The sequence below is a fragment of the Ornithodoros turicata genome, chromosome 6 (assembly GCF_037126465.1).
Source record: "Ornithodoros turicata isolate Travis chromosome 6, ASM3712646v1, whole genome shotgun sequence".
Classification (NCBI taxonomy): domain Eukaryota; kingdom Metazoa; phylum Arthropoda; class Arachnida; order Ixodida; family Argasidae; genus Ornithodoros; species Ornithodoros turicata.
The window spans coordinates 68,856,669-68,957,981 of record NC_088206.1 but is presented as its reverse complement, the minus strand read 5'-3'; the positions used below and the strand labels follow the sequence as shown (position 1 = coordinate 68,957,981).

The 101,313-nt window shown below is 45.0% G+C and overlaps 6 protein-coding genes across 11 annotated transcripts; 3 read left to right on the top strand and 3 right to left on the bottom strand.

Annotated features, from left to right (window-relative positions):
- The first annotated feature begins 502 nt into the window (after positions 1-502).
- LOC135397205 (acyl-CoA:lysophosphatidylglycerol acyltransferase 1-like) lies at positions 503-22,607 on the top strand. 3 transcript variants are annotated; one of them, XM_064628618.1, is made up of 6 exons: positions 503-718; positions 13,816-14,041; positions 14,670-14,884; positions 16,345-16,481; positions 18,187-18,302; positions 19,366-22,607. In XM_064628618.1, exons 1-6 carry the CDS (start codon positions 602-604, stop codon positions 19,782-19,784), a joined length of 1,230 nt encoding a protein of 409 aa, XP_064484688.1. In that variant the 5' UTR covers positions 503-601; the 3' UTR covers positions 19,785-22,607. The 3 variants fall into 3 exon arrangements, with proteins under 3 accessions (XP_064484688.1, XP_064484690.1, XP_064484689.1); XM_064628620.1 differs by lacking the exon at positions 503-718 and adding an exon at positions 3,092-3,390; XM_064628619.1 differs by lacking the exon at positions 503-718 and adding an exon at positions 8,360-8,528.
- A 559-nt stretch (positions 22,608-23,166) lies between these two features.
- Positions 23,167-33,954, top strand: LOC135397209 (uncharacterized). Its single transcript, XM_064628623.1, has 6 exons — positions 23,167-23,453; positions 31,149-31,305; positions 32,139-32,427; positions 32,506-32,540; positions 33,200-33,349; positions 33,423-33,954. The coding sequence occupies exons 2-6, from the start codon at positions 31,204-31,206 to the stop codon at positions 33,492-33,494; spliced, it is 648 nt and encodes a 215-aa protein (XP_064484693.1). The 5' UTR covers positions 23,167-23,453; positions 31,149-31,203; the 3' UTR covers positions 33,495-33,954.
- A 46-nt stretch (positions 33,955-34,000) lies between these two features.
- On the bottom strand, positions 34,001-38,315 carry LOC135397208 (V-type proton ATPase subunit D-like). The gene is made up of 7 exons (XM_064628622.1): positions 38,153-38,315; positions 37,816-37,933; positions 37,588-37,735; positions 37,439-37,483; positions 36,693-36,863; positions 36,543-36,621; positions 34,001-34,686 (listed from the first exon to the last, which is right to left on the bottom strand). The coding sequence occupies exons 1-7, from the start codon at positions 38,191-38,193 to the stop codon at positions 34,542-34,544; spliced, it is 747 nt and encodes a 248-aa protein (XP_064484692.1). The 5' UTR covers positions 38,194-38,315; the 3' UTR covers positions 34,001-34,541.
- Positions 38,316-38,606: 291 nt separating this feature from the next.
- Positions 38,607-44,527, top strand: LOC135398279 (protein TIS11-like). Its single transcript, XM_064629699.1, has 4 exons — positions 38,607-38,735; positions 40,281-40,348; positions 41,285-41,551; positions 43,285-44,527. Exons 2-4 carry the CDS (start codon positions 40,301-40,303, stop codon positions 43,702-43,704), a joined length of 735 nt encoding a protein of 244 aa, XP_064485769.1. The 5' UTR covers positions 38,607-38,735; positions 40,281-40,300; the 3' UTR covers positions 43,705-44,527.
- Positions 44,528-48,209: 3,682 nt separating this feature from the next.
- Positions 48,210-73,012, bottom strand: LOC135397204 (sulfotransferase 1B1-like). Of its 4 annotated transcripts, none has more exons than XM_064628615.1 (5): positions 72,908-73,012; positions 57,307-57,662; positions 52,000-52,347; positions 50,723-51,007; positions 48,210-48,981 (listed from the first exon to the last, which is right to left on the bottom strand). In XM_064628615.1, the coding sequence occupies exons 2-5, from the start codon at positions 57,641-57,643 to the stop codon at positions 48,659-48,661; spliced, it is 1,293 nt and encodes a 430-aa protein (XP_064484685.1). In that variant the 5' UTR covers positions 57,644-57,662; positions 72,908-73,012; the 3' UTR covers positions 48,210-48,658. The 4 variants fall into 4 exon arrangements, with proteins under 4 accessions (XP_064484685.1, XP_064484684.1, XP_064484686.1 ...); XM_064628614.1 differs by lacking the exon at positions 72,908-73,012 and adding an exon at positions 72,427-72,627; XM_064628616.1 differs by lacking the exon at positions 72,908-73,012 and adding an exon at positions 72,041-72,146.
- Positions 73,013-77,100: 4,088 nt separating this feature from the next.
- On the bottom strand, positions 77,101-83,160 carry LOC135397203 (uncharacterized protein C19orf47 homolog). The gene is made up of 9 exons (XM_064628613.1): positions 82,973-83,160; positions 82,458-82,660; positions 81,603-81,651; positions 81,418-81,516; positions 80,472-80,750; positions 80,218-80,309; positions 79,614-79,767; positions 79,329-79,529; positions 77,101-77,474 (listed from the first exon to the last, which is right to left on the bottom strand). Exons 1-9 carry the CDS (start codon positions 82,992-82,994, stop codon positions 77,269-77,271), a joined length of 1,305 nt encoding a protein of 434 aa, XP_064484683.1. The 5' UTR covers positions 82,995-83,160; the 3' UTR covers positions 77,101-77,268.
- Positions 83,161-101,313: the final 18,153 nt, after the last annotated feature.

The window sequence follows — 101,313 nt, the reverse complement described above, 5'->3', positions numbered from 1 at the left end:
TCGCGTACTGCTTTATCAAGATAATGTAATCGATTACAATGACGACATTATTTCACATACTACGTACTAGCAAGTAAGCAAGCGTACTAGCGGACACGGACTACGAAATACGGATCAAGGCTGACATCGTGCATTCCTGAGGCACCGTTAGGCAATAAAAACAAATTACTTTTCACGTTACGTCACTGCGAGTTCCGTGACAAGGAATCAAGGTTCGATCGTGGTAAATGAGATCAACGCCGTTCTCCGCCGTTGACATGGCGAAAGCAGACAGCCGGCGGTGTAACAGACGGTATGTTCTTACCGCAAAGAGCGAGCGAACCAATTTTTACAATGAGGTCATGCGAGGCAATGTAAAGAATCTCTAGAGTCACCAATAAACTTCGTACAGTAAGGCAGTAAAGGTCTTTTCGGCGAATGCTTCGCCTGCGTACAACCCGGCAGCGCTATCACTAGCGTCATCGGGAGCAGACGACAGCGCTGCCCTCTCGTTGACGGAAACGAAACCGCAGTTCATTGTGCGCTCCTAGCACATCGGTTCGCAGTGTTTTGATGCAAACCCGTGCTTTCTTCCCGTCTTCACGCGTTACCGTGTGTACAAATGCAGGATGGAATCGCAATCTCCAAAGGAGGGTCACCGCAGCCTCCTAAATCCGATCTCAAATACGGTGGAAGCCCGACAAATCGCGGACTTCACCACAGAACCGGAACACTGCATGTAAGTTCGTTACTCATTGAACTACTGCGACTCTTCCAGAGTCTGCTTCGAGTTTCAACGTGTTCCTCGATAAAAACACGTTTACAGTTACGTACCAGACGACAACTCGACGCGTGTGTACACACTGTTCTGCGGGCACAAGCTCGCCAGCAGTTAGATGATGGTTGACAAGGGGTTCCATTTTTTCCCAGCATTGTTTCAGCCGCCGTCTGCTTGGGAGTTGGTACCGAACAGCGAATCGAGCTCTCCAACGAACGCTATGGCCTTGAAGATCGGCTTACAATATTTAAAGAACGGAGGTTACATTTTTGTTGAGAACGTAATCGGGCCACGGAGACATACTGTGATGGTTAGAGGACGGCGATGTCTCCGTTTGAATGGAGAACGCATGGAAGAAGCAGCAAAAAGGATGTCTGTCACGCTGAAGGGTGTGTCGTTGATTTTATTATACCGGACGGCGCAGTAAGCGATCCGTTGACTAATTTCCTGTCAGACATAAATAAACCTGTACCTACGGGAGAACTTTGCGTCCGTTAGTTGACAGCTCGGGCGCGTGCAATCCTGAAGAGAGAGAGAGAGAGATAACGGCGTGATAAGGAGAAGCGTGAGAACCGTATTACGTTTTATTCGTGCAATCTCCGATCAGTGAATCAGTTCAGCGCTCGGTCACATTGCCTGTATTAGGCAGATGGCCAAGCAGCGCAATGTACTGAAAGTCGAGTGCAATAAGGGTGGACGGCCTTGAACAGACTCGTGAAACTAAAGAACATTGATATGACACATACCGTCCACCCTTATTGCACTCGACTTTCAGTACATTGTGCTGCTTGGGTGGTTGCGCCGGGTCGCGGACTATGAATAGTGAAGTTATCGCAACACGATTTTAATCTGGGCATTGTACGATGAATTCTAAAGTCAGTTTTTTTTTTGTTGTTGTTGTTATTGTTGTTGGGTACTTAGTAGTTAGCAGTTATTACGTATGTCACTCCATTTATATAATTTGACATTTTAATTTGATTATTTTATATTTAATATATTTCATTTATATTCATACTCGGAATCTAAGTTCTAAACAATTATTTATGATGCTCCTGTATGGTGTATAGGTTCACGGGTTTACGGGTGTACACACTATGGGGGAACCTTTATTGTGGAGTTGTTTCCCCTGGGTCCTCTAACTGTATATAAATGACCATGTAATAATTTGTAAAATGTAATAAATTCACATTCACATTGATAGGAGTAAGGATACTATCCAAAACAAGTATTTGCTAGGAATAGCTCGGTGCACACAAAGGTAATGTTTTGTAATGTTTTGAAATGTGTCTGTTCGATGAAAAAAACATTTTTCTCCGAGCAATTGATAGGCTTAGCTTGAACAGGTGTCTGGAGGTGACAGCTGTCTGACTTTTCAACCTTCACGTGTGTAGAGCTTATGATGCAGAGAACAGCTGTTTGCATCATTGTCTGTTTGTTACAGAAACTAATATGACTTCATCCACGCGAATGTTGGACGTGCATAGCAGCTTCTGTTCGTGCCGTTGTTTGGTTATTGCGGAACGTAATGTGGCTTCATCCAGCAAAACGTCAAATGAAAGTTCACTCCCGGGTTTAGAGACGTTTAAAAAAAATGCTGGGACACAATTTCTGCAGTAGTGAAACCAGAAGGTACTGGGCAAGAACCCACTTCCTGGAATGCTTGCACCATGTTGACTACCACACAACAAGCACACCTCATATGTGTAGGTACACCACCAGGTACATCGCCAATAGATTAATCACTTCCATATCCGTACCATACGCGTGCTTGGTGTACCAAAAGTGCACCTCAATAATACTGAGAAATGAGTATACAGTCAAACTCCTTTACAACGAAACTCAGGGGACAGCAAAAAAAAATTGCAGTAAAGGTATTTTCGTTAAAAAGGATGTTCATTATTGGACCTATAGGGCTCCAGCGGGACCGCAAAAAAAATTGCTGTAGTGGTATTTTCGTTAAAAAGGTGTTCGCTATAAGGGAGTTTGACTGTACCTATAGCATACCAAGTGCTTCCCTCAGAGCTAAAAGCGTCGTAAACGACTATAAAACACTATCACAACGCAAAAAAATTTTGTCACGTCCCCTTTCGACAAATTCTAAAAGGCGTATCCAAAATGCAGACTCCATCCCGGGTACTCCCATACCAGCTACTCCCCCCCCCAAACTTACTCTCCCCAACCTCTCACCGGTGGATCACTCCTCATGACTCACGACCGCGTATACCTCCTCTCCCTCGTACGCGCAGACTCGCTTCGGCAGACTCAGAAGACCACTTTTCCTTTTCAAACTCTCGACTTGTCACCCGGCAGGGAAACCAGCACCGTCGGGCCACGACGGACAGCCTCTTCCAAGGCCGGCCCCTCTTAAGAGTAGCCCGACCACTTTTACCCCCTCTCTCGTAAGGCCCACCTCCTCTCCACACGTTTCTCATTCCCTTCCTACCAAACCGTCCTGAAACCGATTTCTCTCGGGCAATGTGAATGTGTCCGTCGAGCGGTACATAGCTGGTGGGTTTCTGTGCTAGCGGCTCGTTCGGCTGCTCGGCTTGTTATGTGCGTGTGAAGTGTTACCGATGGATACGTCGTTGACCAAGATGATACCGCACGTGGTGAACAGGATGTACCTCAAGCGGGTAGGTGTGCGTTTTGCCCCTCAGAGGGTTATGTAAGGTACGCTTGTTGTATAATTGGCTTTATAGGATGTGGTGTGGGGCTTCATCGCAGTGGGTTTCGACTGGGATTTTTTTTTTTTTTTCACGTCTGCTTTCTTCGCTTTTTTTTTTTTGTCAACAATGGTATAATGAGGAATGGATGTTGGGATACTTTTATTCAACATGTGAACTCCAAGCCCCCAAAGTTAATCCCAGGCTCCCTTATAGATGCTTTAGCTCAAAGCGCCACAGTTCTCTAATGGTGACGGCAAATTACACACCTTAGTTCGAAAAATATAAGCGAGTTCGTATCTGTATGTACTGCAGTGACTCCTTTTTTTTCACCCGACGGTTTTTATATATATATTCCAGTTGTAGTATTCAGTACCAAATGCAGTTCACAGAGTACTATACTAAGTATATCTACCACAGTCAGTATGTACATGGCACCACATACCCTCAGCGCGGAAGAAAACGTTGAACGGAGCTGACACGTTGATCCAAGTCAGCTTCACCTGTAAGCCACAATAATACACTTAAGATAGGAGCACATCACACATAAAACGTGTTCACGCATGCGTACCAACAACGCATCACTGAACCAGTTTTCTGAAGTTTGTACATGTGCGCTCCAAAACGACGTGAATCATGTGCTCGAGGGCGTGGCAGACGCAAGAGAGGAGCATGTGGTACTGAGTAGCAGGCATGAGTCACAAAGCAGATGTAAGCTGCGTACCTATTGCTCCTAAATATTGCAAATAAATTGTTAGGCATGCTTTACGGTTACTTGTTTAAATTTAAGAAAAAGAAAGATTATGACAATGACGTCATTCTTTTACATTATGCAATCACGCTTTCTTTAATGTTCTAACTCAGCATTATATTCCATTATGTGAATCCTGCGACGTTTACACCTTGGAGCTTCTGTGACAGAAACCTTGTTCTTGTCACAAGCATTCCAATCGCAAGAATTCTCGCTAAAAAAACAACTTCCCCGAGCGGTTGTCCCTGCCAGCGATGTTTACATCCTGTCACCCCCCCCGGTACCGGTTGAAGCGGGTGAAAGAAATATGGCACTCGACATGTTCTGCATTGCAAAGCCACAAATGCTTCCTCTGCTTCACGCAGCGCTGCCCCTCGAGGAAAATTCCGCGACGATGTGTCGCTTGGCTTCTTATGGGAAGTGTGAAATATGTTGGAAGTGGGAACTACCTTGTCTGGTTGTCACGCATGACTTTTGGCTTTTCGTTGTCATCAGACTCCCCTTTCATGAAGGTTACCATATGGCGATGAAACATTTTAGTGTTTCTTGTCATCTAGTACACAGTTGTTGCTTTTCATAGCTGTGTTCTACGTTGTAATGAGTAAGTCAACGCATGTGCATCCTCACAAAACTCACGAGAGTGTTAATGCATTTAGAAAGCTTTAGAGCAACGTTGTGATGTGCAAATTAAAATTTATTTAGTGTCAGAGGCACTTCTAAGCTTGTAAGCTATGTATTTTCTTGCGCACTATTGAAGAAATAGTAGCACACTAGTATGCAAGCGCGTGGCTTTCCTGCCATTCATTGGCAAGGTATCGTCAGGTAGTAATAGTCGGTATAATATAGACAGGAACCTTCAGTGTTGTACATACGTATCACTAATGGTTCAGATTTGAGTTAATCAGAAACACAAGAAATCTAATGACGTATTCTCTTACAATAATGTGTAACACTGACTCGAATGTATAATAAAAGTGCTAAAAAATGCATCATTAAGTGTCTCCTGCTGACTTAATGCTTCAGTAAGTAAATAAATAACAATTGACAATAAAATAATTACAAAATTGACAATAAAATAATAACTAAAAAGGAGGAAGAGAAAAATAACAAACATGGCTGGGCAAGTTCATTATGACTTTTATTTGTTTAACTAAATGCAGGAGTATTCCTCTCTCAGTTCTTTATTGTAGTTTACATGGCTCAGCACGTAGTGTGTCTGCATAAGCTTCACCTCATTGTATAAGGCAAGGTGTCTAGTATTTGTCTCTTTTTGCTAGAACGGGCGAATAACCTCGCAATTGCCGGCAACTCACTTTCAAGGCCACTCCCCCTCAGCCATAACGCATGCGAATATTAAGCCTGCGTTCAAACTTGTTCACCCACAGTCCCTTAGAAGTTGCTGAACCTGTAGTGGGTAGACTGCGAATATAAATAAGAGTTGCACCAGATAATTGCAATGTAGGGGGCAGCAGTGTCAGCGTTAGTGTAGTTAGTTTAATGGGAACATGACGTCAGTTCGTGAAGTCGTAGGTAGATTCTGTCAAACCGACGCTTTTCTTTTGAAAAAAAAAAAAACAGTAAAGTGCTAAGATGCTGTTGATATGGTGTCTGTATGTTTGGTACTGATACAAAACTCTTCAGTAGATAGTAATAACTGTTATTGTCTGATCTGATTGGTGCCACTGATAGGAAACATTGGCAAAAAAAAAAAATAACATCATGCAATAATACTGCAACTCACTTGCTTGCATTGCTCTAGGTTGTGTGGTAAAAAATGCGAGGTGGATATTGTGATGAAGTTAATATTACGTACAATATCAGTGCCCAGGATACTTCGATGGAGGATAAAATACTCTGCCATTTTCCCAGATCAACGTTTCAAATATGTGCTGGCACTTAATTTTACTCCAGCAAGAATGAACAAGTCGATACCCAATTGGACGACAGGACAGCTGGGTTATATTATTTCATTTTGTCGTTCCACGAAAGCAACAGGACTCTGTCGCAGCACACATCAAGGTCCCGGTAACGAGTGCCAATTTTCTTCCCCCTCTCCACCTATCTTGCTTACCCGCTCGATTGACTTGGAGGGGGTCGAGCATTAGGGCCATACAGGGAAAGAGAATCGGATGGCCCAAGGAAGGGGGGGGGGGGGAATGAGCGTCGATTGTAGTAATTTTTCGAACCAGCCACTTGTGGACACGTTCCTTCTAGGTTATCGCGTTCCTCGATCTGGACCAAATGTTGTGACCATGCTGATAGGCATCTCCTCCTCAGAGAAGTAGGCTTTGAGCGGAAGGTTATCAAGAGGGGGAAATCAGTGTCACGCAGAAATGGTTCCAAGGTGACTGAGGGATTTTCATTCTCCGTAAGGGGCACGTGCGTTTGTTGTGCCTCCTGCGCACACGCAAGAATCTTGTAACTGGGGAAATGGACGACTGGGTCTGAACTCGTACTTTTAACGATGAATGACGAAAGTCACTGAAAAGGTTAGCCAGCTGTATAGGACTCGAACCCACATCTTCTGGATTTGCCGGTCCAGGGCTCTACCAATTGAGCTAAGCTGACACGCCTTCTCAGCTACTTCCAGGGTGCGTCATCTGAAGGGGCAAACCAGTCACTCTCTCTCACTCATCCTCCTTTCACTCTTACGTTTTTGCACACTCATACGCACATTCATACGACAGGGATCTCTCTTGTTCTCTCTCGTACTTTTAAGCTGTACTTCGGACGCAGCGGAATGTGCGTGAATTTAAGTGTGACTCTATAAGTGTGACCTGAATTTGTTTCTAGTTTCCGAGTGCCTCTTGCTATTACTTTATGACATTTCGATGTGAAAACGTGGAAATGTGTGAAAAGCCGAGATGCTTCGATTGTTCATGTAGGAACTCGAAGACCGACGGGGAAAGAACCAAAGACTCGAAGAAGACTCGAGTGTCAGAGCTCTGAGCGAGGAATCACTACATACTAGACACAGCTAAACATACTCTTAGTACTTTCATAGTACTTTCATAGTACTAAGTACTACACATAGTACTTTCCGTAGTGATACGTACAAACACCCCAATGCTTCCTGGCGACCTATTTGGCGGCATCACCATCCGAGATGCAAGATGTTATCAGATTCTTACCTCCTGATTACGGAAATGGAACTACACGTGTCAGTACATAGAACCGGATCGATACTTTACGATTTAAACTCGACGATAACACAATCTTCGTATCACCTGGACTCTTGACATTAGAGGACGTTCAACTGTTTACACTGACAGATATCTGGCTCCTCAAGATGTCGTTGCGCTGCCAACACTACAATCTTGGGAGCACTCCGTGGACTTGACCCCTCCAGTGTAATCTAGTGAGAAGAGATATGCCACGAGCCAAGCAATGAACGTGGCCCTTCCGGCATGGCTATCGTTTGCGGCACAACTTCAAATGTAGCGTATAAAATATTTTTTTAATACCTAAAAAGGTACTATCCTGCATGTGTTGGGCAAATTTGTTCCGTTCCGGTCAGGGACCAGTTCAAATAAGTAATGAGCTACAGCTAGGTTCATGGACATTCGATATATTCTATTATGCGATAATATTTTCCATCTATCAATCATTCAGTCAACCCATATTTGCACAGGCAATGCATTGGGGGGAAAAGTCGGAAAAATACGGCAAGCTGTTTGAGAGCATGCAGGATCTCCCAAAATCGCGTGTTGACGAGGACATGTCATACGCAGCCATATTGCATCATGTCTGCTGAGAACTTTAAAAAGGTTAAAGAGGATGAAACCCTCAACGCAGGGAAAGACGAGGGAACACAAAAAGTGATTTTTTTTTCCTTTCTTGTCTTTCTCTGCACTTAGGGTTTTATCCTTTTTAACTATGAATTCACCAACCAGCTAAGGTTATAACCCTTTTTCATTTAAGAAGTATCCATCAAACTCGCACCCTTTACTCCTATTTCCATAACTTCTACGTATACAAAATTAAAATAAATATAAACCATAATTCCCGTCCCATCACACTCCTCCTATCATGCAATGCGGCCGTACTAAAATAGAGAGATAAGTAATCCTCTGGCACCCCTTCATTATCGGGAGAAATTTCCTGCGACAAACAACAAAGCAGGATGTCTAATCAGTCGAGTGACGTGGAGCAGTGGTTGTGATAACACGTCCGATTATCACGACCAGTGTCTCGTCGTCGTCAGCTCAGACGCGCGTGAGGAAGGAGTGTGGCTGGTTGTTACACCGTGCCGGAAAAGTGAGCAGTTGAAGACGCAGCCATGATTTCCAGGAAACTGCAGAGTCTCCGTCGAGTTCACCTCAACGAGGATGACTCTGATGACTGGAGGGCTAAAAGAGTGAGCACGAACCGTTGTCTCTGTTGTTCGCTGAGTAGGGAGCACAAGATGAAGAAGTTGGGGGAGGGGGGGATATTACGAGCTCAGTACTGTGTCCACAAAACACCACTGCTCTACTGAAGTGAAAGTACTTAATGTTAGAGCGTGTTAATTTTTACTTCGTTTCTAGCTCATTAAAAAAAAAAAAAATCAAGACTTCCAATTCTCTGTGATCATGTAAGCTAGGCCTTCAAAGTTGACTCGGTGATACGGAGAATGTGAAAATTTTGTGTCTTACATTCAGGTTCAACGAAAGACAAAACTACGAAAAAGATGAAAGACAACATAACTAATGAACGTATTTGCTCAAAAGTATGAAATTTGCACAAATACAAGTGGCCAAAAATGACTAGAACAATCTGCAAAATGTCTCTTTGCCTGTCACTTTGGCTGCTAACATTTGGGCACTGCCTACTGTCAATGTGAAAGTAACTAACGATGGTTGTTAATGAATGCCACAGCAAATTGTAAAAATGCTACAAATTTTCCTGGGTATAAGTTGTACGACTTCTGCAATAGGCTTGTAGCTCGTACAAGAGAAAATGAAGTTGGTGAGAGAAAAAAAGAAATATATGAAAGTCCCTGTCTTCAAACAGCTCAATGAATTCACCTCGGAACATAAAGGGGTAGACAAGTGCAATATGTGCGTGCACGCATATTTTTGCATATCGTTAGAAAGGGAACGTCACGATCGTAGTTTAGATCAGAATTTGCATAACGCATCGGAGAATCTTTCTGCCTCTGCGGAAACGTAAGCAACGTTTTGCCATCGCTGTCTTCATCAGATCAGGAGAAGGGTAATGGCAACAGGGTTTCGTCATTGCATGGCACACTAAAAATGCCCACAGATATGGTGATTAGAGGTCGCCATCTTACACACACAAATTCTCTGTTGGCTTCTTGTAATCTGCATTGACTATTCCAACGTTAAATCTTTCACGGGATTCTCGTCACTTCGTTCATAACGCTGAGAACCCGTGTTACCAGTCAATAAATTTCTAGCGCCTTCGCCCGGGAACAAGAGGACGCCCTTGATCGTCAACCGTCATGTCTGGGATTTTCCACTAAGCATGCGGAGGCACTCCACATTGTAGGGTTCGCCCTGTCCCCTTCATTATCTTAAGGAAACGAGATAATGTTTTGCTTGCAAACAACACAGACTATCTTGACAGAAGCTCGTAATACGAGCACTCTTTGAGCAGGGGCCAAGAAAGCAAAAGGATTCTGTTCTAATTCTCACTCTGCAGGTGATACCACACGTTTTTTTTTTTTTTTTTGTTGTTGAACCGGATGTATCTTTGTACGTGTACACGTCTACATGTATGTCGTAGAAGTTGGCTTCCGCAGGCGGACACACCCCGAAGTGTATTATGGGTAAAATAAAGAATGTCTGGAACCAGCCGGTTCAGGAGGGGTTTACTAAGGGAAAATTTTATTACGTTTAAATAGAGGGTAATGTTTCGATGGCAGCATCGTCTTCAGCAGACGGCACATGCTCCGCATCAGTGATTTATCCAGACCCTCTCCCCCCCTACACGCCCCAAATGTTCAGTGACACCCCCCTAACTTTTTCACCTGTGTGCACCTTATACGGGGTGCCCTAATGATATGTTAAACAGTAATGACATAACTATAATAATGATCCCCCCCCCCCCCAAAAAAAAAAAATCCAACACCCCTCCATGTTTGGAATTCGGGATCAGTAAAAAAAAAAAAAAAAAAAGTAGTAAATCAGTATGCAACAGAAAATAAGAGATCTGGAATAATACCGTTGTGCAAAATGTTGTCAACCAGTTTGTGTTGTTCTTTCTTATCTCATTGACGTGAAAGGTTTTGTTTTCTAGCCAAATGTGGATGACTGACTAACTGATTAACATGTGCACATGGCCAGATGCGGTGGAGTTCTTTACACTGTAAACAGCACAAGTTGTGCACGAGTTTGTAGCTGTAATGCTTCCTAGTTATATTCTAGAAAAATCACACACACAAAAAAAAGAAAGAGGTTGTTTGGCTGATAAATTGTTGGTAAGAATGTATCATGCAGGTCAATTTGAGCACAATCAATCATTGAACTAACAAATTCACAAATTCAAAACTTCTTCGAGAATTCATGTGACCCTTCCGAGCCCTCATGGAAACTTGTCTGCACATTCTCTTCTGCACAGACGACAGCAGTCGCACATTAACGTGAATTAGTAGCTCTACGTGGAGTTCTGCCCTTCTCCACATGGTACAGGAAAGAAGCAGGTGTTCCTCCGTGCCCGTAGTCATGTATTGATCCATTGATCCATATTGATTTTGTTTCTTTTCTCTGCCTTTTTATTTATTTATAATCCTTTCCTTTCTTCTTGAATGCGTTCAACAAAGAAGAAGATTTATCTAAGCCAATTTTGCAGTCAACCACAGCTGAGGTCTGGCAGGTGTAGTGGCAAGGTGGCGTAACTGGCATAATCGGAATATACCTCTATTAGGGGGGAGAAAAAAAAAGCTGATAAGTACAGACATCAACAGGACAATGCTTAACTCTCAGCTATCAAATTTATTGCTAGAAATTTCTTAGACAGGTTATGGAGCAACTTGCAAGGTAGCTTAAGCTTACAATGGGAACCTCAGATCAACTCTAGAGTAACAGGCATATCTCTGGAAGTCTAGTGGCATTGAAGGAGCCTAGTTCTACAAATTTAGAGAGTTTTAGAAAAATTAGAAAGTAAGCAAAAATAATACAACAGAGTATGCAATATGAAATGCAGTATACTGATGCTAAAGTTATCCAGTTTTAAATATTTATTTTAATATTTATACATGCCAAAATCCCATAGGCATCAAACAGTATTGCAACGGTGGCACTACTCATTAAAGGTGCACAAGCAGACACAAGTAATTTCTAACTAACTGGGCTAAGTCTCTGACACTTTCATGCCTAAATGTACGTGTATATAGGTATATATATGTAGCCTCCTAAAAAAAAACAGTTACTCATTCTTGCTCAACACTGCCTCGTCCTGTTTATCTATCCTGATTCATGAAAGATGTATTGAGCATCTTGCACCACAACTGTGCAACTCCAGTCCCGTACTTGGAATACGTCGGCGGAGTTGCTAATCTTGTGTAGCGGTTGACAAATCGTAGCGTTGTGATGTCGCTTTCACGTCTGTTTGCTTCCTCTTATCTTTCTGTTTCCCCCTTTACACTTGCTGTCTCAGTCTGACCGTTTTCTCTTGTACCAGCATTACATCTTATTGTTGCAACTTTTTCAGAACCTTTTCCTACCCTTGTATTGGATTGGATTGGATTGGATCGAGCTTTTACTAGTGCATGAGCAACTCTGATTCCCTTGTATCTTGCTTACCGTGTCCCCATTGCACACACTTTCTTCGTACGTGTGCATCTTTAATATGGATAGAGAAACATTGACACTGCACTTTTCATTCACCTCGTGCTTATTCTTGCCATATTGCACCATGAAGAGACCCCGTGAGGCCATCAATAGGCTGTGAGATCTATCTCGCTAAAAAAAAAAAAAATAACATTCGCTCAAAAGTCCGCAGTATTAATTGCGTGTCGTGCAAGCCTAGTTTTTTGTTTTCCCCAACTTCCCTCCTTTCTGCACTCCCTCCCCCTCAACCTTGCGAGAAATCTTTCATGGCACGTATCAGGATAGAGTGGAACTCTCTTCCCGAGTCCATAACATCAGCACCAGGCTCGGAAGAATTCAAATGGACACTTTTTCATTATTTACTCTCGCATCATACCCAATATTTTTTTGTATATTGTGCATAAATATTTGCCTGTGCTCACGGCTACTTACGGCTATCTGCTTTTCCTAAGTGTTATTTTTTTTGTTCTGTCGCTATGTCGTCATGAAGAGTTATTAGAGGGGTTGCGACACTTTGTCTTTAAATTTAAAAAAAAATTAAAAAACTTATTCTGGATAAATGTAAAATGAAATTATTTGCATTGATGTGAACCTGCATTCCATGAAATTATTCCATTCCATGAAATTATAGACTCGTAGAAAACCGGCACCGCGCATACCGAAACTCATGCGGATCTGACGTCATAGCAGGTGTCTCCGCCAGTGAGGAAGTGGGAGAGAGATCACATGCTCGCGACTACCAATGGGAATGGCCGGGGCTCTGATGTCAGAGCTTGACAAGTATCTGTGTTCAAGGGTTGAAATCTCGCCAAGTACGGCATGTAAAAAAAAAAAATATTTTTTCCTCGATACTCTACTGTGCAATATAATGTGTGCAGGATGTAATGAAACACATCTATCTAAGTGTCACAGCCCCTTTAATGTCCACCCTGAACGTAAATAAAGTATCTGAATAAATAACTTCCACATACACGTAGATAAAAGGCTGTTTGGTTAATCGCTGTGCGAGACATAATAAAGAATTACGTAATCAAAAATACATTAGTGTTCTCAGATATCTAAGAAGTTTCCTAGTCTTGCGAGCATTATCTAAAATTTATCTTTACACAGCACGACAGCATTCAATAACTTGAGCGACACTACCACTATGTACAACTCTGTTGGGAACTGATCTGAGAACACCAGCAATTTGGCTCCATGTCACAAATTGCTTTGGCACGTTGTACTCCACGACGGATGTGAAATGCAGTGTGCTGAAAACTCTTTGCAATTTAAACCGACAGTCAGCGTGTAAACCGGAACTAAAACAATGTTGTCACATGCTTTCTTACAGTGCTCACAGTTACTGTGCAAAACATCTCGATGAAATTTGCAGCAAAAGCTTTGAAGTTGAACGCTGTCAGCAGTTTCTGGTTTTTGATCTGTTAAGTGATCAAGCCATTCATTAAAGATTAAAGTTGCCGATTACGTTTTATGATACGTCAAACAGTCCTCAATTATTCTTATCTCTGTTGCACACCCTTGTAATCACCGACCAAGGTGCTGCACCTCATGCTTGCACCTCCGTGAAACCGACACCAGACATGGACATGATGTTCATTTTCATTATCTGTCTCAGAAAGTACACTGCTCTGTTGGATGAAGCTTATGGCATCTACACATAACTCGCACTGAAATGTAACTCTAATCTAAAAATCAATCAAGGACTCTGGACTGTCCCTTTAAAAAACACCTTCTGGTGTGCAAAATTGATGCACGAACCATTCAGTGTAGCAGGCATCAGATCTGACTGACAGGGCGCAGTGTGTGGTTTGAAGGTCCTTCATCGATGGCCTTTTTTCTGGCGCTGATGACATACGGTTTTGCGTGCAGGAGATGGAGCTGCGGCGGCTGCTCCACCAGGTGCGGTGCTGGCTGCGGGTGATGTTTGTGTTGGCCAACAACCTCTACTGCATTCCCACCTATCTGACGTGGATGTGGATCATCTTTTACCCCCTCCGTCTTCTCATTCCTCCTCTCTACTGGGCCATTGAAAGGCAGCTCTTCAAGCTCCTCCTACTCATGGTGTCTTTCTGGAGCTGGAGCGCAGAGTACTATGGTGAGCAGAAACTTGTTCGTTTGCAAGGCTTGTACTGCCTAATGCCACTTAGATAAAGAAAGCCTGATTGAATCCATTACAACTGTGCGTTTCGACGGCTGTAGCCATGGTGACTAGCTGCCATGAGCCACATGTGGAGCCAGTGTTATCCACTGGAAGCCCGTGTTTGAAATCACCTGCGAGAATCGGCTGAAGCAGACGACACTGCGTCTCCTTCTGTTGACGTGGCGAAGAAGAGAGAGGAGTATTCTTTATCTGAGTGGCATTTATTGTTTATTGGCTATTTTATTAACCTTGGAAATAGCTGCGAAAATTAGACCTGCTCTTTGTTGCTTTACGAGGCAACTAGCCACCACTGGAGTTTAATGCTCAAATTACAGCGCAGATACGAAACATCGTGTTTCACCGTTGAGAGCGTGTTGCAGTAGGAGCAGAAACAACTGTCTACCACACATTTACACACTACGCGTCACTGTTGCATACGTTTCCATAGTGAAATGCTGTTCAGACTTTATGTGGCAGCCTTCCATCTCCTGGCGTTAAGACATTTCTCCCAGCTTGTCCTCTAGCCTTATTTCGTTATGACTTCTATAGCCGTTACAGTTCTATTTCCTCTTCCTTCTCGCAGTGGAAGAAGTTGGTGAGGACGTTAGCGACTGTTTCAACGAGCGCTCGGTGGTGCTGGTGAACCACCAGAGCACGGCTGACGTGCCCTTGCTCATGGCGTCGTTTCAAGTGAAGAAGTCCGTCACGGAACACCTCATGTGGATCATGGACCGACTTTTCAAGTTCACCAACTTCGGAGCTGTTTCTTACACACATGGTGACTTCTTCATCACGCAGGTAATTCGTTGCTTCCTCTTCTTTATTCTGTCTGAGCCTATGGTTGAGGGTCTTGGTTCGTTGCAGGGGTTGGCTAATTAATTGCGGGCTTATTAGATGTTTGTCTTGCATACAAAACGTTTCATGAGCAATTTTTGCTGCTTCATTTAGCTCTTTCGCTGGGAGACGATCCTCTTCTTTCATTCAACAGGACGTGTGGCTTTTTATACAGCTTTGATATTTTTGGAAGGTAGTGATTTTACGTTGATGCGCACCACCTTTGACTACATTCATCGACATTCCTGTTAGCTTCACCGTGCTCGTGAGGTAGTTTGACACATCCATTCATGCGTACGTTTACCATAATTTTGCACGTCACGACTTGGTTACTTCTGTAGGCCTAAATCATAATCTAGCATAGGTTTTACTGATTATTATTTTGGTGCATTTGGTAGTTTAACACATTGTTAAGATGCTTTGCCTGGGTAGCAGTGTCTCCAGCCAGGATACTTTATGAAACACATACTGTGATTGCAAAGAAAAGGGATATTTAATTCTCCGAAGAGGATATTTCACATTGCTGTAAAGTAATAAAAAGGCAGCATTTCTGTTATATTGTTAAGTATGAAATGATGACTAAGTATGACAGCAGGAGAGATGCAGCAGAAGGTACTGTTTATGATCCTAGAAGGGAACGAAATGTTAAGGGCTCGGAAAGCTTGCGCCCCAAAACGGATGATGAGATCGTGTTGATGAGGGTGCCGATTCTGTCTCACAATATATTTTTTATTTATTTTTTTTACCTGGGCGATGTCATCTCAATTCAGGCAGGGCTGTACCCTTTGCATCCTCGATTTTCTTTACTCTTTTATATGTGGTAGCTCTCCCTTCATTATGAACAGGAGCGTTGTTTACAACTTCCTGAACGAAATAGTTCGGCAGAAAAAAAATCGAGAACATAAACGGGTAGAAAGCGCTTTTTTGCGATTTGCGTTTTTTCGCAACTTTGATGTCGCGTATCCCCGCCCATGTAAGAGCAGTCGTCCAAATATTTTTACTACTTATTGACTGTACAACAGGCTTTCAAGCCAGAGGACAGTTCCATCTACTGACGTCTAGAAAATTTCATACAGAGGTCACAAAAGTGCTCCGTTGTCAGTTTAGCGCGGTCTTTGACAGGTTATTTCTCCACCTTCTTTTGAAAGTATGTCACCGCGATCTATACCGTCGGAAAGCTTAAACTCTTCTCTTTCTCATGATGCCTAGAACACATCTCTAGAGCCCTTTGTTAAACTACCGCGTACATTTCAATCATGGTAGGTACGAGAAAATTGGCAAATTTTGCGTAGCTCTTGTGCAAAAAGGCCAACTTCGATTTTTAAAATAAAATGTGTGCTTGAAGAACAATGCATGTGCTTCATTCGTGCCCGGCAAGGTTTCGGTACATTGTAGCCCTTTTTTTTTTGTGTGTGTATTTGCAGGGCAAGGATGTGCGTAGCAACCAGCTTCAGAAGCTGAGGGACCACATATTCGACGTGTATATCCGCAGAGGCCTCAAGTGGATTGTGCTGTTCCCAGAAGGGGGATTCCTACGAAAGCGAATTGCTACTAGTCAAAGGTACCCGTTGTTTTAAAATCACGTCCTCCAGTCCTCAGAGAGGTTTTGTCACACTTTGACACACGTTGTTCATTCATCATGCGAGAAAAAAAAGCCCCCAGCTTTCTGCGGCGGAAAATTAACATTTCCGCGAAGTGGGATTTACGAATCTGCGGGCAAGAGAAAACGAACAAAATAAATAAAAACTCACAGGACGGTCACGGTTATGTAACGAGAATTTCAGTGACAGCGCTGTGAGTTCATTCTTGTACCACAAGCCATTGCACACCGAGCAACCGTACCCAAATGGGTTCTCCCTGAACTTTCTAGTGAAACCATAGAAATCTTATGGAGAGAGGCTAGAAGGAAAGCCGGGGAGGAGGATCGGAGGAGAGCAAAGCACTTGAATGGGGCTGTTCCCCCTCTCAATGTATGAGCTCGGAGGCAGCCATATTGAATCAGCCAAGGAAACGTCGTGTATTTCCAGCCCGTGAAAGCAGCCACAGTTCCAAAAACTGTTGCAACACTTGCTCGGCTGCTCCTCTGCTTCCGTCGGCTACATATTTTGTCATTGTCCGCCCCCTATCCAGGTCTTGTAGTCAGGGCTGGTTGAGGCAGCGGCGGAGACGGTGTCCCCATGTGGAGTCCGTGTCGTGTCTGTTTCTCCGTGTGTGTGTGTGTGTGTGTGTGTATGTGTTTTCATATATCTTACGGTTGCATGGGTTCTGGCGGTGTGTTACTTTTTTGGCGTTATGTTTGCTGTATGCTTACTGGATTCCTTTGTTTGCATGCGCCGCGGCAACAGTAGCTGATTCAATATGGTGCTCCCCTCGCCCGTACGTCCGGAGGTTTCCTTCTAGCATACTCCTTAAGGTTTCTATGAGTGAAGCCCTTCGTGGCTCCATCGGCTTTCGCTTGCCTCTGATGCCTCTTTGCCTCCGTTTCCGCAGCATGTACTGAAGGGTCTTACCGCCGAGTCCACCTTGCCTCTGCTTCGGCGGCACACACTGCAGCGTCTTCACGTCTACGTCTCAGAAACTATAAGGGTGTATTTTTTGTTTTTTTTACTCGAGCGCCATGCTAACGTCATCGTCGTCGTCACTAACACTGTGTTTTCTTCTCCTTCTGCGAACGACTCCAACGTCACGATCTCAGGGGGGGAAACGAGGCACTAACAGCTGTCTGTGCAAAATGTTGCAGCATTCTCCCAGGATCGCTTACTGACTCGTCCCGCACGCTTTTCGAGCCTTTCGTAACTTTCCAGACCGCAAAGAGAATTAGACTCGACTCTGACAATTTCTCTACGAGCGGAGTTCCTGTCGTTAAATTTTCTTTCGGCGTGGCACGTTCAGCCGTGGAAGTGCCAGCAGTGCGCTGTGGCATCAGGCATTGCAGTCGCGGATGATCGGGAAAATCTTGCAGATCGATTAAATTCCTTACACGGTTCTGTAATGTATCGAATATTCCGGGACAACACATGATTCTGAGGTCAACAGCGGGTTCCGCAGGACATGACCAATTTCGCGGAATTGCTGATTCGAGGAAAGCTAGGGGCTCTATTCATGCATGCGTTGTACTGCATACTAGAGTATCGTTGAGGAAAATATTTATATTTCTGCGTGTCATACGACTGAGACTTTGTATGTTGAGTCTGTGGACCACAACACTTTGACTTTGCATTTACTGTGTAACAGTTTGTAACATACAATAACGTCTTGCGATGCAGGTACGCCAAGGCCAATAACTACCCAATCCTCGAACATGTGACACTGCCACGCACAGGAGCTCTCAAGGTCGTGCTCGACACTCTCTCCAGGGAGAACCTTGCCAAGGTGACAAAAGGTAAACCACCCATACATAGAGCACCCATTGATAGACAATATAATTAGTGCCCGAAATGAACAAGTTCGGCGCAAAGAAAATGTTAGTATTTTTCGTATTTAAATTTTATTAGTGCGGCGTTAGTAAGCTGACCCAGATTTCGGTAAGTTGCTTCGAAAATAGTCAGTCACGGCTATAGTTAGCTTGTGTAAAATAGTAACCGAGCAACAATTGGTTTTTCTTCCCCTCTCTCAGAACGTAACTATCTAGTTACGGCTCAAGTTACTCAGTTAAAGCAACTTAGCCCTTTTAAACATAATCTTCGACGTACGAAAGCCGAGGAAATCAAACTCTCTGACAGGAGTTCAGGCACGTTGATCGAAAAGTGAGGCAAAAATTAGAAAACTGGGCGTAAAACGCAGTGATGGCCACTAACTACTTCTACAGTAGTTTAACTATAACTACTAACTACTTTGTGATTGAGTAGTTTAACTAGTAGTTCAACTACTTTTCGGGGGAGTTTTTTAACTACTGCAATATAGTTTAACTACATCTATAACTACTTAACGTTGTCCACCAACACCAATCCCTTGTAATATTCTTGGACACCTAAATATGAATCACAAGCAATAATAAACTTTGGCTCAAGCCATTGCTACGATCGTCAAATACAAAGCTTGCGGCGGGATTCTTTTTGTGCCTACGCGATAAACTAAGTTGCAGAATTATTTCACAGCAAATGAGGCTTCACTAGACAAGCATTAAAAGTGAAAATTTAGTACACATGCACGACACAATTGCTCTGCACCTCCGTTCTCATCAAACAAGTAGCTCAAGGTAAAAGTCGGAAGCACAATCGTGCCGTAAAACTCGCGGCAAAATCGGAAATAGTTGGCGCCTTCAATAACCTAACTACTGTAGTTAACTACTTCAAATAGTAGTTTAACTAGTAGTTGCCACTACATTTCTGCAAGTAGTTGATAACTACTTTTTAACTACAATCAGGTAGTTTAACTAGTAGTTTAACTACATGTAGTTAACTACTGGCCATCACTGGTAAAACGTGACGTTTTCCTCCTGGCAGGCAAGGAAGAACCGTTGAAGTGGATCGTCGACGTCACCATTGGCTACCCCGACTACGGCAAACCCCTGGACCTGCTCATAATCTCCGGCGGCTTCCGTAAACCCTGCACCGTCCACATGCACTACCGGCGCTTCCCCGTCTCCGACGTTCCCTTCGACAGCCAGGAGAGGCTGACAAAGTGGCTCTACGACCGGTGGGTCGAGAAGGAAGAGCTCCTCGACGAGCTCTACCGCACGGGACGTTTTCCCGGACGCTTGCACACGCGCGAGGGCACCCCATCTTACGCGCCCCTCCGCGTCCAGCCCTTCAGGGTCGACTTCAACATTGCGTGGATCGTGCTCATCCACGCCTTCTTCATCATGTCGACGCTGTTCCACGTCGCATTGTTCCGCTGGATCGGTTCGTTAGTGCTGTGGTGATGATGCGCCCCGTGTTTTCACACGTACTGGACCCGTGGGATGGGGTGGGGGCTTGTGTTGTCCCTGACCCCCCCCCCCCCTTTTTCCGAGCGAAGTGTGTGTTGCTGGTTCAGAAAAACGTTTGTTTGATTGCGTCACATTTGAAAGTGTGAGAGGATGTTTGCTGCAGTCTTTTTTTAGCTTGCGATTTTTTGTGTGACTCGACCCTTAAGTTTTAGTTCCGCCCTCGTAGCTCGAGAGTTTGTTCTGCACTTTGGCGAGCCTTTAAATTCATCGACTGCCGAAACATCGCTAGGAGCAAAGACTTCCGCGCCCCAAGCACAGTTCGGGGCGGAGTCTCCGCCGCCCGTTGATTCGGGAGTTGGCGGACGCGGAGGATTGCTCGCTCGTCACCTTTACGGTCTGTTTCGATCGACGGTGATCTCGGCAGCGCCATGGGACACGTTCTAAGCAGCAGCAGGCAGCAGTCGAAGTTTATTTTTTGCGGTATCGGCGAACATATTTTAGCTTTTCTGTCGCCGAATTTCTTTGGCAACACGTCGCAGCACTGGGCATATTGCGGAGCATCTTCCTTCTGTCATGGGATAGACATCATCCAGCTGAAATCTCGGTGCTTCGTGCTGACCTTTCCTCTTCCTCCTCCGCTTATTCCTCTTCACAAATGTTTTTTCAGGTGTGTAGTACATTGTTATTTTATTGCTTCGATGTCTGGAGTTTCGAAAAATTGATGGCATTTTTCCCTCTTGCATTTCTTCTTCTTTTTTTTTTTTTTTTTTTTTTTTTTGTATGCGTAACAGTATAGCGCGCATTGTTGCACTGAGCATCGAAGCTTCGAACGCATGCACATCAAAAAAGAAAATCGCTGGACTGCATTCGACATAAGGGTAAAAAACGAACCTACTTCTGCTGCCACTGCTCGGAACGTTCTCCCGCTTCTGCTTCGAGACATTTTTATTTGCCGCTTTTCGTTCTAGAATTGCCTTTGTAAATACGCACCCGCGAGAAAATATACCTTGCTTGTGAGAGGGACTCGAGGGCTCCTTCATCGCTGTACAAACTTGGAACGTTGTGTTCACTGCCTGTAGGGTTGGCAGCCCCACGATGCCAGCTAACGGCTGCGTAGATGTTAGGACTGGCTGCTTTTCATCTAAACTGACACACGCAGTGCAGCACTGACTCTAACAGACACAACAGTGCCGGTGGAACGGTAGAGAGACACGAGGCTGTCTTACAGACTTTTGGGAGAAACGTCCCGTGGTACACCGCGGGTTTGTGACGGCGAATAACAACGCTTCTCTGCCACGGTCTTCCCGTCGTGGCTGACGGATGTCCACGGGACGAAAATCGGACGTATTTTGGACGTGCTCGTCGCGAGGGGGGTTCGGATCTTGCGGGGACTGTTTCGAAGACATTTTTCGAAGACTAAGTTTCGAAGACATTCAAATTTGCGGTGGACTTTCGAAGGCTTTTAATTTTCACAATTTTATCGCGACAGCTTCGATGGCCGAGCTGTTAGGCACGGCGACTCTTATACTATGATTTCACCCACGACAGGAAATGCAGGTCTTGTGATGTTCAGCCAGCCCAAAAATCCTTTGGAATTGTGCCGCACGTACACTTCGTTCATGTGGTCAGTCTTCGTACGCAATTTTGGCGCACTCACCGTGTTTCTTTGTAGTACAGACCCATAGGTTCTAATCAACGAAACGAACTACCCACCGTCACTACGTCAACATTGTGATCATAGTTTTTGTTTTATTCTATGTAACCGCATCAAGCATGAAAAAGGTAGCTTACGATGAAACGTTGTTTCTTCGGAGTAGAAACAAGACGAGTCTGAGCTACTTGGGATTTGGGGACTGACATAGTTCAAATTATTGAAGTTCCACTGCAATTACAGAAGTTGTTAGTTTGCTAGCTCAGTTCAGTGACAAAGACAGACAATAGCCCATGCACAAATAGTATTGTATTAAATAGTATTAGCTTACTCTAGGGTTGAAGAGGGCCTATTAAAGTATGTTGGCAAGAAAAAAGAAAAGAAAAAAAAGCTACTCGAGTACTGTTTACAGCTAACAGAGGAAGACAGACTAGAGGAAAATATCGCAATCTTGTGTCACGGATGCAAGTATGATGCAAGTGGGTGACCTTAGAGGCTGGCCGTTACGTTTCTATAAAAGTAACTTTTGCAAACGTGCATATGTAGTAGTGTCTCGAAGAAACACACTGTAGATAGCAGCGCTTATAAATTCAACGGTTCATAGATTTGACAGGCTGAGTGAAACCACGCAGCGGCTTTTTTTTTCTTTTTTTTTTACGTTTAAGACACGCACATGCCCAAGAAAGATGTAGAACACCACATTAAGAATATGTAACATACAGTTTATATGTGTGGTAGTTTGTAGCAGAACAAAGGGTTCACATTACAAGAGGCAAAAGAACGTTGTAGATATGCTTTTGAACTTTCCAAAGATGATGTGATTGCTGCAGAGAGAGTTACGTCTTCGCGTAGGAATATTACAAATAAATAGTCCGTATTATAGATATTGTAGCACACACAATCATTCGTCTTCGTTGCAGGCATTTTTGTGTGCGTAGCACAACCCTTGTGTTCTTTCTCCCCTTTTTTTTTAACCTATTTATTTGCAAATTATTCTGAGCAGGCTGCATTTGTTGTAGGTAGGCACAACGTCACGTATTAAGTGGGCAACCAACTTGTAAATATTGTACACAGTTCTCAGTAGGACACATATTTGTGATTATGAATTGAAGGGCTGTAATTTGCGTAGACTCTTTTCTAATAAATACATCATACCTCACGAGAAATTGTCCTATTTTTGTTTTACGTGCTTTTGTTGAAAACTGGGATGAACATAACCCTCCACATGTCTCATTAAATTTCTATTTTTAGAAATTTATTTTCACGCAATGTTTCGTTCGCGGGTGAGAAGGGGGGGGGGGGTAACCTTAGCGACCTCCTCAAAACCCACTCAACCCTCTCTCCATTTTGCCCGCTTGATTAAAACACACATACAGCGCCCTCTCTAAAATTAAACCACCCCATTCCATCCACGAAGAAAAGAAAAAAAGAAAGCAGAAGACACGTCTGCCAACCAATCACCACAAAAACGAAAGCAGAAGACACGTCTGCCAGCCAATCACCAGAAAATCGAAAGCAGAAGACACGTCTGCCAGCCAATAACCCCAAACATCCGTGCCGTCCAACTGTTACTTGACCCCACGAACCCGTCGCGCGCGTACACTCACCAACGGATCCCGCTCCAATAAATACGCTCACACACACTTTCATACATCGCAAGCAACGCTATCTCTTCGCCGCGCGCCCGCAGCAGGTGTTACGCGTTTCAAACAGGTGGCCGAAGCAGACACACGTGGTTCTGTTCACCAAAGCAGACGACAGCACTTTGCTCTCCGACGTCCCTTCAATATCGTACTGAACAGCGCGGGGGAAATGTGGGATCCAGTTACCGCAGACACAACGGCAGAAATCGGTGAAAGCAGACGATAAGGCTGCACGGGTTTCCGCAACGGAAGGTGCCGGCCAACCCACTTCCGTTTGGTGAGGAGCGATAACTTTCGCCAAGTATTTTTTTCACTGGTGTACAAGACTTGGTGCCACGTCGACAACGAAACCGTATGCAGGGCCACGAAGTAAGTTATTGTTTCACTTTCGCTTATTTTATTTAGGATGAAGCCTCCAAAGTTGAGTCTCGTTATAGCGATGGAGTTCGATATAGCGGTGTGCCGCAGTGATAAGGATACGATTTCGAGGAGGCAGTTGGAGTTGCGCTCGGGATCAGTGTATGTCGCCGGTTCCGAGTGACATCGAAAGGAGTCCTAAGGTAATCCTGCCAGCGGTCGATTTAAAATTTTTCAGCAAGTATACTTAGCTACCTAAGGTAATTGACGTGCTATGTGATAACAGACATTTGACATTTGATAACAGACACGTGAGAGGGGGGTCAGGACATCCGAACCTGCCTAGATCCCAGCCTGAATCATGCTATCCCGGTAAAATAATAGCAGCACGAATTACTGCACTTATTAATGCATACCAGACGATCAACAAACGGCACCCTCCGCGTGGTAAAACATGTGAGAAAAACATGGTTACATGGATAATGTGGACAAAACACGGATACTTACGCTAAATGTCCTATTTCGCCACGGCATTTAATACACCAAATTTTCAAGCAAAACTTTGCGTGTGTGTACGTACTTTGCACGTGCTAGGCCTAATGCCTACTGGATAACTTAGGCCTTTTTTCTAGACAGCTTAATAAATCCCGCACAAATTTGTGTCAAAATGTCGTTCTTGCACGTGCTAGGCTTAACGTCTGTTGGTTTACCTTTTTTCTTTCGCAAATTAAGAACGGCCTGAAATACTCAAATTGTAAAACCATACCATGTAGCTCCACGTGAACACTGCAGCTATAACACCATTTGAACTTCCACATAATGCAGACGCGTATTTCCAATTGTGTTTCTGCGTCGCCCGCACCTTTTATGGAGAGCTTTGTAGTGCTTAACTGACAGGATGAGAAAGGAATGATGTATTGTAAATGCTGATATGTCACGATAGCTCCTTCTGTTGCTCCGTGTAATATTACCGTTTTCAATTATACGTACGGTCGCAAAAAAACGGTCACGCAAAATTTCACAAGACATAAGGTCCCGCATTTCTTTCGCTCTGAAAAAATAAAAAATAATAATATGCTACTGGTAATAGTTACCGTAACTAACACATGCCATGCGGCGTGCAGTCCGCTCACTTTGCATTGTACCCTCGCTTTTGGAGTTTTAGTGTCGGAACTATGGTCGAATATATTTGGTTCGGGAGAAACACGCAATTATTCACTTCGGTATTCGAAAAAATTCGACTATTCGCACGCGCATAATTGTCTGCGCTTTGCGGGATATCTTCTGCACGCTTCGGGTCAAGAGATCCAACGAGTCAAGAGATCCATCGAGTCAGGAGATCCAACCGGTCACGTGACAGGCGAGTCAAGAGATCCAAAGCGTCAAGAGTTCCAACCCGGTCAAGAGTTCCAACCCGGTCAAGAGATCCAACGAGTCAAGAGATCCATCGAGTCAGGAGATCCAACCGGTCAGGTGACAGGCGAGTCAAGAGATCCAACCCGGTCAAGAGATCAAACAAGCCAAAGCGCCATACGGGTCAGGAACGCGACAGAAAATAAAGTCTATCCATTATACCATGTTCAATGCAGAAGGATTGCGCTGTAGTATTAATTTATAAAGCAATATGAGTGGCAACGGATGGTTGTATGATTCTATGCTTTATTGCTGTTGAAATCACAAAGTTTGTGTTATCTTCGCTGTTCTTGAACTACCAGTTTATACTAAACTCCCCCCCTTATGTAAAACCCTCAGCAGTCTTTAAAGCAAATAAATGAAATGAAATGAAACAGTGAAGACTTTTCAGTGTTTTCTCTATTCTTACCACGCACGCACACACACACACGAAGTAAGCGAGAAAAACCCGAAATTGCGCTGTAGGTTACGGCGGCCAGTCCTCCTACAGGGCTTAGTGTTGCCTTTTGCACTTTTATGTTCATTGTCCCCAAGCGCCGTCAACAGGCTATGCCAGAACGGGTGCTTGTTACCAAGTATATTGAGCTAAACTTATAAAGAACCGTGAGCTGCGGGAATTTGTCGTTGTCGCGTTCCTTTCATTGGCCTCCACCCTTATCAGGTTATTCTATTCTTTTATTGACACACGTGCGGGAAAACACTGTCTGACCGTGCTTTCCAGTCAACGTTGACCTGTCGCGTTCGTTGACTTCAACCCCAAAATGCAGGGTATACTGCTGACTCAGAGTTGTCTTTGTACTTTTGTGTCCATTGGCGTCGGCTGTCCCCGCGTTATGCTAGAACTGAAGCTTGTTTCCGAGAATACTGGACCCAGGCACGAAGTATACTTTGCCTTTGTCCTTTCTTCATCGGCGGGAAACGTTAAGGGAAAAGTGGATATAAAAAGCGCAAGCCAGGGTCCTGGGATTCGTCTGGGATTCGCTTCTTTGCTGCAAGTCAACGGGAACCAGGCTCGCTGTTTTTTAATGATCATGAACTTCGGTGCGCCTACATTTGTGCCCTCCAATCATCGGTCGAAACCAGTCATCCAGTACAGAAGCACGCGCTGGCCGAACACGAAGTTCGGTTTCAAGTCCACAAACAAGAACGATTCCAGCATTCAGTACTACAGGTATGTATTCTGATTCGTTGATCTCATATGTTGCTAATTCTGCGTTACTTCTTATTCATTGGCATTGGACAACAGGAGCATGTTCCAGTGTTAGTTCGTTCTTATAATTACTGCGTTCGACAACAGCAATATTTACAGCACCACCCCAGATCGCCGATTGAGCTGTTATTGTAGTCTGATGTTTTGAGGTGTTCGTAGAGTCGAACGAGAGACAGAGTCGTGCTTGATCGCTTTGAAATCGGAGTAGGCCTGTCACTTCTGCGTTGCTACACCTCTGTGTTCTCTGAGGAGCGAAATGTTAAGGCAGTCATCTCCAAGCTGTAGTTTTATAAGTTATCTTTACCTTTTTGTTTTCCTATCGTTGTCATTGCGAGCGGTTTTTTTTTATCATTTCGTTGATGATGGAACCTTAATTCCAGATGTACGAGCTGCTATCGGTTGAGCAAGTTGGCCAAGATGACTAACGAACGCTGTTCTGTTGCCCACCTAACACTGCAAAATGGCGTGATGACAACTGATCCGGACCACCCGACAACCCCACATAGCTGCAACCCTGCGGAGGACGCTGATGCCGCTTCAGTTCTAGCAGGACGTTATATGTACGAGGTTCGAACCAACGTCAGGACGAGTAGGAAGAGGCCCCGAGAGGCATTTGACGAGGCCCTGTCTGGCGTACAGGAGAGGTTTGAAGAAGACGGCGAGGGACTGCAGAACGACATCAAATGCATCATGAGCACCAACTACGGGTTCGGATCTAAAAGGCGCGCGTTATCGCGCAATCGCCATGCTAATATTCCCAGAGGGAACAGTGTTGACGCGATACTTCCAGAGCTGCAAGTCACAAAAGACTCACAACAATTTCTTCAACTTGAAGATCAAAGTGAAGGCAGGCGGATGCTGATGTTTTATGCAGAGAAAGACCTGGATGCCCTTGTGAACGCAGAGTACGTACTAGGAGATGGGAACTTCAAATACAACCCCCCAGAATTTCATGGCCCCGGACAGCTGTATACCATACACGTGATAGCGAAAGGTGAATCACATCCTGTTGCATACACATTGATGCAGGCAACTGACGTTCGTGCATATGAAGCTATGTTTTGCACCCTGAGAGACTCCATGATCAGACGGTTCGGCATGTAGGACGTCTGTCCACAACAGCGACTTGGCTCTTCGACTACGAGTCTGCTGCGATAAGAGCCGCAATCAACGTGTTTGGAACAGCAGCCGGCCCACCCAACGTGAGTATATAGCCAACGCTAACTGCAGAAATAACCTCCAATACAAAGCGCTGTCAAAAAAAAGTGAAAAGAAAGTGACAACTCTCCTATAATGTTTGTGTTACAAAGCAGGTTGATCTTACGAAGCACCACCTGTTTCTAACACAAGCGTCATAAAATATTGTCGGCTTTTCTTTGACTGCGCCATGTGTTGGACAACATATATGTGGTTAGGATGGACACGCTGTGCACATATATCATGATTATATATATATACATTTCATTTCATGGTTATATATATATATATATATATATATATATATATATATTATTCTATGACCCGTTCACGAAAAACTACTGCTCGCCCGATTCGTACTACGCACTTAACCGTATTGAAATGTCGTCCGCTTGTTTGTTGCACAGGTTCGAGGCTGCGCTTTCCATTACGCAAAGGCCATAAACAAGAAACGTGATGAGCTCGGACTGAGGACGGTTTGCAGAGAGAACGGTGAACTCAACAGGTGGTTCATTCGTGTGAGGCACCTGCCGTTCGTTCCGGACGACTTTCGTCTGCAGTTCGCCAGCGACCTCCTGTCTGCGAAGCCCTGTCTGTCGCCGCTTCATGCAGCAAGAGTGGACCAGTTTGGACGCTACTACACAGGCTACTGGCTCTCAAACGCGCTACTGCGGGATCGTTGGGGACAATTTGGCAACCGGGGCCCCAGGACAACGAACATGGTCGAAGGCTGGCATAACGGCCTACACAGCCGCTTCACATCCCGCCACCCGAACTTCACGGAATTCCTGGAGTTCTTGCGTGTCACCCAGCACGCTACACAGAACAGGATACAAGCACTCATGCTTGATCCCATCGCTGTGCCGACGCCGACATCGACTGCCATCGAAGAGAGGAACCGAGGACTCTTGCAGGAGATGGACACCACGCTCTCATACATGAGCGCGAGCCCAGTCTCATTTGTAGATCTGGAAGTGTATTTGGACAAAATTGCTTCGGTTGGGGTACTTCCCTCGGATGTATAATTTTAGTTTCCATTTGCGTTTTGAATTGGATTTGTACAGTGCTGGACAAAGGTTTAGGAAACATGCTCCGGCGCATTCCTTTCTTCCTCACAGTGACACGCTAACAGGAAATGAGACCGTACGGACTTAGACATGTGCCTAGGTAACCGAGTCACCTGTTTGCAAGTCCGTATAGTTACATTCGCCGGTAGGGTTTCACAATCAGGAAGGAATGCGCCAGAGCGTGTTCCGTGAACTTTTGTCCAGCACTGTACAAAGCAATTAACTGAATCAATAAAAATGAGATATTGAATTTGCCATCAGAGTTTTTATTTTGATTTATACCGCACATGAAACGACTGCCTCGTATTTCGATCCGAATACTTTCTGCATAGCGCATGTTAGAGTTAACGGCGTAACACAAAGGGGACGAAAGAATCAACCCTGTGACAGGTCAAGAGATCCAACCGGGTCAAGAGATCCAACGGGTCAAGAGATCCACCGAGTCAAGAGATCCACCGGTGGATCTCTTGACCCGTTGGATCTCTTGACGTGGAATCTCTTCTGCAAACCAGTTCGCGCTCATTTGTTCCAGACCCGATAATCCGAGCGTTAAAATACGACGGCAGAAATACGACGCGCGAATGCCGTGGAGCCAACGCGCAGGTCTGTACCCGCAAATGTCCGTACAATACGGAGAACGAAAGACACATCTCTTGACATTCATGTACACGGCAGAGCACACCTGTTGTTTTGTGTCTGCTCTTATTGTTCGCGGCCACATGCGCCGATGGAAATTTATGGGATTCCGCATGCAGTCCCTCCACGTATAGGCAAAGATATTAACCTCCTCTCTACAATATAGTGCTAGTAGGAAATATAGGATACAAGATAGGACACGACAGCGTTGTGTCCTGTGACGATATTTGCATAAAGGGAAGGGAGAGGTGAAGTTACGTTCACTGCGTCATTTATGAGTGTTCTTTCTCTTTTTAAGTGTTTCTTTTTTCTTTTTAAATAGTTTTTACCATTTTTACTAACTATTACAACGTTGCTAGGAGCTGTGCTTGCAGGATGCCTTTTTTTTTTTTCTGGCAGTCGTTTATCAAAGTAACTTTTGCAATATCGTAGATGTCAGAAGGACAGCCGATTTTCTTCATTGAGTAGTGAAGGCTTCTACGGAATATTATAATCATGGTCCGGTCTCTCATTTCATTTTTCTTTTTTTTATTATTATAGTACTATGCACATTGCACTGTGCATCTGCCATTACACAGGTTATTATTATCATCTCACATATTGTACGGTAATATATTTGCTTCTGTACAGAATAGTGATAATCAGGAATTATCGCTGTTCTGTTCTGTGAGGATGTGTGCCGATTTATCTTGGTTTTCTACCACAGTCGCTTCTTTCCTTTTTTTTTTTTTCCTTCTTGCTCTTCTCTATTTCGGTAATTCTTTTACATTATACCGCTTCTTTTTCTGTTTTTTTATCCCTTAAAGATTTTTTTTTTCTTTTGAAGCTGCGAGGGCAGCACTGATTAACTTTGTTATCCAAATGAGCCGAAACCGAAAATACGCACTTCTCGAGCGCTTCGGCTTATCTTGGCTGGAAAGCCGTCTATCTAGCCAAGAGATCAGCGTTTATTCCAATCAGATCGATCGCTACAAAGCACGTGGCACGCCGACGCGAGCGCCCTTTCCCCCCTTTTTGCACTTGAGAAGTGCCTGGTTTCAGTTTTTCGGCTCAACTTTGGCGATTTATAGCTCGAAGTACATGCTACTTTCAGGATATTTAAAACGAGAGGGTAGATTTAAATAATGGCTGGTTCCAATTCTGCTATCTCGCATTTCCCATAAAACATCCATCTATGAATAAGTTAATTAATTAATTTTAGGCGAAGTTAATCGTCCAGTAGGATGTCCACCTCGCCGCATAACCCACCTGTGAAAACCGTATCGACGTAGCTCTTGTAGCTTTATTATAAAAATTCTGTAAGAGATTTAAAAAAAAAACATATCTATGTGTTTCGCTGCAATAAAGTGCAACTGTTCCAAGCTTCTCGGTTATAGCACAGTAAACAAAAACAAAGGGAGGTTCAACAAAACTACAAATAGTCTATAACTAAGATTCCGCGTTTCCGGCATTTGCCGAAAAATTCCAGAGAACACCCCGGAAGATTTTCTTATTTTCCTGTTTTTAATTAGACATGTTCCGAAAAACTCCGAGTTATACGCTTCCATAAGGTGCTATATGCCGAAAATGCCTGTACCCGATTGCACTTTTCTTCCTCCGGCGCGTCACATTTTCGTTTTTCCTTCGCCTCCTTTCCGGGCGGAATGCGGGGAATATTGTCCTGCGGAGCTGCATGCCTTTATAGTTAAGGGGAAAACTTTCCCCTGTAACACCTTGATCAAGAGGGTTCAAATACACGTTGGACCCTCAAAAAAAAAAAAAAGAAATTGTTTTCGTTCTCAATGTACCACCTACCAAGCATGCTCTCCCTCGGTAGTCCTTCTTCTCTAGTGATTATAGCTGCCGATTTTTCGGTATCTGTTTTCGGCCCAAACGTTTTAAAATGCCGAAAACATCCGAATTTGGCAAAACATATAAATGCCGAAAAACACCCGCCGAATCTCCCCAGAAATAAATGCCGAGAACGCAAAACCTATCTATAACAAAAAAAAAACAACTACTACTTCTGGAATAGTGTTATAGGCTATTTGTAGTTTTGTTGAGCGATAGAACAAAGATAGGCGAACGAAGTCGCGTTGTTTCTTTGAAGCATATGTAACTGCAGTAACGCAGTGGAATAGATGCGAATTGATCGACATGGGGCGAACATCGCGACACTAATATCGATCCTTTTCATCTCCCTAGATGTGCCCAAAGGGGTTGAAGGAGTAGAAAGGCATCCACCACAACGAACCTCGCCATGGGGCCCGTTTGGATCCGTCCGCCCCAGTGGCTGCGACTCCTTCTCATAGGGGCAATACTACTTGGAATCGTGCATGCAACCGAAACAGAAAGAAATGCGGTAAGGCAGCACATCCAACCGTTGCACATACATGGAAGCAGAACACGCAAATCACCGTGTATTCACATGAGTGACATTCCCACGGAATATCCTTGTGGAAGAGAAGGGAAAAAAACTGTTCACGGTGCGGAAGCTCCGTCGCGTCTTATGTTGAGCGTGTGCACGGCGCCGGAGTATCGGAAGTGGCGCACTGTGCATATAGCAGACGACACCTTAGGTCCTGTCGTCTGCTACGGCAGTGCCGTCGTCTGCTATGGAATATCTTGTGGCTGAACCCCATGGTGGCAACACGTGGCAGCAGAAAGATGTGACTTTTCTCCCAAATTCTGCTGCGGCATTCTGTGAGCACACAGTCACACTTATGTTCCTCCCTTCTTCTAAACAAACAGGATTTCGCTTTAGAAAATCAATGGAACACAGCCAAATTTTTAGCAACGCAAACGCAACAAGTGCCAGCCCTCTGATTGGCTGAGGACCACCACCACCACCTATTGGAATATGAAACGACGCGCCAAAACTGCACACGTCGCTCTTGAAAAAAAAAAAAAGAAAGAAAAAAGACTGTATGTGCCACAAGTGTTGTCCCCAATTTCGATGCGCTGCAGATACAGAACTGCAGCTACGCCGCAACCCTGAGGTTTCACAACATAGTAAATTCTACCACTGCCACAAGCCCAGCTTGAACCGGTACCAGTTCACTTTCCAGTTGCCACCAGTTTGGTACCAGTTGATCACCAGTGGGTGCAAACTGGGAACGAACTGGTACTAGTCGACTTCCCACTTCATTTTCTCCTGGGTAGACATCTCATTGTGCTTTCACTTTCGTTTTACAGGCGCATGGCGGTGCAACAGAGAACCATGCTCTTGCCGTCATACCTAGAAAGCCGTACCCTAGAACCAGCCCCAAGCCGTACCCTAGCACAACGATGAAGAAATTACCAAGCACCAAGGCTGGCAACACCTCTAGTCCGGCTAAACCCAACGCTGGGTACTCCAATGTGACCTCGCCACCAATAAATGGCACTAATACTACTGTGAACGCAACTACGCTATCTCCAGCTAACGTGTCTTCTGCTAACAATTCGCTGAACCAGAAGATCGAGGTGCATAAAATACATAATGGTAGGTATTTCATATCTCAGCAAACAGTTATTCAACAGTATCATATATGCTTGAAACGTATTTTGCTCTCCTTTGCAGTGCATAGCTTCTGGTCGTCGTTGTTTACATGGAGGGTAAGCAGAACATTCTTCTGTCGGTCCTTAGCATCATAATCACGTCAGAAATTTCATATCATCAGTTATATCAAAAAACTTACACGGGGTTCCTCGTGAGTGGACATCACCCTCTATCTGTGCGCGCTCTTGAACATAACGAACAGCATGCACCGAAGCACGCACCACTATGGTTAAGCAACTTTTTAAACATTATCCACAAGCACTTTCTACTATTTCCGTATCCTTACACTTTCTGTGTCATTTCCATGTTTCCATGACTGTAGTTACATGAGTTGCAAAGTTTCAACCAGGCGCCATTTTTCGTTGCAACAATGGCCACTAACGAACGCAAAGGAACCTCGCACTTTTCCTGATTTCCTTTTGCCTAGGAATGTGGAAAGTAATAATTTCACAAATCTCACTTATTTTTATTAATATCTAGAGCATATTATTCTTTTACGAAAACTTTTCGCCGTGTCTTGTATCTGAATCGGGCTGAATCACATGCGTCATCTGTCGTCTGCACCGTGGTCGTCTGCTACGAACTTTCGTAATCGTGTCACTTCCACGTCGAGACCAAATTTTCGGTGATTCGCGCGATTAAAGCAGGACACTAAGCCAGAAATTAACACGCAACAGCAAATAATTTACTAACACCACTTTGCTTCTACCTCTAGGAGGACAGTTATGCTCTTAGCGTCCTGATTCCGATTACATGTGGCGTATCTGCTGCTGTTCTCATCATCTGCACGTTATGGTGCATTGCGTGCTGTAAACGGCGGTGCAGATCCCGCTATCGACGAAAAGCTTTCAGACAGCTGGATCCTGTAAGTATTACACTATCCATCACAGCTATCCATTGAATTTTTCTTAAGAACCATTCTCGAATATTTTTCCCAGAAAACCATACGGAAGATGAAAGCTTCGGATCGAATCAAGCTTCTTGCTGCAAGCTCGGACGAAGAATTTTAATATTTGTAATGTGACTAGTCTTTTCTTTTTTTTTCCACTGAAAGCTTGCCCACGTTTTCAACGTGGGCAACGGATGAGTATATCTAGTCAGATGTTATGATCCTGGAATTGACTACAGGTTATGTTCCAAAGCACATCATCCATGCATGTTCATGTGTATTCACGTCAGAGCACATTGTTCACACCCATCAGGACAGCAATTGTAAGTATAACATATCCGTCATGCATAAGTAACTCTCTCTGCACATATATATTTTATGTAAATAAATCGCATCATCATATCACATGAGCAGTTCACCATATACGTATCTCTGTGTTTTCAATAATACGTGGTGAAGGGAGCGTAATTTAACGTGGAAGATATATGCATGTGTGGTGTGTTATGAGTTGTGTTTGTTATCACAAGATGCCTTGTAAGAAAAAAATACTGCCGATGCAAAATAAAACAACTCGCACAAAACAGTGTGCAATTTATCCACGCACTCGTAGCGCAATTTAGACACGTCCACGTTTACACAGTTTAATCAGTACTGTACATAAACTTTACATCCCTTTTCAACCTAAGCAGAACACGTCAATCCCCTCGGATCATACGAACTTCCAGTGTACATACATGTCTTCCGCTATCTTGGCATTCTTTTGCAAATACGACACACACAACCCTATCGATATATCTGTAGTGAAAAACGTAACAAAAAGAAAGAAAAAAAATTCTTTTTAAATATGCATGTCATCACTGCTCGAACCATAAAAGGTCCAGCGTCCTCTGGGCAGGAAGCAACAAACGCAGTAAACAAAACAAACAGTAAAGCGACACTTATTAAAGTTCCTTATAAGAAACAGGGTAGTGCTTTTTTTTTTTTTTCTCAATGTTCTCAATACTTCTTGCAGAAAAAAAAGACTACCCCCGACATTGACGACATTTTTCTAGAAATAATCATCAGGAACCAAAACAGGAGCAACGATGACTGGAAAAATGTGGTATTTCACGCTCTCCTGGGCCCACAAACAAAAACGCTACCAGCAGCTAGGTATCGTGGAATGATCCTAAGTGAAGAGGATGTCCTCGTCTTTGGTGTCGTCAAGGATGTTGGGAGCTTCCTCTATGTGTTCCCCTCTTGCCTTTCGTTCCGCTGTCTCTTTTTCTTTCCTCTCCCTAATCTGCTTCTTCTTTTCTTGAATTTTCTTCAACCTGAAACACACTAGTTTTTCACTTTCTTAATTACACTTAACGGTAAGGTCTCGAGGTGTCGACTAAGGTTAAGGTAAGGTTAAGGTAAGGTTAGGTCGATTAAGGCTTTAAAAATGACATAAGCATGATCTAGTACGTCACCCTTGGCAGATGTCGCAAGGGTCAGTGAGATAAACATCTTTGAATACTGCTTCGAATAATTTAAAACTTAATCCGCAGGTTTTGTCTAGAATTGATGGTTCCATTACTTGGTAGAACAGAAAGCGGGAGCGGCTGATAGCGACGCCACGACAGAAAGAGTGCCCACCATAAAATTAGTTTATAAATACCTCGTTGTAAATTTAATTTGGCTGCAAATACTTTGCACAGTGACTGCCAGCATCATAAGAAAGCACGTGACAGTGTCTGTTTAGCTTTCGTTTTGGGTTCGGACCATCGCTTTAAAGTGTTCCCTACATACGGTAGAAGCTTACGGCACAATTTACGGTACGGTACAGTTAGAATATGTCACAGTTCGCTTCATAGAAGTGCAAGATCCAGACCGTGTTGCTCTTGTTGGAATGTGATCAAGAAATGCAAAGGAGGCACGAAGACGCATCGTGAAAATGCAACGGTCAGCTGAGGGCATCCTCCGCGGCACAGGCAGGAGATTGTCAAAATAATTCTCATAGCCATCGTCCACAAGAACGTGAGACAAACACCAGGGAACGTTTCCAAGCAGAGGTCGCTTCTGTAGCTAAAGACTCGCAAGGTTTATCCACTATCTTTTCTCAATAAACCAGTCCATGTCTCCCTTGCATTTGTCCCCATCGAGTTCACTTAACGGGACAGAAATCTTAAGGAGAGAGTGTAGAAGAAAAGCTGGGAGCGAGAAAAATTTAGAAAGCAAGGCATTTAGATGGCGCCGCGTGCCCTTTCCCAACATCCAAGTTCAGAAGCTGCTCAGAAGACCACCACTGCAGCAAAGCAACAGAAGTTGGTGGGAGTTCAGTAAAATAACGGGAATATCTGGCGTTCCCAGCATAGAATCCAGTCGCAGTTGTGTCTTGTGTACTCCATGCGTGAGCTGTGTTCTGTGTCTGTTATCATCATGTCTCCCTGTACTACTTACTCAACTTCAAAGAAGGAAAAACATTTGTTGAGGAAAAACATTTTGCGTGATGGCAACTGGAACGAAGAGGGGTTTCCAGCAATGCTGAGTGTTATATCACTGCTCCTTTAAGAAACAAGTTTCGCATCGAGTGCAAATTGCTTCTATATTGCAAAAAAGTGAGGACGGTGTAGGACTAAGTATGCTAACGTTTGTAGCATGTTAGCATAATCGTATTCATCACGGAGGCTCAGAAGCCAACCACCACACCCGGTAGATTTTGCGGTGCACAGTAGACTATGGATAGGGGGATGACTTTTTTTAGTTATACTTTTTAACAAAATCGGGGGAGGTAAATATCGGGTTGTATTTTGCTTCAAGAGTTCGGACGTAATCGGGTTGAACTGAACCCCATTCAACCCAATTCTGGTTGAACCAGATTGGATCAAGCATAAATCTTTGGTTTACTCGGCATATTACTCATGACACACCAGTATCAACATGACACATGACACGCTCTGTTAATTGTGATAACTTTGGATCCCCCTGATCCAGAAGTTTTCTGGGAAATACCGGGTTAAACACCGTTTCTTCCAGATTTGAATCGGGAGGTAAATATCGGGCATAATCGCGTATAACCCTAAAAAGTCAGGCCCTGACTATGGATGTAGTCTTCTACCTGCAAATCATAACTTAAGATCTTATTGACCTTGGCTTAGTAATCCATCGAAACAACTGCACAAGACACGAAAAAAATCCTCCTCACCTGAAAAATTCCTCTCGTTCTCGTTCGTCCAGCTCGGAGTTGATGTACTGCAACGTCCTCTCTATGCGAGGAATGATCACTGAAACAGGAATTTACGGAGCTCACTGACACGTCTATCATTTGCCGACCATTTGCCGGTGGATCACGTACCATGCTCAATGGCGTTGACTCTGCGATTGGTCACTTTGATCACGGCGTCGAGCGTTATGAAAGACGTCTGCAGAGAGGCCAGCTCTACCAGAAGTTTCACGGATTCGAAGTAGTTTTTCTTCAGCTTTCCGAGCTTCTGACCTCCCCTGGCCAGACCCGCAAGTTCGTTGGCTATTTAGAGAAGCGAGTATGTACAACATGCGAGGGCAAGTCCTACATCTTGTTTCATGATACAGTATTCTGGAGCAGGCTACGAGTATGGCCCAGGTAAGCTTCACGTCACCTAGCTAAAAATATTAAAGACAGTAGCCTACAAGAGATGAGTCTGCTCCGTCTTCTGCAAGCAGCAGATGCGGAAACTATATGACAGTGCCATTTTGTTTAAACACAGGGCTCGATGTTGCTCATAATCACTTTTTTTAATATACGTTTTTATTAATTTCAAACAGGTGAAAAATTTGGGAGAGGACTTATGGGGGAAAATATGCAAATTGTCAATGCAAAAGTGGTGGACAGTAGCAGACGACAGAGTTTTGTTAGTGCCTAGACTGAAATGAAAGCAGAGATAGATGACCTACTTCTGCTTGGCCTGAGTACTTGCTTTCATAAGGAGTTATAGATGCACTAACCTACACAGAGACTGGTTAACGAAGTGCTCTATAATGTTTTATGGCTTGCCGCTAGCTTTTCTGTTAAAACATCCGTTATGGGTCACTACCCTGCAAAAATCTATTTCCAACACTTACTATCTGTGCCTTCTTGAAAACATTCAAATACTGGAAGTGTCACACCTGGAACAAACGAACGGATTTTATTTTCAGAAACTCCTCTAAGACTAGTCATATAAAAAATATCTAGATTAAAAAAGCATGGATATGGACGATAATGTTCTTACCGGCGACGTTATCTTTACGGGACCTGACTTTCACCTGCGCCCTGGTGACGTTCTGCAAGACTACTTGGTTGAAATCACCGCTGGTGAATTTCGCTTCAGCCAGTGAAAAAGCGGCCTCCTTCATCACTTCCCCCATCAGAGATTTCGTCTGCAAAATGTTAGGATCCATTAAAATCCTTTCTGGAATATCCCTGTGCAAGGACACGAGCAATGGGAGCAAAACTGTACCTCTACGATTTTTTTCAATATAACTCTGAACCTCAATTGTAAGGCATCTGCTTTCTTTTTTAGAAGACTGTGCCCTTTTTGTGCTGCCTTCAGTCTGCCTTTCATGAGAGTCATGGCCCTGTTAAGACAGAAAATTATGAGGACGATTAAAATAACGATCAATGATATATTGGTGTATCATATAATGATAATGACGGACTTATCTGTGCTAATTTCGACATAAAATTATATTTTGTTCAATAACCAAGGCGAACAGACGAGCTCAGGCGAAACACCTCCACAAACAAGCAGCAGAGTAACGGAAGATTTCCAGGCAAACTGCCCGGTTTGTACGTACATTCGCGATGGAAAAATCTGTATTCTGTCCCGAGCACTCATCTTGGCAGGGTTCTAGCTGCTAAACGCGAATAAATATTAAATCTTCCTCGATTTAATCACAGCTGTACTCCCGTCACTTAGAAGACGGGACAGTCATGCGCTTTAACGATCACGTGACAGTATCCGCATAGCCCCCTGGTGTAAAATGATGGCACTGAAACTACTTTCAGTTTCGGATTGTTTGTGGTCACGCCCTTGTTCGTTTTGCGTCCGCTTCATGACCTAACAGTGACACGTGCTTTGCAAGGTGCTGAGAAAAAGTTGTCAGACGTACACCTACAAAACATTATTTCAGATGCAAATAAAATAAAAGGCACAAAATGGGACGTGCAAGATGCTTTTGAATAACAAGAGCCGATGTATGCCAAATTTGTCATAAAATTACGGGGGAATTTGGTAAGATAACAAGTCTAGCTTATCAGCAGAATCCGCCCACTTGATTTCGGAGGTAATGCAAACATTCTTCAACAAGGCGGCCGGAACATCAGTTCTCTGGCACAGGAACTGGGAATTTTGAAACTGCAGCACGGCTAGAAGCACTGGTAAGTATGCAAGTTCCTTAGAGGGCTTTGATGACCTTGTTTCACATTAGCCGCTTAATTGAACGATGATGCGGAAAGGAGATATTGCATTGAAACTTAGAGCCAAAATGTTTTAGTTCTGTCCTGATACCTACGAAGCCTCTTTTACTCTGGTAGCGGGATTTGCAGCATCGTTCAAGCGTTAATATTGATACCCGTATGTATTTCTTAGTGACGAATTTGTTCTATCTACTGCCCCATCCACCAGTGATCGATACTAAAAATGTGATTTGTACAGAATCCGACGCTGTCGTCTTCTAAAACTGGCGCTTGCGACAGAAATGTTACGCCAATCCCACAAACTGCAGTCGGGGTAGTTGATGTCGCTCCAATCCAAGAGTATTAGTCCATTTATTACTTAGCCTTTTCAAACAGGTTTCCGTCTGTCTGTCACGTAAAGCAACGGACATTCTTGAACGATTCCAGCACTTTCTGTCGGTCTCTCACTATCTGGCCTCCTCCTATTTTCCCGTTATCCCCCAACAAAAGATACAAATGGAGGCCCCGGGGTTACCGACCGAAAAGTAACACTCGGAAAGCAAAGATCATTGCTAACAGTGGGGACATCTCACTTCAAAGAAAAGTTGACCCACATCGCCAAGACGTGTGGGTTCACGTGATTCTTCCCGAAGTCCTCTCAGAGGGCCTCGCTCGGAGAGCGGCTTGCTCGCGGACGTGCAGGAAGGAGATCGCCAAAAACAATGTGTTTGCTCAAATCGAAAGGTATGTTAGGCCTTGCGAGATCGGATGCGCGATCCTTCAGGAATTTGGAATTGTTATTGTTCGTGCCATGCAGCTGCCACGATAAGGTCTGCGGACATTCCTTTGGATAGCGTCCCCACGTTTTCAGATTATATACAGTAACTTTTTTAGTCTTCTTTTTATGACGAGGTCATCGGTTTTTATAATTTAATAAGCGTAAGCGTATTATGTCCTTCATTATGCGTTGGCACCAAAAGCGGTGCAATACCGCGTGAATACCGCAATACCGTGTCGATGAAGCTGATTCTTCCCTTGGATATGTCTTTGTTTTTCTGAGTCCGATGTGCGCAGTTGCTTTGATGGTGCCTTTCTCTTGCTTAGCAGCACGCTGATGTATAGGCCCACGTATTTTTTTTTTTTTCATAACAGTTGTTCAGCACTTTGTAATTGACATGGCCTCTTATACTATATAGGGTTCTCGAATACATATTATAAGGTTTGGAGTGCGGAACAAAGCGTAACCAGGGCCGGTGCTAGGGGTGTGCAGGGCCCGAGGCAAAGGCACATCGCGGGGCCTGTTTCACACGATTAAGTGCATGCTCGATACTAAAAAAAAAAAGAAGTAATCCCTGGTTGAGCGCTTCGTGCGCGGGGCCTAAGGCGGTCGCCTTACTTGCCCCCCCCCCCCCCCCCCACCCCACTCACACCTTATCGCCGACCCTGACCAGAACATAATTACGTGGTTTTGTACGTGTAACAAGTTTCATTCCCTCTTCTCTGATTATTATTATTTTTTTTTTGTAGTACCACCACAAACAAGCAATATGTCACTGGGGGCACGGGAACGGCGGTCTCGGCCACGTAAGGACTTGGTAAGTTTTTGCCGATTTCGCTGCTTCTAAATAGAACTGTTCAGGTCCTGATAGTTCGCGTCCACCCCTAGCTGCCATTTTTGCAAAAAAAAAAAAAAAAACATCAAGGAGCCAAGCGTTTACATTCTTGACAAAACACAGTTCTTTGGACACTGAATTACCAATACATGTACAGTGGAAACTCGTTGATATGATCACGGTTGTTCCCGCGGATTTTGGTCAGAAAGCGAATGGAGTCGTATGTAGCCATAGCCTTTACGCAAGCTTCAAAACGTAGACAATTATGTGAGCTGGTAACGGAAAACGTATAATGACGCCTTTTTAAAAGAATGTATGGATGCATGGTCACTCCTTGCATCTGACGCATATCCGCTTCTTTATTCCGGCGGTCTGCTCTGTTTGTTTGCACTGCTCAGACATGGTCGATGAATGCAATGCTGTATGACTGTAGCAGGTCGCCATGACCATATGGCCAAGGACACTGCTGTTTTATGCACGTCAGACAGGGGGCATCATGAGTCACAAAGAAGGCCTGCTCGGGTTTTGGTCGTTATGGGTCAGGAGAACCGCCGGTTCAGTGACCAACGGTCATAGTAATGAGGGTAAAGTACACATGTTCCCTCCTAGTTGTGCGGAAAATACCGTTCATTGTCACATTAACAAACATGAGTTACATGCGATGGTCGTTGGGAGGGAACAGGTCTTGAGAAAAAAGGTGATAAAGCGGGGAGGTCGTATTAACGAATGTCATATTAACGAACGAGTTTCGACTGTACTTGCTTGAAAACTGAAATACCGTTAAGAACCGTAATCATATCCTACATGAAGGTTCATTGCGGAGACGAGTATATAGCCACTACTTATCTCCACTCGAGGTCCCACCCAGTGTGGCTGTAGCTCTTAAAGCGACTAATAACTAACACTACTATATCGCAGAGGAAACATGTGAACCACATGCGCCGCCTGGCGTCTCACGCCACAGAGGGACGCGACCCTCGCGATCCACGTCCCGTCCCCAGCCCACCCTGGTGGTCAACGGTGTTCTCCAGCCGCTACAAGACGGAGATGTGTCATCACCTGGTGGAAGAGGGCGTCTGCAGCTTCGGAGACGGCTGTGTCTACGCACACAGCGTTCACGAACTGAGGCCCATAAAACGGCATCCCAAGCATCGCTCCGAACTCTGCAAGGACTACCACCAGGATGTGAGTTGATGTGATGGGGCGGTTGACAAAAAAAACTGGGTGTCCTGTTCGTGACGTCAGCGGCATGGCCGAGCGGGTGAAAGCGTTCGCTCGTTTGATGGTAGCTAAGGTCGTGATGAACACTGGGAGGTAGTGGGTTCGAATCCTACCGCCGGCTGAGCTGCCTGAGGTTTCCACTGAGTTTTCTAGCAGACTTTCCAGACGAATGTCTGCACAGTTCCTCCTGAAGTCTGCCCAGGACGCATACTATGCCCTGTGTCCCACACACCTTCCTGCTGTCCTCACTCCATCTGTCCACGTCTGTGCGTTGCTCATAGCCACAGTTGCTTCGCGGCGCTAACACAGAACTTAAAAAAAAAGAGTAAATTGTGGAGCGATTAAAAACCTCTCCCTGACCAAGAAATTTACACTCCAGTAATGCATATATTTCCTAAACTACGCTTAAACTTTAGTGCATTTAATCCCGTAATGGTCTAATGTTTGTGGAAATGCATATAGTCCTCGACAGAACTACAATGCCTCCCTTTGTTCTGGATGTTAGCTTTTCCACTTACTGATTCCGAGGTTTTTTTGTGACTTTCGAGGCGCGGTCCGATCTACAGCCCTCACGTAACAGGGCCATGCGCGTTCATTGGCTATTGAAAATTCGTCTAGCACGAGCACGGCCACCACTCGCTTTAAGACAAATGTTGGCACAGTTCTCTATGAAGTCTGCCCAGGACGCACGAACAGCCCCCTCCCCCTGCGATCGTCGTGACGTTGCCCGCGTAAGCGTTGCCGACTACGGCAACCAGTTCCATCGTCACCTCCTATATAAGAAAATGCCTGAGCACTCTTTCGATAACATCATCTTGAAGGATAGTCTTGAACATCACCGATCTTGAACTTTCACATAGCGATCGTTATCGTTATATTTAGAATGGAATAGAATTTAGAATTTGCGCGCTTCAAAGCCGTTTTGGTAGGCTCGCGCAAGAGCTCCATCGTGGCGAATCACAGACCGAAGTGATGCTTCTGGGGTTTTTTCCTGGGTTTTCCTCACTCTTTCAGACATATGTCGGCACAGGTCCCTTAGAAGTCTGCCCAGGACGCACGTTGCCCACCTCTGTGAGGCCGACAACGGCGAGTTCTTTCACCACTACCACCATCGCTATATGTGAAAGTTCAAGATCGGTCGGACCCGGCCTGGCCGGCTACCATACATTTTCAATGTGGGAGCTTTTCCCTTCTTCGCGCTTTCGATGACGTCACCTATCCATCGCCAACAGCGATAGTAGGGCAAAGTTGCCGACGGCAATTGAAAGAGTTCTCAGGAATTGTTATCCATAGGTGGCATTGGCTGAGGCCTTGTGTTGTCTAGGAGGCGTTGGCACGGTGTTCCTCAGACGCTTTCAGACATATGTCGGCACAGTTCCCTTAGAAGTCGGCCCAGGACGCACATTCCCCCAGGGCGTAAGTCGTGACGTTGCCCACATACGTGAGGCCGACAACGGCAAGCCCTATCACCATCACCACCACCACCACCGTTGCCACGTACGGTGCCGCCGCTGACCATGTACACTCTCTCTCGGCTGAGCTCGATGACGTCACGAGTCACGTGGTTGTCAGTTAGACTTATCGGAAAGGGAAACAAGTAGAACATCGGCCTGTTATCCTCTTGAAGCGCCTCACGGTCCCTCCTGACAGTGCGACATGATCCAATGAACATCACAGCTTGTTTGCTTTCGTCCCAGGGCTACTGCTCATTCGGCGCACGCTGCAGTTTCATCCACACGAAACCCGACCTGGAGGAACTCAAGTCGTCCCTCCAGCCCACCCCTAAAGTTCCCATGCCCGAGAACCCTCGTAGCGCCGTCAAAGAAACTGACAGTTCCGGCTACAAGACTTCCTCTCCGCGGAGCTCCGATGACCAGGACTCTCCTCCGACGCCCAGTTCCAAGAAGCGCAAGACTTCTGCCTCTGAACTCAAGGGCGACGCGGTGGTTGTGATGCCTTTGCCGCTTAAGGCTACGTTATTTGAGACGCCCTTAGAGCCTGGCTTCAGGCACAGGTGGGGGAGACGCAGGCAAGGTCTGTGGAAGGAACTGCCTCCCAGGCGCTTGGCCATCTTCGAACAGCTTTGTCCGCAGCTGTGCGCGCGTAGCCAGGACTGATTTCCTGAAGGTTTTTAAATTTAATATTGAATCTCGACCATAATATTTGAGATGGACCAGCGCCATAGATTTTATCAAGAAGTGCCTTGCTGTTTAGCGGTATCATACTTAATGACGGGAAGCATTTTTAACTGAATAGACAACCGTGTGTTAAACGGCACGTATTTTAGACTTAGTCACGTGATGTATTTCCAATGTGGCGATTGGCCGTTTTTAATTCGGAGAATATTGTAGAATTGTATTGAAGAGTATTGAAGAATATTGTAGCGCATAATTTGTTGCGCGCATGTGGTATTTCTTACTGTGGTATGCAAACTAAAGTTCCTTCTTTCTTTCTTTTTTTTTCTTACCTGTTCACAACGCATTGCGGCACGAACGCTTTCAAGACGACGTTCTTAATTATTAGATAGGAACTAGGTAAGATAGATAGGATTAGATTAGAACGCAGGGCTTGAGCTTGTATGGTAAGTATAAAGACTTTCGATTTCGTCGGGCACTCTTCTGACCGATATTCATTGCCTCTAATGTTAACGTTATTCCTTCACATCCACCACTTGTATCCACGACATTCAATTGTGCATGATTGTGACAGTGCTGATATTTATCTTCCTTTTAGTCTTCTAGGACTGACCCATGTTGCATGACATGGACTTTGTACATGAGTGAAACTTGTGCAATGATTATACTGCGTGATCACACGGATCAGTTCAGCATGTTTAGTGCGTTTAGTGCATGCCATGTGCTCCCTGTCCTTCGCCACAATCGTGCTTCATCATGTGCTCCAACAATTCACGGTAATATTAAAGTATTTTAACAACATTAACTGCTGTCTGTTCACGTTGTTATGGGGGGAAATATTTCGGGAGGGGTTCTACCGGAACTTTACGTGAGGGAGAGGATTTCACCCTCTTTCCCCTCTCCCACATGCACTACCAAAGGTACGATTTATGGGGGTTGACCTCTCCCCCCCTCCTCTCTCTGGTTACGTCACTGGTGGCACCAAAGTTCCGAAAGCGTACGGCCTGTGGTATAGTGAATAGCCCTCTCCCTGTTTGTACACAAATGACGTCATAGTGTTCCACAGCGCCACCAATTTGGTAGAGTTGAACTACGCTCGAAGCTTGGTCGCGAACGAGGTCGCGCCACGAAAGCCACGGTCTTGAGGGGATTACGATGGTCCTTGAAAGGGACGCGACCTATGGTCCTACTCTTCTTTCAATATAGGAGGCAGCGCACAAGTGCCCATTCGTGGAACACAGCCCTCCCCTTCTGATTTGTTTCGGTTTCCGTCTGTCTACCAACGTCACGATGACGTTTCTCGGGTCTGTTGTGTTGTTGGGCTTGACTTTCTCTCTGACCTCCACAAATTTCCTGCTCTTGGAAGAAATGCCCCAGAACAGGGGGCCTCAAGCTCAAATCAGCCGGCGTTGACCTTAGAGGCGGCGTTGATCGTGGAGGGCCACACAGAAAATAAATGGAGGTAGTTATCATAAAGTACCCTGATAGACCATAAAAGAAATATATATATATTCACAGATAGCAGGAGCCGGACGGTGTGTGCAGAATAGACCTCTCCCTGTTTGTAAACAAATGACGTCATAGTGTTCGACAGTGCCACCAATTTGGTAGAGTTGAACTACGCGCTCGAAGCTTTGTCGCGCCCGAAAGCCGCGGTCTTGAGGGGATTACGATGGTCCTTGAAAGGGACGCGACCTGCGGTCCTACTTCTTTTTTTTTTTTTTTCAATAGGAGGCAGGGAACAAGTGCCCATTCGTGGAACAACCCCACAAAGAAGGCTTCCCCGTCGCCAAAGAAAAACAAGCCGCTGCCTTTTGCTGGTAGGTCCATGTGAACAGTCTTCTGGAACATGCTGAATGTCATCCATGTGGACTTCATGGAGCAAAGGGTCACGATTAATGCCCTGTACTACACCTCATTGATAAAGGGTGCCGTGCGATTCGCGAGAAAAGGCCCGGGAGGGATGTTGTCCGGAAGGGCCATTCTTCTCTGCGGCAATGCCCGGCCTCACACGACGAATTTGACGGTAGCTACCCTGGCGGAAATGCGCAGGGAATTTTCGCCCCATGTTCCTTACAGCCCAGACTTAGCCCCAAGCGACTACCATTTGTTTGGGCCCATTAAAGAGCACCTTGAAGAAAAGATGTCCCACACGGGACGAAGCCCTTCAGAAAGATGTCCTGCAGTGGCTACGACAGCAGCCTCACTGCTTCCTACGCCGAAGGCATCAAAGAGTTGTCACAACGATGGCAGCGGTGTCTAGATACGCATGGTGAACACTTTGAAAACTTGACGTAGACTTGACTTCACAGATTTTCCATTGTATTTAAAGAAATAAATAAAAGCCTCGGTCAACTTTAAAAGATCCTTGTATTACTCCATATACGATAGCAGGGACTCGTCCCGGCGGTGTTGAAATAGACCTGTATCCGAGAAACGTCATCATGACGTTGGTAGACAGACTGAAACCGAAACAAATCGGAAGGGGATGGCTGGGTTCCACGAATGAACCCTTGTTCGCTGCCTCCTATTGAAAGAAAAGTAGGACCGAAGGTCGCATCCCTTTCAGGGACAATCATAATCCCCTCAAGACTTTCAGGCTTTCGGGCGCGACTTGGTTCGCCTCTAGCTTCGAGCGTAAAGTTCAACTCTACCAAACTGGTGGCGCTGTCGAACACTATGACGTCATTTGTTTACAAACAGGGAGAGGCCTATTGCGTAGGGGGGTAAGAGACCCGTATCTGTCGGCTTATCGAGCTAGGAAATCCTCGAAGGATAGCCTGCCAGAGGAACTCGATGTATCCTGAACAGCAGGTCCTGGTCACACGGCACATGTATGGAAACGTTAACAAACGCGTAAACACCGGGATTGCTGTTTGTGGGAGTCGATTTTTGCCTTCTTTAGATCTCGGCCATTAGTTTTACCCCGGATACACTCTAAGAAAAAAAGGAGTACTTTTACTCCTTTTGGGGACTAAACGCATTGCCACAAAAAATAGTCCCTTTCGGGAGTAAATGCACGGGAGTAAATGAATGTCACAGCGTGGAGACTGCATTTCACGCGCTGTTGTAAGAGTCCCAGGTACATAATTGGTGTGCATGCATGAAAATACTTTGAAGCAAACTGTCAACCGTGATATATCGAGTTATATAAAATCTTACGCCGTACTAGGGCACATTTTGCGAAGAAAGATGCGCTAACTGTTTCTTACTCTGTGTGGCTGGAAAATTGCTACGTTGTCTGAGTTATACAGCCTTATGTCGTTCAAATTGACCAAGGGCACATATTTACCTAGACTGTTGCATTCAGGAGACCAGTCGCGAAGTTTAGTGACAATTTGCAGTCCTGGGGAGTAAATGTCGGGTTAGGGGACTAAAAATGGGAGTAATTGCAGACTAGGGGAGTAGAAGCTGCAATTACTCCCCGTTTTACTCCTTTTTTTTTTCTTAGAGTGTACATACTGGAATTAAATCACGCAGGTTTGCAAATGACGTCTCGTACAGCTGACAATGACACCAAGGATGAGACAACGGCGCTAAGACTAACTCAGTCAATGAGCTGCAGTAATACTTCGGAAGAACAAAGTAACCAGGTCACGAAAAAAGCACAATTAGCGCGTTAACCTTGGGATCGTGCTGATGGGAATATGTCGGCAAGCGCTAAAACAAAGCCCCACAACCTCAAAATGGAAACAAGTGACCGCTAGGGAGTAGTCAAACAAATATACACACAGTATATAGGGCGCACCCTGTGGATTGCATGGCGGTGAAGTGGTAACAGTAAATGGACAGGAGCATAGTTACAGCACTCTCTTCCCATGCGGGGAATCATACCACGTGTCACTGATCTGTCAAGCTTGGCTCAACGTGAGGTAGGGATTGTGAAGGCTGCATCGTGTTTGGAACCTCAGTCGGTATTGTGCGGGCCTATGGAACTCGAGATACACTATAGATACCGACAGGTCCATATATAGGCTGACTCACCGCACGTGCAAAACTACCCCGTGAGACTTCCATCGCTGCTCATACAGGAAAGTGAGAGTTCGACGCAGTGAAAGAATGCCTTCCAGGAGCCTGCAGCAAGTCTTACCAATGATAGAACATATGTACTAGAAGCATCGATACGGCACATCTACACATATCAAGAACACTCCTAGTTTTGATAACATGCCATGCGGTTCTAATCGAGGACGACAACGCAGCTGATAACGCCGTGTGCTCCGCCGTATGCTTGCATCAAAGGAAACCATGGCGCACACCAGAAGTTTCACTTCATCGGGTACAATTAAGGGAATAGACAGAATCACGGAAATCTTATCTTAGGAATCTTATCTCGGAAACGTGATGCCCAAAGTGATGCCCAAACTCTCTCAACTCAGTATAAACATCACAAACCCGTCAACGTATCCTTCACGGCTTTCTGACCAATGGTTAAGTCCCACTGTCGTCAGGACCAGCAGCCTGCACACCAACCCTTTACCCCGCTCTCGTCAAATAAATAACCTCACTTTATTTCGGAAGTTTTACAATGTCTCCAAATCGTTGTCCTTCCGAGGGACGTCCAAAGACAGACCAAGTTATGTACAATGAAACAAAGTGCATTCCGTCTCTTGACTCCGAAACCCCCCCATAGGAGTCCCAAATTTTTGCCGAACGCTGACAAACGAGTCGACCTTGAAATGAAAAAAAAAAAAAAAATGAAGCACGGACCCCCGCCAATTTGTCGTTGCATGCGTGCTCTCTACCAACCACATGAATATCGATACCAAAACACGTTAGCACTTGTCAATGGCACTTGAAGTCATCGGCGGAATCGTCCTTTTGCGACAGTCCCTGCAACAGAACCACGGTTCTTAAAATCCAGAGTATTTTGCACAGATGTGCCGGAGGTCATACTCAAGCGCTACCTGGCGTAGTGCTTGAGTATCTGCAGTTGCTAGCCGGTAAGAGACAGAGGATCGGGTGTCAGAAACGAATGGTGCAGGGGCACGTCTCGTCTGGTCAGCGTTGGGGAGTCGAAGAAGCAGGGGCACGACTGCGTGCTGCCTTCTTCATCGGGGGTGTCAGGGTCAGAAGACCCCCAGGAGACTCTAGGGTCAGGGGTGACGATGATGCGCCCCAGTTTTCGCATCCGTTCCAGGGCGTCTTGGGGCTCGAACACAAGGTCCAGTCCACTGTCGGCCATGCGTTCGGCGTACAATTCGTCAAAGGCTTTGGACTGTTCTGGGGTGAAGTAGTTCTTCCAGTCGCCGATTATGCCTACGAGGAACAGATACATGTCAGTATTTAGGATGAGGACGTACGTCATATACAGGGCGTTTCCTTTTATCTGCAACAAATTTTCGTAAAAAGGGGAGTTGCCTTATAGGACGGTTTTACTTTCGCAATTCGATTACTCGACGGGGCTGCTACTAGGAAATCGTATTTATTCTCAATTAGGGGACTAATTAACGGAGATATTTTAATCAACTTTCTAATTTTTTACTTTAGGGAGCACATTACAATGGACGATTTTAAAAAGATGCGCGCGCCATCAAGCGCGTGGCGCAAGGCAGCATGGGAACTTTGAGGGACACTGCTCCGTAGTCTGCTTCGGATATGGTTCATATCGGCTGACGCTGTGGCTGCGCACACCGGGAATGTTGTTGTTCTTCTTCTGCCTCCGCCTCTGGCCGTATCGTAATGCTTGAAGGCGCTCTAAGTTCCCATGAGCCCTTGCGTACCACAGGTGGCGCTTGCTTTTCTAAAATGGTCTATTGTAATATTAAAGTCTGGTCTTCACACGATGCGCTCGAACCACTGACGAAGCACGAAATTAATCGCAGCGCGCGCCACAACCCTAATTATTTTAGCTCTGCTGTCTGTTGCGCACCTCAAGTGATTGCCAAAAGAGCGACGGTGACATCACCGCCCTCACTTAGCGTCACAGAAAAACGTAATGTTTCACTGTCTTTGCTTTGTCGCGTTTTTCTTTTTTGCTTGCAAAGAGCTTCGAGTATCACCACTACAACTCAGCGCTTATCGTACAGGGGAAGGGCAAGAGCTGTGTTCGGCAGTATGAAATGACTGATACGGCAAGCGATGCAAACAGATGAAGGAACGAAAGGGAAGAAAAAGAGAAAGAAAACAAAGATCGTGAAACATACCGCGATAAGGGTTTGCCAACCTCTCGTATGACGTTTCTCTGTGATGTTAAGTTGGGGCGGAGATATCGACGTCATTTACGACGACGTGACGATCACTTTGTTTCCAGCGGACGGCCGAGGTGAAATACTTCGGTCTATAGCACGATATTACTTTACTTTACTGATTTACTGAAGAGATTACTTTAGTGCTTCATCAGTGGTTCCAGCGGATCACGTGGTAATCAGGCTTTAATACTGCAATTGCAACGTGCTCCCTAAAGTCAATAAACCAAGAGTTGAACAAGAGAGAAACTGATGTTCTGAGGCTGGGAACAACATAGAAGGGACAGATACAAACAAAGCCTCACTAATGTGAGGCTTTGTTTGTATCTGTCCCTTCTATGTTGTTCCAGCCTCAGAACATCAGTTTCTCTCTTGTTCAACAGGTGCCGCTTGCGTCGGTTTCCGTCGTATGAATGTGTGTTTGAGTGAGCAAAACATGTAAGAGTGAAAGGAGAGTGAGTAAGAGTGAGTGGCTGGTTTGTCGTCCCTTCAGATGACGCACCCCGAAAGTCGCTGGAGAGGCGTGTTAGCTTAGCTCAATTGGTAGAGCCCTGGACCGGAAATCCAGAAGATGTGGGTTCGATCCCTACAGCTGGCTAACCTTTTCAGTGACTTTCATCTTTCATCTTAAACCAAAAGTTGATTCTCTGTTAATTAATCCCCTAATTGAAAAAAAAAAAAAATGGTTTCTCAGTAGCAGCCCCGTCCAGTAATCCAGTGACAAAAGTAATACCGCCCTAAGACAACTCCCCTTTTTGCGAAAATTTTTTGCAGATAAAATAGAAACACCCTGTATAACGCCAGTGCACTACCTTTGCGCATAAACTTGGACTGCGACATGTCAAAGAGGTCAGTAATTGGAAGCACTTCTCGGTTGACCATGTTGTTGTTCTTCATCTGATCGAAAGAGCAGTGGTTGGCCACGGCGGCGATGGCGTCGGCGCCCAGCGGCTTTCCCAGGAACTGGCTGATACGGCGAACCATACCAGAGAGGTCGATCTTGAGCTCCTCAAAGGAGACAACCATCACTCGATCCGGATGCTCCAGGTAGAATTGCCAGTAGGGTAAAACGTGCTCGAACCACGAGCCGTATACAACTGTCAAAACAAACAATTCAAAAGATCAGTGTCCTCCTCCTCTACAAGCGCCTTGCAAGACAATACGAGGAACACAAGTGCACGTGAGATAGGGATGTGTGACGTCAAAAATTGGGCGGTGCAAGAATGTGTCGTTTATTAGATGAAGGAGCAAGAAGGCAATTCCGAAATTATATTGCCGTTTATCACCTATAATAACGCCGAAAATCAGAAGCGAAAAAGTGGAGTATAGTTTCTGTGCAATTTGATGTGATGCATAGCAAGAGCAGACGACGGATGTTGAGAGTATCCCGGAATTCCTCCTCTGCAAATCGGAGAAAACGTCACTCGGACAAGGCCAATCAGGGAGCGGCCAGAAGGCCTTTGGGGACAGGCGAGCGGGTGGGACGGCGTCTGCAGGTCGCGGGGAGCGAGAGTCTGTGATCGGCTTCTGGGATGTCACTTCTGGATTAGCGTCGGACATGTTCGTACAGCCAGGTGCGTTACACAGTCTTTCACACGACAGGGTCGCGTCAGAACTCGCACTGGCAAGGCAAAGTCTGCGTCTTTACCGAGTACCTTTGGCCACGCTCCCATTCGTCTGACCTGCTTACGTCACCATCGTGTTACTATCGATGGGGCTTCCTTAGCTCCAGAAGAAGCGCGATTTTTAAGAATTGGTTCATTTAATATGAAAGCTGTTTTCGGAAGAGAAACTTTGCCAAGTAGACTATGAAGCGGTACCGCACATTAATTACTTTATCCGTCTCATACCCACGTTTCTGAATGCTATAGTCGCTTTAAGGAGCTAGAAGCCTTCAAGACACTGGAAGACACCATTATATCAGAAGACATCGAGGCGCCAGGAGGCATACAGAGTTCGAAGACAGTGCGCGACTTCCAGCAGACCAGCGGCGCGTTGTGAAACAACTGCAAATAAGCTCCACACACGTGACACTGACGCACGAACATCAATCAGACAGTATGGATTCATGGACGCAGAATATACTGACCGTGTCCGTCCATGTAGTGAGCGAGAAATTCATCCCAGGATCCCTTGTAGTTTCCGAGAAAGGTACTAATCTTGTGGTGGTGATAGTAAGAGACTGCGTTATCCTTGGGATTTCGTATCACGTAGATGACCTTGCACTTTGCCTGTTGCAACTGCTTGGGGATGAGCCTGAGGGGCAAATGTGTTGCTAGAAGTCTCGGAGCTCGTGTCTTTCGTAGGTGCCATAGGTGACCCACCGGGGGACCAACCTCCAGATGTTGCACTCGGTAGGCCAGTAGCTTGTTCTTGACGCGTTCGGGGTCACCGCCGTTGTAAATTAGGGACACAATCTCCTCCATCCATGTTGTACCTGCGCATTGAATGCCACGGAACGTTCCACGTGTGACGTCACACAGGCAATGTAGAAAGTAATCTTCATAGGGACATTGGGATTTCTACGCCAGTATCTCGTGCCACGCAGTGCTCGTGGCCACAGAGCAGTCTCCAAGACGCTCCAGTTGTTCGGACTAGCAGGAGGCGATAGAACATGTAAGATGGAAAGTGTCCTCCTTATACAGGCACCCAGGGGATGGGCCACGTGTGCTCCCACCTTAATCCCCTTGCATGTGAGTCCGGGGACAAACTTTAATCGGACCCCTATACGTCCTGCCTTGCCATAGCTCTGAAGCTACCGGAGCAAATCAAAAAATTATATAGCCCTCCAGTTTTCGGTTTTACGTTACTGGGATGGACATGTAAATGGTAGTTTCGAAATTCCTACATGAGCGGGTACATAGTGTATCAAAATGGCCCACAGGCCACAGAGCCCAGGAATCCAGCTCCAAAGAAGCTAAAACTCAGCCCTAATCCATGCGTTACATGTTCTACGCCCTTTTTCTTCTTAAATATCCTATCGCTTCAGTTTCATTACTTCGTGGCTTCTAGGGACACCTGCACCAAGTGACTGCGCCTTGGGTCTCTTTTAATGTGCCATCGAAGGGTAATAGTAATACGGGATCTATGGCTCGAAGTTACCGGATCGGCATATGGATCGGGAGCCAAAAGATCGGTCCACGGATTAGTGCATTCTAGAATGCGCAACCCGCAACCTAGGCACAGACATTGGGGTTCGAACCCGTAACCTGTAGACAAGAACTAAGACAATTTTCGTCCCTGACTGAACTTGTGGCTGAAGAGGCCTGGCATGACCTTCGCTCTAAGGGCACAAGTTCCAAACTGCGTCACACCTTTCCCGCAGCACTCAAGGTGAAAGGGGACCACACCGCGCAAAAAAAAAAAAAAAAATACGTATCGCCAGCGCTGACCGATCACGACCAAGGTCACGTCTGACGGAAATGTCTCAACCAATTCCCCATATGACCACTTTGCCTTGACCACCATTAAACGGCCGCACGAATCGAATAGCAAAGGACATCCGTTTCTTTTTCCGCCATCGAATATATTGCTGAAACAGTCGCAAAAACGCAATCGTCACGCCCCATCCACATGTCCATTTCAATATCTTTGAAACCCTTGCCGACCTTCGCTACGTTTATGGACACGAATAATATGAGACCGTTGGCATGTGGCCGTCAATGCTTTATCGATGTCGATATCGATCGGATGGCTGTCAAAAGAACCACAGAGTGAACTATATGTCACGCGGCCACAAAAAACCAATCTTGAAGAAACGGTTTAAAAAAAGAGCGCGCGCTCCTCGAGGACCACACCCCGACCACGTTATTCCTTGCAGACGAGTTTCTGAATGAAAGAAAGAAAGGAGAGAGAGAAAGCAGATGATGCTGTAAGGCACGCAGGTTGAAAGATTACGCGGATGTAGATGTCGTTTAATGTATATGTCTGTGTGTTTTTTAAAGTACGCAGTTTGCGATGTCTGCGCTGAGGTCTTCTTACAGCGATTAAACGTAGTTGAGGCTGTCGTCTGATAAACGATGAAAGATGAAAGTCACTGAAAAGGTTAGCCAGCTGTAGGGATCGAACCCACATCTTCTGGATTGCCGGTCCAGGGCTCTACCAATCGGCAATCCAGAAGATGTGGGTTCGATCCCTACAGCTGGCTAACCTTTTCAGTGACTTTCATCTTTCATCGTTGATTTCTTAGGCAATTTGAGGCTTTGTTTGTATCTGTCCCTTCTATGTTGTTCCAGCCTCAGAACATCAGTTTATCTCTTGTCTGATAAAGTTCTGCGGTCCTAGATTAAAAAGAAAAGAAAAGCCATTCACAGGTCCACAGCCGGTTTCGGTTTCGCAATTACGCAGAACACCGTTAACTGGTGACGTCACCGTGCCAGACCGACAGTTTATTTATTGTTTATCAGCAGGTCATCGATAACCTCCATCTCAGTTGACGGCATTACTACTTCACGCAGACCGGAAGTTGTTGAATTTACTTCTTCATTGAAAATTTTTGTGCTGTGGCTCAGTGTCAGTGCGCGAGATTTTCAACAAGTTCGCTTCCAACACTGCCTGCTGGAATTTGCATTTTTAGGATCATTGCGCGTGTAGGACATACATTGTCAACAACAATAACTGCAGTGCCCACAGCATTATCACCATACAACAGCGACATGTATCTGTCCACTGCTCTGACCCTTATGCGCTTTCCCGTCAAAGTAGACATGTAACGTAGAGGTTCTGTCCATATGATCAATATAAAACCCGGATCTCTCCGCCACGCGACACTGATGAATATACCTATGGTGCTGGCACGCATTGTGGCGCCCCACCGCGGACGATATCGATAGAATGATTAATTATTTTCTCTATTTTCCATCTGTTCCGGGAGTCCGCGGACTAAACTAATGCAAATAGAAGAGGGGACGGGTACTGCCGCATGATCACAAAGGCGTGCGATTATGCCGGGCATCATAATTCACTCAGTTGGTCAGTGAAGCGAACAACATTGTTCATTGTTCGTCATGTAAGGAAAATGGAAACAACCTTGTACATTCTTTTGTGCTTGTGGCGACTATACGGGCTTATATATAGTATATCTATGGAGGTATAGATTAATGGTGAGGAGGGTGGCTCTCTAATGAGAATATTTTGGATTACAGAGGTGTTGATCAAATAATGGCTTCGTATACAATTCATGCTTTAGTCGGGAAAAAATAGCCTTTCATTGATCAATCGGTATTGACACGATTACGAGACGCTAATGCGATGATGGGATGTTTGCTGCGCGCAATATGTGATCGGGAGATTCGCAGCCAATTAAAGTTCACTTTCTCGTGACGTCATTGTCAGCGGCTTCGGGTTTCTGCCCTGTGGGGCACCGAGCATCCCTCGGTTCATGACAGAACTTTATTCCGTTTCAGAAAATCACCAGGAAGCCGGTATTAGGTCGTTCCCTCATACTTGTGACGTCATCCTTAGAGGAAGCCTAATCTTGCTTACGTCACTGTAAAACCGTAGCACCGCCGTGTATGAGATACAGCATGTACAGCACCAAGAATGCAATCCCGAATCCAGTTCTCGGCTTTAATTAACAAGTCTCCAATCAGTCGAAGCTCGAACGAACAAGTGTTCAATCGATACATCTATCAATCTCGGCTTAGATCAATAAGGCACCACCAGATTAGTGGCGGTGGTCCAGTCGGTAACGTACCCATGGTTATTTGACTGAACCTTTTCTTGGTGGTACGGTACGGTACTTAGACACGCCATAGCTGCCACCGCGAAGCAACCGCGGTTATAAGACGTGGACAGATGGAGAGAGGACAGCAGGGAGGAGTGGAGAGATAGAGGGGGTCAGTATTTGGTTTGTAAGAGAGTATACTGCTTTTCTCAGAACGAACGCAACTTGCATCCCACTGTTCAGCATCTACATTGGCCTTGACCATGCACACACGATGTATATATTAACAGCCCGTCTGTCCAAACTTTCATTGGCCCTTCACTGAGAGAGTTATCCCAAGAGAGGCTACCATGCAAGCACGCCTGGCTGCGCTCGGCTCATTTTAGATGCTGCATGTGCGCTGTCACAGCGGACAGTTCTTTTGAGATGGGTTCCATGCGGCTTTTTGATCGCCACACGTGGGCGAGTGTCTTATCACCGGGGGCTCAACAAAGCAGCATATAACGGCATGTAACATGAAAAAGAAACATAAATAGCGCGCCCGATAGACCTCTCCCTGTATGTAAACAAATGACGTCATAGTGTTCGACAGCGCCACCAATTTGGTAGAGTTGAACTACGCTCGAAGCTACAGGGGGTGAACATGGTCGCGCACGAAAGCCAACGTCTTGGGGAGATTACGATGGTCCCTCAAAGGGACGCCTTCGGTCTAACTTTTCTTACTTTCTTACTAACAATGCCCATTCGTGGAACCCAGCCCTCCCCTTCAGATTTGCTTCGATTTCAGTCTGTCTACCAACGTCATGATGACGCTTCTCGGGTGTAGAGGTTTATTGCACAAGGCATACAAAGGCCCCCGTGTTAGAAACAACTACAGTCGTGTTCAACATAAGAAGGAAAAGAAATCTACGTTGTTAAACTACATACACGTCGTTGGATATAAGGAAACGCAATAGTGCGCAAGGAGAAATACTGCAGCGCCATCATGCGCCATCAGTATAGGGGAGCGCACTTTCTGCTTCAGCGGGGGAGGGGGGGGGGGTTGGATTACATTATCTGGCGCAGGGAGAGAGCGTGACCTCTCCGCGTCCAGCCATATCCTATCTGCGGCGCAGTAATATTTTGAGAGCTGACGGCCTAGATTTCCTTTCCTTCTTAAGCTGAACGCTACTATATAGGTACATAATTTCTGTTCCATTCACGTGTGCTGGGGTAGTCTGTCCCGACTCTCACATCTCCATATTCTTTACTTTTTCAGTCAACCAATCAGCACTCTTTCCACACTCCAAGGCACACTTCGAACCTCAAACCAATTAATAGTACTATTTGAAACGCTCGCTAATGAGTGTCGTCGACACGCGACTGCCAGCAACATTCTGTTGGTTTCATGCCAGTGGCGGATCCAACGGGGGGGAGGGGGGGGGCGAACGCCCCCGAAACATTAGTTTATACATTAAATTTCCCTCTCTCCCCTTCCCTACTACGCGCTTCGACAAACGAACCGCCCCCCACCCACCCCCAAAACCGAGGGTCTGTATCCACCCCCGTTTCATTCAGCCTATTTTTTTCTCTCTCCCTCTCTCTCCTTCTTTCTTTTTCTTTTTTCTGTACGGTCTGAATGGTGCAAGTAAAACCCGATGTCTAAGCTCCGAATTAATCTTGGTCTAGTCAGTCGCACCCTACTTTAGGTACAAGTACAGGTCAACAACGAGTCAATAACTGAGCGGTTACCTGACTTTGGATAAGTAATGACAAAGACGTCGTCAGCGCGGATCTTGAAGTCGTGTAGACCACGCAGTACGTGCGGGTGAACGAGGTAGCCCTGAAGAAGGACCCCTCGGAAGGACTGGGCCCGGGGGATGGACAGGGCGTACCGCTGCCACTGGGGGTCGCGGACGACGGCGGGGTCCTGATCGGCAGGCACAACGGCCCATTCGTCACTGTTGCCGGAGGTCGTACTCGTCCCGTTTCCTCCCGTCGAAGAGGAAGACGAAGACGTGGAGTGGCATTTGGAGCCCGTTAGCAGCGCCCCCAGTGGGTTGCTGTACAGGAACTTGAGCGAAATCATAGCCTCGTCCTCATGCAGCCTGCATATAACAAAAAAAAAAGAAAGAAAAAATATTCAATTTATTATAAAATGACAGAACATGACTGAAGAGAAATTACGAGTCATCCGAATCGACGAGTTCAGAAAATCCCAGAGTGCTTAGCGCCGCTTTGAACTGTGGGAGTTTACTAATACGAAAGAAACGGGTGGCCTCCAAACTGTTCCGGTTTCTCCCGTACCGGTCCACTGTCCATGATGTGTCAAGGTCAGCGAAAGCGAAACGTGAAGCATTATTCTTCGTTCCCCCGCTCAGCAAGCGCCCAGGATGCAATGCGTGCGCAAAGAGCACTGGGATTTTCTGAACTCGTCTATTGCGAGACCTTGTCCCATTCTCGGACGGGGCGTCTCTCGGCGCACGTTAGCCTCATTCCCAGCGACAACTCATTCCTGCGAACTGCCTAAATAGCTTCCCGCGGTTGGAAGGAGACGCTAATGTATTTAGCATGCATAATGAACGAAACTACCGCAGTTCGACCTTACAATGTCATCCAGCAAACATTAGTTGTCAACCAAAGACCCGCAACAGCATCATCATCATCAACAACAACAACGCCGCGGCATCTGCTGTATGCACTGATTTACAAGCGCACCTAAGAGCTGTGAGAGCTTCAGATGTGATGTTCTGAGCAGAGAGCGTTCAACATATTCCCACCCAGTAGAAGAAGTATTCAATTTACCGCGTATCGTGTATATGCTCTTCCAACCGTTGGGAATATCCTGCCGCTCAGCCACAATATATTCCGTAGCAGACGACGGCTGCCGATGGTGTCGTCTGCTATTGTGCGCAGCACACCGCTCCCGTCCGATATTAGGGAATCATGGGAAGGCTCAACATAAGACGCTGCGGAAGTCCCTGCTGGTGTGCATACACAGATACTATCGCTGGATATTCCTTCTGCCAACTATAAATTGTCAGTCTGCCCAGCGGTTTAATTCTAGCGATGAATGGGGTCATTTTGACATGTCGGTATAGCATGGGGTACTCATCTTGATACGCTTGAAAACTCAGTGATATCAGATAGAGATGCACGCACCGTGCATGTTGTCGAGCGACCCTCCGTTTACAAACATGTGACGTCACGAGAAGATGGTTCGAGATTATATTTTGTTGCGGTTTGTGAGAAGCGGCAAGGACGCGTAAGTTGATAGGCGGAGACGGCCGATATGGCTGATAGGTGCATAGATGTTCTGCGCCCCTATCTCACTGATTACGTACCTCAGCCGCGCAAAGCATGCTGGTGGTGGGCACTATCACTTTTATCAACCTGTCAGCCGACGCGTTTTTCCCGCTTCTTCCCTACCACAGCAAGATATAACCTCGAACCAGTGTTCTCGTGACGTCACATGATTGTAAACAGAAGAATGGCGTTGATGGCACATCTTTTTTCCCCTTATAGAGTATAGTTAACCCCCAGAAGACAATATATGTACAGTGTTTGAAACATACGTTGTATTAAGATTATTCTCTGCTCATATTTATATGTCCGACAGTAATTATTTTCCTGGTTGAATGCAATAAGGATATATTGTAAATTAAAATTAGGTTGAACATGACCATACAGAACGATCGCTCGTGTTTTGCAAAATGGGCAGCCCTACCCCCATCCTGTGTTTACAATGCGCCCGACACAGTTATCAAGAGTCATTTCTGATAATATGACGCCGACATTAACTAGTACTGGATCATTCAATTCCTACACGACTCAATAATAAAAGATTTATAACGCGAAAAGCGCATCAACCTAATACATCCCAATCCGCGTAGTCGACTACAATGTTGAGAGACAAGAAAAAAAAAATGTCCTCCAATGCGAATTCATCGCTCACATAGCACGACCCAGCCCTGGACTTACAATCAGTTGATGAACTGCATCCATTACCAGCCCGAAAACGCCGTCAAACGAAAGACAAATATCTTCGACTCTTACAAATGATTAGGGCGGGCGTGGCCCTCGGCGCGTTCCTAGTACGTACTATTAATACTTATTACTGGTGTCGCTGTTCGGGTTTACAGAGTTGCTGTAATAACAGGTACAGGTTGCAGATCCGTACGGGGTATATGTCCGTTCGCTGTCTTGTGAAACTATTTCTTCTTTTTGTAATTAAACACCGCATGCATATGGTTTTCGGGGTACTTTATGGAGTATTTTGTTTTCATCGCTCCGTACGAAAACGAAATCACGAACGGACAAATTTATTGTGGTCATTTATAGTTCATAATTTGTAAAGGTCAGTAAAAATTATTTGCTAGGAAAAATTTAAAAAAACCTCTATCGAAGTTTGTGTTAAAGAGAGGAAAGCTGGAAAGGGGCGGGGTGGGGCGTACTTTGTAGAACACGTGTCCTCTTTCTGTCTATATTATAGATTTTTTTTTATTTTTTCGTTTTTTATTCGATGTTAGCGCGTCGAAGCGACTGCGGCTATATGAGCGGCGCACTGAGGAGGGCAGATGGAGAGAGGACAGAGAATGCGTCCTGGGACGACTTCAGGGGGAACTGTGCCGATATTCGGCTGGAAGGTTCGAAGGAAAACCCCGGGGAAAGCCTCAGACAGCACAGCGGGTGCCGGGAGTCGAAGCCGCGTCACCTCCCTGCGTGGAATTGAATTGAATTGAATTGAATCGAAACTTTATTTCACATTGTAGCAAGTACAACGTGGGAGGCCCAGTGCAAAAAACTGCAAGACGCAAGGCGCGATCATCGTAACAACTACACCATACGCGAGTTTATGTATATTATTGATCAAAAATATAATGGTTTCTCGTTACTGTAAATCCCTTCTATTTCGCGAGCCTTCAAAACAGAGGAGGAGGAGGAGCTTGAGGAGCCCGCGAAATTTAGTGGTCGCGAATGTATCCCTGTTAGTCGATTCGCGAAAATTTAGGGCCGCGAAATGAAGGAGTTTTATAGTATACGTATCATGTTGCTGCGACGTAATACAGTGAACCCTCGTTATTATGACCATGGTCGTTCCCGAAAATTTTGGTCATAATGCGGAATTGTCATATTAACGGGGGGGATTTGCAGAGGTTTCACTGCATTGTTCCCCATGAGTATGGTTGTAAAGCGCGTATGTCAGATTATCGGGGGTCATATTAACGAGGGTTCACTGTAAGTGATTAAAATTAAGCGATTAAAAAGGTAAGCAAATACTAGAAACTTTAACGGGAGCTTCACCTTGTTCGCGACGAGTATGTGAGTAATATGTCGGTAAATGGACAGAGCTGTCACTGAGCAACCAACCGAAGCGAACGAGATTACGTAAACACGTTGACGTGAATGAACACATGCCTGACAACTCATTCGGCGTGACTATGTTATAGGAAGGAAAGAACTGTCCACGAAACATACTTGCTTCTAATTGGCAGTGTATGGAATATGCGAGCAATAACAGCTCAAGATAGTAACACTATACTTGTAGCTTCAGGAAAAACAGCTTCGAGAGGAAGTTATGGTCAGATTGTCCTTGCGCGCAAATTTAAAAGGTCATTCCCAGCACTAACTGACAAAAAGGCGTGCTCTTGGCTACCCTAAATGACGTATATGTATTTAACGACCATAGGATAACCTTTATAGTAGAGGAGAAGACATTGACTTCGATCACTTGCAATTAATTAGGGAATAGGCCACACCAACTACAATGTCAATGAGAAAGCAATGGTGATGCTTTGAAAATAACTATAGCAAATGTAATTACATATTATAGAACTACTAACGAATAAATAGTTCAGCTACGTACGCTGTTAGTTCTATCGTTATTTTTACATTACACTTCGGAAAATCGTGTTCTTGAGTTACAGAGCGTTTCAGAAACAGCTTTGACAACAGTCTGACTAGTATTCTAGAGACATCAAGGCGCCTATTATTCTGAGAGGGTTATTGACTATATGCCTAGGCCACATCGCATCACGCGTAATTAAGGCTGCACGAGTAGAATTTAAACTCTTTCCTCACACGTGACCTTGTCTCTGACGTTGTCGATGGTTTCCTCGTAGCGGCAAGAGAAAGCGATGTCACCGATTTGTTGTATTACCTCTTTGGAAGCCTGTTCCGCCACGCAAGATGGTGTAAAAGGCATCTGGTACGCGAAACAGAAAACTACCATCGGCACGTAAACATCCGGGGCCCACAAGCTGACCGAAAGACCCCACCGTCGTTATCCCGGGATATCATTCGCTTCTTTCTCACCCACACTATTGAGATGCCAGCATGTTACCCATTTGCATCATCAGTCCTCTGCAAACTAACGCGAATCTCTAATCACACCATCTCGTCCCTGTCGTCTGCTACTATCCCTCAATAAGCGTGGACATTGGCTTAAACAGTGGCTACATAGTGGCGCGTCACTGTCGTCTGCTATAGTCTGTCACCGCCATGCAAATGCAAGCAACGCAAGCCCATTGGCTTAGATAGCGACTACCCAAGCAGCACAACATCTTGGGCCAATATGGAGCCAACATTGTCAATATTAGGCCAAGATATTGTGCTGCTTGGGTAGTATTTATATTTCGAGCTGAGTAACCGTGTCGAACAGATCGATCCTTCGCTAGACTGTCACAATGTCAATCCTGACACCATGTATAGTAAAAAAACAACCCAACGCTAACGGTACAGCGTCTGAATATTTCACGAGCCCAAACCGTACTGCCCTATATATCGCCGCCAGCCTGTATCTTCTGCACTGTTCCAAGCGCCCTCTAGACTGTTCTACACTAAGCTAACCATCAGCAGGTCGACGACGACGTCTGTACGGGAGCAGTATTTCACGACATTTCAAAACTGCGTACTGCCAATAAAATATTTCACATGCCGCGGGCATCCATAGCTGAGGCCGAGTCGATGCCTACTTACCGAATAACATGCGTGCCCTTCCCCTATTAAGTCCCCTATCGACTTGGCCGCAAATGGTGGGCCTTTTATGCGTTAAAACTGGTCATTTAGGATATTGGACAGCAGACACCTATCGCATTCACAACTGACGATCGCGGAATGGGAAGGGTGGTGGTGACGAGAAGGTAGTGACGAGACCGGCTTCCCGTTGTTGGCGTTACTCACGCCCAAGCAGCACAATGTACTGAAAGTCGAGTGCAATAGGGGTGGACGGTATGTGTCTTATCAATGTTCTCTAGTTTCATCAGTCTGTTCAAGGCCTTCCACCTACCCGTCCACCCCTATTGCACTCGACTTTCAGTACATTTTGCTGCTTGGGCGTGGACGGCCTCACGCCTGTAACCGGGATGAGATAAGATAAAGTGATATCGGATGTTGAAGTGGTGATGGTGGAAAGTTAAGATGCAGGCCGGTCACTTGCAATGATTGGTGCAACGTGCGGTCAGTCTGCTCGGGGGGGGGGGGGGGGGGTGCGAGATGAGGGAAGGGTGAAAGAGGGATGGAAGAGATTGATTGTGGGCATAGGAGAGAGGGTGGGGTGTGTTGTCCCTCTCTTGCTCTGCGATTTGGGTAGTCCTAGAGTCACTAAATGAGCTACGCTTCAGAGTATCGACACTGAGTTCCAAGAGCGTTCATGCGCCATTTTGTTTTTGCGCCACGCTACCCACGCGCACGCGCACGTTAGCGCACGATGCCATCTATCGTGCGCCGGTGAAATGTTCCTTTCGTTTGCAATACATGGGATTATCGCACAACAATCATACACGATTCTCTACCCCACAGCGAACATTATGTTAGCCGTCTTTGATCCTCAACTGGGGATGGTACCGGTGTGGCGCGGAAACAAAATGGCGCTCCTGCTCTCCCTTGGACCTCAGTGTCGGTACTCTGAAGCGAAGCTTATTTAGTGACTCTGGGTAGTCCAAGAGAACCACCCGCCACAGAACACATACGATCACAGTGGCCGCCAATAGGCGATTTCAGATATTGCCCTTGTGCTCCGCACGGGGGCCCTCCGTCGCCCAAGTCGCGCGCATCGCGCAATGCGTTGTGGGAAATGGTTTGCATTCGTGCTCGTCTGCCTGTTGCTTGAAGGTGCGGGAGGTGAAGGAGAGAGAAAACCGAAACCGTTTGCGCTCTTCTTCTCCTCTCTGACTCATGAAAACTAAATCCCAAGATGCAGCGGGGCTTTCGCAACACGGCGCTCTCTGGTGGGTCATCCATGCAATTTCTGAAATCGTCTAAAGTTAGCCCATGCGAAACAGCAGTTCACGGCCGTCATGCCTTTGTACAGAACATCGGATCCGAGAGAAAGTATTTCCCCTGATTGCCTCCGTATCTCCTTGTGTACACGACAGATGGCACCTACAAGTTTTGCAAGTCGTCGAAGGCCTAGCAAGATTAGCCTTTGTGGCAGGGACACCACAAACATTACTGTCGCCCTGAGTATCAGTGGCCGACTGGTCACACACAGACAACTTCCCCGTACCTTACAAGAATGCTATCTTATCGGGACTCCGTACTAAAGCCACGCTATGAAAACGTTTGTTCCGGAAATAGATAAGGGTTGTTCGAAGAGGATACAGTTCGTCTGTGACACCCTTAGCCGATGTTCAATGCGGAGGACGCTTATAGGATTTTAAAAGAGAATTCAAACTATATTTTACAATCACTGGTAGTGATAAAGAGATAAAACGTTGAAACTATACTGTGTTTTATGATACAAACCCCTTTTCGTGCACTGCAGTACAAAAATCCATAGGATACAAAAATAATGAACAGGTGACACCTAGGCGTGATCACGTGAACCAGATGAGGAGAGGAGGCAAATAAAAGAAAAAGAAGTGATAAACGAAAAAGCATCACTGGTAAGTAAGATAAGCTATCAATTGAGCAAGTAATTGTGACGTTAATTACGACCGTAACAGTAATTGTAACATTTTTTTTCACGGGTTACGTAATATAACATTTAAAAAAAGCTTACAAATACGTCGGTGCAGGTAAAAAACGGTTGTCATAAATGGCTCTACCAACTTTCCACCCCATACTTTCGTGCTGTCTTTGAATGATGTTTTGCGGACATGCGAAACGACAGAGCCATACGAAAGATATTACAGTTCACATTACTGTCCTCAAATATCTGTATATGGCAAATACAAGTACGTGCAGCGACGTTATTATAATACATATAAATACATAGAAGTATAACTAAATTAATCTTATTACTGTCCATCCTCTTGAAATACAATTTTGCAAAGTATCTGTCATGAAAGTAAGCATAATTAAGTGTTTATTTATCCAGTGTAGTGAATGTTCCTAATGTAATTGGATGAGTATCTCAAATGCTCTTCGAGCCTAGTATAGAAACAGCCTTGACACAAAGGTTGATAAGGAACTCACCACCTGTATAAGTGAACATAACTTACACTCGTACACCATATAATATTGATAACGCATACAAGCTTTTCGCGATACGGCCCTTTTATAGACCTGTTGTCGCCCGTGTACGTGTAGATTGGATATGGTACGATAGTCAGAGTCGTACGAGATTTAATTTTCCGCACGAACAGTTGGGCTGATAACAGCATGATGCTCAAAGATAGTGTATATGTGCATACACTTTATACGCATGGGCAGTGTAATGGATGGTAAATCTTCTTATAGATTCATATTCTTTATACGGGCATTGATAAAGAAACTAGTCCTCGTTCTCTTGTATCATCTGATAAGGATAACTCGTAAATTGTAAAATAATTTAAGTTACTTGTAACTGTAGTTACCATTGGTGGAGGGTAACCGCAAATGTAACTTATACTCGTGTTCAACTTAAGAAGGGAAAGAAATACAACCCGCCGAAATACATACGCCGGATACGTCGCAATAGTCCGCCAGGAGAAATACTCGAGCGCCACCACGCAGCGTATAGTGTCATTTGTGTACAGTCTTCACAGCCAATACAGAAGCAGAGTGAGTATGATGGGTTATATTATCTGGCGCAGGGAGAGAGCGTGACCTCTCTGTGTCCAGCCATCCTCTATCTGCGGCGCAGTAATATTTTGAGAGCTGACGAACTAGATTTCTTTTCCTTCTTAAGTTGAACACGACTATAGTTATCTTTTCGTGTAGTAACTGTAACCGTATCTTTTCAAGTAGATTTTCCTACAGGACTGCTCCTTTTGCGGCTTTTTTTTTTTTTTTTGTCAAGATACAAAATAATACTAACTGTATATGACGCTTGTAATGCCGATTATTGAACTTGTGTGCTGCTCGTGCGAGTGACAACAATAGCAAACATGTGTATCCAGTTGATACATTATGCAAGGGTCGAAATGCACGCGTCTGTGTCTACCGTTTACGCAATAGTTGTAAATCAGAACCGGAACTAAAACGCGTTACGCAAAACACCCATTCATGCCAGTATACGCGAACTGCTATAGGTTGTTATGAAAAAATGTTTATGCAAGGTAAGGGCTAAATATAGCGCAGGTACAACTATACCATAAAGAGATAAAGAAATTTCCACCGGCAAGAGGGGAAAAAAGGAGAGAGTGAGGAAATGGACATGTTCGTTTATTCCATCGGATAAGTACCTCAAATACTGTTCGAACCTATAGAATAGAAATAATCGTCTTGACATAAAGGTTGCAGTTCGAGCACATCATACATATATAGTATCGAACATTATTGCAGTACAGTGAACCCTCGTTATTATGACCATGGTCGTTCCCGAAAATTTTGGTCATAGTGCGGAATTGTCATATTAACGGGGGAGATTTGCGGAGGTTTCACTGCATTGTTCCCCAGGAGTATGGTCGTAAAGCTCGTATGTCAGATTATCGGGGGTCATATTAACGAGGGTTCACTGTATTACAAAACGTGCAAAAAATGAACGAAAATGGCGAAATAAACAAACGAACAACAAACGCGTTACAAATATGTACCAGCAAATCACAAACATTTTGCAACAAAGTTTCCTTTCGGTATCGCTAATGTTCAAGCTCCCGTAAACGTACCTAAGCAACCAACTTCGAAAACACACAGACACCGCAAGAACGACCGCCCCCATTACGAAGAAGTCATCGCCCCGGTTCGCAACAGAGCAACTTCTTCCACTACGCACTTCGATACTGATAGGAGGAACCTCAAACATTCGTACTCTCCGCTCATACCATATTCCATATACACTCATTCCCAAATTACTGGCAGTCACGACAGCGACAGGAAGTGTCTTCGGGCCCTAAAAGCAGCAGACGACGTCCTGGCTATCTGCGCGTGCCCCGCATGAAATGACTTTCTCCCATACCAAACTCACATCACGGCGTCAATAGGCAAAAGTCTGGCAACAATGAGGTGGAAGAGAAAAGAAAGATAACGAAAATGGACGAGAAAAAAAAAAGAAAAAGATTCGCGAACTCAAATTTGCACCTCATCCGAACGCGCTCTCCCTTCGTTTTCAATGTTTGTGAATTATTAAACGCACCTCTCCATGCGGGGGAATGATAACGGCACATGAAAGAACGTCGTCTGCTAAGTCGTGTCATCTGCGTCGTCTGCTTTGCGACGTGTCACCCGTGTCGTCTGCTTTGCATTGTCATCTGCTAAAAACGAGTGCCGCTATCAGTGCGCGAGCTGTCGTTGGGGGTCAACAGCCAATCAATCACGAGGTAAAGGAGAAAAGAAAAGGCCCTAAGCGATGAAACCACAATCAAGGGAAGTGTGTGGTTGATAGCTTTGACGTTGAAATTAGAGATTATCGACGCTGGGTATGCGTGTCGTGCGACTTCCAGTTACTTTATTATTCCGTAGACTGTGTGCCGTGCAGGAGACACGGAGAGGGAAGCGTGACGGAGGAGGGGAACAGTGGGACTCCAGGAGTGAGTGACGTTGACGTCACTTGATGACGTGGTGGATCCCCCGCAAGTAAGCGGCGCACCTAGACGCACCGTAGCGCACGAATTTTTCAGAGGTGAATGAGACCTCGTGGCTGCTCGCTACGTTGATGCTACGTCACACTCACCGAATTGCGTCATGCCAGGAGATCGCTCATGGCTGTTTTTTTTTCAGGGCGTCTCTGTAACTGCGAAACAACGTTGCTGGTTCCCGGTAGGTTGCTCGACGCGACGAATGAAGCAGGGTTTGGAGCAATGCTAATAAGTGTCATTTCATTGCTCCTTAAAAAAAAAAAAAAAGGAAAAATGCTCGCGAAGTCACGTGACCACTCTTACCCAAGGATCCGGCGAGAACCGAAAGCACCATTCCTACAATAGCCCATGTGCGTGACGGACCGTATCAGTCTATATCGATTCCGTGTGCTATAGATTTGTGTGTTGAAGGCCTTCATGAAAATTGGAGCGTGGGTGATGGATTCGGCAGACGAGATCCAACACGAGAGCACGACCCCGACCCCCGACCGTGCGTAGGATTGTCGCTGTCTGCCCACGTGCGAGGTCGAATAATAAGGAGGCGTAGACGACGTGTCGAGCTTATATTGATTGTTTGGGGCGGGTAAACGCCGCACCACGTCAAAACACAAACGGCAATCCGTCGGTCTGAGTTATAGCTGCGAGCATTAATGAGGTCAATTATTCAGAAAGCGTTAGCACTAATGTTAGTACCCGTAACGAAGCTCATATCGGTCCAGCTTCTATTTCGCACGCGGTTAATTCGTTGTTGAAGCCTCAAACAAGCCAGCTTCTATTGTGACTCGTATGTTCGGCGTGCACAAACTGGGAAGGCGCAGAAATGCCGATGCAGTAACCACGTGGTACAAGGCGGGTGTACACAAGCGGTACAGAAGCAGTAGCGGCCAAGGGCACATTGTATTTAGAACGAGGTAATGAAATTGTGTAGTTGCAACTGGCTCTCGTACGGCTATTGCACTCAGCGTTCATACTACTACTAAAATACAGCACAAAATTCGTCCCTGGCCACCGACATTCTTTTTACCTTTTTGGACACCATATATGACTTTGATCATTTGAATGGGGCTCATTCTTTCATTCCCACATCACTACCAGCAAGAGTATCGCCCCCTGGCGATGAAACTCCCCATTCATCATCTAAAAATAAAGTTGTTATTATTATTGAAGTTAGTACTCAAGCAAATGCAAAGGTCAGCATCTGCATGGTTACAGCAGCCAGTCGGCTGGCAGCAGGGAGTTTTTGCAGCCATGTTCCTTGCCGCATACAGTACACTGTTGATTGGTGCGCAATTTCCAATCTTTGAATCACACTGGCGACACTGACTAATCATCTCATAGCCATAGCTGCTTCACGGTGCTAAGACAGACGACGAACCGAAGTATTTAAGTTAACTTACCGAGTACCGGGCAAAAAGAGTAACTGAGTAAAGTGCGAAATACCCAATCTTGAAAAAAAAATATTTAAGATATAGTATTAAATAGTCTCGTTAATATCAAGATACTTTGACGCCACAGTTGGAATTCGCTATCGAAGAAATAAGAACAGCGTGAAGTTGGAAATCGCATTACCAAAAGGCTTCATGACTCGCAGGAAACCTTGCTTTTTAAAATGCCCCGTATTTTCTTTTTGCGTTTTTTTTAAAACAAATTATCCTTAATATCGAACAAGTGCCTTACAGATGCAGAACGGATTATTTACAGAAACGCCATAATTTACTGTAACTTTACATAATTTACTGTTTTTCTCCTTATCATTGCTTTAACCTCGTAGAGTTAATGTTTTACGTTCCCTCTCTCGCTATACGGGTGTTTCGGCACGGGTCTTATATCTTGCCTGATAGGGGGGGTCACAATGGTTTACCCGCATAACCTTCAGGACAGCACATCGCCTGGTGCATATGTTCCCAAGCCCAAGGCACTGCACGCTATCCCTTCCCATACACTCTAAGAAAAAAAGGAGTAAAACGGAGAGTAATTGCAGCTTCCACTCCCCTAGTCTGCAATTACTCCCCATTTTAGTCCCCTAACCCAACATTTAGTCCCGACATTTACTCCCCAGGACTGCAAATTGTCACTAAACTTCGCGAATGGTCTCCTGAATGCGACAGTCTACGTAAATATGTGCCCTTGGTCAATTTGAACGACATAAGGCTGTATAACTCAGACAACGTAGCAATTTTCCAGCCACACAGAGTAAGAAACAGTTAGCGCATCTTTCTTCGCAAATTGTGCCCTAGTATGGCGCAAGATTTTATATCACTCGATATATCACCGTTGACGGTTTGCTTCAAAGTATTTTCATGCATGCGCACCAATTACGTACCTGGGACTCTTACAACAGCGCGTGAAATGCCGTCTTCACCCTGTGACATTCATTTACTCCCGTGCATTTACTCCCGAAAGGGACTATTTTTTGTGGCGATGCAATTACTCCCCAAAAGGAGTAAAAGTACTCCTTTTTTTCTTAGAGTGTAGAAGGACGTAGATGTCCCGAATGTCTCCGTCGCTAAAGCATAACAGAAAGCGCATCGCCGAAACGAAAGAGAATCTGTCGTTCGACCTCCGTTCTTCGAAGTAACTCGAAAAATGTGTAAAGTATATGGAAAGTAGTATTTATAAGTATGACATTTGAAAGTATCTGCAAGATAACACGTTACTCGCAAAAGTATTTACAGTATACAAGTGTGACCGGAGATTAGCCTTGTTGGAGTGGGTATGGTTTCAGGGTCTGAGACGGTGCCAGCGAATACCTCGCCCAAAAAGTGCCACTTCTCGGTAATTTTTAGAAGGGGAAAAATTTCCCTTCGTCGAATTTTCCCAATCGCCGAAGGAAATATGGAACAGAGGAGTAGGAGGCAAGCTTAGCTGGTGCGGATGCGATGAGGGAAACATCTCTAATTGGATATGTCAGTTATGATATGTCAGTTATATATTATCATATATATCATATCATGCATATATATCATATCATGCATACATATCATATTACGCATCATACATATCATATTATGTCAGTTATATATATTAGATATTGGATATGTCAGTTTGAGGAGTAAGCACAGGGACACGGACCAGGGGAACACGGAAAGATACGAATGCGTCTGTCTCGTCTGCTCCTCCGTATTTTTTCGTGCTCCAGTAGCCCGTGTCCCTAGCTTACTCCTCAAACTCGAAGGAAACATATTGCAGGAACGTCCCCTTCCCGGCATTTCTTGTTCCAATCAACGCCGTACGAGGGGACCTCTGACATGGCCGCGACGCGTAGAGACACACTTCGCCGAGACGCATAATCTGAAGTAGCGGTAGCCAGTGCTACTACGTATACCTACTACTTAGCGTCACTAAATATCCGAAATTAGTATAGGGTGGCTCTCACCACTGCGAGCGGAGTTGTACAGGTCAGATGCGTGTGCACAAGAAGCTAGAGCAGTGTTGGGACTGTTATATGTAATAGTGCTGTCGTGTGATTGTGAAGCCCCATTTTATATGCTCTACAACGCTGTTTCTGACAAAAATGCGATTTCAAGTGGAACAATTTTTGTTACAACTCACTACGTCATCGTCATTTGCAGATGGGATATTACGTCATACTGACGTATTAATCCGTCATTTTGGTAGCCGCAAAATCTGGGCAGGCAAACATCACTCCTTTTCCTTCTAAACGACCTCACCACCACCACCACCATTTTGACGTGAAACTCCTATAGTTCCACAAACCCTATACAGTCGGCGCGCATCGTTGCAGTACGAGTGTACTCAAACTAATGAGCCATTGAGCAATCAGTACACGATATGCCTGCTCCAATTGGCCTATATGGGGCCCACAAACACAAACCCCCTTAGTGCCCTATAAGGAAAAATAAAATTAATAATGACCAATGCAGAACTGTTTCCACGGCCATTTCCGCAGTCAGTGCTTGGGGGGGGGGGGGGGGGGGGGGTTGGATGTGTCTGCGTTAGTGAACGGTGTTCCGCTACTTCGCAAAGCATTGAACCAAATACACACATGGCATGACTGTAACAACCACTACGGATGTCTTATAGTAAAATGTCCCTTCCTTTATTCTTAGTATACAAGTACACGTGTCCGTAGCCCCTTCTGCACTATTCCATACCGCAGATAATTACGTGTGTTGGAAGGGACCCAATCTGCAATTTAGCTTCTATTATCTATGGCTGAAATCCGCATTAAACCCTTTAACGTGTACGAGTTGTAAACTGACATATCGTCTGCTCGTATTGTGCTCATATAAGTACATACAACTCCGAACCTACGATAAGATATGTCCCAGACAGTTACGAGAAAATAATGACCACTATTCAACAATTAACAATAAAAGTCTATGTACTACTACATTAGAAGACCACTAAGACCCAGGAGAAGTCGTATCAGTAGAAGTAAGCTAAACCCTAATTGTAGTTTGCAGACGACATTTCCAAAGCAGACTGCAAGCTTTCTACTGACTGAGCGCTAATATGCTTGTTTCTGTTATACTACAGGTTCAACGATGTGTTACACTATACCAATATTTAAAACACTCGCTTACCCAAGTTTGCTGAACGACGATTTCACACTATAAACATCGCGCAGCGATTAGTGCATTCCCTCACTGGCACCCGCGACGTCAACATCAGAGAACATATCTCACGTATGTCAAGAATCGCGAGCTTATCTGTGTCTGCTTCTTTTACGTCTCGCTGTCACATGGCTTCGCGAATCTATCTGATGTTCTTTCACAAACACTGTACACGTCTGAATCACGCGACTTGTTTCTCAAATGCCGTTCAACTATTCATAAAACGTACTTTTGCTGTCTGGATCACGCGCACAGTATTACACCACCGGCGTTTCTTCAGATCGTCTGCTACACGTCCAGCGACCGCAAGGGCGCCGTCTCGGACGTAACCCTATCGAAGTTCCAGAGGGTCTTACCTTAGCGGAATGTTGCGATTAAGCGATGAAGATCATCGTTCGATCAGGTTTGGGAAATGGGCACTATGTGGAATCGTTCCAGAATGACAGCAGAAACTCGACTGACACAGAATTTCACCTGGCGTCCACCCGCTGGCTGCAATCTGCGCCCCGAGCCCCGATTGGCTCGCGAGCCTCCCTACACTTCCGCCAATAGGCCACGCGAGGGAGACTTTTGCGTCGTCGTCTGCAAGCGCGCGTCTGCTCCGTCGCTTTTGGTTTCGGTTTCACATTGTGGCTAACTGGTAACCGTCCAGCGGCTAAAACGCAGGTGGGCTGCGGGGGAAAACTTGAGATATCATGCAGGTTCTTACAAAACACAATGCGAACTTGTCTATGTAGTTACCGACGCCCAGGCAGCAGGGGAGCATTCCTACGTTTTTCTGCTAGTTTTGACTTTTAAGCCAAACGTACGTATAACTTACGAACAGATTCCACTTACTTCCAATCGCGAAAAACGCAAGAAGCTTTAATCAGCAGGTGAGTCGGACGTCTTTCCTACAGGAACTTCGCACTAAACCTCTGCTGGGAGACGCCGTTACAAAACTGACTGCCGGTGTCTTCGCGACGCGACCCTTCTGCTTACACAACTTTATCCATATCTCTGACAGATAACCCATGATAACTGGCAGCGTTGTACCCGCATGTACCCAGTCGCGTGCCAGCAGTGACAATGGATATTCGAATATCATTCGGAAACAATGGTTAGGTTACATCCATACAGGTACAGGCATTCATGTGGACAAAGTCCCTTAGCGACTGTGGTCTTTGCGCGAGTGCACGCGTCCTGCATCGACAAGATATGGCATAAAGAAGCGAGGTTGCTGTAGTACAATACGTTAGATAGGTTCGTGGAAGATGTTGTTGACAATATAATTTTTCCACCCTACCTTGTTTACTTCTATTGTTTGTATAGTGGCTGCGTTTTCGTATCGGGGGTTCAAGGCGACACGCTTTTGCGCGCTATCTATACGGGGGTTATCAAATTTCGAGTGCGATTCTGCTGCGAACGGGTTGTGGATGATCTCCCGGATGGGCCCGCGGATGGCATAAATGTCACAGCTCACGCGTGATCAAAATGTGTGCTCTCTTCGGTCCGCGGAGGACTTTGGACTGGTTTTGTCTTCTTTATCGGCGGGCTGTTTTACAGTTCTAACCACTGAAGCAGAGGTGATTCGAAGAAACGCGTAATAATAATAATTAAAAAAAAAAAAGACAAGAGGAATCGTGCACGGGTCTTCACGACGCAAGACAAAGCAAGGGAAAACGAGGGTTTCGCTGGGAGTCAGCGTATTCAAGTTCGATTCCCACTCGGGCACTACGTGAAAATGTGACCTTACAGCACTGCAGTTCACTTTTTGCACATACACCCCCCCCCCCCCCCCTCATATGTAGCTTTGTTCTGTAAATAGCTTTCACTATGTGTCCACACTCAAGAACTGACTGTTGACTCGAGGGAAAACACAGTGCAGTTTGAGCTCCTTGGTTTCAGAACCGAGGCGATAAGTTGGACACCATGCGCGTTACCGTGACGTCATAAGTGTGGCTTGCCACCGCTCCACCCCTGGAGGCCCGTACTTTTTAATCAAGTATTGAGTTTCATTTATTGCTTCGAGGATATTATCTTTCCAGCAGCTTGTGATAATTCTGGGGTGCTGAAATCCAGGTGCTGTACGGTGTGTTGTCACTGCACAATTAGATTTACAAAAGCACCCCGAAAAGTAGCCATCAGGGTGCGGCATGACCTTGGGAGTCCGGCCCGATCTCCTGGCATGACGTTGTCAGGAGTGAGTGAGGGCCAAGAGACAGTCTGGGTGCGGGCAGGCAGGGCCGGCGAGAGAAATTACGAGCTCCGGGGATGGGCCCCATCCTCACGTCCCGATAAGATAGTCTAAGTATTTCTACTTTATATGATTACGAAGGGTCCTGGGGCCCTGCAGAGGCCCGGGCACCATCCCCGACAGGCTGCTACCACAGGACATCTTTACCATCACCTGTTGCACACCTTTCCTGACCGCTTCAATATATTTTCCAGGTATCCAGGTTTCAACCGCCTCGCTCCATCGTTTCAAGTCTCGCTATTTTCATCTTAGTCTCTGTCAACTTTCTCATCTACATTCACCTACCACTCACTGGTATTCAACCCGCCTGTAGACCTGAATCAGTAGATAAAAAGTGCAACGTGCTTTCCAGAAAATCAGTCTTGAGAAACATATAGGACCGTTTTGGCGCTTCATTTTGAAGTTTTCCCATTTAATGCACGGGGACGTTCAAGTACTCGCAGACGGTGGTTCGTTTCCATGACTACGACCGCTGAAAGCTCGTTCGTGATTGGCTACTGCCGTTGAAAACACGATCCCGATTCACTGACTCTTGGTTATTACGTCGCGTTGACCAGTAAGCATGCTTTCTGTACCTAGGTGGCGTTGGCACGGCACGGCGCTATCGCGAGGAGTGACGTCAGCAATACTGGGGTACAGATGGCCTGCTCATTGCCTCCGCTCCCTCTTTCGATTAAGAGTCAAAATTCGTCTGCTACTGCGATTCACCGTTCTGCGAATTCAAGAACCCGCAAATGACTGCAGCTCACTTGGAACCTGCAGACCTAAATATTTAGACAAAACGTGCAAGACGCTTTCCAGAAAATCAGTTTTGAGAAAAACTGATACCATTTTGCGCTTTATTTCCTAGTTTTCACATTTTGGTACGCGCGGGGATGTTCAGTCACAATTCGCAGACGACGATGGCTAGTCTTCATGGCCACGACCGCTGAAAGCACGTTCGTGATTGGCTACGGCCGTTGAAAACACGATCCTCATTGGCGGACTCTTAATTGTTACGTCATGGCGACGAGTACGCAGGTTTTCTCTATCTGGGTGGTGTTGGCTCTGTGAAGAAGTTGAGGGGCTTCAAGAGGGTCACTTAGGATCACCCTTCTTGCGCGAGAGTACGATATCTGTTACATAATACGCCGCAGCCGCAAACAAACAATTCATGGTGTAGGGTCTTCACTGCTCCTTTAACATAGCTAAACTGGACAGAAAGTCTTGTTTGCTTTTGTTTGTTTCCTGCATGAATTCATGCTGTTCACTGTAACGTACATAGCGAGAAAATGCAATAAACTGCCATTTCTGGCAGTGACGGCCACTAACTACTTCTACAGTAGTTTAACTATAACTAATACCTACTTCGCGATGGCATAGTTCAACTACTAGTTCAACTACTTGTCAGGGGAGGTAGTTAAAACTACTCTAACCATTGCAGTGTATTTTAACTACACCTATAACTACTTAACGTTGTCCATCGACACCAATCCCACTCTATAGTGTTCTTGGACACCTAAATATGAATCACAAGCAGCGATAAAAGTGAAGATTTAGTACACATGCACGGCACAACTGCTCTACAGCTCCGTTCTCATCGAACAAGTAGCTCAAGGTAAAAGTCGGAAGCACAATCGTGCCGTAAAGCTTGCTGCAAAATCGGAAGTAGTTGGCGCCTGCAGTGACCTAACTACTGTAGTTAACTACTCAAAATAGTAGTTTAACTAGTAGTTGCCACTACATTTCTGCAAGTAGTTGATGACTACTTTTTAACTACAATCAGGTAGTTCAACTACACGTAGTTAACTACTGGCCATCACTGATTTCTGGTCTGACATAGTTGCAGGAAACATATAAAGACCATTATTCAGAAAAGATTCTCGCTCTCGCCATATTCTGCCGCCATCGCAAACATCCTTCGGTTATCGCGAATGTCATGTCGCTCTGTGTGACAACTGCTTCCCTGGCATGCCAAGGGTCAGGAAGAGATCCTAAACAATAGATGCCACCCTACTACGCCAGAGTTACAACGAAAAATGTGGACAAAGACAAGTTTTCAAGGTTTAGGAACAACATTTGGTTGTGCTTTATGTAATTTACCAGAATCACCGGTTTTTGATCCACATTTGCCTCTGATATGGTGGGCTTTGTTGCCAAACGGGGAATTCAGGGACAGTGTCTCTCGAAGGACAAAATACACGCATGTCCCTCCCTCCTTGCATCACAAACAACACTCTGCGTGCGTAGGGTTTATTCGCACGTCGTCATCCGCATGGGAGCATCAATCTCACACATTTGCGAAAATGACACGGGCCCAACGGTTCTGAAAGTCATGCCTTCCAACTGCGCCGCATTCCCCGTTCATTTGCCGTTTCTAAGTCCTTGCACTGCTGAACATTATTTGTAAAATACCCCAGAGTCTTCTAAAAAGCATGTGGCAGCGAAAAAAAAAAAGAGAAAAAACACGCACATCATGACGTACATCATGGCGACAATTTCGCCTTTTCAAAGCTAATGCCCTTTAGAGGAGTGACGTCTGTTGATAAACTCTGTATGGCATAGGCGACCGGTTGACAAAAAAGCAACAGCAGAGCACGGCAGGGGTGCTTCAATGTGGGCTCCTCCTAATGATCAAACTCTCTCTGTAAAACGCTGGCCCCGCGAGACGGGCGACTCCGCAATCTGGTGTCCCCGTTTGAGTGACATTCTCCGGTTCTGGGAGAGAGTGAAGCTTCACCTCTCTCCTCTTCCTCCATGAACCATGCCTACCACGACATCCTTCACGAGGCTTCCACGACAGTGCAACGAAACGTCAAACATTTACTTTATAGCGGAACACTCTGGTGTACAATGAGTCGTGAAAAGGAACCGTAACTCTTTACGGTGAGCTTGCGGCTCTGCTGTAGATGAGGAAAGATGACTAAAAAAAGATCGCTGCGAGACGAAAATGCGTGTGAAACGAAATCACCCCCCCAAAAAACTAGTTTCCCAGGCGTGCGAAGACCGTGTTCCGTGCACCACCACTCCCACAAAGCACAGTCCGATTGCCCGGCCTGGCCCCCTGGAGGCGGATGCGAGTGCCGGCCGTGTTTGCGTTCAACCTAGTCTTCACCGTGCCGATGGTAGCCTTGGTCTGTGCGGTGGCTCCCAGGCGGTTCTTGACGCTCTGCCCCGCAGCTCTAACGGCTGCAGAAAGAAGAAGAAAATCTCATTGAGGACACAATGAATACTTAGGGTTCTTCGTTTTCGAGTTAAACCCGATTTTTCGCGATAGTCCCCCGAACAAGTTTTCAAGTATTCGGGTAGGACCCGACATCTACCCGAAATCCTTGAAGTCGTTCAACTTGTCGTTCTAGGTAGACCGTCGGAAAAGTGAATCATAATATCAGCAAGGAGAGCTATTTGTGACAACCTATTTGTCCTCCTTTTATAGTCCCGTCCCGCAGGAGCCAAAGACGAGCTTTTGTGGAGCACTGGCAAGTGTTCGAATACCGCGGCCATTTCACTGCCCCAGTTCCGAGCGGAAATAAAAAGGTTCTTGTTTCCCGTACCAGTGTCACAGCAGTGGCTTGTTTCATATGCCTTTCGTTTCACCCGAAAATTCCTGGATGACATAACAAACAGAGATCGTAGCGCCCGATTTAAACCGATTATAAAACCCGAAAATGAAGAACCCTGTGAATACTGCACCTTATGACATCTCACACAAAACCATATTATAGAAGTTCAGTTGTTGGTAACGATTCCCCGAGTTTGTGGAATTATGCACATGGACAGACAGAAACTGATGCGGAGAAATGTCGTCGATTAGACTACACATGCTTGCTTGCTTGCTTGCATTATACATTATGAAAGTCGCAACGTTACATAAAAACCACTGTGACCCAAAGCAATGGCGTCGTTGCCACTGTGCGTTTCCAGAATGCAAACAGCGCTTTGGGTGGGCCGCTGTTCTTATAGGAGACTGCACTGGGCCTCCAAAGTGCCTTGCGGTGTTCTTGAAAACCTGCGCGACCGTGCCGTCTGCAAACGGCCAAAAACACGGATACGTAGCCATACAGAGATTTTGTTTCGCAATACCAATTATTGTTGCTACTAACGACCCCAAATGTTCACAAAACGCCATCCTTAAATTTCTCTTTCGTTTGTAAGACTCAGTTGTTAGCCGTAGCAGTGCAGAAAGGGAGGAAGGCAAGCGCAGTGTTCAACATTAGGAAAACCCTATCGCATATGCTGTGAATGGCGGAGAGGCCATTACACACGCTGTAACGTTATTCTCACACAACCTGTTGTAAATCTCTATAATGCTGTATGTGAAGGTGTGACATATTTTTAGCCGCTTTTTTTCACGAAAACGCACAATCAGGACCACCTTTCATCTCTGGTTCATACCCAGGTGCTCCAGCCATTAGAGACCATCTTCGTTACGCTTTTCACAACGTATGAGCGAGCAACGTGTTCATCGCATTACTGATCATTAGAGCCTGAAGTTTTCGGGAAATATTTTTTCCTACATTCGGGGTGTAAAAATCGGGTAGATAAACATCTGCACTAAATTCATGCAAATTCGGGTGAAAAAACTTCCAGTACGCTAAATTTGGGGAGAAATCGGGCTCAGCTATTCAACTAATTGTAGCGGTTTGGTACAAATGGTGATGTAACTGCATTTTTCTGCGAAACAAGTAAGTTAGTGCATTCCTACAGACATCCCAGTGAGGGCAATTTGCTGGGTAAATATCGGGTTTCACCTTAAAGAGGCAATCTTCAATTCGGGGTGCAAATTCGGGGAAGAATCAGGTAAAACCCTAAAACTTCAGGCTCTACTGATTATCTCAATATTTGACTACTCACAAATACCATACCTTGCAACTGCTTTGCAAACTTAAGCACATTACGCATAAAATATTCACAAAGCTAGATATAGTACGGCACGTGTGCAGAGGCAGTAATACAGAGCAGAGACCGACAGAAATAGCAAATTGCGCAGAGCATATAAAGCTTCAACTGTACTTGGGACTGAATGACCATTGAGACACTTACGCTGCGTAAGGCGATTGGTTCGAACTAACCCCTGGTTGCTAGACGTTGCTTCCGAGATAGATTTCCGTAACAGGAAAGATCCAGGCGACTCCCTCTGTCGTATTGTAACCCTCATACTGGTCTTTCCGCCGGAAGCAAACCGTTCCGGTTGTATCGCGGACTTGCGTACCGTTAGCGTCCTCGCGGGAGTTGAAGTGGGTGCTGAAAAAGAAATGGACCGTTTCGATGCCCATTACTGTTCCGAGGCTGAAAAAAGTAGAGAGAGAGAGAGAGAAAGGAAAGCACCTTTGGTTAGACGGATGACCTTGCCCGTGGGCTGGGGATTCGCTTTCGCTGGAGCTTTCAAAACTCCGCGATAGGGAAGCGCGTCGTCGGATGGCTCGCTTCCGCAAGCGTCCGTGCTGGGGCCTAGCCGTTGAAATACCGTGCTTTGCTGTTGCTGTGGAGGGAGAGTTTGAAAATTTGCACATATTTTTTTTTTTTTCTACTTGGAGGAAAACTGACCATCCTTGCGTTTGCTGACCAGGAGCGGAGGGAGGCTCCGCCTCTTGGATGCCGGCCAATCAGAGGACGTGGAGGTCAGGCACTTTCCAAGCCTCTGCTCTCGCCTGAGAGATGGCGCAGCATTACCGTTGTTTCGCGTGCCGCGAGGCTTCTGCCACGGTGCACAAGTCTAACCAACGACTTCACTGTCCATTAACCGGCGTATGTTAGATTGGTGCGCCATGGCAGAAGCCTTGCGACACGCGAAACAACGGTAACGCTGCGCCATCTCTTAGGCGAGACCAGAGGCTTGGGAAGTGCCTGCCCTCCTATTGGCCGGCATCCAGGAGGCGGAGCCTCCCTCGCCCTTGTTCAGCAAACGCAAGGATAGTCGGAAAACTCTTACCTTGGCGTGGGTTGTGACATCTGTGGTACTGCTTACGGCGCTTTCCCCCAAACGGTCGAACACCGACCTTTTCGTGGCTGACGCTGTGCCGCCTACGGGAACGACAAAGACCAAGTCACCATTAGTCACTGTTGCCTACTGTCATTGTGAGCGTTCTACGGCCTTCTCTTATCTGTCACAATACTCAGTTAACGACTTTCTTACAGACTTCCATTGTTCAGCTACGTAGTAGATAAGCAGATAAGAGTCCCCACCTGGTCCGTAAGCCCTCTCGAGTATCTGCCTCGAGCGTGCCGTCTTTCCTGCCGGAAGCACAACCTTCAGCGTAGGTCCTTCCTCCTGTTCCATCATGGCTGGCTGAACGACCGGCTGACTCTTTGGTAGGCTGACAGAGTACCTCGGAACGCTCTCCTGAACGTTGTACTGCTGTGCGGGAAGCCGACGTTCTGCCGGCTGAATGCGCTGAAGAGCTGGCTGCTTGAACCTGACGTCGCCGTTGTCCACCGCATGACGCTTCGCGGGGCGAGCAGGTTCTGTTGGCGAAGAAATGGTGTAGATAATGGATTTATTCCTCTCCTGACTGCATTCTTGCGCATTCTGGATGTACACATTTTTTTACACGCTAATTTCAGTTAGCTGTGCGGCTTCCTCTCTTGTAGGCATGCTGTTCATGTGCAGGTCAATTTAGGTTCGAAACTCAACGCAGAACAATGAAACACCTCATTCTATAATAATTGTACATTTTGATGGCAAACAGAGTTGGGTACCGCAAACATTATAGTTAACGTCACTATTCATTCTGACAAATGTCTATTCTGCTTTATGGTGTGTCTCCCCCTGCCCCCTTATGTAATGCCACCAGGCTTTGAAGAGATCAACAAATGAAATGAAATACCGTGAGGATAGAGAGGTAGCAAGCGAGCTTTTGACATAGATCCATAACATAAAAACCCGAGACTGGGCGACAAAAAACGAGAACACAGACAAGGTCTCAGACACAGCAGTAGACAGAGTAAACTTTTCAGCTGCGTTTGAGACACTGTTTGTGTTGTCATTTTTTGTCCCCCAGTCTTGGGTTTTTATGTTATGAAATACTGTGTTCAGAACCTTTAGCCATTAGAAATTAGCCAGCAAGAAATCTGAACTGACTGCGTACCATTGTCAAAACTGCCCATGGGCAGGTAACAAAAAAAGTTTTACCGTTTCTCCCAACGTCCTCGAATGTTGACCTGTACGGCAACGAAGGCGAAGGCTGCTCAACTCTACGAGTGTAGCGACTCAGGATGCGACTCGCTGCATCTAGAAATCATTAAATTACGTACATTAATAAAAGATGGGCGCAAACAACGATACTGTCATCAGTCTCAAAACGAAACGCTGCTTACTCGATGAAGGAGAACTCTTGTCGCTTTTCATCGCTTTAGCCTGTGCCTCCTGTGCAAGAGATAAAATGAACAGTAAGGAAGCATTCTGTGTGTGTAACTGCCAAGGGACAGGCTTTACAGTTATATCAGATAATCATTGCGACGAAGGTCGTGCTTTTAGTTTGCTTTAAAGTTTCCTTTAACGACTTCAATTTGGAAGCTGAAGTGGATTTCATTCAATTTGGAAGTTACCCGGTTATGCAGCTAGGAAGTAATTTCTGAACTGAAATGATTTCTACGGGTAGTACTGTTTAAATTGCCAGCCATGGCGTGATTCTGATGCATTTCCGCAAAGTCCCTGTAGAGGGGCAAGCAAGTTGTGTTTGTCTATCGGTAGTGCCTTTTAGTGGGAGCTCGTACAGATATAAATATATATATGTATATATATACGTGCGTGTGTGTCTTCGTTGTTTTCGACAGCGTTCCTGTTGAAGACAGCGCCGCTGTAGAAACCTTGAATACTCCCCTTTAGTCTTTAATAAAGTCCCCCTTGTATGCCTTTTCCTGTAGAAGCACTGTCTACAATTCTGACTCTTATTGAATATCTTTTCGTGGTCAACCGCATTCCTCTAATTCAACTCGCAAATTCCACGGGCAGTTCTCGACCAGTACCACACACAAAAATTAGCTGCAGCTCAGATATTGAGCTCCTACACGCCACATCATGACTTAGCAATACCCCACCACGTTTTTACCACTCCAATTTGTGCAGAGTTCAAATATGCACACGGCTGGAGGAGCTGATGCCAGTGTTCATCTTTGCAGACATTCCAGCACTTTCGACAGTTGCACGTTGCGAGCTGTTCATACACGTACCTGGCTATGAACTTGCTTCGCGTGCTTGAGGATCGCGATGACATCTCCCATAACATGAATTCCCATGTCGAACAGGTATTCCTTCGTCAGATCCAGCAGCATGCCCTTCTGAATGCGGTTGTCGGCGAATATGATAGCGTAGTTCACAGCCACTTCAGACGGTAATCCGGAGTCCCGGAAAAACGTCACCCACTTAGACGTTGCTGCAACGAGAACATCTTGCATGAGGTTCAATATAACGTATTCGGAACTGCCGTACAAAGGCTAGACATATATCTGCGTTTCTCAAAACCACGGCGCACGGCTTGTCAAGCTTCCATTTCTGCTTCGCTTTGGCACACGTTCATTCTGTTTGAACAAATGCAGACGCGTTGACAGCGTCACGCCCATTTTGGGTGCTCAAAGGAAACGCGTTGCGGTGTTTTATACTTTGAATCTGCAGCACGATTTCAAGATTTGCAACATTTTTTGGTACCTTAGGCCTAAGGCGTATATCCTACGGGATATTTACTCACTCATTTCTCCTGAAGAGGACATGTTTCCACGTATGTGACGTATAAATTAAAGTACGGTAATCACGTATGCATGTAGTACATAGAGAAACGCAACGTAATACTGCTTCATTAACAAGTTAATTTTGATCTCGCACCGTCCAATATGGGCATTCCTCCGCTTACGGAGGAGGCACAACGTTGCCGAACGTGGTTTCTAATTAGGCCGTGCTATTCGACGTATTCGACGTTTGCCGTGCATTCGTTTACGATGCTTGGATTTTATTCGACATTCTTAAACCGAATTCAAAGGACGACTGACCTATTAAACAATAACAAACCGCGTCGAACGCTTCCTCAAAGACGCTATTCCCTTCTTGGCTACCGAAATCTAGCTAGTCAAATTTATCAGAATATTACATCAACTATTCAACTATTATTTCTCACTGGCCTCACCCCTCTTTCCCCTCGGTACCCCTGATTAAATAAACCGTTAATTAGCGAACTTTAGCGTAGCAGAGAGAAAAGAAGCCAAGTATCACAGATATGGGCGCCACCAGGGTTTGTTCCGTTTGGCATTCTGTCAGGATTTTTGCGCCTACAACTATATACGTTGTCTTGGCGTCAGAAACCCTACATTTCCCTACAAAGGGCGTTTATGTTTATACTACTCGCTCAGAGCAGAGCCCGAGCTGAGCGAAAGTGCGTCATCGAGACAAAAAAGTCGGTCGAATGAACTTGAAGAAAATGAACAAAATGAACCCCATAAGAGAACTGATGTTCTGAGGCTGGAACAACATACAAAGGACAAATACATACAAAGCCTCAAATTGCCTGTTAGTAATTGCCTGGACCGGTAATCCAGAATATGTGGGTCCGAGTCCTACACTCTTAAAAATGAACTTCACCGCATAGCACGCTCCTAGCCAACCATCATCTCGAATGATATCGTTATCTTCCCTGATTTGTTAAAAACGATGATGGTTGGCTAGGACCGTGCTATGCGGTGAAGTTTATTTTTAAGAGTGTAGGGTATTAAAGGCGAATGCACTTCCGGTATATATGCTACACTTCTGAAACAGAGCTTCATCGCATTGTAGCCAGTCATCACCCCGACTTCACCGCGACATCGTTCTATCTCCAGATTTTATCGAAAACTGGAGGGAGGCGCGCGCCTTCTTTTTGTTTTTATTATTTTTTTTCTGACACCTACGCACTTATGTTAATAGTCACGAAGAGGGGGTGAACGCCCCGCGGTTTTTACAAATCAGGAGTGATAACGGTATCATTGCGTGCAACAGATGGCCTTCGGCCTGTTATGTATATGGTGAAGCTCTCTTTCACGGAATAACAGCTTTTGCACTGCATCGCACAATCCCAATCTAAAACCACGTTTTAAAAAGAAGAAGGAGAAGAAGAAAAAAGAATAAAATGTCATACTATAGTTCACCATAGTCATATTCATTTGCATTCTATACTTTGAATATTTCAAAATGTAGACCAATTCGACGCGCGCACACACACAGAAAAAAAAAAAGAAGAAGAAGAAGACAATAACGCCACACAATATCTATGTAATTTATGTTCGCTTCATAATTACCATGGATCTCCCCCCCCCCCCCCCCCCTCGCCTAACACCGCCAAAATATACCTCTTCCAGTAAAGCCAGCAGATACACTCTACAAGAAGAACTTCACCACATAGCACGCCCTCTCTCCCCCCCTACTACTCCCCCCTCCCCACCCAAACCGAGGTTCAGGATCCGGGGGGAGGGTATGCTCGACCCCCCAAACCTGCCACAAACCAACCCACGCAAATCGTGCACATCCGAAGAGATCAAATTATATACAGGGTGTTTCAGTTAAATCCCCGGGCTAAATAATTCGCGAACGGGTGCATCAATCGCAGAACTTTCTTTTTTACAAGTACATTCTTAAAAATGAACTTCACCGCATAGCACGCTCCTAGCCAACCATTATCTCGAATGATATCGTTATCTGCCCTGATTTGTTGAAAACACGGGGCGTACGCCTTTCTGTGACAATTATGAACATCATAACCCAAGCAGCACAATGTACTGAAAGTCGAGTGCAATAGGGGGGGACGGTATGTGCCTTATCAATGTTCTGTAGTTTCAAGAATCTGTTCAAGGCCTCTCACCTACCCGTCCCCCCCTATTGCACTCGACTTTCAGTGCATTTTGCTGCTTGGGAAGTGTCACAGAAATGGCATACGCCACCCGTTTCCAACAAATCAGGGCAGATAACGATATCATTCGAGATAATGGTTGGCTAGGAGCGTGCTATGCGGTGAAGTTCATTTTTAAGAATGTACTTGTAAAAAAGAAAGTTCTGCGATTGATGCACCCGTTCGCGAATTATTTAGCCCGGGGATTTAACTGAAACACCCTGTATATAATTTGATCTCTTCGGATGTGCACGATTTGCGTGGGTTGGTTTGTGGCAGGTTTGGGGGGTCGAGCATACCCTCCCCCCGGATCCTGAACCTCGGTTTGGGTGGGGAGGGGGGAGTAGTAGGGGGGGAGAGAGGGCGTGCTATGTGGTGAAGTTCTTCTTGTAGAGTGTATCTGCTGGCTTTACTGGAAGAGGTATATTTTGGCGGTGTTAGGCGAGGGGGGGGGGGAGATCCATGGTAATTATGAAGCGAACATAAATTACATAGATATTGTGTGGCGTTATTGTCTTCTTCTTCTTCTTTTTTTTTTCTGTGTGTGTGCGCGCGTCGAATTGGTCTACATTTTGAAATATTCAAAGTATAGAATGCAAATGAGTATGACTATGGTGAACTATAGTATGACATTTTATTCTTTTTTCTTCTTCTCCTTCTTCTTTTTAAAACGTGGTTTTAGATTGGGATTGTGCGATGCAGTGCAAAAGCTGTTATTCCGTGAAAGAGAGCTTCACCATATACATAACAGGCCGAAGGCCATCTGTTGCACGCAATGATACCGTTATCACTCCTGATTTGTAAAAACCGCGGGGCGTTCACCCCCTCTTCGTGACTATTAACATAAGTGCGTAGGTGTCAGAAAAAAAAATAATAAAAACAAAAAGAAGGCGCGCGCCTCCCTCCAGTTTTCGATAAAATCTGGAGATAGAACGATGTCGCGGTGAAGTCGGGGTGATGACTGGCTACAATGCGATGAAGCTCTGTTTCAGAAGTGTAGCATATATACCGGAAGTGCATTCGCCTTTAATACCCTACACTCTTAAAAATAAACTTCACCGCATAGCACGGTCCTAGCCCCCCCCGTCATCTCGAATGATATCGTTATCTGCCCTGATTTGTTGAAAGCAGGAGGCGTACGCCTTTTTTGTGACATTTATGCTGTTCATAATTGTCACAAAATAAGGCGCACGCCTCCCGTTTTCGGCAAATCATGGCAGATAACGATATCATTCAAGATTATGCACTCTAAAAACAGAACTTCACCGCAAAGCACGCTGTGCGCCAACCATTGCCACGAAAGATAGGGTTATCGCTTCTGATTCGAGGAAAGGGGTGGGCGTACGCCTTTTTGTGGCAATTTATATGATAATTGCCACAACAAGGCGTACGCCCTCCTCTCTCCTCGAATCAAAAGCGACAACCCTATCATTTGTGGCAATGGTTGGCCCACAGCGTGCTATGCGGTGAAGTTCTGTTTTTAGAGTGTGGTTGACTAGGAGCGTGCTATGCGGTGAAGTTCATTTCTAAGAGTGTAGGTGGTATTGGACAGGAAAGTTATTCGACTGTTGCAGCCGTTCGCGAATTATTTAGCCCGGGGGTTTAATTGAAACACCCTGTATACGTAGTAATGATTTTTATCTTTTTACATCCTCCGTTAACACCTAGAAGTACATTTCCCTTGCTGAAAAAAAAAAAAAAAAAAAACAAGAGAAAAAAAAATCGTGCACGCAGTTCCTCACGAAATGTGAAGGCTATGCTGTAATCACTCACAGAACATCGAGAAACACTTTCCCGCTATACCTCTGGTTTCGATTTTGCAGTTCCCCGTACGAAAGAGTTTAGTTTCGGAATTCCTGGCTAAACCAACACTTTCGTATTTCCCTATATGTCCTCAAAGATCTCCCCAGAAGAGCTGGCGTCTCATGACCTCGCCTGCTAGACCAGGCGTTCGTGCGCACGCTGCTCTCAACTCAAAACAAGCAAATCGCGGAACGCTGTTCGAAAGTTCGAAAGAACCGTTGGATCATCGAGATTCCTCTACGTTCCTTGTTCATGATCGCCTCTTCGTTTGAAGAATCCACTTTAGGACTGCACGCGAGTGATGTGTCATGTGCCTCTTGGTGTTGTTAGAGGTTTACTTGTCGTATGTTGCAACGTGGTTGTGTTTATGTGCTGCATCAGCTGTTTCAGTGATTCATGTCACGATCTATTTCGCTGGTGTCAAACCCTCGACCTGGTGATGGCTGACGTCGTTTTGAACAGCTGATCGACAATGTTGTAGTGCGTCTGTGGACATTTTACTGTCGAGTAAAAGTAGGTTCGCGATTTTGTGCTGGGATATGTTGTTAAGATTAGCTGAAACATTGGTCTTATCGATGTCCCTCGAGCAGACACAAGATCGATGGATGGATGAGTAGAGACGTTCGGGAACCTGACAAGCCATAAGATGTGCTAGACGCGGTGAAAACTCCGTTGAAATTACTCCTTCTCAACATACCACAAGCACTTCTAATCTACCCACGACGAAGTCTTGGGCTAAATAACCTAACTGAATTACTTTCACGGCACTGGCGAGGTACTTTCTTGAGATGCATTCAAGAATGAATCACATCATTGGGATGGAGTTGCACGAACTGGTTGTCCCTACATCTTTAGCCCCCGGATCTTTAGCGATGGGTTCTTCTAACGAATGAATTTGTAATTTCATTGTGTGCTAACGATGAGAGTAAAATGTTGTAGAATTAAAAATTATTCGTCTCTGAGATCCAACAGCTACCGGCAGTTCGCTGGCGGACCATTGCATTGCATTTCTCCTTTCCCTGTTTGTGGCGTCGTATGTGCTTATACCGAATAAATGTACGTTTTGGTCACGTCTGGTGTGATTTCATTTACTATGTTGTTTGAAATTAATAAAATGACTCAACGACAGCAATGGATACGGCTTGCAAGTCTATGTGCACACTATGCACGTGTGATACCTGGAGTTAAACGTGCATTTACGTATCACAGCCTCGTTTCGTGAATACATTTCCTACACTTCATGAAATTAGTTAATCGATCATTGACTTACAACAAGTCATGGAACAGTCTGAAATATTTGTACCGCCTCTTGCCTCATAGGTGACACGCACTGCAACGCTCGCATGTGAATCACATTTGCGAGTCCTCGATCTCTAAAGCCACATGGCTTACGGTAGACGATTGATGAACGTTCCAGGCACGTCTTCGGACACGTTTAGGATGTACTGAAGACATAGACAGCATACTAAATTGAAGCCCGTCTCTTCTTTCTACAAAAACCTTGCATACGACCACAAAAATGTGGATGTGCAACTCTAGAGCAACCGCGCATTGGTAAAACATTACCTGAAACACTAGCTCGATGCTCCAGGACTGCTATGGACAGCTCTTTTTGCCGTCGTCCTTCGAAACTAAAACTGACCGACGAGATAAACACCATGCGGTAGCCGTATCTGATAGCGTTAGGGTTGTCAAAACGCGATCTTTTAATAGGTCGTACGATTTCTACATGTCTTTATTTCCGATAAATTATGTGATTCCAACTTTATTTGACATTCAGAGCATCGAGTGGAACTGTTTTCGAGAACCATACAGCTTTCTCGCCAGCGAAATCTCGATATCTATCTTAATGTGTCATTACGATTGAATTCGGCCATATTGTTTTCTTTGTGAAGTTTTTGACCGCCATGTCAATCATGCCCGTATCTTACGCAGACGACTTCGTAAATACGGAAAGGAACCTTAGTGCAATACTGTGGTTTGTCCTCTTTGTTCATTAGTTGTTAAATGCTAATGGTATGGACAATAATAGTTTGTTGGTTTTTGTTTTTTAAATAAAAAATACGTAACCGCAAGCGGCGCTGGGGTCAAAATCCCTAGCAATCCCTCTAATTCCCTCTCAGTCTGCTCCTGGTCGCTGTGCTGTCAAGACGTTACATCGACGCTCGCGTTCCGACAACGGCCACGGTACGAATTATTATATCCATTTGGTTTTCAAATAGTTTTGAGTAAATTCTGTTTTCGGTTGTGTGTCACGCTGTGGTTCCCTTGTTCACGTGCTACTATTAGTTGTTTCTGCCAACTTTTCGTAAACGCGTTCCACTGCAGACTCCTGTTGCTCGGTGTCCGACACCTCATGAGCACGGGGACAGAACCTCTTTATCTACTCTGTTGAACTCTTTATGGCCATTCTTTTCTCAATCCTAGTGGAATTAGTTGTTTGTAGTTGTTAATATTGCATTTCTTGGTCTTGATTTTGGTAATTTGGAAAGAAATGGGGTTGCACTGTAATGGCGTCGTTTTATGGAGTGATCTAGTTCTTTTCGCGGGCTCCTCCCTCATTGGTCCTGGTGGTCTGATGATGAGCACCTATGATTGGACGGATATATTAGGAGTTCGTCTGCCTTCCTCCATGTCATCTGCTTTATAATACGTGCTCGGTCGGCACCCACAGGTGTCGCGGCCATTTTTTTTTATTTATTTATGTTGCAGCTTTTTTTTTTTTTTTTACATTCCCTACATTTCCTATTGCAAATTTATCCGCTTTTTTTTGCACTCCCTTCGTTCTTTTTTTTGCTGCAAAATTATCCCCAATTTGTAACTGCATTTGTGGTCCGACCATTTGTGAGATACATTTTTTTTTCTTTTTGTGGATGAGGAGGTGAGGGGTATGCATGTATTGCTTCGCAAATGTTATCACATGTCATTGTGTAACAATATTCTCCTTCTCTTTCCAGGGCAGTGCCTAGATTTTAGGCACACGGCTCCCTAGCTCAATTTTTTTCTTTTAATTTTTTGTATGACACTGTCCGCATTGCGAACAGCGTTTATACCAACGACATTGGAACCTGCTGAAGACTTCTATAGCTTTAATGTTGACACGGTGATGAAAGTGTAATGTAGGATAGGTGAAGATGTGTGTGGTTTCTGTGCCGCCTCGAGCGACGCATAGAAGATCGGTATGTGATGGGTAAAGTGCCCTTTTTTTTTACTCTTAGCCGTAGCATTAGTGAAGATGCAGAGTCCGACCAGGGCGTCTCTGGCCTTCGCGCACCAATGATAGAGTGTATGTCAGCGTAGCATATATGTCTCTCTTGTGCTAAGTTAGGAGTGTTTATGAGGGAATGGGGGGAAAGCCGTGACTCTCATGGGGCAATTTGGAATTGTGTGTGTGTGCGCGCGCATACGGGTTGGGTGTTAGCTTCGGTGTGTGCGAGATTGTTCGGAGCGCCTGGTCAGCTTGACAAATTTGTTTTATGTTTATTGGATCTTAATGATTACGCGATGTTTATGTACTGGGCTCTGTGTTCTTCACTGGTCAGGATTGTCGTGTTGTTATAGCGAAGACCTCTTCTTGGAACAGTGTGTTCCGAGCAGGGATATTCGCTCGCTGTGCCCCAGGTGCTGACATATAGCTTTTAGCTCCAGCGATCTCAGAGCTTTTGTGTGTTCCACGTCTTTACTGTGCAATTCAGTCATACTTTTTTTTTGTGGTAATGAAGTAATTGCACTCTTAGAAATGAATTTCACCGCATAGCACGCTCCTAGCCGACCATCATCTCGAATGATATCATCGTTATCTGCCCTGATTTGTTGAAAACGGGGGGCGTACGCCTTTTTTTTGTGACACTTATGCTGTTCATAATTGTCACAAAAAAAAAGGCGTACGCCCCCGTTTTGAACAAATCGGGGCAGCTAACGATATCATTCGAGATGTTGGTTGGCTAGGAGCGTGCTATGCGGTGAAGTTCATTTTTAAGAGTGTGTGATCGGGTACTTTCGAACTGTTCGTTTATTCTTAGTCTTGATGGCAAATGCGCATTTTTGGAAGTACATTTTTGTAAATTTTACACGAAACTGACAGTTGTATAAAGTTTGTTCCATACGTTATCGGCTTTTATAATATTGTATCTTCCAAATTAATAAAATCACTAAAAAGTTAGTAAAAGATGAACTGACATGCACAGTAATGACTCCTCGTGCCTTCTCTGTAATGTAGTGCGGTCAGCCCTCGATTTCTGAGCACACTATATTTACGAGTTCACCCGCATTATGAACAGTGCCCTCTGAGGCAAGAGAGTTCCTCTTCCTAAATGCAAACCTCAATCCATATGAATCCATCGACATACGAACAATTTTCTAGAAGCGTTCTCATACATCGAGGGTAGTCTGTACGTTAGAGTAGTTCTCTCCACAGCATAGCACAGGTCTATATAGTATATGCAAGGGAATTAGGTTAGTCTGAGGTTACGGTCCTCCGCTGCAAGACACCAGGGACGAAGACACTTGCTGTACATCGCCGGTGTAGATTAGCGTCTAACTTAGTTGAATTGCTGTGCGCAATAGTTAATGACAAGGCAAGGCACGCGATTGGAGCAGTCCAGCCAGTGGATGGAGCAGATGAACAGAGAGAAGATATGAACAGAAGAACAGCCATATCGTTAGAGGTTAACAGTTAATGCCACAGCAATTGTTAATAGGCCAGGCTAATAGGAGCAGTGTTAGGATATCGCGTTTAGTCAAGCTATCAGGCATAGCATATTTAGGTTAGGTAGGTAGGCAGTGAGTAGTATAGTGTGTTTTTGAAGTGCATTTTGTCGGCTATAGCTATAGGATATTGTCTCAGTGGTGCTCTAGGGGCTCTCTGCAGACGGAATTCCAAGTCCAGCTGTCTCCCTTTTTCGATGGCCGCCGTATTTCGTAGCTTTGGTGTTGTCTGTCCATTGGTTATTTTCCGCGGAATATACTCCTTTCACATATCGGCATCAGTTTCTGTAGTGTGCTGTTTCTCTGTGTCCATTCCTTGTTTAGCTGTGTGTTCTAGCTCAGTCTTTGAATTCGTCATTTCGATGTGTTAGATCGTAGCTCCGTCTGGTGGTAGGCTTTCATTCGATGCATGCTCAGGATGGACGTTGGTTATAATTGGTCGATAGGAGCATCGTGTAGCAGATTATACCGTCTTCCCATCTTCTCTGCTTATCTCTGTCCACGTTATCGTACCCTTCTGTCGTTGTTTCCTGCTTCAACAACGGGAGAGAGCTTTCTGCTATCGAGCCATCGAACAGCACCACTGAGAGATATCGAATAGGCTAGTGAGGTTTAGCTCTATAGTCAGTAAAAGAACCGTATATTAAATGACATATAGGACTATAGAATAGGAGCACCTGGGGCACAGTGTTGAAAACGTGTGAGCCTGGCACGTGGCGTTGTCTCGTATAAGATGGCGTTTTACAGGAAACTGCTGACGTCATTTTTCAGTGTATACTAGATATAAATCTGGAGCTATATTTGTGTAACTAAGTAATGACACTAGCGGAAACCGTACTCATTAGAGAAAAGGGTTTATCAAATTGACTCATTAGAAAGTAAACATGCTGTTACTCTCAAAAACGTTCGTTTTGACTGTGATATTCGCTTTTATGCGTCATGCTGATATACAGTATGTACGCTGACTAAATTATAAATCAAATTATAAGTCAATTTTAAATTAACTCACGTGCCAGGCTCCTCATGCACATGGTCGAGTCTTACGTCTCGCTCAGCTAATGTGAAGTCACGTGCTGCTTGTGGCAAAGTAGCTGCTTTCTGGGCAAACATACGGGTGGGAAGCTCTCGGAAAGACAGTCGCGTATAAGGATAGGTCTAGCTTTAGCTTTACCATTAGCTTGTCTGCAAAGACGAAGAAAGGGTCACGGCTCGCGGATAGAGGGGAGATATTACACATACGTCTTTGGGAATTACCAGTGTCATGTACGCGTTCACATATAGTGTTTATATAACGATGTTGCGGTCCCTAATATAGCCTACGATAGCTTGCACCGCGTAGTACTCCGATCAGGGACACCTTCGCGTCGTCCGTCTTGGTAAGTATGGGGCGCGTAGGCAGTTACCATGGAAACCTGGGTCGGGAGGGACCGTCACCGTCAAACCGGGCCCGTCCACTGGGTTTGGTAGCGTTGAGGCGCGGTGCGCCTGTGGATGGGCGTTATCTGGCAGCCGTTTAGGGCAGGGACACACCTCCCTTACACACCCCTGACACACACACACCATAAGAACCCCTAGGTAGACAGAAGTGGACGGGTGAAATGACAGCGACCGGTTAGCTTTCATGATTGTATAATGACAGCCGTGGCGATGGCGGTCCTGGGGTGTCTTCTGTTCGGGAGTACGTAGGGAGTAAAGGTTGTTGTCTGCTAGGGAGTAAAATTTCGTCCTTCCCTTCGTGTACTTTTGTGGCGTTTGTAGTTAAATATGACAGGGACTCTTGGTAGGAAAAGCGAGACGAAACGGAGGAGAGGATAACACGAGTGGAATTCATTGCTCAATAATAAACCTTATTCTGGAGAAAAAATGTCTCCGTAATGTAAAACGTAAATTCGTGTACACGAATTTCCACCCGTTAGATTCTCTCCTTCGATGACCTCTGGTCACTCTTCTGGTCAATCGGCCAGTGGGAAACGCAACAGTAAGTCGAAAATCGTCGTGGGACATTTCGTCGCGGACGGGACATCGCTGGATGGATGGATGGACCTCCCGCCGCTGGAATCGTTCGCTGGCGCTAGCTCGGCGGGTCGTCATAGCACGTTGCTATGCGTCCGTCACCCACTCACACAAATGACTTTGAGCCACCTGTCCAAATGTGTGTTAGTCGGATAGGTGGCTCATCCTTAGATTCGCGCGTCCGTCCGTCCGTCCGTGTGTTAGGCTTAGCTCGCGCACGTTCTTTTTCAGGGCGAACATTGTTTCGTTGAAATAAAATCTTTAAGTGTGCCTTTAAGTGTGTATATGTGTGTCCGTGTCACTTATTGTATCCGTGTCTCTTTACTCGTCTTATGTATTGATTGTCCGTCAATACATAATATATTGCATAATTATTTCATTCCCCATTATAATATATTAATTCATTATAATATACTGGTTCGAACGTTAGTCCGCTGTTAGGGAATGGGCGCTAGGTCGGTGTTGCTGCGGTTGTCCTAATCCATCTTTCCTTTTCAGCATTTCCACGTATTGCTCCGATGTGGTACATTAATCGTTCTGCTTGTATTTTGCAGGTTTTCGCCACCGAATTCCCTTTTACTGAACTGTCGTTTTTTTTTGTTTTTTTTTACTGCTCGTTACTGTTTGCGTCATTTCGATAATCCTAATCTGTTTCTTTTCCAGCTTTTATGCACTGATTAACACTTACTGTGTCTCTTTAATCTGCTGTTAGGGAGTGGGCGCTAAGTCGGTGGTGTCGTTGTCCTAATCCATCCTTCTTTTCAGAATTTCAATATATTGTTTCGATGTGGTACATTAATCGTTCTGCTTGTATTTTGCAGGTTCTCACCACCTACCTTCCCGTTTATTGAACTGTCGTTTATTATTTTACTGCTGTTTGCGCCATTTCAATAATATCAATCTGTTTTTTTTTCCCTGCTTTTATGCACTGATTAAGCATTAGGCTCAGATTTACAGATCTTCAACATTTGTATTTACTCAGTTATATTGTCTTATCACTTGACTGCTACAATTATACTGCCCTTTCATTGTTTATTATTTTTCTTAGGTGCTATAGTAATGAGACTGATGCAGTCCTGAAGAGCCATAACAGTGCTACTGAAATACATATCTATACAGAGCAAATGATGTAGCCCCCAAAACGAATAATCTGTGTCACTAAAATATGGCAGAATACGAATGAAAATACAAAACCAACGTACAGTCAATATACCCGTGTCTGGTTACAAGAGTCCATATTCTATCTATGTGGTGCCTTGATGGTTCTGCTTTATGTTTCAGAAACCAGTTATTGGTGTTGCTGGCTGTTCCTGATGGGTTCCTGTAGCATACTCAGTCTGTTGTTGTATTGAAGTGCCATCTGTTCTGCAGTTACTGTCTAGTCCATTTGTTTCAGGCAGGCATCATTCTGGCTTTCACCGGGGACTTTTCCAGCTTCCTCCTCCATCCCAAGGACGTTACAACACCATCCACCAACCCCACAAGCAAAAAACCTGCAGATAGTACGTGTGTCCAGAATGGCCTGGATAGATCCAGTGCTACAAGGCAGGTTAGCCCATACAGCTGCCATTGTCAGTGCGGCAGTATTTTAAGTTGTTTAAGGGACAGAATGACCCGCGTAATTTCTACCAGAAAAATGGTACCAAGCCAGAGCAATGCTATGATTTGATATGATTTTAGTGAGAATTTAGCAGTTTGCAATGAAGTGACTATACAGGACCATTTTCATAACTAGTAGTGCATGAAGTCGTGAGTATTTTTAAGCAAAGTACACTTTAGAGTGCTATTTGTTCCGCAGTTTCTGCCCCGGGAGCTCGAAGCTTGGAAGCTACTTGTCTTAACTGCTCTACACAATTTGAAGCCTGTCGTACGAGAATGAGCTTCAACGAAAATGAAAGGAAGTGAGTCAAGTTTCGCACTACTATACTCAGTGGCGACACCCCTTTCCTGACTAAGCCACCACTGCTACTCTTGTGCAAGCAATAGGTTTTCACTATGAAATGATGATGAAGCAAGCGTGCAATTTTCAAAAAATATTTTGCGTAATCGTTTGTAGTTTTACGCAGTGGAGAGTTATATTATGACAAATGCGTGTAGTATCATTGCACTCCGAGCAGCAATGTGTGTTCACGCTATTCGACACTGTGGCATCAACCCATGACAACTGGGTAGCAGGCAATAGGCAAAGAGAGTAGAGTATTCTCTGCTCCAAAGGCTGCCTGAACCATCAGGATTGATTGGTCTGAATACTAGAGCTGTGCGAATAGCAAAATTCCCATTGCGAATAGTATACGAATATTTCACTTGCACAGTGACTCGAATCCGAATAATTTCTTCGGGTGGCAAGTTGAATTTGGATAATCAGAAAATGCCCAATTCGGATAATTTCGAATACCTCATGGTGAAATAGAAATGATGTTCTACTCCAAACTTTTTTCCAGCTTTTTCACCCAGCATAAGAGAGAAAGGTTCCCCTGTGTTTTTCATGGTAGACAGCATTAGTGAGATGAACTGCATTGAGAGTTAGTCAACATGTTCCACGCAGCCTGCTTTGTGTGCATCTCATCATTTCTATGTTTGCACTGTGAATTTCCTGTACTTTTTTAGAAACTGCACGTATTTCGATCTGTTACTGGACATAACTTTGAAAGTTTGGGAAAGTACAGACACTGGAACATGCAGTTCCCAGACCAGTGTTGACCATGAGCTCACAGAAGTTGTAGACTTTCGTGACAGGATATTGTAAACAGTGTAAAGCGGGCTTCACCTAACACTCGAGCGTAATAAGATGAAACCGACTTGCAGAATGGAGCCGCACACCAAAAGAACTATGATGGTAACGTGAAGTGGGCTTCACCTAACTCTTCGATGTAATGAGGCGAAGCCCACTTACAGAATGGCGATAGTGATACCTCGCTTGAGCAGTATGCGAAAAAATATTCGAAAATTTCGAGCACTGAACACAGGTTGCAAACAGCATTCGAAGAGCATCAGATGTTTGTTTCATGTTCGAAATTTACATTCGCACAGTTGTACTGCACACTACATCATTGGCTGCAAATTATTCTGTTGTGTGACCACACACGATTCTCTTGCATTACAAATGCAGGTCTTTACTAAGAGCCCAGACCAGGAGCTACCGAAGTCAACCGTACAAGATCCAAGGGTGGACCTCGGGTTGGATGTGTACTCAAGGACACTGTCGCTGTACTTCGAGCACCTTCAGTCTACAAGCATCATGCTGCCATCACTGCAGTCTTGTTCTCAATCCCTCATGTACAGCATATACTGTTAGATTTACCTATTGTGTAACGAGCATACAATGATTTCGTGACACGAATGAACTGACAGTGACTTGGAGTGATCGGACGTTGCTTCATACCAGCTGCACCTCCTGTAGGTTTTCCCTGTGTGTGTGAGACCCCCCAAGGCTACCTGTAAATTACCCCCATAGTTTCCTATACACTAATGTATATAAATGCTCTATGTATGTGTTCCCATTGTATCTTGCTTTGCTTCACTGCTGCTTAGCCCATCTATGCGCAAATGACGCTCAACCTTTTTTTTGCATGCTGCGCAAATGTTTTGCATGTGTGTGTGTGTGTGTGTGTTCACGTGCGCAAGTCGTACATTTAAAACCAGGGCACAAATTTTAACTGTGTCATTGCGTTTAGCAGAATCAAAATTTCCCCGTTCCATTGGCTAGGCATGGCGATGCGTGCACGTGAAAATATGTATGGTTTCATCTGTGTGAATGCAGCATGGGTGTGTATGTGCATGTGCGTACGTACGCAAATGTTGAAATGGCTCTTTACACTATACTAACCCCTCTTCAATGGTGGAGTGTCATTTGCTGGGTGGACTTAGCGTTGCAGTGAAGCTATAGTGACAGTTTGCTTTTCAAATGACTGGGTTGGATCCACCTGGTTGTTTGAAAAGGCAGTCGATTATTTCCCAATTATCCCCTAGGTCTTGTTACTGTCTACAGATGCCCTATTGTTGATACGCTTAAATAATGTACAATGATTGATTCCTTTCTGTATTCCATGTCACACTGAGTAGTGGCCAAGTCTTTCTGTATATTAGGTAAACAGTTTATTGTGAGTTATTTAGTGAGGTGTGCCTTTCCAATGTGCTTTTTTATGTTCTAATACTATATAATTAATGCCAAATTAAAAGTTGTCAAAGGCTTCTACTATTTCTGGAAACCTGTTTTCTGCATAATATAAACGATGTGTAATGAGTGATTCCTGTCTGTATATTAAAGAGTTCGTTGTTAGCGCTTTAGTGAGGTGTGCCTGCACAGTGTGCTTTTTATGTTCTAATACTACATAATTCATGCAAAATTAAAAGTTGTCAAAGTATTCTACTTTATCTGGAAACTGTTTAATCAAAATATAAATGTATGATTGATTCCTTTCAACACATTAAACACTTCATTGTTCATTTCATTAGTGAGGTGTCTCCATATAGTGCTTATGTTATGTTCTGCTATATAAAGTCCACAATTAAAAATTGTCAAAGGCTTCTATTTTATCTCAACTTTTTTCCTTGCTGTACGTTGAGTAGTTCAACACCAGTACCCTGAGGTGTGCTTCATGCAGTGCTTTTTTTATGCCATATAATGCAAAATTAAATGTTGTCAAACGCTTCTATTTTATCTGGAATCTTGTTTTCTGTATAATATAAATATTGTATAATGATTATACTTTTTTGTACATTAAATAGTTCATTAACAGACTCTAATTAGGTGTCTCTTCATATTGTGCTTTTTATGTGCAATGACCCTAAAGGGGCACTAAAATGCAAAAACGAGTTCACTTCAAATTACGTTACATGCTATGTTAATGTCGTACTTATCATAATTCAAAACTTTGATCCCGTTACGGAGCTACAATCGAAATTATACTGGACTCTCTCTTGCTTCGGCGCTGAGCAGTGAACGTCGCTTCAGCTCGTGCATCAGTGTTTTTAGTTCATGCTGCGTGTGCAGGCGTGTACCACGCCATGGAGCAGTCCCGGTGAAAAACATAGTGCGCATTGAGAAGCAGACTGGTGTCGCTGTTCACAGGACGTAAAGATAAACGTTGTCAGCGGAACATTCGCAAGAACTGTTGTGAGCAACAATTCAGTGAATCGGTATTGAAAAATTCAGCAGTATGCATCATGCCGTGCATATACGGAACATTTTCTTCTAAACGGTAGCGTTGTGTGAACTAATTTTGCTTGCATTACACTAACTGAAACACTGTCTTTCATTTGAGAGCAAGTTGTTTTTGCATTTTAGTGCCCCATTAATTGTGGAAACTCAATAGCCCTATGGGTAGCAGCACCTGTTGCGAAGTTTCAGACAACCGTATATGTATGCCACAACTCTGCTCTATGATTGGCCAACAACAGAGGCTAATTAACCAATGCAGTCTAAAAGGAAACCTGCATGATTGCCTTCTGATGCCTTCGTCATAAGAGATATGGTCAGGAGAGAAAGAGGTTCCTTGTGCCACTTGCTTCAGACAATCACTACAGATAACTTCTAAACCAAAAGCCTATCACAAGTGGCTGCTTGTGTGGATGAAATGGCTTGCTACTACGTATTGCTATAGCCACTAAAAGTGTCGTTGAGGTGGGCAGGACAACTAATTCCATGTCACACAGAGTAGTGGCCAGGCCTTGCTTAATCTACAATGTATTGGATAAGGGCACTAAGATTATTCAAAATGTGTGCGAATACCACCACGGATCAGTTTAAAATATCTTGCGTTAACTTTGTGCAATGCAAATAATAAAGATGCCAATACTTTCTCCTCCCATTTCTTTTTCAAATCTGAGAAATAGACTAGAAAAGGTGTGGATATTATAGTTGCAGCATTGAAAAGATGTGCAAAGAGTATGTCCCTGGTGCAGGTACAGAACTGCAGTTAAACTGCATAAGAGCTGCTACCATGTCAATTATGTTCCCCCTACACTCTTAATGGAGCACTAAAGCGCAAAAGTTTCCCTTCATAAAATGAAATATGATGTCGTCTTGACAGCAATACACAAAAATATATGGAAGAGGAGGACGAGAAATGGGCATGTCGTTCCTTTTGTATTGATGTCAAGGTAGCGGCATTTTCCATTCTGTGAGGAGAAATTTTTTGAAATTGAAATAAAATGTTTCCTTGTGCATGTTCCCACTGAATTTTTGATAGGCTACAAGTATCGCATGAGAAAATACGTGGGGACTGCTCAATAGTGATCCGTAAACAAATGTGGTTGATGGCTCGAAAGATTACAGGATCGAAAAGGAAGATTGGTGAATACAATGCAGGGCGCTGTTCATTGCTTGCACTTCTGGTTCCCACTGCTGACTCCTGCAAAGAGTGTTAACTCCTCGTGTTTCGAAAGTACACTTCTGACTCCGGATAAGTGGAATTTGCACCAATAGCTCAACAACAACAAAAAAAAGATTAAAAGACTGTTGAAAATTACCGTGCATTCAAGGGTTTCAAAGGCCAACGGGAACCATGCTAGTTTTTGTTTGCTTTTTTTTTTGTTTCAGCAACTTCTACGTGCATTTGTAAATGATAAATTCTTGGGCATGAGAGGCTTGAGCATTCAGCAGATGTGCTCTGAACGTGCGTAGCAGTGTACACTTAGCTTAAAAGGGTCTTTAAGCATAGATGCTCCCAATTGTGTGGAACTTTTCTATGAAACCACAACACGACAAGACATTCCATTTGGAGAATATTTCTGCCACAAGTGGAACAAGAATGTTACACGATGATCTATTCACGGATGAAGCGAGAAAAGAAAACCCAACATTCAAGTAGCCTCTGTTGACAAATGATGACGAAGGTCCGTACCATCCCTCTGGCAGGAACTGCTGTCATTTGCCAAGCCTGGTAGGGCACCACTTAAAGGTACTGTAAAGCAGTAGACATGCATGATATGCCGGTGATATGACTAGAGACCTTGTTGCTTCTAAATACCATGTGCGGAACCATACGACCGACAACGCGCTATAAATATTTTTAATTTGCCACGAAAAATACGGCGTAGTGGAGCAGTGCGACGCCTGGTGTCAAACAACCCCCTGTACAGCGGGCAACACTGAAAACTGGTATTACACACTATTACGTCGGAACTTCGTTATCTTAGGAACCATATTATTAGTTTTCCTGTTTACCTATGCATTCTGAAACCCCTGTTAACAGTGTTTTTTGCGAAGTAACCCAGCGCTGGCCGCTGTTCGACGGAGGCTCGCCCTACTTCTCTACTGCGCCTGCGCGCTCCTTCTGCTCGCGGCCTCTTTCGAACAAACAAACTCTCTCTCTGAACCTCTGTGAACAAACAAGCCCCGACACTGTCTGGCTTCTTGAACGTCTAACACATTTTTTTCAATAGCTCAGCATTTAATTTCAGTTCGCTTATCCGTTTATCCTCAGATGTGTGATCGTTGTGTGAATTGCAGGGACGAATTTTATGGTGGATTGTGTTGGACTGTTATGTCGGGCCCAGTGTTATACGCACGCAATGTGGTTGCCGCCGTACGTGGCAGGAGTACGGAATAATTTTGAATACTTAGTACAGTGTTGCCCGTAATCCTTAATTGTAATTTTCTAATTAATTGCACCGTCGATTGAAATGAAACTTGCGCAGTTCTTGTCCTGCTG

Bases quoted from the DNA above. Each gene is read 5' to 3' on its own strand.
- LOC135397205 (XM_064628618.1), top strand. From the start codon at position 602: ATGCAGGATGGAATCGCAATCTCCAAAGGAGGGTCACCGCAGCCTCCT. The intron at 14,042-14,669 runs GTGAGCAGAAAC...TCCTTCTCGCAG, and splicing joins CTGGAGCGCAGAGTACTATG to TGGAAGAAGTTGGTGAGGAC. The intron at 18,303-19,365 runs GTAAACCACCCA...TCCTCCTGGCAG, and splicing joins CCTTGCCAAGGTGACAAAAG to GCAAGGAAGAACCGTTGAAG.
- LOC135397209 (XM_064628623.1), top strand. From the start codon at position 31,204: ATGGGGCCCGTTTGGATCCGTCCGCCCCAGTGGCTGCGACTCCTTCTC. The intron at 31,306-32,138 runs GTAAGGCAGCAC...TTCGTTTTACAG, and splicing joins CCGAAACAGAAAGAAATGCG to GCGCATGGCGGTGCAACAGA. The intron at 32,541-33,199 runs GTAAGCAGAACA...TTCTACCTCTAG, and splicing joins CGTCGTTGTTTACATGGAGG to GAGGACAGTTATGCTCTTAG.
- LOC135397208 (XM_064628622.1), bottom strand. From the start codon at position 38,193: ATGAGTGCTCGGGACAGAATACAGATTTTTCCATCGCGAAT. The intron at 37,736-37,815 runs GTACAGTTTTGC...AACATTTTGCAG, and splicing joins TATTGAAAAAAATCGTAGAG to ACGAAATCTCTGATGGGGGA. The intron at 36,864-37,438 runs GTAAGTGTTGGA...TTCTCTAAATAG, and splicing joins TTTTCAAGAAGGCACAGATA to CCAACGAACTTGCGGGTCTG.
- LOC135398279 (XM_064629699.1), top strand. From the start codon at position 40,301: ATGTCACTGGGGGCACGGGAACGGCGGTCTCGGCCACGTAAGGACTTG. The intron at 40,349-41,284 runs GTAAGTTTTTGC...ACTATATCGCAG, and splicing joins CTCGGCCACGTAAGGACTTG to AGGAAACATGTGAACCACAT. The intron at 41,552-43,284 runs GTGAGTTGATGT...CTTTCGTCCCAG, and splicing joins GCAAGGACTACCACCAGGAT to GGCTACTGCTCATTCGGCGC.
- LOC135397204 (XM_064628615.1), bottom strand. From the start codon at position 57,643: ATGATTTCGCTCAAGTTCCTGTACAGCAACCCACTGGGGGCGCTGCTA. The intron at 51,008-51,999 runs GTCAGTATATTC...TTGTTTTGACAG, and splicing joins TCACTACATGGACGGACACG to TTGTATACGGCTCGTGGTTC. The intron at 48,982-50,722 runs GTAGTGCACTGG...TGTTCCTCGTAG, and splicing joins GTCCAAGTTTATGCGCAAAG to GCATAATCGGCGACTGGAAG.
- LOC135397203 (XM_064628613.1), bottom strand. From the start codon at position 82,994: ATGTCCTCTTCAGGAGAAATGA. The intron at 82,661-82,972 runs GTGAGTAAATAT...TTCTCGTTGCAG, and splicing joins GTCCTCTTCAGGAGAAATGA to CAACGTCTAAGTGGGTGACG. The intron at 77,475-79,328 runs GTAAGTGTCTCA...TTCTTTCTGCAG, and splicing joins AACCAATCGCCTTACGCAGC to CCGTTAGAGCTGCGGGGCAG.